The sequence below is a fragment of the Engystomops pustulosus genome, chromosome 2, assembly GCF_040894005.1.
Source record: "Engystomops pustulosus chromosome 2, aEngPut4.maternal, whole genome shotgun sequence".
Lineage (NCBI taxonomy): Eukaryota > Metazoa > Chordata > Amphibia > Anura > Leptodactylidae > Engystomops > Engystomops pustulosus.
Window position 1 is genome coordinate 182,768,613 of NC_092412.1, and position 144,179 is coordinate 182,912,791.

General features: G+C 41.2%; 6 protein-coding genes across 6 annotated transcripts; all 6 read left to right on the forward strand.

Moving 5' to 3' along the window:
- The first annotated feature begins 8,703 nt into the window (after positions 1 to 8,703).
- Positions 8,704 to 9,657, forward strand: LOC140117077 (olfactory receptor class A-like protein 1). The gene has a single exon (XM_072133508.1). It carries the CDS (start codon positions 8,704 to 8,706, stop codon positions 9,655 to 9,657), a length of 954 nt encoding a protein of 317 aa, XP_071989609.1.
- Positions 9,658 to 16,087: 6,430 nt separating this feature from the next.
- Positions 16,088 to 17,077, forward strand: LOC140117078 (olfactory receptor class A-like protein 1). The gene has a single exon (XM_072133509.1). The coding sequence runs from the start codon at positions 16,088 to 16,090 to the stop codon at positions 17,075 to 17,077; it is 990 nt and encodes a 329-aa protein (XP_071989610.1).
- A 16,767-nt stretch (positions 17,078 to 33,844) lies between these two features.
- On the forward strand, positions 33,845 to 55,870 carry LOC140117079 (olfactory receptor class A-like protein 1). Its single transcript, XM_072133510.1, has 3 exons — positions 33,845 to 33,881; positions 46,342 to 46,409; positions 54,872 to 55,870. The coding sequence occupies exon 3, from the start codon at positions 54,911 to 54,913 to the stop codon at positions 55,868 to 55,870; it is 960 nt and encodes a 319-aa protein (XP_071989611.1). The 5' UTR covers positions 33,845 to 33,881; positions 46,342 to 46,409; positions 54,872 to 54,910.
- Positions 55,871 to 77,781: 21,911 nt separating this feature from the next.
- LOC140116665 (olfactory receptor class A-like protein 1) lies at positions 77,782 to 86,331 on the forward strand. The gene is made up of 2 exons (XM_072133124.1): positions 77,782 to 77,830; positions 84,693 to 86,331. Exon 2 carries the CDS (start codon positions 84,714 to 84,716, stop codon positions 85,674 to 85,676), a length of 963 nt encoding a protein of 320 aa, XP_071989225.1. The 5' UTR covers positions 77,782 to 77,830; positions 84,693 to 84,713; the 3' UTR covers positions 85,677 to 86,331.
- A 35,046-nt stretch (positions 86,332 to 121,377) lies between these two features.
- On the forward strand, positions 121,378 to 122,316 carry LOC140117080 (olfactory receptor class A-like protein 1). Its single transcript, XM_072133511.1, has one exon. The coding sequence runs from the start codon at positions 121,378 to 121,380 to the stop codon at positions 122,314 to 122,316; it is 939 nt and encodes a 312-aa protein (XP_071989612.1).
- Positions 122,317 to 139,579: 17,263 nt separating this feature from the next.
- Positions 139,580 to 141,169, forward strand: LOC140116667 (olfactory receptor class A-like protein 1). The gene has a single exon (XM_072133125.1). The coding sequence runs from the start codon at positions 139,615 to 139,617 to the stop codon at positions 140,569 to 140,571; it is 957 nt and encodes a 318-aa protein (XP_071989226.1). The 5' UTR covers positions 139,580 to 139,614; the 3' UTR covers positions 140,572 to 141,169.
- The last annotated feature ends 3,010 nt before the right edge of the window (positions 141,170 to 144,179 follow it).

The window sequence follows — 144,179 nt, forward strand, 5'->3', positions numbered from 1 at the left end:
AACTCTGGATAACATGGTTAATGTTGAATTCCACCTCGTGGGCACGTCGCACAACAGTCGGTGAGCGGGCAGTTGGAGGCGGCGCTGCGCTGAGAGTGGCAGCATCTGTGCTGGACTTCCTGAAATGCGCACAGATGCGGTGCACCTTCGTGAGCAAGTCAGACAGATTGGGGTATGTCTTGAGGAAACGCTGAACTATGAGATTTAACACATGGGCCAAGCATGGCACATGTGTCAGTCTTCCGAGTTGCAGAGCCGCCACCAGGTTACGGCCGTTGTCACACACAACCATGCCTGGCTTCAGGTTCAGCGCTGCCAGCCACAAATCGGTCTGCGCCGTGATGCCCTGTAATAGCTCTTGGGCGGTGTGCCTTTTATCGCCTAGTCTCAGCAGTTTGAGCACCGACTGCTGCTGTGCCTAGAGCTACCGACTGATGGCGTCATGCCCACGGATGGTAATTCGGAGGAGGAGGTGGGGTGGGAGGAGGAGGAGGAGGCATAGTAGGCCTTTGAGACCTGGACCGAGGTAGGCCCCGCAATCCTCGGCGTTGGCAGTATATGAGCAGCCCCAGGGTCAGACTCGGTCCAAGCCTCCACCAAGTTAACCCAATGTGCCGTCAGCGATATATAGTGGCCCTGCTCGGCAGCACTCGTCCACGTGTCCGTGGTCAGGTGGACCTTGTCAGAAACGGAGTTGGTCCGGGCACGGATGATGTTCTCTGACACATGCTTGTGCAGGGCTGGGACGGCACATCGGGAAAAGTAGTGGCGGCTGGGGACCGAATACCGAGGGGCGGCCGCTGCCATGAGGTTTGGAAAGGCCTCGGTCTCTACCAGCCTAAAGGGCAGCATCTCCAGGCTAAGCAACTTGGAGATGTGGACGTTGAGGGCTTGGGCGTGTGGGTGGGTTGCGCTATACTTCCTTTTGCGCTCCAGCCTCTGGGGTATGGAGAGCTGAACGCTGGTGGATGCTGTGGAGGATCGTGGAGGCGAAGATGGGGTTTTCGCACGGGGGGTGTTTGGGCCGGGGTCCTGGGCATGGGGCTGACTAGCAGATGACACAGGGGAAGGAGCAGTGGTGTGCCCGGCCGGAGGTGAACGGGCTTGGTGCCATTGAGTGGGGTGTTTAGCATTCATATGCCTGCGCATACTGGTGGTAGTTAAGCTTTTCCAAAAAAAAGGAAAATATAACGCTATTGTAGGCCTAAGTAAGCCGTTGGTGTTCTCCTATGGCTATTTTCTAGCCTACACTGAAAGCACACTGCTTTGCAAGATTACTTTGAGCTATAAAAAGAAATAAAGGTAAAAAAAAATAAATCAGCAGACTCTGCCTAATTCAAATCAAACCCCTAATAAATTGTCCCACTTCGGTGTTTGAGGTGGATATGTGTGTCACTAAGAGCTAAACACAACGGTAGCAAGTCTCCCTGCAAATTACTCACAATATGGTACTAGCTGCACTACTAATGGCAGCAAGCCCAGCCACAGGCAAACCAAAAAAAAGTAAAATAAAAAGTTATTGTAGCCCTAAGAAGGGCTGTTGGGTTCTTGTAGAATCACTCCTGCCTAACACTATTCTAATAGAACACCCTAACGCTTTCCCTGACCAGCAGCAGCTCTCTCCCTAGCGGCATCCAGACAGAGAATGATACGAGCAGCGCGGGCAGGAACTAGTCTATTCCAGGTAACCTGATCAGGCCAGCCAACCACTGCTATCGAAGTGTAAGGGTACCACGTCATGCTGGGTGGAGTGCAGAGTCTCCTGGCTTGTGATTGGCTCTGTTTCTGGCCACCAAAAATCACAACGGCGGGAGATGCCATTTTCTCGAGCGGGAGAAGTATTCGTCCGAGCAAAGAGCAGTTTCGAGTTCGCTAATGCTTCAAGCATCAAGCTCGGACGAGTATGTTCGCTCATCTCTAGTTTTTACAAATGTGGAACGCACCCATGCATAACATGCGGTTGCGCTAAAAACAGTAAAACATTTACAAGTACTGATGGGACTTCAACATTTTATTTAAAAAAACATCTTAATTGTAACAGCAGATACATAATATATATCATCAAATGTAATACTTGTAATTTAATGTATATTGGGTGCTCTATACGCAAATTTAAAGAAAGGTTCACTGAACATCTCAGAGACATTAATAACAACAAAAAAGAAAAATTTCATAATAAAAAAAAACATTTCTGGTGCAGTCAGACACTTTCTAGATATTCATCAGGGAAATACATCAAGCCTAGAAACATATGCTAGTGAACAAGTACAGGGACTCAAAAGAGGGGGTGACAGGCATAAAATACTAAGAGATAGAGAGGCTTTCTGGATCCTCCATTTAGACACAAGAATGCCGAGAGGCTTAAATTACAAACATGAGTTTTTATTTCATTACTGATAAAATGTTGTGCTTTTTGTATTCATTTATACTCACTCGCATCTGTCTCTCCATCAATTGCCGAATGGCCATCACCTGCCAAAAAATACTATACACCCATACATTTTTTATGATATTCTAATGATCCCTTTGTATGTGTTCACACTAACGGAACACACATCATAATACATTAACAATATATATTTTTATAAGAACACTACTAAACATGAAGGGTATATACTTTGTTTCAAAATAATAGAATATATGTACCTCCTGTATTATTTATCATGTTACTATTGCTGTGAAATTGTTGTTTCCCGGTGACTTGTATACCACGAGAAGAATTTATGTGCGCATGCGCGCCATAGAGTTTGGTTTTCATTTCCACTTGCCTGATTGTTTTGTCTTTAACCCTTGCTGTCCGCACACAAATTTGGATCGTAATCACGATCAATAACTTACGAAGTTGTGAATCCGTACATGTCTCATAGGTATGATCTCATGTTTAGGGGGTTCTTGATTAGAAATGTGTACATTTTTTACGTATTGTTGATTTTAAGGGTTAATTAAGTACGAACGTAGATACCGGAAACACTCTGATTGCGTCACTATGTACTTAGCATATTAACCCTGAGCTGTTGTACCTTTACTTGTGCCATGATTAAGGGTGCGTGTAGCACCTGAAACGTGTAGGCCTTGTCCCGCAAATGTAACAACTGGTGTTGCCATTGAGTTGTCATGTTTTATATTGGAAGAAAATAAAGATTGAAAAAATTTTTAACCACGCCACGTCGGTACCGGAGTGATTCTGCTTATATTTTACAATAGAACGTCGAGGTCCAGGCGTACTCCACGAGCACGACTTCAGGCAAAGGTGAGCCGCTATTCAACCTATTTCTTTTCTCTTTAACTGTATGATTGATGAAGTATGTTAACTTTCCATCCACTGAAGAAGTTATTAGCTTTTTTTTTTAAGGAGAAAGATTTTAATTTTTAAGTCCCATTTAATCATACTGTCTATATGTTTATATAATTCTTGATCATGTCGTCCACCATGGGACTTACCTTGGAGAAGACGGCATTTAATAGATTGTGCCATTACTAATATCCCTCCACTGTGATGTCCAGTTTATTTCCTTAAAGGGCCCATACTTTTTTATTACAAACTTTTAAATACAATTATTTAAGAATTTTTTTTTATTACATGCGTGTGATCTTGCATGTTATAATATAAGATATTGTCTATAGGAGATACAATATGAAGCTGCCATATGGAGAGGCTGAACCACACTTTCATACCGATCCAGTCCCAGACCAAGCGGATCAACAATTACAGGCGAAGTAAACAGTGAAGTTGAGCACCCAGCTTTGCCATCTTCTCCACCTGCGAATTTGTAAAGTACGATCTACACATGAAGTGCTCTTTTCTTCATTTTGGACTTTGAATTTATTATCATAATTTTTTTTCGGAATTATTTTTTTACTCTATAATCATGCAATGCTCATCCCTACCTTCTTGCTTAGTAGTTTAAAGGGACTTAAAGGGACAAAAATTGACCAAATAAACCACTACCAGTATGTTGTATAACAGCTTTGGAAGAATCAATCACATCTATACTGGTGTAATTGATGTGCATAGCGGCACAGACTATCTGCTCTGCACTCTTCTGTGCACTCTAGAGGTTTGAAGGATACAGGTGGCGTGACATTTTAATCTTTACCTTAGGCAGCAAAAAGGACAGGATTGACCCTGACTTAGCGATACTTAACATGTTTATGCTTTTATTTAATTTTATATATGTTCTAGTTACATTGAGATAACTTAAATTTTTTAATTTAGTTTTTATTTATTTTTTACTATTCATTCAGGCTGATCCCTCATAGTACTGTATTGCATTATAATGTGTACTGGCTGGTGATCTGGCTGAATGACAGGCCTAGGAGTCTTTATGATACTGCAGGCTGTCATGACAACCAGTCAGCGCCTCATTCAGATGCAGGATGGGGGCACCAGCATTACCATTCGGGTAGTTATAGTCAGGTGTCAACTGTATGGAGATAGCTCAACCAAATTCTGGGGTTATGGACCAAGCATTTATTTTCTTTCTTTTTTTTATCTCCCAAAAGACATAGCTTTTTTCTGTCAAAATTGGCAAATTAGCGATTGTTCTTTAAGAATGAGTTGTATTTTTGAAAAGTACCATTTTGGGGGTTAATTTATCATAATAAACAACATTTATTAATTATTTATTGAGCAGAGAATGAGACAAAAAGAAAGTTTGCTGCTTTTTTTTTTTTTTTTAGAAAAGTACATTTGTTTTTCTCAACTTCACTTATAAAGCTATATAAAGCCATCAATAAAACATGTACACTAATCTATATGATACTGTGTATGGCTGGTGACAACTTACTTTTAACAAGCAATACTATAATCGTTCATATAAAAACTGCAGTGTTTCTGTACTGCACTGTATATCTCTAAGTATTAGAATGATATTCAGCCTTTTAAATGAAGCCTCTAGCTGGGCCCAATAGGTTTCTATAGTTTGCATACCCATATGATATATATAAACAAAGCACCGTTCAATAGCATTTTGGGGGACCATAGGGAGCCAGCTGCTTTGCTCCCATGGTCATTTTTAACTTTGGGTACAAGTTCAGCCTGAAATTCGGGCCCTGTCCGAATTTTGTTGTTAAATTTGGATGAACTCATTAAATCTGAATTTCGACCAATCCACTAATCTCTAATCACATATATACACTCATATATAGCATATACACAGCACATTCATATATCTACACATTATACACTCTTACACTCATAGTCATATACTCACTGTTAGGCAGTCTTCTTATTGCAGGGAGTTGTTAAAAGCCACAAAATTCACTTTATGCAGCCCAGTAGCTGCTGACCACATCAGGGAAGTAGACAACAGGAAGTAGAGATGAGAAAGCCCGACATCTCACAGTGTACAGAATAATAAAACAGTGCAAATCCTCCAGTCTTAAGTGTGGCGCGATGGGTGGCCCCTGACACTGTGGGCCCCATAAAAGCTGCTATGGCTGCTACCCCTATAGTTACACCTTGTTTCCTCCATTGCCTTTTAAGTTGTCCTTTTTTGGAAAATGGTAAACTTTTGGACATAACTAAGGACATAACCTGATAATGTCAGGGTGTGATAAAATAATATTAATTCCTCTGGTGAGCTGCAGTTAGCCAGAGAAAATAAAGAATCAAAGATATATTATTAACACAATTATATAATGCCTCGTGAATCCAGGTGTCAGAAACCTGTCCAGAAAACAGTGCAACCACAACCAGACTTGCCTACAGCAGGTATACCACACTATTAGGGTGAGCCCACTATAAGAAACCTGCTAACAGACCTTGAGAGACTGTGCAAGTTGATAATCAAAACTTACTTCATCTGGCAGCTGCTGGAAGGTGGAGCAGACGGGTAAAAGGAAGCCAGAGACAGGCCAGCTTTCACACAAGGACATACTGTATAACAGATACAGACAAAGAAGAAGAGTTCTAAAGAGCCGGGTTAAAACCAAGATGGCAGCAAAGCACACAATTGAATTTTTAGGGAGATCTCAAAAAATGTAGCAGAGATCAGCTACTCACCATAGCAAGGCAAACAAACAACAAGTGTCAGGAGACTAGTAGAACTGGCAAAATGTAATGAAACTGGGCAGGTATAACAAGGAGTTCCTGGACGCCGCCCCAGAAGCGGACTGGATTACTCTATTAACCCTTTCTGGAAATGGCTGAGCCACAGAGGAATCAACACAGCAGCAACCATAGGCACAGTTAACATACACTAAACACATAGGAAAATTAATGCCACTTAAGCTAATCTTTAGAGAGCGGCATGGACAGAGGGTCAGCATCTTTAGTTTTCAATGCAACTTAGCAAGAACTTTTCAATAATGAACCCTTAACAGGCCTTGAAACATAACGAAAATTCAAATCCAAATTACCATATCTAATTGAGTATTTCAACACAAATTTTGTGCTGAAAGAGCCCCACTCAGCTTATACATGAGCATGTGAAAAAAATAAACTCATATGCTCACCCTCCAGTGCTCTTCCTGCTGGTCCTTTTCTCCCTGGCAGCTCCTCTGCTCCCGGCAGCTTCCTGCTCATGCACAAGAAAAGGTGAAGCCCGTGCTATCTTGGCCTCATCCCATGGACTTCACAAAGGGCAGTGGATGACAGTCCTTGCATTATATAGAAATACAAATATAATGCATGGATGTCCTGTCTGTCGAACAGCCGCGGCAAAACTATATTAATTACTACAGTTCAGGCGCTGCTGTGTGGCAGATGGGACATCTGTGCATTATATATTTCTATAAAATGCAGATGGGACATCCCATTCACTGCACTGTGTGGGGCCAAGTTACCGCCTGATTTCATTCTGTGCAGCGCAGATAGAGTCAGTTTTATTATCTCGAACCCCTGCACACATGGATGACATTATAGGGTGTGCATGGACACTTCTCTGCCACGCTGTCACACATAAGGATGAGAGAGAAGAGGAGTGCTGGGGAGAAAGTATATGTTTTTTTAACCAAGGGATTGTTGCATGGGGCATTTCATTACTGGGGGTGACTGCATGGGGCATTTAATTAATGGGGAGGGCTGCCTGGGGTTTTTCGTGAGTGAGTGAAGGCTGCATGGGGTATTTCACTAGTTGGTGGAGGCTGATGGCAGGGCTGATGCCAGCACTGGGCATACCTTGGAAAGTGCTGCTGGGTGGTCCACATAAGGCTGTACATAAGGAACCCATGGGGTGAGAGGGGCTGTATCTAATGAATCCATAGGGATAGGGGGGCTTTATGTACAATAACCATGAGGGAACTGTTTGATATTATAAACTAGGGAGTATTTTAGGGAACATGACTGTTTTAGTTTTTGAATTTTTAATGCCACCACGTGAGTTCACTGCAAAGGGGCCACTGAGGCTCTGCCGCCCAGGGGCCTACTGAAACCTGGAGCCGACCCTGGCTGCTGGGTATTTCATCAGTGAGGGGTGATTTCACTAGTTTGTGGAGGTTGCTGGGCACTTCATTAGTGGGGGAAGCTGCATGGGGCATTTTATTAGTTGGGAAGGCTGCTGGGCATTTCATTAGTTCGGGCCTATACTCGGGTTGGTTTATACTCAAGTATATATGATAATTCAGAAAGCAACCTAAAATAAAAAGATCCATAGCAAATATTTTTCTAAATATTCAAAATATTTGCTATGGATTATGGACTATGTTTCAGTAACGTTTGACCACCACCGGGCTCCTACATCAAACAGTCTGTACTGTCTTTTAAATTCCATCAAGTTACTCACCTTCTAAAAAGAGGGTGTGGAATGGTGCAGGGATAGTGCCACTCTATCTACCATTCTATTGATTGTTTTGTAAAACAAAAAGACACATTTATCTGGCTATGAACCACATCACTGGGCAGATCATAAAATTAATTTTAATTAACAAATAATTGTGATCTTTTGTATAAGAAACTACATGAAATTCAGTAGAAATGATAACCAATGCAAAATGTATCAGGTCATCACTCAAGAGATTATGCGGAATTATATGTCATGCCCTCACATGATACTTGTCCAAACAGTTCTATGTAACACTCATATTTCTGAGATTTAATTAATCTCCTGTGGATTGACATTTTTCACAATGGGTTATATATACATGCCATTATTATCATTCCAACATTCTTACAGCAGTAGTGCATTATCTGCTTTGTGAGGTAAGTTTACTTTATTGTTATACAGAAAATATACTTTATTTAACTGACATTGCCATTTATATTGATTATTATATTGATATACATACCAAGATTGGCTACTTTTTACAGATTAAAGGAAACCTACCATCTCAGATCTACCTATTAAGGTAGATCCAGTGGCAGGTTCAACTAATGAATGAAATGGGAGCCCTATATAACTTTATAAATCTTTTATCACCTAATATGCAAAAAGAGGCTACTTGGGCGTGGAGTAGCCGGAGCTGAAGCCACATGGCGTGACTACTTCATGCCCCTAGTAGCCTCTTTGGAACCTTCCTGTAAATTTTTATTTGGCACCTTTGGATAATTTATCTAAATTTGAAATTTTACGAAGGAAATCTCACACCTCACTATTTTTGCAAGTTGTTCCTTGCTTCACCACAGAATTTGGATGTCGAAATCTTTGCCTAGTATTACCAACTGAAAGAAGCAGAATATGTGTTTTCTTATATTATTTTGAAAGTGTCATACATTTTCAATATTATTGTTTTTCCAGGTTGCAGAAGTACAAGTCTTCAAGTCAAATGCACCCTCTTCTTCTCCTCAAAGCCATAGGGTTTTTCCTACTTGTTGTAATTGGAATACCAGGGAATATGTTCATTCTTATACAATTTACCTTTATCAAAATCATTGAGAAGAAGCTTCTCCCAACCAACACAATACTGACCGTATTGGCAACGGCCAATCTGCTAGTTATTTTTTCCCGTATCATCCCACAATCTCTGTATGCAATAGGCATAGAAGATTTACTAGACAATACTGAATGTAAGCTTGTCATATATACATACAGAGTAAGTAGGGCCATGTCTATTTGCACCACCAGTTTACTTAGCTGTCACCAGTGCATTCTGATAGCTCCATCAACTAAAGTGTGGACTTACCTCAAACAGAAGGTCTCACAAAATGTCATGACCATCATCATCATCTTATGTTTTATCAACCTCTCAATGTATCCTTACAGTTTCCTGGCACTTGCCAGAAAAAATATCACAACGTCCCCATACGCTCTACACTTGGTATACTGTGATGTTGACTTTTTAAACTATACAGCTTATATTATCAATGGATCTATTTACACCCTTCGAGATTTTATTTTTGTGGGACTGATGGCACTTGCTAGCATTTATATAGTATTCACCTTACTTCGACATGAAAAAACTGTGAAAGGAATAAGGAGTTCAAACAGAGGTCAAAAAAGATCAACTGAGTACAAAGCTTCTAGAGCGGTCATTTTATTAGTTGCGCTCTATGTGGTGCTGTTTGGGCTTGATAATTCTATGTGGATTTATACATTAACTTTATCTAATGTGAGTTCTGACATGAATGATATCCGGATATTCTTAGCATCCTCTTATGCAACACTAAGCCCAATAGTCATTATTATAACTAACCCTAAACTTAAACACAGTTGGAAGAACTCATTTCGTAAGCAGTCTTTTCATGGAGATGCCGGACTTGTCTTCTCAATTAGTAAATAACTCTGAAATTATATGTACATAATATAATAACTAAATCTATTCTCATAAGAAATTAATTAAGATATAATAAATTGTTTTACATTTTCATTTGATCAAGTCTCAAAAGAGCATCATTTCTTTTTTGAGATTTTTCTACTTATATTGATGCATATTGATTTTGTTTACATGATCTAAAATACATTAACCTATTTGTTTAATACAAGAGTCTGTCCCCAGAGTAATTTTTCTAACCCTCTTACCGAAATGATTGTCATGACTTTGCAGTCATGTCATTGCAAAGTCTAGCCCCTAATTCTCTTTCAATAGTGCTGGTCAGATGTTTATTGAGGGAAAGATAAACATTTATAGGTGCACTGGAGATGCACTTGAAGCTACAGGATGCATGGTCAAAGGTGTTCTTTTAAGAGGAGATCCCTGGGGATTATGGATAGTTTTAAGTTGTGTAGGGTATGCATGAGATACAAAGGAAGCAATGTGATGCTTGTCAGTGGTTTGGAGGCACCCTAGAGAGTACCCTCGCCGCCCGGCGGTAATGCCAGCAGCCTCATGACAGATGTGGCCCTGACTGAGAACATGTGTCAGACATAAAAGAGTCTGGAGACGCTCTGTAGAATGATCTGCTGCCTGCAACATCCTTCTGTATCATCAGCAGTATTTCTCTGGGACATCATGTCTCGCTCCAACGTCAAATTCTACCATAGACTTTCCAGGAGTTAGCAGATGCTTTAGTCCGGGTCTGGGAGAAGATTCCATTAGGAGTACATCCACAACCTCATCAGGAGCATGCCGAGGAGTTGTAGAGATGTCACATGGAGGTCTGAGCCTCATTTTGACTTGTTTTAGGGTCATTAGATCAAAGTTGGATCAGTCTGTAGTGTGTTTTTCCCCTTTAGGTGACTCCAAATCCAGGCCTCTTTTGGTTAATAAATTTGATTACCATTTCCATGATTTTTTGTGATTTTGTTGTCAGCATATTCAACTTTGTACAGAACAAAGTATTCAATGAGATTATTTTTTGAGTAGTGTATATTTAAATATAGCAAATGCAATGTACTGATTGTGCCCATTTGAGACATAACAACAGGAACTCATACATTAATGACAATTAAGCATGTACAGGAATGAGATAGTAGATACCCAAACTTTACAATAATTAAGTAACAATAAATATGATATCTACATTTGTCTAGTAAAAATGGTACTTCCACATCCACTTATTTCAAATGCACTATATACTGTATAAGCGGTCTTCTTTTTACAGAAAGAGGAGGAAAGTTTTAATAAATAGTTAAAATAAAGCCCTTTTTTTCGCAGATCCTCTGGAGCTAAAATCTATATCTGGATGAATTATTTCTAAAACATATACTTATTTGATTTCTTGACAAATGAGTTGTCAAGTTCAGCTAAAATATGAATGATGGTACTACAAGAGATATATAAATCATCTCAATGGTTCTTCAATTGTACAAGAACAGAATGTTTTATGAAGATGAAGAAGTATCAGGCTGCCTTTCAAGATAGTGGAAAATTACAAAGATATTTTTCCTTGTTGGAATGAGGAAAATATTTTAACAGTCAGTAAACAGTATTAGAGTTTATATCAAGACATTTATCACATTAGAAATGGTTTTCATGACATGACATATGTTATGCAGCAATGCAGAAAGTGAAAATAATTATTGTAGAACATTACAGACCAATTAGGCAGATGTAATTTACAAGTGCTGTATTTGTTGTGTTATTGTCATATTTAGTGCCTTACATGTATGTATAGATTTCTAATTTTAATATGAAATTCTAACCTATGTCAATATATACAGCGTTCTGTAATTAATCAGGATGTGTATATATAATATTTATGCAAAAAGTGACATAAAGTGCAGATGCCAAATGTTAGTGTTTGGCACATTCGCCTAATAACAGTGGAAATAATAGGCCCACATTCATTTAAGTGTTTGCGACACTCTTTCACACTTTTCAGTCTGACTTTGCACTAGAAAGAACACGCAAACTGCTTGCACATGTATTTATAAAGTGTCTGTACCAGTTTTGTTTCGTGGCTGCACTGTGTCCGACAAGACAGAAAAAATGTGCATCAAAGGGGTGTGCTAGTGCTTAGTTGGACAATGCACCACAATCCTGTCCAACGAGCGCCACAATTGTGTCTGCGGCACAATTCTGCAGCATGAACAAAGTGCACCGAATAAAAATGGTGCACACTTCCTGAGCAGTGCAGGAGGTGTCAGATTCATTAAGAGCGTGCACCACAATATGTGAATCTGGTGTAGTCTGCACACTCCACAGGCAAACTGCACATAGTGAACAGTTTTTGAGAAATGTGGGCCAAAGTGTCCGCATTTTTAAAAAGAATATTGTAAAGAGGATTTTTCATGGCTCCAACGACCTTTGCAGATATATGTTTAATAACGTTGGTGTTTTTTTCTTTTTATTCTTGTGTCTCCCTATCACCAATAATACATGGCGAATCATGATTCCAGTAAACTGTCAATTGGGGGATCTACATGGACAGTGCCATTGGTGGTGAAGTGATTGGCAATGGGTGGTGAGCAATGTCCATATAAGAGTTCACATTTGTGGGATGGTTGATCTCCGACAAGACACAGTGGCAGCCAAAAAGCTGTATGAACAGGGCAATTGCTGAATCCATTTCCCTCTAGTCCTAATATAGCATTGTGCTGTGCATTACTTCTGAGCTTTAGACTGTGGTAGCTTTTATCCTAGTCTAACAACTTTTATTTAAGGTAAAGTTGTAAAAAGTGTAGGCAGCACTACAAAAATCTAAAATTCCAAAGGAGTTTATTGAAACAGTGGCAACATTTCATCAAGCCTTGATTAAGGTGGTTCACATTGCAACATTGCCACTGTTTAAATAAACTTCACCCTTTGGAATTTTGGATTTTTGTAGTGCTGCCTACACTTTTTACAACTTTACTACTGAAGGATATTGCCAGGATCCATGGAGGCTCTGCACTCCCTTAAGAGTTTTCTCCACTTTGCGGACTTGGTTTTCTTCTTTGTTTTATTTAAGGAAGATACCCCTAGAAGCAAATGGATGCAGAGGAATATACTTTGGAGGCCTTATATGTTTTTATAATTTTATATCTTCTTATGGTTGTTTTAAAGATGTGTCCAGATTTTAAAAAGCAAATACATAAAAACATATGCAAATGTTGCAAAAGGAAAAATATTAGAACTCACCTCTTTTTTCATCTCACAATATAGTTTTGCCAATGGTCCAGGTATTCAGCTTTGGCATTCACATACAAATGTACAACATGTGCAGGGGCGCTTACATTTTTAATATGTTACATATAGCCTCTTCAAATCAGTTTTTTTAAAAATAAATAACAAGCATTGTTTAACTAAAAAGTTAGCACAGGAGCCAAATTCCCCCATGGGAACAGTGAAGTTAAAGATTTAAAACTATGTTTCCCTTGCTATTACAGTGTTTGGAATCTCAGGAAACATCTTCAATGTGCAGAAATATTTGTAATTTAGGTTTTTAGATAAAGGAATTTTAGACCTCCTGATGCAATCTCCCTTCAATCAATGTGTTTGTTCTTCTCTGAACTGAGTAATAAGTTAAAGGCCACAACTAAATATACAGCTATTCTACTATAGCATATTACCCTCATACAGTGGGGTGAAGCTGATTCTTCACATGTACAGTCATCGCAATTGTTCATGTCATTTCAAAGGAGCAAGGAGGAACTAAGTGGCTCTGGTATTGCTCATCTCCAGGATAAAGGCATTAATCATTAGATAAAGCATCAAACCCTTCAGTGAAATGGTCTACAGGGAGTACGTACATTGCTTGTCCCTGAAAACCCCCATAGATATGTCATTAATAATTAGCGGTTAGCTGTGGAAGAATTGAGTGTCATAAGTAGTGAGCTTTATTCATTATTAACTAATATAAGTGTTGGAATAGGATGCCTGGGTCCCAGCCGGAGTCCAGGATTCAGAAATATCTAGCCACTGGTGAGGGAGGCAGTGAAATAAAAGGTAATGTAATCTCTTTTTGCCTTCCCTCTTTGGCTGCAGGGATGACGTGTCAGAGCAGTAATGATGCTTTAAGTATTATTCATGGCATCCAGCACCATGTACAGAAGGCAGCCTTTGGTCACTGACACACCATAGGCTGAGAAATATTTCACAATCTAGATAGGTAGTCAGTGCTACAGTATAGATCAGACACAGGCACAAATGAGATCTCACAGATGACATGTATTATTCCTTGGGTTCAGAAGCACATGATGACTTCTTCCTGTTGTCTCACACTGTGCTCCTAAACTACATTTACCCCTCAAAACACAACTGACTGCACATTATGCCCCCCAAAAATACTATATACACACCTTACAATACGCCTGACTACACTGAATACAATTTACTTTGCCTTTCTCCCCACATATATCAAACATAATAAACCATGCTGTGTCCCATGTATGTCATAAATTACGAGCCCTCAACATATACTAACCCCTGAATAAATAATACTGTGCCCATAATAAATTATTTGTTGTGTCAACCCAGTTACTTAAATAATAAATGGTTCCATTTATTCCAATTATTGTATCAACATAATATCCCCCCTTTACTTATTAATATACAGTGTCCATACTAGTCTAGTGTTTTATATAATGCTCTCCCTATAGAAAATATATATTTTCCTGATTAATCATATATAATCCCTTCAAATTATAAATTTACATATTGTGGCCATAAAATTATTTATTATTAAATAGTGAGTACATCAATATTTATTATCATACAGTGGGTCCCCCATAATTTATTATTATATAATCTGTCCCCCATTATTTAATATTTTATAGGGGATCCTCCATTATTTATAATTATATAGTGGCCTCCATTATTTGGTATACCTCTCCACCAAATAAATCATCTCCTCATGTGCTAATGGACTGATGGGAACAAGATGCGCTGCAGAGTGAGGAATCCATCAGATGGCCACATATCCTGGGTCAGATTGCTACCTTTGCCAGGGAAGGCTGTAGGCTGTGTCTCACCAACAGTTCTTAAGGAAATGGATGCACTTGTCATAGCTCAAGGTATTACTGGTAGTGAAGAGCGGACCCATTAAAATTTGGGTTCGGCTACGTTTGTCCAGACACAAATTTTAAAAATCTGTTCAGGCCCGGGTATCGAAATCCCAAACTACCGGACTCTAACACTTAAGATGCCACTGGCAAAGTCACTAGTGACATTTAAATCTTTGCGGCTCCCATTTGGTGAGGGCATTTCAGTGCTGGTACTCACAGTCACAGCAAATTATATGCCACTAATTGGCTTTGCCAGCAGCATTTAAAGAGTTAAAGCCCTTGATCTGTGGCAGCACAAATTTAGGGCATTAAAGGTATGGACGTGTGGTTAAGCTAAACCCAGATTTGAACTTCTAATGTCCAGGCACCCAAACAAGCAAAGTTTTATTTGAACCCAAACTATGCGGTCCGGGTCCTTTTAACATTGCTGACCAATGTCCTTTTAACCAATCCACCAATTGAGCAGTCAGAGCCTGACTAGTATCTTTTGGGGCACTCAATTTCATATACTGTTGGACAAAAATGTGGTGCATGGTCTAAATCGGAACCAGAACGTCCCTTTAGGTGCAGAGTTTTGTGTCATGGCGGACATAGTGCAGTTGCAAACACGGCAAACACGTCATAAATACATGTGCAAGCAATTTTCACATGTATTTGAGCAAAGCATGGCAGAAAACTGGCACGGCAAGTTAAATAAATGTGGTCCATTAAGTTCATTTATTAAGTTATGGAAAAATATTTTAAAAAATTATTTAATTTTAATACGTCTTTTATTGTTTTGAATGAAAGAGCGACAAGGATAAAAAAATGTGAACTAATGAATGGTAACTTGTAGTAATTAATAAGAGAATTGCTTTTGTAAATAATTAGTCCCATATGGTATGACCTTGGAGACAACAAAGTGTTATAAATACAGGTTAATCTCATATGGTTGAGAATAAATCAAGTGAAAAGATAAAAAGGAAAGGTAAGAAACTGTCCACATTTCATTCTGCTTGGGTGTCTACTGCTCAGTATAAATTCAGGGTCGTAATAATACACAATTGGCAGTCTGTGTGGTTTTTATTACAAAAACTTTATGATATTTATGTTTTTGCACATTATTAGTTAAGTGTGTCAATATGTATATGAAACATCATTAAAAGCATTAGATACAAGAGTCTAACACTTTCTAATTCATAGAACCAAGGTGAGAATTATGTGATAAGAGGCAGTCAACCATGAGCAACACCGCTATCCACACTTAATACTGAGCCAGAGCTGTAGTGTACACAATTAAACAAATAATTTTTCCCAAATTAATATTGCTACAATTTCTTTTTTTCAGGTTTTTAATATCTTCTGACATGGAGATTCGGCTTCTGGTTAAAGCTCTGGCCTTTATTCTCCTAATGTTTGTTGGAATTCCTGGAAATGTTTTCATTCTCCTAAAATTTGCTTATATCAAAATAATTGAGAAAAAGCTTTTACCAGCTAATATAATCCTGCTGGCCCTCGCCCTATCAAATCTTCTCGTTATTTTCTCCCGTGTCATTCCTCAAGCTTTAAGTGCTATTGGAGTGAAAGATTTACTGGATGATACAGAGTGTAAACTGGTTCTCTTTACCTTTAGGGTCAGTCGAGCCATGTCAATTTGCGTGACAAGCTTTCTCAGTTGTCACCAGTGTGTTCTTATCACTCCAATCAACAGATATTGGATATATTTGAAAGAAAAGTTATCTAAGAATGTTTCTCTTATTATGATACTGCTCTTGGCCATGAACATTTCCCTCTATCCTTCTACTGTTTTGTATGGACAAGCAAAATCAAATGATACTTCACCCTATTCGCTGCATCTGGTCTATTGTGATGCAGACTTTGTAACTTATGTCTCCTTTCTCTTAAATGGGTTGGTGTCAGTCATTCGGGAGATCATATTTGTTGGGCTAATGACTTTGTCTAGCGGCTACATGATTGTTATATTATATCAACATGGGAAAAATATTAAGGGCATACGAAGTTCTAATCGAATTCAGACAAAATCTGCAGAACATCTGGCCTCCAGGGCAGTTATTTTATTGGTTGTGCTATATGTTTTGTTGTATGGCATGGATAATTCTATGTGGATCTATACTCTTTCACTTACTGCCGTAAGCCCTGAAATGAACGACACACGAATATTTCTTGCAACCTCATATTCTGCCCTAAGCCCTATCGTTATTATTGCCACAAATCCAAAACTTCACAAAAGAACTCAAAATGTATGGAGAAAGAAAATTACTGATATCCAGAAAGATGCTTTATTGGATTTTGTTAGCACTGTGAGCAAATCTTCTGTAGCTTTGGCTACTACTTAGGAAATCATACGTAGAAACCTGACAGCTTTTAATGTGGCTTATAAAGATGTTGCCCATAAAAAATCAAATAAGAACAAAGGTCCTTAAAATGTGCATAAAGATGAATCTTGCAAAGTCTGGGACTGAGATATTTTGTGACCTCAGAACTGCAGCAGCAAATAGAATGGCCATTAAACAGTATGGTCAAATATTGTGCTCTATTTCTGTATATTTCTGTAGTTCAACTACATATTTCAAGTAACACCCTTTGTAAACCAAAAAGGTATTTTCATGTAAGGTATTTATGATGCATTAACAGGGCCCTCACCAATGAGACTTGCACCTAGCTCGAGAACGAGGGTCCATTGACCTCTGTCCCACACTTTGGGCAAAAAGGGAGGGGGTTCAAGTGTATGTGACTTGGATTTACTATTTTGAGCTTTCCCATAGAGCTTAATGGAAAACAGAGCACATGCACAACCATATTTCCATTAGGCCTGACCACTGGACGGAGTTCAAAGGATCTCCCATTTTGATCTTGGTGTGGGTTTCTGATGTGAGATCTACAGTTGTCAGCTATTAATGAAATATTTATGGATATGTCCTAATTATCTATGATTAAAATACCCTTTAAGTCAACCATATGTTACAGATGTTATAAACATTCGGTCAACAGCTATCTTGTCTGACTCCACATCACACTTGCTAGCTAGTGTTCATGTTTTTATTTACAGAGTAAGAAACCTGATGCCTTATTCTCCTGTCTCATATACCCAAGAACAAAACGAGCAAGCATTTTAAATCTGACTGTAAGGGTGCATTCATATGGCCGTCTGAGGGGATGTATACACGGCCACAAATTTGCGGTCACATATACGTTCCCATAGACGGCAATGGCGGCCTGGTGGCAGTACAGTACCACACATGTGTGGCATCGTTCCACACCGTACACCGGAAAAGAGAGAGCATGCTCTATCTTTCCCCATGTGTGCGGCCATCCGCCGCAGTTTTATATGGAGGGGTCACCTTCTCCTCCTCTTCAGCGCACAGCGGTATGCCCACCCAGCGGGCATGTGAATGTACCTTAGACTGTATTATATACAGACATCCCATGTACAGTATATGTCTTTTTTTGTACACAATGTACTCCATAATGGTAATTATTTTCTTCTCCAGGAGCAGGAATTAAACAATGAGTCATACTCATTTATCATCATACTCACATTTAAAAACAGCGCCAAAAGCGTAAAATATAGCTTTCATTAATACTTTATACAAAGTAATGGGGATTAAGCTATCTAAACAAAGCTCATCAAAAATTCTTATAAGGATATACTGGAGAGGGTTTTCCTTCTACCTATAAAATTTAAGAATTTGTTTCCAATATAACTTGTGATATTTTAGCTCTCCAGAAAGGCATCCAGGCCTCTCTTGAACATGTACATAGAGTCCGCCATAAGAACCTCCTGCGGCAGAGAGATCCATAATCTCACTGCTCTTACAGTAAAGAACCTTTGTCTATAGCGATGGTATAATCACCTCTCCTCTAGGCATATAAAAAAAATGTTTGGCTAGATCCTTGTACTGCCAATTCAGGTATTTGTACATTGTAATGAGCTCTCCTCTTGGTTGTCCTTTTTCTAAGTTGAATGACCCCAATTTTATCAGTCTATCATTGTATTCTAGTCCCCCATTCCCCTAATAATCTTGGTTGCTCTCCTCTGCGCCTGTTCCAGTCATACTGTGTGCTTTTTAAACAATGGTGCCCAAAACTGTACACAATATTCCATGAGACTAGATTGAAACTATATCATTAGCCTGAGAATCAATTCCTCTCTTACATCCCATTTTTTTTTTTGTTTTTTATGCTAAAGTTTTATCAAGTAATAGCATAGAAAGTCTACAAAGAGTAATTTCCCCAATGTCAGGGAAAACATAGCCATTGATTACAATATGGTTTCCTTTACACTTTACATATGGAGATAATCATTGGCTGTAGTAGTCTTTATGGAATCACCATGTGATCTGCAGTAGCATCAGATCTTTGTTGGCAAAATCAGCCTTCCAGCATGACTTAAAGGGATTTTCCCACGAACTAAAGTAAGGCCCTATCGATTTAGTCTCACAGTCCGATGGACCCCTCATTTTCGCCTGTGGATTGGGCATAACTTTAGTCCTTTTAAGCCTGTTTAAGCACTAAAATAAGACAAGCAGAAAAGATGAGCAAATACGTAAATACATTTTTTATGCCCTGTAAGCATTTTTTTAATAATCTTAATTAATTTAATAAGTAAGTGTACTATCTTATAATATTAATATGTATACTATCACACTGCTGTTATGTGATGGACAAAGCATGCCATGTTATATATGCTTTGTTTTCAGTGATTTGTTGGGGGAATTGATACAGGTTTGAAGCAGTATTGATTAAAAAATTCTAAGATTTAATAAAAATAATATAACTGGTTTCAGGTAGGCATCTTGTTCACTGCTTATTCATGACAAATACACAAACTTTTTCAAAATAATAAAATGTAAAATATATGTATGCTGTGTCAAAATATTAACATTATAAAATTTGTGTAAATGTGAATAGTGTAATAAAAAAAACATATAAATGCACATGACATATAATAATAGAAGGGTCAAATAGCTAGAGGTAAAGGAAAACTACCACTTGGGTATTCATGATTTAAACTATTTATACTTACAGGTCGGGCTTAGCTCTATGTAAATCTATTCATTAAGATTTAAATAGCGGCATCCCGGAGCAACACTACTTTTAAAATTATGCTAATTAGCACTGTAACACAAGCGGTCCATAACTTCTTCATCTAGTAATCATGCACACTTTCATTCTTTTCACCCTCCAATCCATCTGCCCGTGAACCGATGATGTCATCCAACTCTCTGGAAGTCTTGTGAAAGCAAGCTGGCAGATGCGGCTGCTTGATAGTGATGTACACCAGGCGTGGCACTTCCTGAGGGCTGAATGATGTCCCTTATCACCGCGCATGCATGCATAATTACTAGATGAAGAAGTGACCGGGCTGCCTGTGTTACGTGCACATGAGGCCTAATTAGCATATTTGTAAAAGTAGCTTTTCTCCGGAATGCCGCTATTTCAACCTTAATGAAAAGATGTTCAGTTACATGGGACTAAAGCCTGTCCTGTAAGTATAAATGTATTTAAATCATGCCGACCCAAGTGGTGGTTTTCCTTTAAGGGCTTCCCATAAACAATTATGTCCTTTCTTTACTTTTCCTGTAACCAAATTAGGAGCTTTTTAGAAGTAATTAGAAATTCTCAACTAAATGGGAGGTTGGGGCAGGGGAGAAACAAAGCAATGGAATATACTGTATATTTTCTTTGCTAAATGGATTCACAGCATCGAGAACAGAGGCTTTCAATAGCCCTTTAAAAATGAGACAAGAGATAGGAAAAGACAACTGAGAAAGATTTCTGCACTTCCTAAGCCTTAGGGCTCATGCACATAGCAATGCCCAAATTCCTTTAAAGACTCTAAAAGACTCCAACCAACTGAAGATCTTTTTAAAAAAGAGCTTTTATACATGACCCTGACTTCAGGTTCTCCATTAATGGCAATTACATCTTCGGGGTAATCTCCACATGAACAGTATATCCAGGATAGTTTCTACAAAATGTACTCAAGCTGGTGAATCCAAAATGGTTCCCTCAGAGGTAATTAAACTATGTAAAATGCCCTGAACAATTATATACTGCATGTAGTAAATGTAGTGCTTTTGGATAAATTATAGTATATGCTACTAGTTCCCACAAGTGTCTATGCATTCTCATGTTAATTTTAACATATACAGGAACTTCTCCTCCTTATGTAAAAATGAACAGGACCCCAAATCATAGCATGCTGCCTGCTAGGGATTATTAGCATTGGTCAGCCGATAAATAAAACACAAGTTCAATACATAAACACAGTATCAGAACTGATCTCGACAGAGTAATACAGCACCAAAACCAAGCTCTGTAAAGAAGTTCAGTAACAGAACTGTGTTCAATATAAATACAGCATCAGAACTGGGCTCCATACAGAAATAAAGCACCAGAATCAGGTTCTATATAGAAATACAGCATCAGAATTGCATTCAGTATAGTAATAAGCACCATATCTGTGTCCATTAAGTAAAAAAAGCCAGAGTACCAGGCCCCACACAAAAAAACTGCATCAAAACAATGCTATTATCATAAATATTGCACAAGAAACAAGCCTCATCCAGGAATACAACACTAGAATCAGGATCTAGACAGAAATACATCACCAGAAAGAAGCTTAGTACATACATATACACAGTGTTCCAGAATTTGCATATATACAGCTCTCCAAATTAATTTGCTTATAAACATACTGTAAATGTGCGGGAGCAATATGTAAATATATATGCAAATACATTGGGGAAGCTGCATCATACAATTTGATGACTTTGCCCATTTTTACACATGTATATGCTTTGATTTAAACCATTCTATGTAGCTATGGCTCTATATTTAGTATTATTGGATTAGAAGGGGAAACTATGCTGCAGACTCCAGAAATGCCGTATATTTAGCTTTATCTAAATATTTATCTTAATGCTTAAGAAATGCATAAGGACCATGCAGCCACCACCATGATTCACGGTGGGGATGGAGTGTTTAGGGTGATCTGCAGTGCTGCATTTCTGTCACACACATTTTAATTTGGGCCAAAAAGTAATTTTTTCTCATCTGATCAGAGCACCTTTTTTAATATGCTTGCTGTATCCCCTACACAGAGTTTGGAGATTTTTATGGCTTGATTTTAATTTTTTTTTCTTTTTCTCTTGCATTTTCTACGTACATTATTAATAGGAGTTCTGAGGACAGAATCTACCACCTGACCTGTCAGTTTATTCAGATTGCCATGTCTTGGTAGGTTTCTCTCTCACACATTCTAATTTGGGCCAAAAAGTAATTTTTTTTATCATCTGATCAGAGCACCTTTTTTCCATACCGAGGATTGCAGGTGTAATCGTGACAGTACCCCCCCCCCCCCCTCCTTAGGGCCCCTCTTCTCTTCTTCTTCAGCCCGCTGTTCTTCTTTCTTCGCCTCCTCCAATTCTTCTTGGTGATGAGACACCTTAGGAGGAGAGCAGGCCCAGGAAAGAGTTGGGAAGCTGTAGGCTTGGTCGGCTCTAGGCACACCGGAGTCGTCTCAGGGGGCCTCAGAAGCTGCAGAGTCACCGGAGCAGCAGTGGCAAGCTGCAGAGGCCGAGACGTCTTCTGGAAAGCAGGCTGCTGAGGCTGCGGAGTCTCTGGAGCAGCTCTGGGAAGCTGTGGAGTCTCTGGAGCAGCTCTGGGAAGCTGCGGAGTCTCTGGAGAAGCATTGGCAAGCTTCTTTGGTTGACCCTACCCTTCCTTGGTTGAAATTGATGGACAAGTGTCTTTTTTCAACCGGGAACTTGGTATGGGTAACCATGTCTGGGTCACCACTATCCCATAGAGGAGTAGCCCAGTCCAGCGCCTCTCCAGTGAGCAAAGAAAAAACACATGCCAGCTTAGTACGTTCGGGGGTGGACTGGGAGGACATCAGTTTGATGTACAACGAGCATTGGACAACAAAACTCCTGCAAAAATTGGGGTTGCCATCAAATTTGTTTGGCATCAAAAAATCTGATCCAGAGTTTGCTGCCGAAAAACATGGCTGGGAGACAGAAGCAACAGGAGGAGTCGCAGGAGCCTGCTGCTGGGAGGCAATAATCCGCAGGGTGGCAGCGAGTTTGTCCAAGAGTTCTTTTTGCGCAGCAATTTATTGGGACTGCTGGGCAATAGTGCTGGGAAGGTTACCCAGAAGCTGGTACGGATCCTTGACACTGTCCATGGCTTTTGCAGAGATCATGACCTTGGCAGAGTCCATGGCTGGATCTTACTGTCACAATTTCAGGGGAATAGTCAAAGGACTCCCTGGACCACCGCGGGGGATAACAATACTAGCCGCAACCCAGGAGTGGAGTCTAAGTGAACTCCTGGTTTTTGCCAGTGCCTGCGGCAAAGCGGGATGGTCTTGCTGCGGCGGGGAGTCACCAGGTCACTCCGCAGGTGCGACTAGGCCCGCGGTGGCAGCCAAGGTAGGGACACGGGGCAGGCAGGACCACGGGAAGGCAGGACCACAGGACCTCGGATGGCAGGACCACAGGACCTCAGATGGCAGGACCTTGAATGGCAGTATCTCAGGACCTCAGATGGCAGGACCTCGGATGGCAGGACCACAGGACCTCGGATGGCAGGACCACAGGACCTTAGATGGCAGGCAGGACCTCAGATAGCAGGCAGGCCCTCGGATGGCAGGCAGGGCCTCGGAAGGCTACTGGATTACCGGATGGCCACAGGACGCCAGGACCGCCACAGAACACCAGGACCGCTACAGGATAACAGGATCACCAACGGACACCAGGACCACCACAGGATAACAGGACCGCCACAGGACACCAGGACCACCACAGGGCACCAGGAACACCACGGAAAACGGGAACACAACGGAACACGGGAATCACTGAACACACGGAGGCGTATAGAAATGCTCAGGAACACGGAGGGCTTTCTCTTAAGTAACAAGACATGAAGATCCAGCAGGGGATGCTGGGAGTCGCCAGGTTATATAGCCGAGCCGGGAATGCCTGAACCAATAAGGAGGACACTGGCCCTATAAAGCTGGGAGAAGTCTGCGTCCCCTAGTGGCGGGAGCGCGCAACTGCAGGGAAGAAGCATGCGGCCTACACGCTGGGAGCCAGAGAGTACAGGCCGGAGCCAGGAGAGGTAGGTGAGGGCAGGGGGAGCGGGGACCACGGCAGCAGGCATGGGTGCACCCGCGATCCGTACCGAGGATCGCTGGTGTAATCGTGACAGGTAGTATATATACATACAAGTATATATCGTACCCTGGCTAGTAACTGCAAGATCAAAATCACATTACAATGATCAGAACAGTGCTGCATTCCTCCACGTAGTAATAGTTTCTGCTACATAAGAACCGTAACTGTAAAGTTATGTAATGTGATGGTCCTTTAGTGCCCTTTCACATATAAAAAGTTATGTGGTCAGCCTGTGAAGCAGCACTAATCACTGCCCTTAGGAACAATGTAAAACTGACCGTAGGCTTCAAATTTCTGGCCTGCACAGTCAGTGACAGTTGACCAGACAGTGGCCTTGTGATGCTGCTGGTAGGGCTGTATCCTTTCCTGGCCAGTGGTCTTAAGTATGAATAACATACCTATATTAAGCCAATGTTGGGCCAGCACTACAGTAACCAGGATGCTTGAAAGCAGTACCAGCAGATAGGTCTGTCCTATGGTGGTAAATACATACTAAGCTTGAAGGGTCATTTTGATGGGAACCATCAGAGATGCTTTGTTCTCTGGAGACTTGATCTATGGTTAATTGCAGAACACCATGGCATCAAGCTTATTATACTGTGTTAGTGTAATATCCTACTTAAATTGGCTACTGTCTGGAAACCTTAGTGAGTCTATAATAAAAAATAGGCAAGGAGAAGGTTTGTGATCCATCCTGCTGTCTAAGGTATATATATAGGGGCCTTAAAGCAAACGCCCCAAATAAGAGAAATGTCTACGGTCACCTAATCCACATCCAACTCTTTAGCCTGAAGTCAGCTTATCCCATATTGCCATGTAGTAAAACCTAATCATAGCTTGGTTGTCGCATTGTTACAATCAGTATGAAATGATTCATATTACCTTTCTAATTAGTTGTTTGAGACAGGCAATATTCATTTTTGTAAAAGGGAAGAGTAAAACAATTTCCGCAACATTAAACTTAGCAGAACAATGTAAAAGCGTGTTTATTGCTTATAACTATAATGAGGGTTTTATAGTGATAAATGCACTTACTTCTACTTTAAATGGAAGTTTGTAAAAAACACAAATGTTAAACATCCAGTTTAATTGATAATCCATTACAGTACAGAATATTTTGACTTCAATTAGAACTGATAAAATGATCAGTACTAATTTGTATGTAACCAATGAGCTAATGACAAGCATGGGTATGCATTGCTGTATTTTGACATGTGTATAAATGTAATAACATTCATTTTTATAACAAACTGTACCTGTCAGATTGTGACAGTCCTAAGATAGGAGCTGTCACTGAAAACATGGAACAGATTAATCCCAGTTATGATTGAGATGATCTAATCATTCAGTATTTTTGCCTGTGACTGCATGTGTAAGTTCTTCTGTTTTCTTCTGAAAGGTAAAAAATAATTAAGAAATTGTTACTTTTTTATTTTGGGTTTTTATGGAGGGAGGAGAGGAGCACTCACCCCTCTTCTGCCTTGCACCCGGCTGCGTGCAATCAGCCTTAAAGGGAACCTGTCACCTGGAGACCAGGTCCCCGCCCCCCTGGGAAACTGCTCCTCCATGTGTCCTTTTCAAATATATGAATAACTCCCATCACTCGGAAGTGGCTATAGAGGAGCAGGGGGCATGGCTAAGCTGAGTGATGGACGTTTGGTGGGGGGAGGGGATACTGCTCCACCATAGCCACTCACAGGGGATAAGTGCCTAGTCATAGAGCACATGCTATTGAAAGGTAATATATGACATTTTTCTGTAAAACCTTTTTATCATACAAAAAATATTTGGCAGTGTACTATGTGGGAACTGGGGGATAACATGAACTCCCCTTTAAGCACAATGTCCTGTGTCTGATTTGTCTGGTTTATCTGCCACCAGGTTAAAGCAAGCTCTCTTTTTCTCTTGTATGGTCAATCAGGGTTTCTGGCAAGTCAGAGCTCTAGTCCACGGGGGTAGGGATATCATAAGGAACGATTGCCGTGACTTGCCTAGTCGGACAGTGAGCGCTAAATCTGGCTCTATATGCACTTTTTGGTGGACAGCTTCTGACAGTTTCATTAGATTTTTCAAGAATTTTTATATGAAAAAATGATGTTCTAATTTATCTTTTATGTCTATCACATATCTTGGTTCGCTGTTAAATTTATAGCTGGCTCAATGAGCTGGAAGAAGTCTGCCTGCCCCACGAGTATTAGCGTACTCGAAACGGCTCGTTGCTCGGACAAGTATCTCGCCGTCTCGAGATCGAGCATTTACTTAACGAAACACAGGGAAGAACAGTGAAGAATACAATGAGAACAGTGAACACGGGATCATTTAAGTGAAGAAAACAGTGAAGAACACATTGCAGATGTTCCGTACATCTGCTAACTTATCCGAAGAAACGAGTTCTGAACGGTGTTCTTCACAATACATCTGCAATGTGTTCTTTACAATACATCTGCAATGTGTTCTTCACACATATTGTTCTTCACATACAATTGTGAAGAATACCGTTCGGCATGCGTGTCTTCGGATAAGTTAGCAGATGTATGGAACATATGCAATGTGTTCTTCACTGTGTTCTTTCAATGTGTTCTTTCAGTGAAAACATCTGCAAACATCTGCAATGTGTTCTTCTTTAGTGTTCTTTCAATGTGTTCTTTCAGTGAAAAATGCTCGAGTCTCCCATTGACTTCAATGGGGTTCTTTATGTGGCAAAAAAAGGGTTGCGTGCACCACAGTAGCAGCGCAGGCACTTCTTAAATGCCTGTGCATGCCGTTTTGGCTATGAAGAACGTGCACAGTTCGACAAAAGTGCAGCGCAACCCTTAGTAAATGAGTCCCATAGTACTCTTTACTAAAACCATTTAATATTCTGTGCCATGTCCTAGGGAACTGGAAAAAATTCCAAAAAGGGGGTTACTTTTCTGTCCATATATGCTACATTTACATAGTTTTGTCTTACCACCTATGACATTTACATTTTTATGGGTGGGAAAATGGTGAAAAAGAGACAACCTGGAGATGTATACTTTATTTTTGTTACAGCATTCATATCGCAGGATAATTTATTTTATATTTTGATAGATCAGGTTTTTAGAGACACAGCGATACCTGACATGTTCATGATTTTAAACTTATTTTTTCTTCTGTTTTAGACCACCTAGGGTGCTTGTATTTATTTTAGCTTGAATGACAGTTCTTAGTTACTTTAGTGTTAAAATAAAAATCCTCTCTCTGCCCTCAGGTCCATTTCCACTAGAGAGCACATGAAACACAGAGATGTCACTGCATTATGTCTCCTGCTCTAGCAGCTCAGTATAGTGGCCAAGAGCAGGAGACATGGTATAATGATGTCACCGTGCCTCCTTTAGTGAAGAGTATGTGTTTTTTTCTTGTTACAATTACACAATTACTGTAAGGGCATTACTGGCATGGGGGCTTAATTTGTGTGTTACTTGCTTGGGGTCATTACTAGTGTGGGGCAATACTGGTACTAGGGCATAATTATTGTGAGGAGGCTAAAGGAGGAGGATGTAGGACAGGAGGCCACAGGTAGGGGAGGCTGGAGGACAAGGGGAAACAGGAGCAGGCTGTAGAACAGGAGGACACAGGTAGGGGAGGCTGGAGGACAAGGGCAACAGGAGCAGGCTGGAGGACAGGAGGACACAGTTAAAGGAGGCTGGAGGACAGCAGACCACAATATAAGGGAGTATGGAGGAAAGGAGGTCACAATATGAGGGAGGATAAGATAAGATAATCCTTTATTAGTCCCACAGTGGGGAAATTCACAGCGTTACAGCAGCAGAGAGGTTACAGAGAGTGAAGTACTAACTATGACAACAATAATATTAGGGATAAATGAACAAAAAGAAAAGGGGGATAAAAAGACAAAAAAGAGACAAGCAATGATTGGCAGTTTGATGTTTAGTCTGTGGATGGGACTTGCAGGGACTGGTTAGGTGGGGGGCGCAGGTTACTTCTGTTTGGGCCTTGTTTGTTGAACAGCCTGATGGCAGCGGGGAGGAATGACTTACGATAACGCTACCTTTCACATTTGGGGTGAAGCAGTCGGTCACTGAATGTGCTCCCCAATGCCACCACAGTCTCATGCAAGGGATGGGAGCTATTCTCCAGAATAGATTCCAACTTACACAGTGTCCTCCTCTCAGCTACCACCTGCACTGGGTCAAGAGGACCCCCCAGGACAGAACTGGCTTTCCTAATCAGTTTGTCCAGTCTGCTCCTCTCCCTAGCTGAGATGCTGCTTCCCCAACAGACTACACCAAAGAAGATGGATGGTGCCACTACAGAGTTGAAGAAGGTCTTAAGAAGAGCCCCCCGCACTCCGAATGCCCTCAGCCTCCTCAGCAGGTATAGCCTGCTCTGACCCCTCCTGTGAAGTGCGTTTATGTTCTCTGCCCACTCCAGTTTATTGTTGAGGAGGACACCCAAGTACTTATAGGACTTCACTGCCTCAATGTCTGTCCCATCCCACGACAGGGAGTACAAAGAACTGATACGGAAATTTGTGGACTGGTGCCAGCTAAACCACCTTAGGATTAATGCTGGGAAGACCAAGGAGATGGTGGTGGACTTTCGTAAGCACAGTCCTCCTTCTCAACCAGTGGTTATCCATGGGACAGACATTGAGGCAGTGAAGTCCTATAAGTACTTGGGTGTCCTCCTCAACAATAAACTGGAGTGGGATGGAGAACAGATGGAGGATGGAGGATGAGAACACAGTACCTTCCGGATGGAGATCAGGAGGCCACAATATGAAGAGGATGGAGGAAAGGGGGCCACAATATGAGGAGGATGGAGGACAGGAGGCCACAATATGAGAGGGATGGAGAACAGGGGGTCACTCAATGAGGAAGATGGAGGACAAGCGGCTACAGTAAGAGGAGGATAGAGGACTGGAGGCCACAACATGGGGGGATGGCGTACAGGAGGAGGGATGGGGTGGGAATCATATGGGCAGAGGCAGGCAGTTGCAGTGTGCAGGTAACAGTACTCCTTTATGGTCTTGTATATTGCACATATAGAAAGGGGTAGACAGTCTTTCCCTCTAAAGCAGAGTACAATTGATTATTTTTTGCCACTTTAAAGATATGGGATGATACAGCAATAGAGGATATGCACTAAGCTCTTTATAATCTGTGATTACTTTGGTTCCCATGTTGCCTATATAAGTGATTGTTACTTATTTTCTATCAAAGGAAACATTAACATCCACTATTTGCGGCATAGAACACTGTATGTGATAATACTATGTGATGTACTCCAGTACAATGTATTTTTCCAAACTTTTTTCTGTGTTGTATTTTATAACAAATTTTGATGTTTTTTTGATGACAAAAACTGTGGTTGAAGTCTGGCTTTTTTATGTAGTATGTATATTGTAGGATGTGTAGATTAGTGTGATACTATGGATAAATACCTAATGCAATAGCGATAATTGTATGTAGATGATCACAATTTGTCCGCCATGTTGACGTTGTTCCAATTGTTTTGATAAGGGGTATTATGTATAAGTTTGGGGAGATAAATAAAAGTGAAAAACCAATTGTAAAGGGAGGATAAAATTAAAGAGTGGTTTTAGATGTTGCATTAGGGGGTATTGCATGGGTTCTAGGGGGAACCACCACAGTATGGGGGCCATTAGGGTGTGGTCACATGGTGCGTTCTTGGTCAGTTCTTAACTGGTTCAGAACCAGGCCCTTTTTTATTTTTACATATAAAGAGCTGTGTGGTGGCTTGTTTTCTGCATAACAAATTGAACTTCATATCCAAATGCAGTGAAAATGGTGAAAAAATGCATTTGCGCCCTTTTCTTGTGGGCTTGGATTTTATGGCTTTCACCGTGCACCCAAAATGACATGTCTACTTTATTCTTTGGGTAAATTACAATTATGGGGATACCAAATTTGAATAGGTTTTATAATGTTTTCATACATTTACAAAAATTAGAACCTCTTGTACAATTTTTTTTTTATTTTGCCATTTTCTGGTGCTAATAACTTTTTCAAACTTCGTTGTACGGAGCTGTGGGTGGAGTAATTTTTTGCGACTTTTGATGATGTTTTCAAAGATATCAATTTTAGAACTGTACAACCTTTTGATCACTTTATGTAGATTTTTTTATATTTTTCAAAATTGCAAAAAAGTGCTGTTTTCGACTTTGCGTGCTATTTTCCGTTACAGGGTTAAATGCAGTGAAAAACTGTTATCATATTTTGATATATCAGGCATTTTCGGACGCGTCGATGCCTAATATGTTTATGATTTTTACTGTTTATTTATATTTATATCAGTTCTAGGGAAAGGAATTTCTATTTTTTTCATTATAATTTTTTTAAACTTTTTTTCTTTTTATTTTTTACTATTTTTCAGACTACCTAGGGTACTTTAACCCTAAGTTGTCTTATCGATCCTATCATATACTGCCATATACAGCATAGCAGTATATGGGGATTTTCTTCCTCATTCATTACAATGAAAGGGCTAAAACGAGTCAGCAATCGGAAGACCAAAGGCTGTCATGGTGAAAAAGCTATCACCCGAGATTGGTGCAATATGAAGCAAAGACTTACCAGCTATGGAGAGGGCTTGGCCCATGAGCCCTCTCCATGCAGCGGGACCCGACCCCCGCCGTGAATACATGACAGGCGATCATGAACCAGTTAAAACTCATGCATTTTTGCATCTTTACCATTCATTTGGCTGATTTGAATCCATTTTTCTCAATTTCTGGAATTGTAAGCAGCTGTGAAAATGTTAATACAGCAGCTTACACTTCTAAAAAAATAAATAAAAATACATGTATATGTTTTCAATATATTTATAAATGCACCTAATATAGTTGCTTGCACTTTCAGTAATGAAGAAAACGTATTCAAACCAGCCAAACGAATGGTAACATGCAAAAACACATAAACGCACCAAGAATGCACCTTGTGGTCATTCCCAAAAGGTCAATGTTATAGAGGGTGTTTTCCGGATGCCTAGAGAAGAAGGCGCATGTTAGATAGGCTCCGTTCCTGAAGGCCCCGTTTGCAGCATTATAGCAAGCCTACCTCTGCTCCATGGGCAACAAAAGAAGGGCCAAGCCCTCTGCTACCTCCCCGGACCGATCCGGGATTCCACAGGTCCCCACACTTGTGGATTTCTTCACCCGAGAGACGCAGGCATCCATATCAAAGATGGCGCCACTGCGTGCAGCAGGGCGCCGCACAGAGAACTCCCCCTAACTCCAGACCGCCGGCGGACGTGAAACCGCACAGTGGGCTCCTCCGCTCTACCCGCTACTGCAGCCCTCACCAGCCGACCACCACACTGGAGGCACAGGTACCGCTGGCAATACAGCCATACCGAGCAAGGACAGGTCATATCATGGGGCCGAAGCACAGCAATTAGATTCACCTCCCCTCCCCCGGCAGCCCAATGTGCAACATGAGGAAAGCCCTTGGGGCCAGATCCCAAATCTTGCTCCCTGGAGCCAGGCAAGCAGAGTGCCAGGACCTCAGGCGTCCTACCAGCCATTTCTTATTGACCTGGCTCCCCCCTTAGGCCCTGTAGGCCTGCTGCCACAGGCACATACAGAGGTTACATCGGCTGCATCACTCCTGCCACAGAGAGACTCTGCTCCCCGCAGGTACACACCTGCAGGCACTGACACCGAAGCGGCGGACTATACCGCCACTCCACAAGCCCTGCGGCCATCATTGCCCCATCGCAGCTGGTCCCCCGCTTCCGATGGGTCGTTTGCCACAGAACCCACGCCGCAGCCACCCGCTGACTGGTGGACGCACGTGCAGCAATTGCCTACTAAATTGGACTTTCAAGCTCTGATAATGGAGGGCAAGAAGACATGTAAATTGGCTATAGCCGAGGTTCGTAAAGATATACAAATAGTTGCTCAATGGGTGGACACGTTGGAAGATGACCACGCATCATCACGCAAAGCTGTTAATGTGCTCCATAACCACATTATGTCTAAAATCCAATAGCTGCAGTCTCATATAGAAGACCTGGATAACAGGAGGAGAAGACATAATATACGGGTCCGGGGTATACCAGAAACTACGGGCCAAGAGGACGTGTTCTCTATCCTGCAGGAACTCTTCAATTCTATACTGGGTAACCCCCTCGATGCCCCCCTAAAGCTGGACCGGGCTCATAGGGCCTTGCGCCCTAAATCAGCATCCAACCGTCCCAGAAACATTATCTGTTGTGTTACAGACTTCATAGTCAAAGAAGAAATCATGACTATAGCTAGGCGCCTGATAAGTGTGGATTATCGCGGGTCACAAGTCCATCTTTTCCAGGACCTCTCTTGGGTCACCCTGCAATGACGCAGGGCCCTACACCCACTACTGATGCTTCTACAAGAACGTAAAATACCATATCGCTGGGGCTTCCCCTTTAGTCTCAGCGCCCATAAAGATGGTATCATCTTTAAAGACATGGTTAGCACCTCTAAAGACATGCCAGACTTCTGCAAGTCACTAGATATTCCGATCCCGACGATCATCCCAGTGGAATCTACGTTACCCACTCCTCCTTTGCCACCAACATGGCAGCGAGTGTCAGCCCGCGGTCGGGGATGCGCCCCCCCAGCTTCGGGGAATTCTTCACAATCCAGTCCACGGTGAACGTTTGGTTATCAGGTTTTCTACGTTCTTCAAGCTAATGTTTTTCTTTTCCTTTCCCCTTCTTCCCTGTGACATAACGTAAATATAATGTGTATGTGACATGTTTAATGTCAGAGGTAGGCATCATCATTTTGCATTTTTTAAGGGGCTTCAGGGAATCGGCGGCAGTGGGACCCATATTCTTGGGATCTGCCATGACCCTCTTTGATGGCTGTACTGAATGCATTGGTGTCATCCCAAATCTGAGGGATGTCCCCACTGCTTCACAAATGAGACCACCTAAGTACGCCGGTCAGCTGGTCCTTGGTGAGGGATCACACCAGTTGGATCCCCCTAGAGAGCTAGGCTACATTGCTGTTTTATTTTTATTTTTACACAGTTGTACTGTTTTCTTAAGTTGTCTTAATTCTGTTCTGTTTCTTAAGTTTGGTTCCCGTCCTGCCGAGGCACAACCACTTAACAGTGAAGGAGCAGTCTGGCACAGCAACGCAGGTGTTTTACCGGGATGAACCCCAGGGTTCCAGCCACATCACACTGATAAGCAACTCTCAAGAAACCCACAGATATGGTGAGATTATTGTCACTGAATGTTAAAGGCCTTAACTCAAACAGTAAGCGCCAACTACTAACGCAGGAACTAAAGAGGCTATCCCCAGATATCGCATTTCTACAGGAGAATCACTGAGTCAGGCACCTGCAGATTTGCTAGGCGTCAATATCCACAGGAATTTCTAGCGTGCTCTCAATCCAAAAAAGCAGGGGTAGCTATTTTAGTCTCTCGTACATGTCCCTTTACAGTCTCCAACTCCTTAGCAGACCCAGAAGGCAGGTATATTATCCTACAAGGTTCACTGAGTGGCATCCCTATAGTTCTTTGCAATATTTACACGCCAAATTCAGGACAGCTCTCATTCATTTCCCAGATCTTGACGCGACTGGTGCATTTCAGGGGAACCCCCGTTCTATTAGGAGATGACTTTAATGCCCCTTTTTCAGAATGCAGAGATAGACTCTCTATTCCAGGTCATCCCCCATCACGATAGACTCAGGACTTAGCCACTGGTTTCCGGAGGCTGATCCGCCAATATGACCTATATGAACTGTGGAGAATGGACAACCCGACAGCCAAGACATATTCTTTCTATTCCCCTCCTCATAACACACATACACGCATTGACTACTTCTTTGGTGATATCTCCATTCTCAGGGCTTTAGACACATCCTCCATTGCACCGATTACCTGAAGAAGGCTCATTGAGCCGAAACGTACGTCAGGGACGTGGCCTCTCCTGGACAGTGGATCTACAGATGACTAGGTAAGACCTTGCATTTATGTACTATAACCATTCGGCTATGCAGCTTATAGGAAAGCGCTATCACCATTTACAAATGACATACTCTTTCCCACGCTATCGCTGACATCTGTTCTGCTTAAAATACATGACTTCACAGCAGAATTCAGTTCCATGCCAGCCCAGTCTATCGCCAAAATCAAAAAGGTTTTTATCTACTTGTCAGTCCATCTGTTCTTGGGTCGGCCGCTCCTTTTTGTTCTGTACCACACCACTCATGTTTTAACATAATTTTAATGCATTCAACTGTCAATTCAATGGCGGTGCCATCTGGTGGTGGCATTGCCTATGTTACTATACATGTATGTTATTAATAAAAACCCATTTTTCGTATGCATCTTTCTAGTTTGTCCTCTTTCTTCTCTCCAGTTGGAGGGTAAATGTTTTCACCGATTACCTGGTAAGATCATGCTCCTGTATTACTTGACCTTAACCTTACCTCCCCCCAACCCACCCATTACACTGGAGACTTAATGAAACTTTGCTATCTGATCCCACACTGCGAGCGGAACTGCACCAATACCTGTTACATTACTTTACTGAAAACACACCCACCGCACCCTCACATACAATCCTGTGGGAGGCGCATAAAGTTGTGATCCGTGGTAATTGTATATCAGTTGTATCTGGGAAAAAAAGGTTAATTCAAGCAGTCCGAATACAATGTGAGAAGGAACTTTGCTCCCTAGAATCCCGTCTTATGACCAATCCATCCATTAGCCTACTGAGACAGGTAGTGGATGCAAGGGCTAGACTGCGGGAGCATCTACTCATGAGTAGCGAGACACTTCTTTGATACTCCCAGAGACGTTTTTATGAATATGGTAACAAGACACACACCCTTTTGGCCAACCAGCTAAGAACTCAGGCTGCAAATGGTAACCCCTATGGCAGTAAAGACTCCTCTGGGGTTATTCAGTATGATTCAACAAAAGTAGCCCATATTTTTGAGGATTTTTTCGTTCGACTACGCCCCCGATTTCCGTCGTGTGCTTGCCAGCACCGATGCACCACAATCCGATCGCATGCGCCAAAATCCCGGGGCAATTCAGGGGAAATCGGCGCAAATCAGAAATATTCGGGTAACACGTCAGGAAAATGTGAATCGGGCCCTTAGTAAATGTCCCATTGTATTTGTTTGAAACACTGCAAGGTAGAGTGCCTGGTTGACTAGACTATAATCCAACTGTCTGGACTATGTCTGGAATGGGCGTAGACATCGTATCCCGAAATTAGTTATGACTGCAAGTGCCACTGATGGTGGCCTATCTTTCCCTGATTTAAAACTATACTACTTTGCGACCCACCTCAGACATATAGCCTCCTGGACCATGCTTCCGGCATACAATAGATGGACTGAGATAGAAAAACTATGGCTAGCCCCTTTCCATCCGGCTACTCTAATATGGGGCCCTGTCTCGGAAGTGACTCCTTCCTCCATTTTAGGACCTATGCAATTCACACGGGAAATTTGGCTTAAATGCAGGGTTTGCTTTAGCCTAGCTACCTTACGTTCACCACTTACCCCTTTCCGATTCACCCTACACCTCCCTGACAGCGTCTCCTCTGCAGGGTTTAAACCCTGGTTTCAGGCCCGGAAATTCCAGATAAGGGACTTTATAGATGCCCAAACAAGGCAAATCCTTCCTCTCTCCACATTGGTAGACAGACATCTGGAGTTAGCAGGAGGGCTTTTCTGCTATCAACAAATCAAATGGTATATATCGTTATGGGCCCTGATATGGTTACAAGGCCCACTTCTTTCGAGTTATTATGTGCCAGTGGCCCATCTCATAAAGGCCTAATTTCTAATATTTATGGTATTCTTAATTCCCCATTGGCTCCTGATTTCACGACACATAAGTATATGAAAATGTGGGAATCCTGGCTAGGTAAGAATCTCACACAGGACCAGTGGCAGATAGTCTGGGCTAGAGCCAAACAATCTTCTGTTAATACCCTTTACAAGGAAAATCAAATTAAAAACCTTATGCACTGGTATCATACTCCAGAATTGCTCCAAATTTAACCTTGACATACCCAACGTATGCTGGCATTGTAATACAGCAGAGAGCTCTTTAACACACATACTCCGGGATTGCCCAATCATACAACCCTACTGGAATGCCGTCAGTTAGATAACCTTAGATCTACTAGGCCTTGAAGTCCCCCTAGACCCCAAGGTATACTTACTCAATCTATTTCCGAAAACCATAAAGGGTCCAAGTGCCAGACTGCTCCGTCATGTCCTTACAGATGCCAAATGTTTACTCAAAATATAAGCTAATGTGTAACTGGTTGTTATTTAAAATTTTGCTCCCCTTAGCAGAAAATGCTGATGACATAGAGTGTAATGAAGAATTAAAATGCTACTGGCCCTTTAATCAGTCCGTTAATTTCCTCCGCGCGGTCCGTTGCAGGACAGAAGATGGCTGCTGGTCACATGTCCACATCACATGTCCTGTACCTGCCTGTGCAGGTCATGTGCTCACCACTACGTTTGGCTGTAGTCGGTTGGTTGCAGTGCATCCAGTATGGCTGGTGTTTTGGTGATGGCAGTTACACATCATTACTATGGTAACAGAGCAAGAAAACCTGTTAGATCATCACTGGGAGCAGAGCATAAGAGGTAGGAGGAGTTACTGAGAACTAAAGGATCATGGAACTTGTAGTTTCCAGAGGCGGCCATCTTAGTGATAACTCCACCTACTTTAGAGAGGCCATACATTTTGTAAATCATAAAATCAAATTATTTAAGCTCCGCTTTGTGACAAATGACATTGAGTATTGTTGTAGTCATTTATTTATATCATCATGGGTTTTTGTGTCAGATGTTCATATTCCCGGAATACTCCTTTAAGGATGTAAGACCAATGGAACACTTAACTGCCCAAATAAACAACAAAATGGACAAGTTTGAGGCAGTATGGTCCATCTGGGACAACTTCTGCACATCACATGTTCCTTAATAGTGGTGTCAACTGCTCTATATATTCTCTCCTCTCATTAAATGCAACGGACAGGTCGGTAACACGAGTTTCTAGTTTGTTCTAGTTTATTGAAGTTACATGTTCTATATTTTGACATATGAACATAAGCCGTCACATATTCTGTCTCTGTGCAGTGGTCCTCCTGCTGAGTAAGGGCCCTGTTTTGTGCCTTCATTATACCCTTGTAAGGGTTGATATATGTGTGTATTCTGAAAAAATACAAAATAAAGAGTTGATCAAAAAAAAAGGTCAATATTATATGCTTGTGGGTGGGGCAAGGTTTAGAAAAAGGTGGAGGGACATTTTTTCAACTTATCAGCTTATACATTACTTTAGGATCTACAGTGTTATTATATTTTACCTTTTTTATTGTTCTGTATGTTCTGTCTTTTCTTAAGCACAATCCATATGAAGTGCCAGCCTAGCGAGTCTGGGAGCTGGACACATAGCTAATTCCCTGGATCGTCTGAAACATCGATCATGACTCTTGTAACATTACCGCAATGGCTGTCAGTCTCATATCACCTGATCCGGGACTCCAAGACACACCCACCTTGCTCCGCCTCCACCTCTCGCACTGCATACAGGCCTTTAATTTTATATACAGAATCTACCCTGTGATTCCCTATTAATGCCAAAATTTTATTGATATATAAAAACTGCTAATATATTTGTATGTTGTGTTTATCTACACATGTATTTTGTATACTTATTATGTCACAATACATACCTTATGGTGTCATTTCCGTTTCACCTGGTGTATCCGCACTACCTTCAGGTATAAAAGGAGTTGGCCACACCATTTGAAAATAGGTCATGATTAAGGGCGGTTCTTCCACCTGAAACTCGTAGACCCAAAAGTATATGTATATGCTGAACAATGCAAGGCACAGTTTCCGCCGATGCTGGATCATGGTTCGTTTCTTTTGTGGATTCTAATACCTCATGCAGAGATGAAATCTGGGGACAGGTTTACATACTAACGGGTGAGCTGACATTTCTGTACCATATGGAGGTACTTTTTGTCCCTCTTTCCCCAGCCCAAAAGGTAGCCATTTCTCTCATTTGTGGAGTTTTCATTAAACTAAGCAATGCTGTTAGCTAGGGGTGGGATTCAAATTTTTAACAACAGGCTCCTACTTTGACCCCGGTCAGGTTTTTTCTGTGCATCGGCGGTGGTTTCACTTGCGCGCAGGTGAGCTGAATTCACACCAGTATTTTTATGGTCCATGAAAAACATTATACCTACTTTGATCAACGATTACAACATTTATTTATTTTTTTATATAATACTTGAATGAACCTGTTTTGTTCCTAAAATCCATTTAATCTGAGCTATGGTTGAATTTCTGCGACCATGCACACTACCATAAATGGCGGGCATAACAGAAAAGGCTAACATAAAAGAAAAGAAAACAATTAAGTATTAAACAATTAAATCTCATATTACCTTTCTAATTAGTTGTTTTCGACAGGCAATATTCATTTTTGTAAAAGGGAAGAGTAAAACAATTTCCACAACGTTAAACTTAGCAGAACAATTTAAAAGCGTGTTTATTGCTTATAACTAAAATGAGAGTTTTATAGTGATAAATGCACATATTTCCTCTTTAAATGGAAGTTTGTAAAAACCACAAATGTTAAATATCCAGTTTAATTGATTATCCATTACTTTACAGAATAGTTAAATTTCACTTCCATCAGAACTGATAAAATGATCAGTACTAGTTCCTATGTAACCAATGAGCTAACATCAAGAATGGGTATGCACTGCTGTATTTTGACATGTGTACATCTTCCTAGTAGGGGGCGGAGCCAAGCCTAGGCAAGGAGATGGACGCATGAGAGAGCAGCTCCCGACATTGCAATCCTGCACCTAAGGAGCAAAGAGTTACCCATCACTGAAGCTCCCAACAGCAAGACCTAGACAAATTCCTGAAAAGAAAGTTGTCCACGCCGCCGGCCAAGCCTTACAAAATGGCGCCGATGCAACAAGAGCCCTACGACACGGCAGGAGACTCGGACCAGGAGAGCGGGAATGAGTGCTCTGAAGCGGGAGGGGAATGACGCGATTGCTTGGCGTCCTGGAATTTTATAAAAAAGACCCTTTACCAGGCCCTTAACCCAATAACCAATGAACTGGCAGATGTTAAGGTGGATATTCGCCATATTGGCATAAGGGTGGAGAAGCTGGAGAGCAGACAAAGTACCTTTAATACAGGGCTGCTGTGGGTAGAGGACCAGGAGAACTGCAGCTGTAGAAAAAACGTGCAGCTGCGGGGACTCCCCGAAGATATCCCGCATGATAGCTTACCGAAGGTGGCGATGGAAATATTTAAAGACATCTTGGGCCCTGAGCCGGTGCTTCAGATCCACGTTGAGCGTATACACAGGGCGCTATGTGCAAAACCACGAACAATAGATCCCCCGCTGGATGTTATATGCGGCCTACTTAGATATACTGATGTTTCTAAAGGGAGTAAGAGGCACAGCAGAGTTAAAATATGCAGAAAGAGACATTTCTATCTTCCAAGATTTGGCGCCCTCCACACTTGCGAAGAGAAGACTGCTGAAGCCACTTATAGAAGAGCTATGCAACCGGCACCTGCAATTCCGATGGCTGTACCCCTTCGGTATTTCTGTTACCAAGAACGGCAGACAAGTGGTAATCCAAACCCCAGAAGATCTATAGGCAGCCTGGAACCAGCTGGGAATGGAACTAATACAAGTGCCCTCATGGATGCCAATCCAAGAAGATGCCACAGAGTGACAGAGTGAGCTGGATATATATGAGACAAACCCTGCTGAAATTCGGTTTTCCAGAGCAATTTGTCGGATTAATCATATCACTTTACTCTGCACCCAATGCTAGGGTGAAGGTGAATGGCACCCTATCTGCTGCCTTTCAGATAGCCAATGGCACCCGGCAGGGTTGTCCATTATCGCCCAGCCTGTTCATTTTAGTTATGGAGACCTTAATTAGGAAGATCAGACAAGATGACAGGATCAAGGGGTTAGATATTGGGAACTACACACAAAACGGCAGCTTTTGCTAATGATTTGCTTACAAAGACCACTAATCCAGAACAATCACTACAATACTTGACACACATCTTTATGGAAAACGGAAAATTGTCCAATTTTAAAATACATTTTCAAAAGTTAGAAATCCTGAATATCACCCTTCCACAGACAGTTGCTAAAAAATTACAACAGACATCTCAGTTCCAATGGCCAGAATCAACTATCAATTACTTAGGGATTAAATTACCAAAGGATCCAAACCTGATCTACAAGCTAAACTATATTCCTCTTTTGAAAAACATAGAGGCACAAATAAAATCAACGCAATTCCCGTTTGTGTCGTGGTTTGGCAGTAAGAACCTACTAAAAACTTAAATTCTACCAAAACTTACATACCTTTTGCACACAGCACCTATAACATTGCCACACTAATTTCTAATGGGTGTGCAAAAATTGTTTCAAACCTTTACTTTGGCAAACAAAAAGTCTAGACTGCACTACCAGATGCAGACCGCTACCAAACATAATGGTTGAATGGACTTACCAGATTTCACTATCTATTACAAAGTGGCCCAAACACAATGCTTGCTGAAATTACTACATAATAAGACAGCTAGCCTCTGTATCCAGCTAGAGAAATACCTTACGACCAGATAGGAAAAATTCCAGATTTGGGGCATCCAACATAAAGATAAAAGTGCTGTACCACATAGCTGTTTGATGAAGGGAATTCTGTCTATCCACATGTCCTTAAATAAGAAGGAACACTCAATGGGGAAATACTCAAGATTGATGCCTATGAACTTGGCCCCATATGTAGATAACCCGTCAAAACATAGTGAACCTTCCTTTTGGGATGACTATTCAGATATTACAGTAGGAGAGTGGTTGCAGTCAGCTGAACAGTTACAGGACAAAGTGGATTGGTTAATAGATAAAGGTAGAACATGGGTTATGTCACGAAACAATTGACTACAAAAAGCTGTCAAAGAAGTTAAAATATTTCAAAAATCTATTTGTAATGGTTACCTGGAATTAAAGATACCTCTCTATTTGTTATTATGATGCTTGTTCTGCCTCTATTCTGTTCCACATAGAAGCAGATGTGGGAGGGGCCTAGCCAGGCACATGCACAGCACTGACAGCGGCAACTAACATGATGCTGTGAGAATACATTGTTTTGCTCTACTTGTATACATTGATTGTACAAAATTAGGTGCAATAACATGGACCTTTTCAGTTGTTTTTATGACTTTTACTAATAAACTTTTGCATGTTACTTTGGGGCCGTTAATTGCATCTCTTTCTGTGTATTTTGTAAGGAATTGCAACTAAATCACTAGATAGATAGATAGATAGATAGATAGATAGATAGATATGAGATAGCTAGATATATAGATAGATATGAGATAGATGGATAGATAGGAGATAGATGGATAGATAGGAGATAGATAGATAGATATGAGATGGATGGATATGAGATGGATGGATATGAGATAGATAGATAGATAGGTGATAGATAATAGGACTTGGATAGATAAATAGGTGACAGCTTCTCACATGTTACTGATCTTTAGCTACTTCCCTGCTAGTCAGACACAGGGGCCCCTTTGCAGGAGAGCAGTGTAGCATGGAGGGACAGTGAATGGTGGAGAGTACAGGAGGAGGACTGCAGGACAGCAGTGTAGCATGGAGGGACAGTGAATGGTGGAGAGTACAGGAGGAGGACTGCAGGACAGCAGTGTAGCATGGAGGGACAGTGAATGGTGGAGAGTACAGGAGGAGGACTGCAGGACAGCAGTGTAGCATGGAGGGACAGTGAATGGTGGAAAGTACAGGAGGAGGACTGTATCAGGAGAGATCAGAGCTCAGCCTGTTACATGTGTTATCTCTGCAGCCTCCTGTGTGACCTGACTAATGTTGGAGGGAGGAAGGGCTGCTATATTGCTATGATCCATGTTGGGGGAGGACTCCTCTGTGCATCAGATAGTCATGTCTGGCTGCAGTTACCTTGTATCTGCTGCTGGTAGCTCCTGTGGAGCTGGTAAGCAGTGGCCATCACAGCACAATCTCTGCCCCTCCTCCTCTCTCACTTCCTATTGGCTGCAGTGTGTCAGCTGATCTCTCAGTGTGGAGAGGAGTTGTGAGCCCGTGGAGTGATCTGTAGTGCAGAGCAGCTGACTGACTCCTTGTGCGCAGACTCGGCCAGATCAGCTGTAGCTCAGGACGGGACACAGCTACCAGCAGGGGGCGCCAGCAACCAGGACAAAAGGAGTTATCTCAGTAAGGCTGCAGATTTTGCAATAAGTGTAAATGGTGAAAGTACTTGTCACAATGCATTGGACCCAATTACAGCCATTTGCTATGGTGACACAACCCCTTTAAGTTCCTTCAGAGCCATACCCTATCCACCACATGTTAAAAGATCTATGGAAAATTTAAGACACCCAGAGACTACACATGGCTAGAGAAACAGCTGCAGAACCACCCTTGAAAAGGAATACTAAACAGATTTATGAATATTTTCTTTCCCTTCAGATAAATGGCTCCCACTCCTACATAACAAAATGGGATCTAGAGACACAGTTCACTGTCAGTGAAATAAAAGGAATGTTAAAAGGAGCATGCGGTTTCTCCAAATGTATACGTATACAAGAAAACTATTCCAGAGACATTCTGGAGGTGTCAGGGTACAGAAGGAGATATTTGCCATCCATGGTGGACTGGCCCAGAGATTAAGAAATACTGGCAATGCGTAGTGTCAGAAATGAATAAAATTTGTATCCCGGCTTTAAAACTAGACCCAAAACTGATTTTACTATCGATCCCAAACCTAACACTCCATACCACAAACAGATAACCTGCCGACGTTCCTATTAACAGCAGCTAAACTATTAATCCATCAGCTCTGGTTATCCCCCAGCCCACCTTCTAAACACACGTGGATACAAAAAGTGGAAGAAGTATAACATTTGGAAGAATTGATCCACTGGGATCTGGGTAAAAGAGAACAATTCCTAAAAATTTGGTCCCCATGGAGAGATTACATGTTGAAGAACAAACAAGGATAATTTATATCACCACCTGGTAGAGGGAAAGTTAGGTATGCCATCCTCCCCCCCCCCCCCCCAACTGTAAAATGAAACGAATCAAGTAATACAGCTCACCCAGCAATACATTCAATTGCACCCAAAATACCTTCTCCCCCTCCCCCCCCTTTTTTTTTCCTTCACCCTGTATGTCTGTCTTTGTATGGTTTTGTTTAATTACGTATTTAGGTGCCCAGGTTGTGAAACATGCGTACATCTGCTAAAGAGCAAACTACTATTTTTGCTTCTAGAATATGCACACATGATGGAATTCTAATATGAATATAGCCGAAGTTACTTCATGTTGTCATAATTGTACTCTGATGTAACGCAAAACGCTGATGACTGTTATTATGTATGAGTTTAAAAAAAATAAAGAGTTTGAAAACAAAAAACATCTTCCATGTATACACATTTCTTCAGTTTCATATTATTCAAAACAATGTACCCATGTGAAATAACAGGTACATTTTTCTTAATATCTTGCAGAAATTTCTTTTTATGACCAATAAATTAAACTTACTTTAGAGAATAGAGAAAAGCTAGCTCACCTCTCAAAGCCATGTTGAGTGAGGCATGGACCACCCTTCTGGTGGGGCGTAACACATTTTGAACAAACAAATCCACAGTCCAGCCAAGCTCGAAACACGGTGGTTGTTGTCTTTATTGTTGCATATAATTGCAGTACATAACGTTATCCACTTTGATAAACATTGACAGCTTACACGTTTCGGACAGTGAACCTGTCTTTCATCATAGCTGATACATACTAACACAAAATTACATTTATAGTAAAAATGGGAGGTCACTTACGATCACGGCCTTCACATTTTTTGTTTTTAGCGTATTAACATGTAAAAAATATTACAAAAACCACTTAGTAGATTATAGGGAAAACACAGATCTTAATATACCGTAGGTGATATCACAATCATTTGTGCATTTTCACATTTTTTTATTTCTATATTTCCATTATATTATATGGAGGAGTCATCTCGGCAATGTTGCGTAGACCCCCCATCTTAATATGAAGATACAACTTTTACTATACTTCAGGTACGTTTTTACTAAAAGGTTACCTCACCGGGGATCTTCACTGCAACGCCGAATGGACTCCTCCATTGCGAAACCCCTGATCTCCAGGGCGGATCCGTTTCCTAGAACACGCTCCAGCTAATTCCTTGGACTCCAGATTACAAATGTGAAAATGCACAAAGGATTGTAATATCACCCATGTTAAAATTCTGTGTGGTCTCCGCGATGCCCGCACTCCATAAAATTTAAAGGGCCAGCGTGCCCATTATTGGCACTGGCCAGCCACCTGCTCTGATAAATTCCAGCCTCTTCCTGTGTCCACTGTCAAATCTCTGTGCCTCATAGCCTTAGAGAAAGCTTTCCTGATGCCCTGTGCGATTATCCTGATATTCCCTTCTGACCTCGATTCCGTTCCTGACCTCGCTCCTGTGCTGCCCGTCCTGACCTTCTGCTATGTCCCTGACTCTGATCCTGTACTGCCTGTCTCCACTGTACTGCGGGCTCTGGTGAAAACTGGGTGCCACTTAGACTCCAGTCCCAGGTGTCAACTTATGTCATACGTCCAATGACTGAAAGATGGCACAAAGCCACAAAGATGGCACAAAGCTTTGCAAGTTACTAGGGGCAGTGGAACAGTCTCTCTGTAAGGGCAAAGAGCTGCCAAGGTTACAGTATCTAACTGTGAAGGCACATAGCTTTATGGTCTCTCTATGAAAGTAAACACCATAAAAGTAGTTTCAAGGGTGGATTCTAAATGGAAACAAAATGTGATGAAATTTCTTGGACATGTACATGTACTTTCTCTGGTTACAAGTAGAAGTTAATTCCAGGGCTGTACAGTTTTTCTCCAGGGAATTCTTTATTCACAGACATTTCTGATTAGGAACTATTTACTAGCAGGCCTATGTAAATCCTCAATCCAGTTCACAGGTAGAAACAATAGAATAGTGGTCAACAGCATCACAAGATCTAAAGATTTAGCAAAGCTTCAAATAGCTTATCTTCTCCAGTAAAGCTTCATTTACACTAACATTTGCAAGCCCGGCTATGGTCGGGCGGGTATACGTTCTGCGCCATGGAGTGGAGTAGGGGTGACCCCTCTCCATAGCGATCCACGGCTCCATAACACGTTTAAAGATAGGACATGTTCTATCTTTTCCCTGTGTACAGAGCGGTGCCACATGTGTGCAGCACCGTATTGCTCCATTTTCCCATAGCCGGCCTATGGGGCCTCACGATGTGACCAAATACTCATGCAGCCCACATTTCCACTGTTACAAGTTGACATATAAATTCACATTCTTGGCATTCACAGCTTCTGTAAATAATAAGGGAAAATTTAAACACATACAATGGTAAGTATGGTATATGTCTTATACAATGGAAAGATTTATTGTTGGAGGCAATTTACCTTACCGCCTCTTATAACTAAGCCTACATCTGACCGTACCGTTTAATCTGGTTGTTACAGAGGTTTGCCTGTGAGTTTGCACATGATCCACACAGTCAACCACAAAGTACTATATTTTCCATGCTCCTCCCATGTGATTGGAGATAATAGTGTGCTTCAGATTTTGTGCACTATTGCCATTTCACTAAAAAAAATACCTTTGTGAAGGAAATAATGTCTGTAAACACATAGCTAGGTAAGATTATTGTGAAGTGAGGAGAGGAAGTTAGCCCTCACAGTCTACAGGATGATCTGGGATAGGGCCCCACCATACTACTGTCTTACATACTACCATCTAGGTCCGATGTGACCTTTTACTGATGACTAGGCTGTGTCCCTTTAACTTTCAATGTTTTTGTTTGTATGTTTATATAAATTTTTTAATAGAAAGAAAGCTAAAAAAAAACATGAGTGACCTATACAGAGCCTTGACTACAACCAATCAAAGTTAATGTGTGAATCTGAAAGCAAGTCAGACCTTTCCATTAACCATCAGTGCCTGATATCATATATGGCTAACTATACAATTGCACTTGCAAATTTGTATTATTATTGGTGGATATAGATGAATAACCTTCTTTAGCTTTTACATAATTGTTTTTTAAAGCACTTTTTCCTTAATAGCCTTTTGAATATCTGCAAATGAGTAATCTCATTTTTGCAAAGTCTATTATGGCTTTAATAAAAATAATGCAGCATGGGTAATGTCAAATAATCAAAACACTGAAGAATTAGCATTTAACAAAACACATAGTTCATTTTATTGTGTATGTCAAGCACAACATGCTTCAATGGAGATATTAATTGCCTCTTTCTTTATTCCCCTGTGCTATGAGGTCAGGCACCATGAATATAAATGCTGTATAACTAAAAGGACGCTTAACAGAAAAAGGTCAGGTAGCAGGTAAGAAAAACATAGGTCTACTAATAGCTCTTTGTTGTAAGAATTAATAATACAAATAATACAAGAATTTATACAAAATTAAACCTAATTGCGCTGCTTATGTCAATACTGTAAGCTTAATAAAATGTGAAGTTATTTTCAGGTGTATACAAAAAAGTATCTTTTTTCAAAAGCTCAGTTAGGGAGGTGTTGAGGTTGTATGCTAGTTAAATGTAATAGGTGTAATTTTATCCATTACAGAACAACCCCTTTTTTATATTAATAACCTTAATTATAGTTAATTGCTTTCAGGGTCTATCCTAAATATACATACTAAGACCATTTTGACCTAATCAGTATCAGTTTTGTAAGCCAAAATCGAACACCTACCAACAAAGAGAAAGTAAAATGAAAATATTTGTACAGTTTATGAATTTTGGACTCAATATTAATATACAAAATAGAGATACTTTAACCCATTTCTTAAAGGCTTATTTTTGATGAGCTTGTTCGGTCAAAAAAAAGAGAGACCATTTATCGTCCAATTTAATTACTGTGGGATGCAGCAGTATGCTATAATCATTTTTTCAGCACAGTGCTGTGTTCCCACTGGGATTTAGGGACTCCTGCATTATCATATAAGTATAATGCTTAGAGTCTTATTCCTGAAGCAGTGTCCAGCCCCTTCACATAAGCCGTGTGTCATGTCCTGTACACATTTGTCTCAAAAAGCTCCTTTGCCTGAATATAAGGTTTAGAACTATTGAAAGTAAGTTGCACTATCTATGGTTGACATGACTTACTCATTTAGTATACAGTCATATCAATCTCAGTGGCCAATATACAAGTGTGTACTTCATGAGTAGACAAAATGTAGCCTGTGCTGCCTTAAGTTGTAGCCCACACTCTCCTACTCAGTCCTTCCATCAATAAGTATACAATGAGCCATAGTTATCAAGTATTCACTGCCTCCCCAGGGATCTCCTGCTGCCGGCATTGCTCTGTTCTAGGTCCTGATGGTGGTTTTATGTGAAAGAGGCAGACCTCAGAGTACTGAGCAGGAAAGGTCAATTTTTTGGTCTGGTCTGTGGGGTCTCCATTTATACTTATTATATCTGATCTAGGAGTCTGTATTGGTTTCTGATTGCTCTGGCATCTGCATTCATATGAATAGTCTTCTGTGGTATCTTTGCAGATAATAATTATTATTGTCCAGTCTGGGGTCTGCATTATTATTATTGTACTGAAAACATTTTTTACATCATGTCTGCAGTAATACCCATAGTCTATTTTTAGGACTTTATTCATATTATTGTTTGCTCTTGGTTCTTTTTTCCTATATAATGGGGCTTATTTACTAAGGGTTACACTGCTCACTTTTGTCGGACTGTGCACTGTTTTTGGTATTTGCACAGCTTTCCCAGGCATTTAACAGGGGTTTGCGCTGGGATTGTGTCGCACGTGATCGGTTTTTGGCACAGCTGCGCTGGTTTTCATTCGACAGTAATCGGGGGGAGTGCTGTCGGACTGAGCGAGGGAATTAACTTTCAAATCATGTTGCAAGACAATGCACTTACATGCACGTGAACTGGGAAGCAACATATGCAGGATATTGGTGAATCTTAGTGAATCGCGGACAATGAACTTTTGGTGAACTCCACAGACCAGGTGAGTAAATGTGCACCAATGTCTTTTGTGGGGTCTGTAATTTTATTACTTCTCTTATGTAGTAATTTGCATTTTTATCAGATTTTTGGTCAGAAATAATATTCTCTTCTGGTCTGGGGTCTGTGTTAACTACTTGTAGTCTTTGGCACTTCTGGAGTGATATTGAATTCTGGACTAAATTATTACTCAGTTTGAATTTTTTATCATAGTGATGTATTTTACACGTAATGTTCTGGTTAATGTGTGGTCCCTTGAGGGGGAACAGTATAGCTCCGCAAGTCCGACAGAGTTCACCTTCTTCTTCTGGTGCATGTAAGTGCTTGATCTTGCGACACAATTTGAAAGTTAAATTCCAAGCTCAGTCCGAAACAGTCTGAGCCACGCAACATTCCAATCGTGTGCGACAGAATCCCCTGTTAAATACCTGTCATAGCCGTGCAAAACCTGAAAACATTTGAAAAAACAACGAAAGTGCGGCAGCAGACTCTTAGTAAATAAGCCCCACTATGTAGTATTAATTGTAAATCAATTTGGTGAGAGAGTTCCTGTTTCTTTCTCTTAGTAAGATTCATTCCAGGGAAATGTTTCTTCATCAAAACTCATATAAGATAAAACTGGCCATTTTTGAGCTACATTTATAATTAAAATTGGCAATGGAGTATTATGCATGAAATGAATATACCCAGTCAGTTGTCCCAAATTAGATGATGAGACTTACCTCATTTTGTTGAAACATGTCTATTTCAGTTTGTCTCTATGTGTGAGTGAGTCCATTGCTTTAAAACAACAATAAGCACTGGTACAGCTATTTGAGCTCCTGATTAAGCTTAAAGGGAACCTTTCACCAGGGACCTCATTTTCACTAAAGACCGATTGCAGGAGTCCATTAGCATTATAATATAATTGTGTGTATTAACTTATATTACACCCTGACAGAATCCTGTGTTAAGTTTCAGGGGTTGGATTTGGTTTGCTTGCATTTCAAAGAACAACATGTGACCTGTATGTGCTGCAAACTCCGCAGCTCTCAGCTCCTACCTCTGTGCTCCTGTACAGCTCCTCCCTTCCCACTGATGTCAGCTCACAATGCAGAGAGCTCTGTGAAGGAGCAGGAGGGAGGAGTTGTATAGGAGTACAAAGGTGGGCACTGAGAGTGCAGGAGTTTGCCGCACAGAAAAGTCACATGTTTTTTGTGCTGCCTCCAAACCAAAGTTAACCCCTGGGACTTAACAGAAAATTCTGTGAGGGTGCAAGATACCGTATATACTCATGTACATGCCGAGTTTGTCAGCACAAAAACCTTACAGCACAAGCACCTTACGGCGCTTCAATGCTCGGCACGGCTCCTCTTATGTCATCTCCATGATGCTCACGTCACCACGAACACAGAAAAGGAACCACGCCAAGCATTAGGAAGCCGCATCGAGCATCAGTGGCGCTGGAAGGTGAGTATGTAAGTTTATTTTTTTTATGTGCTGGGTAAACAGGGGGTTGGATGGGTACTAAAGGGTGCTGGCTACCAAAGGGGTCTGGCTGGCTACTAAAGAGGGCTGGCTGGCTACTAAAGGGGGCTGGTTGGCTACTTAATGGGGCTGGCAGGCTGGGTACTAAAGGGCCAATAAGATGAAGACCAGCTCACCTTCCAGCAACAAAGAGTGTCCTAGTATGGCGCGGATCGCACCTCTGTTTGGACAATATAAACAATGAAAGAAACTCCAATATCCAGGAACAACTTTATTTCTTTATTTAGGCAAGTTATAAAATTCCATAGCAGGTGATTTTTGCCAATGCGTTTCGAACGGACCAGCCGTTTTTAGTCATGGCTACTTAAGGGGGCTGGCTGGCTACTAAAGGGGGCTGGCTACTAAGGAGGGGATGGCTGACTACTAAAGGGGGCTGGCTCCTAAAGGGGGCTGGATGGCTACTAAAGGGGGATGGTTGGCTGTATACTACAGGGGGCTGATGTAAACTAAAGGGGGCTGGCGGCTGTATACTACAGGGACTTGCTGGCTACTAAAGGGGGCTGGTTGGCTATATACTACTGGGGGCTAGCTAGCTATATACTACAGGGGGCTGGCAGGCTCTATACTACAGGGGGCTGGCTAGCTATATACTGGGAGGCTGTGACCAATGCATTTCCCACCTTCGGCTTATACTCGAGTCAGTAGGTTTTCCTGAAGTTTTGGTGGTAAAATTAGAGGTGGCTTATACTCGGGCTGGCTTATACTTGAGTATATACGGAGTTAAAACGTACAATTATATTGCAATGCTTACAAAACACAGAGAGACATGTTTGCATTGCAGCTCTAATGGGCACCTGCAACCTGTCTTAAGTGAAAAGGAAAAGGAAAATCTCCTGTGGTAGTAGTAGGCAGTGTTTATCAATTTTCAATCTGTTTTTAATCGTATATACCAGTGATGGCAAACCGTTTAGATGCTGAGTGCCCAAACTATATCCAAAACCCACATATTTTTTGCAAAGTGCCGATGCGATAATTTAAACAGTAGCTTATTACTCCCTGCTCTTTCACATGTTTAAATTGTTTAGGTACCTGAGGACACCAATACAGTAGAAATAAGGAGAAAAAGCTTTGGTTATTATTGTAGCTTCCTTCTAGGGTCCTGGGCTGCCTGGGTTTCCAAGAAGTCTTGAGTTCTGTCTGGCGGAGTCTGCGGTGTGGGTGCCCATAAAAAGGGCTCTGAGTGCCACCTCTGGCACCCGTGCCATAGGTTCGCCACCACTGGTATATACCATCTGACAAAAACCTTTTAGTTGACTTCAACAAGGGCCGTATTAATAGAAACTTCAAATGTACATTTGACCATATCCTGCCAGTCCAGCACACTGAAAGACCAGACCTTGTTCCCATGTTTCCATATAAGAGAGTTTACACACAGTAGTAACCAAGATAGCATAGATCTGGGACAGAATGCGATGGCCAGAGGACGAGAAGAGGCACAGTGTTTCAAAGAACGTTCTGGTAGTCAAGTCAGAGGTTACCCTTTTAAGAGAAAGCATAAAATGTGTAATCTGAGAGAATATGAACAATTCTGTATCCAGAAGTTTATGTATGGATCGGAAGTACGACATTGATCGCACCCCCTATCAACAAAGTGTGCAATTCTATAAAGGCTCTTATCCAACCACCAATGAAAAGCCAAAGTAGGGGTTGGACAACAGCCTTGCTGTAGGAGTATAGGGAGAGGATAGCCTAAACCTAGTCTTCAACCTGTCCCAAATCGCCAAGTTAGAGGAGAGAAATGGGCACATTATCATCGGTCCGTTTCTAGGCTTGACCAAAGTCAACAAATCAATAGGGCATTTAGCTGAGGCTGTCTGCTCAATTAAAGCCCATAGGGGAAGTTTCGATTACCTATGGAAAGAAACCAGGTAAGTTAGTCTTGCGGCATAATAACATATTTAATAAAATGTGGCACTCTCATACCTCCATAAAGCCAAAGCGCCAACTTCATATTTTGTGAAATCCTTCAATGGGTATGATTCCGAATAAAGTGGTTAACTGCCACTTGCAGTTGGCGTAGGAAGGATATCAGGATGACAAATGGGAGGGCTTGAATAAAATATAGAAGCAGGGTCATTTTTAATGTCACCGCTCGACCTAGCCTGGGAGGACCTAAAACTGAGATTGTCTAGTAATTTCTAATTTCAGCAAGAGGAGATAGTTAGGGTCAAATAGCTTTGCATAGTGAGATGGTATAGCTTCCACTAAGTAAATAATTTTATCTTCCCTCCAACTAAACTCAAAGTTAATTTTAAGCAATTTAATCATAATCAGAGGAATTGTTAAATTCAAGGCTACAGATTTGTCATGGTTAATGGATAGGCCTGAGATGGCAGAAAAGCGATCTAGGAATTAGGTAAGGGAAACAATAGGGAGGGGAACATAAATAGAATGTCTTGTCTTATGTATCCTGTCTTCGACATCCATTCCGCTGATATTTGGGTTCACCCTGACCAGGTGGCCCAGAGGCTTGATAGCAAGCAAAAACAGGAGAGAGGGGACATACCTGTCTTGTACACCACCTGATGGCTATAGGAGAAGACATAAAGTCTTGTATATTGAACTGAGCAGAATACAGCCCCCTAAGCACCATAAAGAAATGTGGGCCTCGCCACATCTTCAAAAATATAGAATAAATAATCCAAATGAAGGGAATAAAATTATTTATGTAAATCTACCAAGATACTTGTCCTTTATACGATTCCTTTATACAAGGCTTTATGTAGGTGCATCTACCAGGTCCCAGTTGGAGTCACTCAACACCGGGAGAAAGATCTCTCACAGCAGCTCCTCTGCAGCACAAGTGTTACATTTTGCTGAGAACCCGTAGAGATCACCTTACAATTTAGAGAACACCACAAGGACTTCTTGGGTGTTGAGTAAGTTTACCACCAGGACACACATCATTGGGATAGAAAGTAGGTGAGGTTGAGGGGTCAATCTACGAGCCAAGAGAGCTCCCACTTGGTCACTCTGCACATAAATCAATATTTAAACCATTGCTAGCTGCATTCAGCGACCAATGTGAGACAAAGGTTCAGTTCTGCTCTAGCATCCTCCACTTGGGAAAACAAGGTCCTGTATGGGCATATTTTATGACACGTCAGGAGGGAATACTATTTTACTTCCTTCTCCTGAATCATTTTTTTTTCTCTCTCCAAAATCATGAGGCAGAGTGCACAACCAGGCTTTGAATACCTTATGTCCCTCCCAGGTAGTTGAAGGAGGGGAGTCTGTTGCATTAATAGTATCTTCTCATCCACTTCATTAACAATGGTTGGGTTAGTTAGCAAAGACTCATTAAGCCTCCATGGAAATAAGCTTGGGCATAACCAAAATGCTAAGAGAATGCTAATGTAAGAGAAACTACATCATGATCAGACCATGCGCCTACTAATAGCAGAGATAAGGTTATAAAAGAGTTGAGTAGGGATAAAGATATGGTCAATCCTAAGAGTAAGAAGAATGAGCTGTTGAATAATATGTATAAACTCTAGTCCCTGGGTTCCTGGTCCTTCGTGTATCTTCCAAATCGTGGGCATGGAGAAGTTTAGCAAAGCCAATACTTTGCTTAAGTTGGGCTCTAAGTAGAATAGTTAGAAAAATGGATTTCCTGTAGAAAAAAAAAACACCACAATGTAACGAATGATAGTGCTTGAACACAGTTCTCCTCTTGGTTGGAGAATTTAAAACTTGGACATCATGCAAGATCAATCTGAGCATCTGTTTTTACTTGTTCATGTGCCATCATTACTCAGTAAAACATACAGAGAGACCCTCCCTCCCAACCCAGGCTAAGGGAATGGAAAGGAACAAGAGAAGGGAAAGGGTAAGAGACACAAGGACGGGGACACACAAAAGAAAAACGCACATACAATGAACTCATTATAAGAACAAAAAATGGAACAAAAGTTGCCTGTCTTCTGCTGAAGATAAAAACCAACAGGGGGTCCAAGAAAAGGAAACTGGACCAGACCTGGGATCAGACCAGCCAACCACCAGGTGAGTCCACATATTCAGGAGAGGCCAAATGACTGCCTCTCAGACCATAGGCAGTGAGGCCAAATGACTCACCAGCCAAGATTAACAAGCATATCTCTCAACCTACTAATAAAAAGAAAAACAGAGCAGTCCAAACTTGTACAACTTAGAGCATATCAAAGGGAAGGCCCAGCAATACTTAATATCATGAGACTCTCTCTCTCTCTCTCTCTCTCTCTCTCTGTATATATATATATATATATATATATATATATATATATATATATATATATATATAATTGGTCTTTCTTGCAGCTTTCATAAGCTTATCTTTAACTGCGAAGTAATGGGGTTTAACAACAACGTATCTGGGTATGCCGTCTTACCTCAGAACAGTCAAGGCCCTTTGCTATCCAGGTCATGATATCTCTCTGGCCAGTCCGGGAGCAGGGCCTTACAGAGCTTGTGTATTAGCTTTTTCAGATCCATCTCAGACTCCAGTAACCCTCTAATCCAGAAATTGACCAAACGGGATTGATATTCCACGTCCTCAATCTTAGATAATGCTTCCTCAAGCTGGGAATGAATGTCTGAAATATTGAGTGTTGATTAAAACATGTAACAGCCAATTTAAGCTCAGTAGCCTCTATAGAGGTGCTTAGGGCTCCAAAATCATCTTTGATATAAGATTTAATTGTCACGCAGGCCTTTCCCAACTCCTGCTTTAGTAGTTGTGAGAACCTGGCTATTAGAATCCTGTCCCCAGAATAGTGTTGTCTCTCATGGTTTAAAATATTAAAATTAAAATAATAATATTAAAATAATATCTCCGTTCCTCACAGGACCTTCTGCTATGACAATCCACTCTTCTTGCAACTGTCTTCAGCACCTCTCCTGTGCATTCCCCATACACTGTAAATCTCTACCAAAACATGTCATACTGTTGCCTACCTTACAAACCTTCAAACCTAATTTGAAAATCCATCTGTTTAGGATCCCATACAAACTGAAATAACTGCACTGCTATGTACCCTCTCCTAGTCCCTTTACCCTTCCAAACAGATGCTGAGCCCTTAGAGGCAGGGCCCGTCCACTTAACATCTGTAGTTTTATACTTTGTATGTGCACTTGTCTTAACGTAATGTACGTGAACCCTGTATTGATTGTATAGCACCATGAAATGAATGGTGCTCTGTAAATAATAAGAATAAATGTAACAATACTTGCATGGAATAAAGTATCTGTGTTTCCTTTGTTTACATGTGTTTTTTTATATAAAGCAATTAATGTACTATTTCTTTGTTTTTACAGGTAACAAGTCATCTTTATATTCCTTCTGGTCCAGGAAGAATGGACATTCGCCATCTGAAAGCTTTCATTTTCATTGTGATTACAGTGATTGGTATTCCGGGCAACCTATATATTGTCTTAAAGTTTGTGCTCATCAGGCTTGCAGAGAAGAAACTGCTTCCTACGAATGTAATTTTGACAGTCTTGGCTTTAGCAAATCTTTTAATTGTATTTTCTCGTGTCATTCCTCAATTTCTACATGCCATAGGATTAGAGGATTTAATGGATGATACAAACTGCAAATTCTTTGGATACACCTACAGAGTAAGCAGAGCAATGTCAATTTGTACAACTAGCTTGCTAAGCTGCCATCAGTGCATTCTTGTTGCTCCATCTACCAAGATCTGGATATTTTTGAAGCAAAAAGTGACACAGAATATATTTGTGATAATTCTTTCAATTCTGTTTATGAATCTTATTTTATACCGCACTAGTTTTATGTATGCCAATGCAAGAAAGAATTTTACTTCCCCATATACTCTTCACTTAGTGTACTGTGACACAGACTTTCAAACGTATGTCTCCTACATTGCCAATGGAATTGTTTTTGCCTCTAGAGATTTCCTTTTTGTTGCAATGATGGCTTTAGCTAGTTTCTACATTTTGTTTGTGTTACTAAGACATGCAAGAATAGTGAAAGGAATAAGGAGCTCTGACAAAGTCCACACTAAATCCATGGAACACAAAGCTTCTAGAGCAGTTATTCTGTTGGTTCTCTGCTATGTCATATTCCTTGGCTTGGATAATGGTATGTGGATCTATACCCTAACTCTCTACAATGTAAAAACTGATATGAATGATGCCAGGATTGTGCTAGCTTGTGCTTATTCTGCACTAAGCCCCATCGTCATAATTGTAACTAATCCAAAATTACAGCAACAAATTAGATTTTGGAAGAAAATTCACATTCAACAAACAACCTCAACTACTCTTGCTCATATGAACAACATTAGTAAATAGTTTTTTGGATAAAATATACATTTTTCAATTATTTCTTTATACTTTGGACTATTTATTTAAAAAATAAATGAATAAAATTGCTATTTTGTTGAACAAGTTGAAATGTGAGGCAATTAGTGTCATATAAGTTATTTAAGCCAAGTTTATTAATTCTTTGTTTACTGACTGCAACAGTCATGGCAAACATTTTAGTGTCCAAGTGTCCAAATTATGGATTTGGATTATCATAGTAGTTTCTCTCCAGAGCCCATTGAACTGGAAGAATCATGGGTAGAGATGAGCAGGTCAGTCTAAATTCAGGTTCAATGGATTTGTCCAAATTTCTTGACAAAATGCGGTTTGGGACCGGGCCAAAGTTTGAGCCTAAACACGAAACCCATTGAAGTCAAAGTGGAACCAGAGTTTAACACCCAAAAATGGCTGTAAAATTGGGCTAGTATGAGAGCTGAAAAATCGTGGAAATAATATGGCAGTTAACCTTCACACCATGGGCTAAGGAAAGCACTTAAAATAATAACATAAAAAAATGAACTAGGAAATAATAAAAAAAGCAGCCCAGCCCTTAATTGTTTTTTCATTTCCATTTTTCACTCCCCACCTTGTTTTATTTTTACACATAAAGAGCTCTGTGAGGGATTTTTTTCTGCGTAGCAAATCGCACTTCATAGTGACGGTATTTATTATTCCATGCCATGAACTGGGAAGCACACAAAATTCCAAATGCAGTGAAAATGGTGAAAAAACACATTTGCGCCGTTTTCTTGTGGGCTTGGATTTTACAACTTTCACTGTGCGCCCCAAATGACATGTTTACTTTATTCTTTGGGTTGGTGTGATTATGGGGATACCATATGTGTATAGGGTTTATGTTTTCATACATCTACAAAAATTAAAACCACATTTTTGGGGGATTTTGCCATTTTTTGGCGCTAATAACTTTTTTATACATTGGTGTACAGAGCTGTGGGTGATATAATTTTTGCAGCTTTTAATTCTGTTTTTAATGCTACCATTTTTAAGACTGTACAACCTTCTGATCACTTTTATTTGAATTTTTTTATATTTTTCAAAATGGCCAAAAAGTGGCATTTTCAACTTGGAGCACTATTTTCCGTTGCATGGTTAAACACTGTGAAAAACGATTTCGGACACGGCGATGCCTAATGTGTTTATGATTTTTACTGCTTATGTATATTTATATCAGTTCTAGGGAACTTTTTTAGGGAGTTTTTAGGGTTTTTTTATCATAATTTTTTTTAACTTTTTTTTTATTTTTACTTTTACCATTTTTTAGACCTCCCTTGGGTACTTTAACCCTAGGTTGTCTGATTATCTTACCATATACTGCCATACTGCATACTCCTCAGACCCGAGGCTGTCTTTGGACCCGAGTCGCTCCCCGATGACGTCACGATCGCTCATGTGCCGCCATCTTTTTGAAGCTGGTGGTAGCTTTGCAGCGTTCTGCGGGATAACACCCTCAATTGGTGTTAACACCAATCGAGGGTGTTACCGGTAAGTCTTTGCTGCAATATGCAGCAAAGACTTAGCCACTATGGAGAGGGCTCAGTCCATGAGCCCTCTCCATGTACCGACACCCAACGCACACCATACTTTAAATGTGTTTTGGGTGTTCAGACCCAGTTGGGCATTCTCATAGCAGTAAAAAAGCAATGGGAAACCACAAAACTTTCCTCTTGCTGCAGTTAAAGGCCAGTTATTAATTCTCATAGTGGTAAAACAAGCAATGCAAAAACCACAAACCCTTCCTTTCACTGTGGCTAATGGCTTTCTGGGTATTCAGACCGAGTTATTTGAATGTAGAATAACTTTTTAAATTTGAAGCTCCATTAATGCGGAATTTAAACATTTTTAAATTTGAATTTCCATTAATACAGAATTGCACATCTTTTAACCCTCCACCATGTGAGTAACATTCTGCTTGAGGTACTATATACCCCAATTCGATGGTGGTGAAGATTGAGAAATAGTGAACATGGTATTCCACATTGTGGCCACTTTGCTAGTGTACCTGCTGCATTGGCATAGTGCTGCTGGTTACCACTTTGACTCAAAAGGGCATTCTGGAGCTGGAATTCTACCATTGCCTGCTACTGCTGGCACACCATTTTCTGCATTTGTAAAGTGGAATTCCACATCATATATGAGCCAGTGGCTGTGCAGGCAAAAGTTCTTTTGCAATGCAGATAGGAGAGCAGCAGCAAGGTGTGAAAGCCAAATGAGAAAGCCAAATGAAAAAACATGGCAGGCACTGTAAGCAGTAGCCCTGGCAGGTCTGTGTAGTTGGCCAGGAAACCTTGCACCACCAAGTTGGGCACATGCGCAATGCATGCAAAATGCATCAACTTGGGGCGTGGCCTGGCTGCCGTCTGAGATGGCTGTGTGAAGCTTCAGCTCCGTCCTATTACCACCTCATAAGCGACATTAAACAGCGAATTAGGGGAGCTACCTTAAACCCCAACATCCCGGAACATTCCTCAACATGACTAAAAAGAGAAAGAACACGGGAAGACCCCGGAAACTTACTGAATTTTACTTTTCTCCGTCCTCGGCGAAGAAACAAGATGGCGCCGGCCACGATTCACTGCAGGAAGATAGGCCGCAAGACGCAGAAGGTAATACACCTCGGCGCTCATCCCCCGGAGTTGTGAATGCGGACCTCCCCGACAATTCCCCGTTGGGAAAAGGTGCAAACGAACTCACCTATGCGGCCGCTTGCTATTCATCAGGCGGATCCCCTCAGGCACGGAGTCCCGCCAAACAGAGACCGCGTCTGCAGAGCGATTCTGCTCAAAGCGGACAGGAGGGAGAGGATACTGAGACCCTCGGGGAAGATCCGTTTGCCACAATTCCTACATCGGAGTCAATGGTAACGCAGGCGTCAATGAAAGAGATGCTTTCCATGCTTCGTAAGTCTTTCCAAAAGGACTTTAACTACATGCTCAAACCCCTAAATAGCGCCATCCAAGACCTGGGCGACAGAACTGAGCATATTGAGACCCAGCTAGGGGTTTTTGCGGGCTCGCACAACGAACTCATAGATGCTCATTATGAGCTTGAATCCGAGGTCCACAGATTACAAGCAAAGCTTGCAGACCTGGAAGACAGGTCGAGAAGGAATAACCTCAAATTCAGAGGAATTTCGGAAACAATTCAACCTGCAGACCTCGCACAGTATCTTCAGAAAATGATTAAGATCATATTACCTGAAACCTCAGAAATGGACTTAGCTATTGACAGAGCTCATCGAGTTCCCAGACCTAAGCATTTGGATGAAACTATGCCTAGAGATGTTCTAGCAAGAATCCATTTCTTCAAAACTAAAGAGGAAATCATAAGAGTGACACGCAAAATGGAGCCACTTCCTGAACCCTATAATAAAATAACCATCTTTGCTGACTTGTCCGCAGCCACTCTCCAACTACGCAAACAGCTGCAACCATTTACCAGAGCACTGCGAGACAACAAAATCCTATACAAATGGGGTTTTCCAGTACGGGTAATCATTACCAGAAATGGAGTCACACAGGTGGTAAAAACACTCGAGGAAGGATATGCGCTACTTAAAAGATGGAACCTAGAGGTGCCGATGCCCCCATCTGAGCCGAGACGACCCCCGATACCTTTGGAAGAAGAATGGGTCAATGTCCAGAACAACAGAGGACATCGCTGACCGGACACTTGGTAGTTCCCTAAGACTTTCCACGCAAGGTGGTATGGACGTCTGACCCTCTACACGTCCAGATCGGGTAACTGATTGACTGTTGTTCCCTTCACTTGTCCGACGAAACCACGTATAGTGGCTTTCTGTGAGTCTTCGGACACCTTCGAGCTACATAGCTCATGTTTGTTTTTGTTGCTAGTTTATAAGTTGGCACAGAGTACAACTACATATAACAAAACGGATATCATATGTATTAGAGATGTATTTGAGTACTGTCGCAGCGCAATTAGTGCGTCCTTATGGCTATTACGCTAACCAGTATTAATGCAAAGGGATTAAACACCCCTTATAAAAGGAATCAATTGTGGAGAGAAGCAAAATGCTCCAAATGTGATATCTTGTGTGCGCAGGAAACCCATCTCCTGCAGGAGGATAACTTTCGCGTCCAACATCCTGCGTTCCCACACATATTTCACTCCAATTATCACAAAAAGTGTAGGGGAGTTCTTATTGCCTGCAAGTCGTCCGTGGCACTTCAGGTCACAGAATCTATATGTGACCCGAATGGTAGATATGTAATTATAGTAGGTAGCATTAATAATATGCCTATCACTATTGCTGCAATTTATGCACCAAATCGTAGGCAGATATCTTTTTTTCACAAAGTGATGAGAATAATTACTACCCATAAGAAAGGGAAACTGATTATATGTGGTGATTTTAACATCACCCCAGACCCCAAAATGGACTGCACCTCCACTGGTAGAACAGTCCCACATGCACTCCACACTGAACTTTGGAAATATGACTTATATGATACCTGGCGAATTATTAATACAACTGAAAAAGACTACACTTTTCATTCCACTGTTCATAATACGTATAGCCGAATTGACCTTATTCTGTCAGATAGGGACACACTATGCCAAATTAAGGATGCAAAAATAGGGATAATCAAGTGGTCAGACCACGCTCCAGTCACGCTAACCCTTGACACAGGCTTTCAGGACAGACCGTCTTACATGTGGAGATGTAACCCCTATTACCTAGCACATGACTCGCACAGACCCCAAATTGAAAAGGAACTCAGGGAATACTTTACTATTACATCCCCCCTCATAGCAGATCCCACCTTATTGTGGAACGCCCACAAGGTATATATAAGGGGGACCTTTATGCGGATGGAGCGCACTGATAATAAAATCCGGACGAAACAATTAAGAACTCTCACTCAGCAATTATAACAAGCTGAACAGGTAAATAAAAATAATCCTTCTCATGCCAACCTAGAGAAAGTTACATCGATCCGTATGCAGCTTAGAAGTTTGCTCCTCTCACAATATGATAAATGCCTGAGGAAACTCAAGGCCACTTATTATTCTCAAAGCAATAAAGCGGGTAGGCTTATGGCGCGGAGACTTAAACAAAAACATATGAATTCCAGAATTCCTTTTCTGTTACATCCATCCAATGGAACCAAATTGTACACCCCCAAACTGATCGCTGACCGCTTTAGAAGCTATTATGAGTCACTTTATAATATAGCGGAAGATAAATTTACCTACCAACCCGAGAAAGGAGAAATTAATAAGTTTCTTACCTCTGCGGGTCTCCCAAAATTAACCCCAGAACAAAGTCACATTTTATGCGCTCCATTTAATACAAGTGAGGTGATCAAGGCTATACATTCTATGCCCTCTCGGAAAGCCCCTGGCCCAGACGGGTTTATAGCAGAATACTATAAGACCTTCTCCACTATCCTCCCTACACACTTTACGAATTTTATAAATGCGGCTGCGGAAAGAGGCACACTCCCGACCGAGAACCAGCAAGCCCTGATAGTGACAATTCCCAAACCAGGAAAACCGTCCGAGGTCCCTCAAAATTTCAGACCTATATCATTATTGAACGCGGATACTAAACTGTATGCAGCAGTATTAGCAGCCAGACTTATGCCATGTATATCCCAATTAATATCCGACGACCAGACAGGCTTTATTAAAGGCCGTCAAGCCTCTGACAATACTCGTAGAGTTATAGACATTATGAACTGGCTGCATGTAAAGAAATGGCCCGCGGTCCTACTCGCCTTGGATGCCGAAAAGGCGTTCGATCGCATTAATTGGTCGTACGCCTTTTCGGCGTTAGAACGGATGGGCATTGAGGGGTTTATACTTCGTTCCATACAGGCTTTATATTCTTCCCCTTCTGCCAGGGTGTTTGCTAATGGAACTTTATCGGAGTCTTTTAATATTACTAATGGGACCAGACAGGGGTGTCCTCTTTCCCCTTTAATTTTTGTTTTATCTATTGAACCATTAGCTAGATTACTCAGAGGACATCCAAATATTCGAGGAGTACAGATAGGGGACAGATCTCATCTCATATCGTTATATGCGGATGACATCCTCTTAACAATGCTAGATCCAGAGAACTCCCTGGAGGCGGTCATGGACACAATCATAGAATTCGGTAAGAACTCTTACTACAAACTGAACATCACCAAATCCCAAGCCCTCCCTTTACACATCCCCCTGACTTCCTTACACCTCCTGAAAAACAAATATACCCTGGACTGGCAAATAAATTCAGTTAAATACCTAGGGATCACCCTCACTAACTCTCCTGCGAATCTTTTTCGTAACAACTTTCCTCCCCTGCTTGACAATATCTCTAAGGAGTGTGCAACATTGCAAAAAGGAGAGTTGTCTTGGCTGGGCCGTATAGCCGCATTCAAGATGCTTCTGCTACCCAAGTTAATGTATATGTTCAGAACTCTCCCAATACACATACCCAGCTCCTTCTTGGAAAAGGCACAATCCGTGCTCTCTAGATTCATCTGCATAGGTAAAAAACCAAGACTAGCTAAACACATTCTGGTTAAACATAAGAGCAGGGGAGGCCTGGGGGTACCTGACCTAAAGGCCTATTATATAGCAAACCTACTAGCCCAAGGCTCTCTCTGGCATAACACCAAAGAGAAGACCCCCTGGATGCAAATTGAATCAGATATATGTGGCGGGCTAGAGATACGTAGTATTCTAATTGCATCTATGTGGAACATCCCTCTACCTAACATATCCTCATCCCCTTTGAAGGCACTCCTATCTGTCTGGAGATCCCTTCATGCAACAGCTGGAGATCACCAGACATGGACAGATCTCCCACTCTCTACCCTTACAATAGCTATTCCCTCATTATTGCTATCTAACTGGGAGAGGGGGGGGGGATAAATCACTGTGGGCAACTGTTTGAAGGGGAAAAAGTTATACCATTCAATGTTCTTAAAGAAAGGTACGGATTGTCAGATAACGAATTTCTACGATATGACCAAGTAACACGTTATATTAAATCGAAATTGACAAACAAACCTTCTTTTAATAAAGATATTTTCACCCTAATGTTTCGCAAAGGCAAGGGCATTAAACCATTTTACACCACTGTTACCCAGTGTATGACATTCCAATATCTCTATCCCTTGAAAATGTGGGAGCGTGAACTTAATACACCTATCTCCTCCCAAAGTTGGTGCTCGTCTATGAGAATAACTTCAAGCGCACTTAGAAACACAGCTCAGTTAGAATTAACTTCCAAAATAATGCTACACTGGTATTACACACCAGTCCGTCTCAGTCAGATGTATCCTAACTCATCCCATCTTTGCTGGAGAGGATGTGGGGGTAGGGGCACAATATCACATATATTTTGGGATTGCCCCTGTTTACAACCATATTGGTCAAATGTATTCTCCCTTTTGAGGCAAGTGTTCCTCTATAGCTTTCCCAGATCCCCGCTGTTAGCCCTATTACTAATAGGGATTCCCAGAATTTCCATGCCACATAAGAAACTATTAGTTAAAATTCTGACAGTGGCCAAACTCCTTATCGCTCGGAAATGGAAATCCCAGGTGATTCCTACCAGGGAGGAATTGATAATTGAAATTAATACAGCTTACATGTATGAAGAAAAAATGTCCTATGGATTCCTGAGATCACATAACCCCAAATTGATCTGGGATAGCTGGTCTTCCTCTCAATTCTGTACTTCTCTAGGAGGATCTCCTACTTCTCTCCAAATCCCCTAAGATAAGTACTAAACATGCAATACATCCTAAGTACAGACCATCACAACGTACTCTATGCCCTAGTTGATGTTGTTGTTGTTTTATAAGTTTTAATAGCTTTGACTGATCTTGTCCACATAATTCTCATCTCTTCATTCACATAAAAGAACACAGATGCGCAGATTTGCATATGCATAGGATGAAGTATTTTATTCTAATTCTAGTTTTTGATCGAATAGTCATTTGTAACAAATTTCTTCTTTATAGACCCGGGGTATGCCCCGGAGTAGCTGTATTGTAATATTTGATCATTCACTATGATGTGTGTTATTGTATATCTTCGAGATGTGAAATATTTAAAAATCTTTAATAAAAACTATTTGAACCAAAAAAATGCATCAACTTGGCTCGGCCCAAAGTTGCTACAAGGATGTGGCTATAGTCCCACACCACCTTGCTGGGCTTGAGGTTCAGCGGCAACTACCACTCATCTGTCTTCTCCTGGATCCCAGTTCCCAGCTTTGTGTGGTCTTTTGCCCAGATAAATGAGTTTTACCTTGGCCTGTTGTTGATTGTGGAGTTCTGTGGGTGCTTTGCTTACTGGATGAGGAAGCAGGAGAGGAGGAAGCAGGTTAGGATCAGGAGGAGGCAAGGAGGTGAGGCAGGGCGCCTCCTGCCTGGGGACCAGCCACCACTACATTAACCCAATGAGCAATTAAGAAGATGTATTGTCCCTGCCTATGCTGACTGGTACATGGGTCAGTTGTGAGGTGCCCTTTAGAACTAAAAGTTTTGCACAGTGCACATTTGATCTTGTTCACAACCTGTTGGTGCAGGGCATGGATTGTATGACAGACGGGAACTTTAAACTGAGCAACAGCCACCACCATCAGATCTTTAAAGCTGAGAGGGAGCATTTTAAAATCCAGCAATTAGAAAATGCTACTATTCAGGGCCATGAGATGGGCCAATCTTTCACTTTTACTCGGTGATTTGGGGGATGGAGAGCTGAATGGATGGTATGGACAGGTTTAGTGATGGTGGTGCTGCTGGTTATGGTAGTGGTTTTGTGGTGGCATTACATCCTCCCTTAGCAAGGAGACAAGCGGCCTTGTGGCTGGGCCAACTAGAGTAGCAGGGGGAGCCTTAGATGTTTCCAGGCTTTTTAGTGTCTCAGCCACTGCAGATCATATTAACTCTTAAGGTGCCTGGTCATACATGAGGTGCTCAGAAGGTTTTAGCCACACTTTATGGACTGGTAGCCTGAAAATTACATGCGTTCTATCATCTGCATTTTGTGAGAAAAAAATGACACACTGCAGACACATTGTGGAATGGCTTTAATTTCCTGAGTCCCTCTAAGTGGGCACTAGCAATAGACAATCTGACTGCTGTGCCTTGGCCGTCTTTTGCTTTCACTGCCAGCTGACCATGGCTTCCTGGCCACCAACTCTTTGTTTCAAGTCTTCTTCCCATGTTGGGTTTAGGACCTCATTGTCACAGGTGCCCCTGCGACCAATGTCTCTGGTCACAGGCGCACCCGTGTACATCCGTGTGGCCCGCTGTGCCCGTTGCGCCACTCACCTTGCCAGGTTCCAGTGCCATCTCCCGTGGCTTGTTGCGTGTCCCCGCCTCCTTGGGAATGCATGCTCCAGCTCTGTTAAATTTAAAGGCCAGCACTCCATAATTGGCGCTAGCCAGCCACCTCTCCTTAAAAAAATTCTCAACCCCTTCCTGTGTTCCCTGTCGGATCTTTGTGCCTGTCGAAGCTTGTTCCCATTGTGACCTTGATTCCGTTCCTGACTATGCTCCTCTGTTGCCTGCCTTGACCTGCCCCGATTCTGATCCCTTGCTGCCCATCCTGACCTCCTGCTCGTCCCCGGCTATGATTCTGCCTGACGTCTGTGTACTTCACCTTGGCTGCCACTGCGGATAAAGTCGCACCTGTGGAACGACCTGGTGGTACCACTCCGCAACAAGTCAAGGGGTACCACTTAGACTCTGGTTTCAGGTGTCAGCTTACATCATTGTCCACGTCCAGTGGGTCCACTACCCTTGGAGCCTGACACTCATCTTCACCTCTTACTTCTTACAACCCCGAGCCTTTACCACTGCCCCCCTTCTCCATCTGCAAATAGCAAAAAGCCACAGCCTTTGGAAGTTGTGTTTCATCATCATCATAAGTATCTTCTACACTCTCATCCTCTAAAATCCTTGAAAATCTTGCAACTCTATGTCTGGAGCAGGGGCAGATGGATGGGCCACTGATTCCCAGGTATAAGAGACATCATACAGCATAACTGACTGCTTCATGACTTGTGGATGATACTGCTTTGCTATTTTAACGGGGTGAGGCTTTACTGAAATACGAATTAAATCGCAAATGACAACACTTTTCTGAACTACATATAAAAGAGCAATGTTTTCAAACAACACTTTTCTGAACCACATATTAAAGAACAATATTCTGACAATACTTTTCTGAACTACGTATTAAAGCACAATATTTTCTGACAACAATTCGGTACTATGTATTAAAGTGAAATATTCCCTGATAACACTTTTCTGAAGTATACACTCACCGGCCACTTTATTAGGTACACCTGTCCAACTGCTCGTTAACACTTAATTTCTAATCAGCCAACCACATGGCAGCAACTCAGTGCATTTAGGCATGTAGACATGGTCAAGACAATCTCCTGCAGTTCAAACCGAGCATCAGTATGGGGAAGAAAAGTGATTTGAGTGCCTTTGAACGTGGCATGGTTGTTGGTGCCAGAAGGGCTGGTCTGAGTATTTCAGAAACTGCTGATCTACTGGGATTTTCACACACAACCATCTCTAGGGTTTACAGAGAATGGGGCGAAAAAGAAAAAACATTCAGTGAGCGGCAGTTCTGTGGGCGGAAATGCCTTGTTGATGCCAGAGGTCAGAGGAGAATGGGCAGATTGGTTCGAGCTGATAGAAAGGCAACAGTGACTCAAATCGCCACCTGTTACAACCAAGGTAGGCAGAAGAGCATCTCTGAATGCACAGTACGGCGAACTTTGAGGCAGAGGGCTACAGCAGCAGAAGACCATACCGGGTGCCACTCCTTTCAGCTAAGAACAGGAAACTGAGGCTACAATTTGCACAAGCTCATCGAAATTGGACAGTAGAAGATTGGAAAAACGTTGCCTGGTCTGATGAGTCTCGATTTCTGCTGCGACATTCGGATGGTAAGGTCAGAATTTGGCGTCAACAACATGAAAGCATGGATCCATCCTGCCTTGTATCAACGGTTCAGGCTGGTGGTGTCATGGTGTGGGGAATATTTTCTTGGCACTCTTTGGGCCCCTTGGTACCAATTGAGCATCGTTGCAACGCCACAGCCTACCTGAGTATTGTTGCTGACCATGTCCATCCCTTTATGACCACAATGTACCCAACATCTGATGGCTACTTTCAGCAGGATATTGCGCCATGTCATAAAGCTGGAATCATCTCAGACTGGTTTCTTGAACATGACAATAAGGTCACTGTACTCAAATGGCCTCCACAGTCACCAGATCTCAATCCAATAGAGCATCTTTGGGATGTGGTGGAACGGGAGATTTCCATCATGGATGTGCAGCCGACAAATCTGCGGCAACTGTGTGATGCCATCATGTCAATATGGACCAAAATCTCTGAGGAATGCTTCCAGCACCTTGTTGAATCTATGCCACGAAGAATTGAGGCAGTTCTGAAGGCAAAAGGGGGTCCAACCCGTTACTAGCATGGTGTACCTAATAAAGTGGCCGGTGAGTGTATATTAAAGTGCAGTATTCTCTGACATTACACTTCTGAGCTACTTATTAAAGCCTAATATTCTCTGACGACACCTTTCAGAAACACGTATTCTCTGACAGGAGCAACTTTGCAATCAAAGTATCATTATTGCTGATGATTTCTTTTTCTGTGGCTGTATACTATACAAAGACAGTACTTTCAAGATCTTGCTGGATGATGTAATAAATGCTAATAATCTTTTCTGTCTTTGCATGTATTTGTGTATATTCCTGTATAATCAGTAAGAATATCCCTCCCTAGCTGTATCTGCTATGTGTAATGGTGTCTGGACATGTGCTCTTATACTGCAGAATCACATGTCCAGCCTAGCCAATTACAGGAATTCCCATAGCGCCTAACCCTCTTAGAATGTCCCGGGATGTACCACAATGTCCCACCTCCTGGTTCAAGCCCTGACACACTAGAGTTGCAGAGCAGAGACCAGGTGGTGCAGTGTTTCACATGCAGTGTTTCTGCTTTAGCAGAAATGTGGAGTCAGCTCCCACCTCAGCTGGCCCTGACCCCTGCTCTGAGTCATCGCAGAACCTGGCAGAAGAGAAACAGGACTAGGATCCTGCCAGTAGCCAGTAGGGGAAAGGGAACACAATATAAGGGATGATATAGGACAGAATGCCAAATATTAAAAGGATAGGGATGGGAGACCACAATATGAGGAGGATGAAGGAGAGAGGCCTCATTATGAGGTGTATGGAGGAGGGAGGCCCTAATATGAGCGAGGATAGAGAAGGCGGATGGAGAAGGGAGGTCAGAATAGGAGGGGGGTGCAGGAGGGAGGCCTCAATATGAGGGTGGTCGAGAAGAGAGGCCACTATATGAAGAGGATGGAGGAGGGAGGCAACAATTTGAGGTGGGTGGAGGAAGGGAGGCCACAATATGAGGGAGGATGCAGGAGGGAGGCCACAATATGAAGGGGGTGGAGAAAGTAGGCCACAATATGAAGAGGATGGAGGAGGGAGGCCACAATATGAGGTGGATGGAGGATGGGAGGCCACAATATGAGGGAGGATGCAGGAGGGAGGCCACAATATGAGGGAGGATGCAGGAGGGAGGCCACAATATGAAGAGGATGGAGGAGGGAGGCCACAATATGAAGAGGATGGAGGAGGGAGGCCACAATATGAAGAGGATGGAGGAGGGAGGTCACAATTTGAGGGAAGATGGAGGACTGAAAGCCCCAATATGAAGAGAATGAGGGGGAAGTGGGCCACAATGGAAAAGGAAGGAAGAGCTCCAATATGGGGAGGGCTACAATATGAGGAGTGAAGAGGGGGTTAGGAGTGCATTTTAGGTTGCTATCTTTCATTAGGGGGTATTGTATGGGTCCAAAGGGCGGTTAGCTACAGGAAAAAGGCATTAAACTATCTGAAGGCCATTAAGGTTGATAAAGTTTGGGGGTGTGACTAGGAGTGGGACAATAGGTGCTCAGTACTAATCTTGGGTCTTGTATCAGAAACTCCAATGCCTCTAAAGATATGCACTCTTCCTGTAGTACACAGGCAGTTCAGGATGTGTGGCTGATATTGGCCTGTGTGCCCATATAAAAGGGCTCTGTTTATCCCCTCTGGCACGAATGCCATAAGTTTGCCACCTGTGACATAATAATTTAGGATTCACAAGAAAATGAAAATCTATTCCATAAATTTGAATGGCACTGTATTTGTATTATTTTCATAGGTTTTCACAATCCTGAAGATTGGGACACCTATAGAAAGTAGTGATGAGTGGACCCAATTACATTTTTAAAAATGTGTTCTGGTCCAGGTTGGATTTCCTGCTTGTAACATCCGCAATCAGTGCTGGCAATGATTGCAGACGTTAACTCTTTAAATGCCAGTGCACAAGCTCACCAGCCTAAACCCCTAGCTAAAGTATGATGTATCTGTATGTCACATATTGGCTGAGCCCTCTCCATACAAGTGGGCATTTGCTGCACATTGCAGCAAACACCCACTGGTATCACCCGTGGTTGGTGCTGGCACCAATTGCGGGTGTTAATCCTGTAAATGCCTCCGACATGGGCGCCACCATATTGGATTTGATCGCCACCCCCTGTCATTCAAAGACTCAAGGCTGTCTGATTTTAACTCATTCATAAATAATGCGTAAAATCCCCATATACTGGCATACTGTACAATTTTTTGACCTTTAAAAAATTATAAAAAATTCAATAAAAAGGCTGAACAGTCCTTAAAATAATAGCATTTATAACGTAATCAAAAGTTGCCAAAAATGACATCACCCACTGTTTCATACATCTAAGTATGAAAAAGTAACTAGCGCTAAAATATGGCAAAACAAAGATTTTTTGTTTGTATTGGAGGCTTTAATTTTTGTAAATGTATGAAAACATTATAAAGCCTATATATTAGGTATCCCATGATTGTAACTATCCAAAGAATAAAGTAGACATGTCATTTGAGGCACACAGTGAAAGCCATAAAATCCAAGTCCAAATCCAATTTCACTGCATTTGGAATTTTTTCCTGCTTCCCAGTACACGACATGGAATATTTAATACCATCAATATGAAGTGCAATTTGTTAAGCAGAAAACAAGCGCTCACAAAGCTCTTTTGAAGGTGGGGAGTGAAAAAAGCAAAAACAAAAAAGGGCCTGTCATTAAGGGCTTAATATGCAAGTGGCAGTGCATGCAGCCATTAAGGGATCGATCATTGCTCCAATGACATCATCAGGGTGCGACGATTTTTCCCCCAAATTAGTGGTGCCCTGTTGAACCTTACCCCCCAAAGTTTGGTACAAACTTTCCTCCATAATAAGCTATGTATGTTACATATAATTCCTTGAAAAGCCACATATAATTCCTTGAAAAGCCACATGACTATTTATACCCTGGGTATGGGAGGCAAAGACACAAGCTGCATTGTTATCAATGAGAAAAAGTTCTCTAACTAACTGCCTTAAAAGAGTGTTAACATTTTTTGGGGGAAAAAAGAGTGGATAGAGTATGTTAAAAGAAAAGAAAGAAAGATTGTCATGGGTGCCCCACGATCCATGTCTCAGATCGCCGGCACAGCCATGCCCCTCTCCGTGGTGCTAGCCTCAGCCCCAGCATCAAACTCACCTCTCATCACTCCTGCTCCCATCCGGCCTGACCCGCGCACCCGTCCCCGCATCCTAGGGTGTGCGTGCTGGCACTCTAGGGTTTAAAGGGTTAGCGCATGTCTGATTGGCGCTGGTACTTCTGGGTTTCCTTAAAGGCCGGCTGTAACCATGATTCCCTAACAGATATTTGCGCTCATTGCCTTTGAGAAAGCTTCCCAGTGTGTTCCTGTGTTCCCCGCGGTTTTCCTTTTCCCTGCTCTGCTGTATTCCTGTTGTGACCTCGGACCTGACCTCTGCATCTCTGCCGCCTGCCCCTTTCTGATATTGAGCCTGGACTCCGATTCTGTACCTCTACCTCAGCTGCCACTGTGGGCTAGTTGCGCCTGTGGAACGACCTGTTGGCACCCTGCTGCAGCAAGACCATCGTGCTTTGCGGCGGGCTCTGGTGAAAACCATGTGCCGCTTAGATTCCGGTCCCAGGTGTCGGCTAGTACCATCTCCCGTGGTGGTCCAGGGGGTCCACTGACCCCGAACCCTGACAATGATGATACGTCTACATAGCTGGATCCAAGTCCTCAATGCATCCAGTCCAATGGGACTAGAGTTCTGGAGTTGCAGATGTCATGTTCATTTTTCAGATGACTTTTAGCCAGTCTCTGGAGATACCTGCCTCTAGTGATAAGTGTAATAAAGCAGCATGATGATGTTAAAATGTGGATCCTTGCTGGAAGCAAAGGAAGGCAGGGTGCTGACTGAAAAAACTGTATAGTCCAGTAAGTACTGAGTGTGGATACTGCTGCAGCACATCAAAATATTAGCATATTAAAGATACTACCCATGGCTTAAGCAGCTGTGCTGTATGATGCAGCACAGTTCTGGCACATCACTGTTGTCCAATATAGTCCTTACCACATGATTATGGAAAAGCTGAATTTTACAAATTCTTTTATAAGCAAACTTAATATTCATCTCTGGGGACCTCTCATTTATTGATCTTTCAGATGTTTCCATAACTGTATTGAAGTGGTACAGTCAGTTAACACAAAATGATTTGGAAAGACAAACCTCTCTCTATATATAAAGTTGTTGTAAAAAAGCTAGTAGATGCGGGATATATATCACCAAAAGATGATATATGGAATAGATATATCCTCAATCCTTAAAAAAGGACGATTTGATGATGTAGATCCACTCAGGTTTCTTTTCAAGTTTTTATTGGTTAATAAAAACAAAACACCTTTCGCATCTAGACACTGGGTGCTTAATTAGGTCCAGGGGAATATCAAATATGTCCCATATCTTTGTAAAGTTACAATAGTCGGGACTTATACATTTTACAAAATGGCATACATAAAAAAGGGAATTTCATATAATATACAGAGATCTGATTTTCATAAAATATATAGGATATAAAAGTTAATAATTAATTCAGGAACTGATGCGGGAGAGGTTTATCATACTAGCCGCGGGAGAAGGGGCCGGTCTCCAGGTGTTAGAAACACCCAAAGACTGTGAGGAAAGAGACGCAGATGGTGGATGACCTGGAGAAGAGACATAGAAGGCAGCAATGTGTATATGCAGAGGGAAGTAGGGCAGAACAGGGAAAGGCTGCAGCTTTAAAATTAGACATGGGTACATAAACATGCATATGCATGTATGATAGTTGAGATGTATTGAAAGGTGATCAACCCCTTTAACCCCTTACAAACGTACACTGAGCCACCTCCATATGGAGGATTGTGCCTGTTAGCATGTTATATGTGGCACTTCAAACTGATTACAGCAGTGTCACATTTTAGCTTCCTCCCACCATCATCCACAAAGCTCTGCATGGTACTGCAACGGCCTACTTCTCCTCCTTCATCTCAGTCTATGGTCCAGCCCATGCTCTTCAATCTGCCAGCGACCTAAAATCATTCTCTTCTATAATTCAAACATCCCAGTCACCTCTTCAATATTCTCCAGAGCTGCACCGAATTAGGCTACATTTACAGCGCCGCTCACCCCCGCCCCTCCCCATAGTGATATATGTCGCACAGCATCATATGCCGAGAAAAGATAGGACATGTCTTATCGCTTCCGTGCAGAGCCGCACTCTCATTGCCGGCCTATGAGGGACGTATATGTGACGTATATACGTCACCGTATATACGTCACCCACACGGCCGTGTGAATGAGGCTTTAACTAGTATCAGATTAATACCCAACCACCAAATCATCAAACATACTCTTAAAACCAATCTCTTCAGGCAGGTATATCACATTCTCTAACTGTAAGCAATTTCAACTCACACTTAACCCTGTGGAAAATTTCTGGTTGATATATTTTGCATTTATTTATAAAATTTGGCATGAATTTGTAAATGATTTGCCATTTTCAAAATTCAACATTCCCTGATTTTCAAATGAATACATCTGCAGTAGTATTATTACCAAAATTAGTTGCTAACTAACATTTACCATATCTCTGCTTTGTGTTGGAATAATTTGAAGTGCCCTTTTGTTTTATTTAGATTACAGAATGAGCAACAGTATTTAAAAAAAATTTGAATTATTTTATGAACCTTTTTATTTCTATAGGGCTTTTGGAAGTCCTGTTAATAGTAACCCTCACACAACACCCCAAGAAATGATAGGAAAATATTTTTCTTGTGGAGATTTTTCCATAAAAGTCGAGACTTAAAGGGGTTGTGCCACTATAGAATATAGACATACTCTAGCTCAGTGCACTGTAAGTTATAATTTCCCCATTTACAGTTATTAGAAAATATGCAGCCTTACTGCGTTATCTTGCTGTGAGGTGACTGCTGGCTCCCCCTGCTGGTAGCTGTGCAGAAGGACTTCTTCTCAGTTTCTTCTCAGTTTACACCTCTGACTGCATATTCCTCCACTGCCTCGCACTGAAGGAGGTCAGCTGACAGGGAGCAGTCAATAGGAGAGAGGGGCCGAATGAGCTGTGTAGCTGAGTGCAGGCTGTGAGTTGCACTACATGTCCAGGGTCGGACTGGAGTACCTGGGGCCAACCAGAGGAAATAATTTTTGGGGTCCACCCTATCTTTTTGCTAGAAAGACTACCAGACTACTAATGGAAGTATATAAAACATCAGATAAAGGTATACAGTTTTAGGCTACATTCACACGACGATATGATCTCCGTACTGTAGCATGGCTACAGGGGGAGAGCGCTGCACAACCCCGCCCCTCTCCATAGCACCCATTGCTGTCTATGGGGGACGTTTATACGGCATATAAACATCAGCCATATATACGTCCCCCATACGGCTGTGTGAATGTAGCCTGAAACAAAATGGGGTAGATTTATCTGAGAGCAGAACTGTTCTAGTTGCTCAAGGCAACCAATCAGAGTTCAGCATTCATTTTCCCAATCTGAGCTCTGATTGGTTGCCATGAGTCACATTAAAAGACAAAGCACATGTTACTACTTGCAGAGCACGGATGCGTTTCATGCATTTTGCCCAAATATTTTCAATGGCAAACGTATCATCAGAAAGTGGCCTCTGACTGCGTTCACACTCTGCAGTTGAATTACATTTAGGAAGGCAATTCCAGTGCAGTGCGGTGTTCCTAAATGCAGTGTGTGAACACAACCACCAGGAACCTAAATGTGGCCACTTGCCCTAAGCATACTATACCCAGCCCAACTAACCATAAGCTACTGACCCACTAACATATACACTCACCGGCCACTTTATTAAGTACACCTGTCCAACTGCTCGTTAACACTTAATTTCTAATCAGCCAATCACATGGCGGCAACTCAGTGCATTTAGGCATGTAGACATGGTCAAGACAATCTCCTGCAGTTCAAACCGAGCATCAGTATGGGGAAGAAAAGTGATTTGAGTGCCTTTGAACGTGGCATGGTTGTTGGTGCCAGAAGGGCTGGTCTGAGTATTTCAGAAACTGCTGATCTACTGGGATTTTCACGCACAACCATCTCTAGGGTTTACATAGAATGGTCCGAAAAAGAAAAAAACATCCAGTGAGCGGCAGTTCTGTGAACAGAAATGCCTTGTTGATGCCAGAGGTCAGAGGAGAATGGGCAGACTGGTTCGAGCTGATAGAAAGGCAACAGTGACTCAAATCGCCACCCGTTACAACCAATTTAGGCAGAAGAGCATCTCTGAATGCACAGTACGTCGAACTTTGAGGCATATGGGCTACAGCAGCAGAAGACCACACCGGGTGCCACTCCTTTCAGCTAAGAACAGGAAACTGAGGCTACAATTTGCACAAGCTCATCGAATTGGACAGTAGAAGATTGGAAAAACGTTGCCTGGTCTGATGAGTCTCGATTTCTGCTGCGACATTCGGATGGTAGGGTCAGAATTTGGCGTCAACAACATGAAAACATGGATCCATCCTGCCTGTATCAACGGTTCAGGCTGGTGGTGGTGGTGTCATGGTGTGGGGAATATTTTCTTGGCACTCTTTGGGCCCCTTGGTACCAATTGAGCATCGTTGCAACGCCACAGCCTACCTGAGTATTGTTGCTGACCATGTCCATCCCTTTATGACCACAATGTACCCAACATCTGATGGCTACTTTTAGCAGGAAAATGCGCCATGTCATAAAGCTGGAATCATCTCAGACTGGTTTCTTGAACATGACAATGAGGTCACTGTACTCAAATGGCCTCCACAGTCACCAGATCTCAATCCAATAGAGCATCTTTGGGATGTGGTGGAACGGGAGATTCGCATCATGGATGTGCAGCCGACAAATCTGCGGCAACTGTGTGATGCCATTATGTCAATATGGACCAAAATCTCTGAGGAATGCTTCCAGCACCTTGTTGAATCTATGCCACGAAGAATTGAGGCAGTTCTGAAGGCAAAAGGGGGTCCAACCCGTTACTAGCATGGTGTACCTAATAAAGTGGCCGGTGAGTGTACAGTGCCCTCCATAATTCAAGGGGTTTGAATGTGTAAGAACAAAAAAGAAGTTGTACTTGTCCCCCTCTGCCGCTGTGTCCAACATTACCAGCGGGCTGTATGTATACAGAGGCACAGCAGTGACATCACAACCAGCAGCCGTGGCAGGTCCTGGCTGTGGTCAGTGTAACACTTACAGGCTGCAGGCTGAGGCTGCACAGGGGGCGCTATGGTGGTGATGTCACTGCTGTATCTTGGTATACATACAGACCGGTGGGTTTGGGGGGGTACAATCAGATGGGGGAGACACTGTGTAACACCAGCAATTACTGTAAATCCAACAACTCACACACATGACGTCTATAGTCGGAGGAATTCTCTTTAATTTCTCTATCCTTCTATCTGGAGGATACATCAGCTTCTAGCAGCCAGATCTCTGCTCTAAAGGTTAAGAAACACAAAAAGTTAAGTTCCTCATTTTATCATAATCTCCCCCACCTTCTTATGACAAATGTAATAGTGTTCTGTTGTTCCCCTAGAGATCACAATTATTCTCCTATAGTGGATATAGTCTTGACCCCACATAGCCACAATTCTTGCCCCCCCCCAAGTAGTGAAGGTGCATGTCACCCTGCACCCCCACATTACACCCATGTCACACTGCACCCCCACATTACACCCATATCACCCTGCACCACCACATTACAGCCATGTCACCCTGCACCCCCACATTACACCCATGTCACACTGCACCCCCACATTACACCCATGTCACCCTGCACCCCCACATTACATCCATGCCACCCTGCACCCCACATTACATCCATGCCACCCTGCACCCCACATTACCTCCATGCCAACCCCCCCCACATTACACCCATGTCACCCTGCACCCCCACATTACATCCATGTCACCCTGCACCCCCACATTACATCCATGTCACCTTGCACCCCCACATTACATCCATGTCACCTTGCACCCCCACATTACATCCATGTCACCCTGCACCGCACATTACATCCATATCACCCTGCACCGCACATTACATCCATGCCACCCTGCACCCCACATTACATCGATGCCACCCTGCACCCCACATTACATCCATGCCACCCTGCACCCCACATTACATCCATGTCACCCTGCACCCCCACATTACATCCATGTCACCCTGCACCCCACATTACATCCATGCCACCCTGCACCCCCACATTACATCCATGTCACCCTGCACCCCCACATTACATCCATGTCACCTTGCACCCCCACATTACATCCATGTCACCTTGTACCCCCACATTACATCCATGTCACCCTGCACCGCACATTACATCCATGTCACCCTGCACCCCGCATTACATCCATGTCACCCTGCACCCCGCATTACATCCATATCACCCTGCACCCCACATTACATCCATGCCACCCTGCACCCCACATTACATCCATGCCACCCTGCACCCCCACATTACATCCATGTCACCCTGCACCCCACATTACATCCATGTCACCCTGCACCCCCACATTACACCCATGTCACCCTGCACCCCCACATTACACCCATGTCACCCTGCACCCCCACATTACATCCATGTCACCCTGCACCCCCACATTACATCCATGTCACCCTGCACCCCACATTACATCCATGCCACCCTGCACCCCACATTACATCCATGCCACCCTGCACCCCCACATTACATCCATGTCACCCTGCACCCCACATTACACCCATGTCACCTTGTACCCCCACATTACACCGATGTCACCTTGCACCCCCACATTACATCCGTGACACCCTGCACCCCCACATTACATCCATGACTCCCGGCACCCCACATTACATCCATGTCACCCTGCACCCCCACATTACATCCATGTCACCCTGCACCCCCACATTACATACATGTCACCCTGCACCCCACATTACATCCATGTCACCCTGCACCCCCACATTACATCCATCCACATTTCCCCCTTGAACCCCTCCATTACATGCATATTACACTGCAACCCCACATTCCCCTTGCACCTCTACATTACATACAGATTACACTGCACCCCTACATTCCCCCTTGCACCCCTACATTACATACAGGTTCAGCATAACTTCACATACCCCAGGGCAGCTCTATCCAAGAACATGCTGAGTAGCTCCTCCCCATCACATGGTAATGACCTCATCAAAGGTCCTTTACCATTGTACAGTGAAGTGCAGGAGCCAGCGGGATAATGAAAAAGCGCCCTGCGCCTGGTCCCCGCGGCCCACCCCTTTCACCCGACTGCTGCCCGGAACCCCACCAGTATCGGGCCCACCGGAGGATTTTCCAGCATTGGTGGAGCCTAGTGTTATCACTGAGACATGTAACATGTCTCAGTGATAACACTAGGCTCCACCAATGCTAATGGGGGCACATTCAAGGTAATACATCCAGCAATGAAGAAGGTCCATGCAGAGCACAGTCTGCCCCTAACATGGCTGTAGCTCTAACATATTACAGTGTAGCAGCTCTTCCCTTCCCCTCATGTATTCACCATTAGTCAAAACAAGTAAAGGATCTGAGCCCTGACCTCACTTCATCTCACACATATCCTGCAGCCCTGTAAGTCCTGACTACTGAGTATCCATCTCTACTACCCTGCTGTCCTGCAAATCTATCCCGGTCCCGGTGCCTGGATCTATGAGTAATGTCTATGGTTTATCAGGATAGATTAAGATGGTAGAATACCTATAAGGGCGCTGTCACACAGGACCTTTTGCTGCGTTTGCAAACACAGACCAAACCGCACTCATTGGGGTGGGCTGCGGCCTGATTGCATCGGCGTTTCTATGAAAGCGCCTGCGATCGGGAACGAGCTGCCGGTGTTTTGCAAACGCAGCAAAAAGGTTCCGTGTGACAGCGCCCTAAAAAATTATTGCTATAGTTCTAGATGACAATGGCGGCTTGTCTGCACATGCACATTATCATCCACATAGGGCCAGCGTCCCAGTTGTGAGTACTGAGATTCCCTTAGACACCCCTGTTGGGATCTCCTATTATTACCTATCCTGACTTCCTATTCACTCACATTTGGTATCATTATACAGACTCTGGCACTCTCCACCTTCAAAAATCCATAACTTTTTAATTTTTCCGTGTACAGATCTGTGTGAGGGCTTATTTTCTGTGTTACAAATTTTACTTCTCAGTGCCATTATTTATTATTATGTAACACCCCTGCCGATACAAGGCAGAGGGGTTGTTGCGAATACGTCCCAATATGTAGCTTGCAACCTGTGTGGAGTCTGATCAACCCCACAGCAGGTCACTACACAACACGGGGAACACTGCTGCGGTAGATCCTGTCTGGCAAGGCAAGAGTTAATTGTTTAATGTGATGTCATTCCATCAGCCAATCACAGCTGTTATAATATTGTATTGTAAGCTGGGATGCAATTGGAGGAGTAACCACCACCTGACCAGTGGGAGTAATAAACCTCTGGTCAGGAAAGTTCTAGAGAGCAGTTAATCAGAAGACTGACAAGAGTCAGTCAGACAGATCAGTTAGTCTCTAAGAGAGACCAGTACAGTGCAGCGAGTAAACCAGATCAGACCAGTCTAGTCAGACAGAGGAGAGTCAGCTCATTGCCTGAGCAGCTCTGAGGAGTTAGTGAGAGAAAAAGGGATATTATCCTACCTTCAAGGGTGATATCTGAAGTAACCCAGGACAAGCTGAAGCATCCTAATAGGACACAGCTATCTCCCAGCTTGCCCTTGCATCCAGGCTGGTGATCAATCCCTGTAGTTCCCTCTTCAAGTGCATCCCCAGCATTTTCCTATTTGTCAAGATTAGTTTGGCCCGTTATCTAACAGACAGCCCTCCGGTCCCCATACCAAGCACTGTGACACTAGCGTGCCTAGGCCGCAACCGCCAGCCACTCCGGTATCCCGGGCCCCGGCTGTCTCCAGGAGCATTGTCAAGCTCCGCCCCCTGCGCGAGTGGCGCGAATTAGAGGAGCCGGAGCGCGTGCAGCCGGCAACGAAAAGGGTTAATCGGCCTTCTTGGATTGCGGTGCAGGCCGGGCATGAAGCCTGCCAGCAGCATGCGCTTCATCCAGAGTCCCGGTGCACGTGTCCTGATCATCGTGGCAGCGCATCCCATCCGGAGGCCATTTGCTGCGCACCGGCTGCATCGAGGTACGACTCGGGCCTCCTTTGTGGACACTTACCTCCGGCCTGGGATAGAGCGTGGCTCTCTACCTGCATTGAATCCCTCCGCTGCCGGATTTCTCTGCATCAGGTCCAAAATGGTGGACCATTTACAGCAGAGATCTTCTCCGGCTGGGAATCCGATTCCACCCCTACGGAGGACCCTCTCCACTATCGGTGTACTGGTGCCGTACGCTTTGGAGGGTTTCCGTTATTGTTTGGGGAATCTGTCGTAGCCAGCCCAAGCGTCAGGGAAACTGCTGGTATTCCCCTGGGCTTCCTCTGCCCTGGAAGCTATCTTAAAAGAGCCCAACACTCCTGTAGCTATTGCTGACCGTCCTGCGGAGTATCCAGGACCACCTGCTAAGAGGCCCAGGCTGTTAATTATTTAATGTGATGTCATTCCATCAGCCAATCACAGCTGTGATTGTATTGTAAGCTCGGATGCAATTGGAGAGGAGATAGTGAGAGTAAAGGGGTATCATCCTACCTTCAAGGGTGATATCTGAAGTAACCCAGGACAAGCTGAAGCATCCTAATAGGACACAGCTATCTCCCAGATTGCCCTTGCATCCAGGCTGGTGATCAATCCCTGTAGTTCCCTCTCCAAGTGCATGCCCAGCATTTTCCTATTTGTCAAGATTCGTTTGGCACGTTATCCACTGGTCCTGTTGGTTCCAATAAAGAACTGTAAGTTAATGTTGTACAACGTCTGCCTCCGTCTGATCCCTGCTACTACGGCTGTCACCATCACGGGCACCCTATCCACTACACAGGGACTCATACTCCAGACCCCAAAGGGTTGCCCCAGGGAGAACCACTATAACAGACTCTCCATCATCATTTCTTGCCAACACCACCTGCTGGAGACCTGCCAGGCTAAAGGACAGCCCTCCGGTCCCCATACCAAGAACCATGACACTAGCGTGCCTAGGCCGCAACCGCCAGCCACTCCGGTATCCCGGGCCCCGGCTACCAGAATTCCAAATGTGGTGAAATTAGCAAAAAAAATGCACCACTTTTGCATTTGCGTCACTTTCTTGAGGGGTCAGTTATTACGACTTTCACTGTGCGCTCCAAATAACACCTCTGCTTTATTCCCACCCCCTATAGTGTGTATATATATATATACACTTATATATACGGCCACTTTATTAGGTACACCATGCTAGTAACGGGTTGGACCTCCTTTTGCCTTCAGAACTGCCTCAATTCTTCGTGGCATAGATTCAACAAGGTGCTGGAAGCATTCCTCAGAGATTTTGGTCCATATTGACATGATGGCATCACACAGCTGCCGCAGATTTGTCGGCTGCACATCCATGATGCGAATCTCCCGTTCCACCACATCCCAAAGATGCTCTATTGGATTGAGATCTGGTGACTGTGGAGGCCATTTGAGTACAGTGAACTCATTGTCATGTTCAAGAAACCAGTCTGAGATGATTCCAGCTTTATGACATGGCGCATTATCCTGCTGAAAGTAGCCATCAGATGTTGGGTACATTGTGGTCATAAAGGGATGGACATGGTCAGCAACAATACTCAGGTAGGCTGTGGTGCTGCAACGATGCTCAATTGGTACCAAGGGGCCCAAAGAGTGCCAAGAAAATATTCCCCACACCATGACACCACCACCACCAGCCTGAACCATTGATACAAGGCAGGATGGATCCATGCTTTCATGTTGTTGACGCCAAATTCTGACCCTACCATCCGAATGTCGCAGCAGAAATCGAGACTCATCAGACCAGGCAATGTTTTTCCAATCTTCTACTGTCCAATTTCGATGAGCTTGTGCAAATTGTAGCCTCAGTTTCCTGTTCTTAGCTGAAAGGAGTGGCACCCGGTGTGGTCTTCTGCTGCTGTAGCCCACCTGCCTCAAAGTTCGACGTTCTGTGCGTTCAGAGATGCTCTTCTGCCTACCTTGGTTGTAACAGGTGGCGATTTGAGTTACTGTTGCCTTTCTATCAGCTCGAACCAGTCTGCCCATTCTCCTCTGGCATCAACAAGGCATTTCCGCCCACAGAACTGCCGCTCACTGGATGTTTTTTCTTTTTTGGACCATTCTTTGTAAACCCTAGAGATGGTTGTGCGTGAAAATCCCAGTAGATCAGCAGTTTCTGAAATACTCAGTCCAGCCCTTCTGGCACCAACAACTATACCACGTTCAAAGGCACTCAAATCACCTTTCTTCCCCATACTGATGCTCGGTTTGAACGGCAGGAGATTGTCTTGACCATGTCTACATGCCTAAATGCACTGAGTTGCTGCCATGTCATTGGCTGATTAGAAATTAAGTGTTAACGAGCAGTAGGACAGGTGTACCTAATAAAGTGGCCAGTGAGTGTGTATATATATATATATATCTTTATATATCTCACAAGTTAGTCCTCAGTATAGTATATATGTTATATTTTATGAGAAAAAATATTTATATATTGCCCCAAGCAGCCAATCCTAGCTCATAGTTAATTTTTTTATATGTGTTTGAAAAAAGTATAGCTTTGTTGTTATTAACTTTTATATGTATCTCACATATACGGTGACAAAACTTGAGCTAAAGTGACCAACCCTTTCAAATTCCATTCTTGCTCCATTGGGGATTTGGGGAAATAAATATGTAAGTATGTTTTCCAGGGTGAAAAAGGGAAATCTTTCTACCCTGACCTGCGTCAATGGCCTCTTATCTAGCTAAACCAGTTCCCTTCATTGTGGTGATGAGATCAGATCTACACACTGCACAGTTGGGGTCTTTTCCTTTTGGAATAGGTCGACTGGTTTATCCCTATCATGTCACTAGGCTTCTTAGAAAAGTCACTGTTTATGTTACGGGGGCTGCCTTTAGAAGGAAACCTACCACCACAAATCTACCTATAAAGGTAGATTGGGTGGTAGGTGGATCAATGGGACGTGAGAATAGCGCTTTTAAGGGCTAATCCTCACGTCCCCACACTTTTTTGTTAACTTTTATTAGACATATATTCAAATTTACTTATGCGGCTACTGGGGCGTGGAGTAGCCGCATCTGAGGTTACACGAGGCGGCTACTCCACGCCCCGGTAGCCTCTTTTCCCCTCCTACTCACCCATCTTCGGCGCGCAGCTCCGCGTAGCTGCGCGCCCTCCTCCGGCAATCCTGCCGTCTACGCATGCGCAGAAGAGCAGGCCCGCGCCTGCGCGGTCACTGCTCCGAAACAGGCGCGGGCCTGCTCTTCTGCGCATGCGCAGACGGCAGGATCTGAGCCATGTTTGTAGGCCGCCTTGCTCGCACCTGCCAACTTTGTTCATAAATTTTCAATATGATTGAGATCAGGGCTTTGTGACGCCACTTTGCAACCAGTTGTTGTATTTTTGTTGACAAACAACACATTGCTATATTTAACTACAATACATTCAACAAATTAGCACACTTTCTGAGTGATTGAAATGCAAAATGAATATCTCACATACCTTGTGAATCCCAATAGTATAATGTACTATGTCAGAAAAATATAAATGTTTCATTACTCATTGAGTACATGTAATATAGAAGAAGCTTTATACACCTTCTTGACTTCTCTTTTACGACTCTGCACACAATAGAACAATATGCATGAGCCCTCACTTATTGTTACCGACATAATGGTGACAAGGAGTGCTAATTTATGACTAAGGTGATAAAGTCAACATCATTTGTGAAATAAGTCATATTAAGTATAAGTGTAACACAATGAAGTAAATATGAAATATAATGTGGACCAAGTTAAGAGTTGTCAGATACTTTTATTGCAGATACCAGGAGAATAAGTAACAAACAAGGTCAACTTTGTTTTTCATCAATGATGTTCTTGCTAATTGCTCTAGCTTAATGAATTACCAGGGGCATTATGTCAGACACAAATGATTATAAATATGGCCATCAGCACTGTAGTGTACCGAAGCCCTGTACCAATCTATCAAGGTGCTTTATACAGGTGAGTTCATTTTCCCCATCCATGCTCCATAACTACATTACATTTAATACATAAGGACAAACACACTTAACAGCACTATCTACTCTATACACTGGATGGTATTCCTACACTAATACATGAAAAAATCTTATGCCAGGACTGACAGGGAATTTACTTTATTTAACCTAAGACATTTTAATTATGGGATCAAATGGACTAGGAAATATTATGTTTCTTTGTAAAAAATATTCTTCTTCTTATCCATGCATCTTCTTTTTTTCAGAGAAATATACTTTCACATTTTACATCACATTATGTGTAGATACATCATGAATAAAATAAAAGGCTACACCTTTATTATTGCAATTCGTCTATCAATGTGACAAGAATTTGGCCTAAATGAGTGTTTCTACCACTTCTCTTATCTACACAGATAAGAGATACACACTTAGACATCAGGCTGCAAAGATAACATACCTGATGTTTGAAAAGACAAATCAACAACAAATAGAAAAAAAGCTAAATTGATTAACAAAAGATAATTGTGCCTCCCTACAAATGTGTTCAAGTCCTCTCTGTAGAAGTCTAAGCAACCTGACCTATTATTGAGTGGGGATGGGAGATTGGTGTGGTAGAAGGGGAGGTTGTTATATATTCAATAAGAGAAAAAATCATCTGTGCAATGATCTAACTTTTTTTACAAGTTCCATTTGTTTATGTTTCTAAAAATTACAACAGAACATGCCATATCATTACTTTGATTGCCCATTTAACATGCTCAGGTTAAAAAGCAGTACCCTTTGGCCAAATTTTTAGCAGCCATGAGCTTAAATGTTAATTAATTTTAAATGTTTTTAATTAAAATGTATCTATTTGTTGTTTTGATAGTATAATAATATTTACAATTAACGGTCTGTATTACTGTGGCAAACTTACACACTGTGTCACATCCCCATGGTAGAATATGTTCACTTTTACTATGACTGTGGTGTATTCACTATATACAAGGGCACATTAAAAGCTGATTGCAAAAATATTACAATCGGAAAATACAAAGTGTTTACATTTATTATCTTGTGTTTTTGTGTTAGTATGAGGATGGAGCAGTGTATACTTCAATAGAAATTATTACAAAAAAAACCCCTTGATTTATTTTTCAGCTTCTGGAACAACAATACCTCATGGAAATTAGGCTCATCAAAGGCATTAGCTTCATTCCACTAATGGTGTTGGGGATTCCTGGCAATGTCTACATTATGATAAAATTTATTTTGGTCAGAGTCATTGAGAAAAAGTTACTTCCAACCAACATAATACTTCTGGTATTGGCACTGATGAATCTTCTGGTTCTCCTGGCACGTGGGACACCTCAATATATGTATACCACAGGATTGGAGCTCTTATTAGATGACGCCACTTGTAAACTCATTGTTTATACCTTCAGAGTGAGCAGAGCTATGTCTATATCACTTACTAGTTTGCTTAGTTGTCATCAGTGCATCCTTATTGCTCCTTCAACAAGAGTATGGATCTATCTAAAACCAAGAGTCTCTCAAAATATGGTTGTCATTGTTACAATTATATTAATCATCAACATACTACTTTACCCTTCTAGTGCAATTTATGCCCAAGCAAGACACAATTCTACATATTCACCATATACATTACATCTAATTAGCTGCACAACAGACTTTCTGACCCAAGTCTCATTTATCATCAATGGGACACTGCTGGTCATTAAGGACTTCATTTTAGTGGCATTGATGACTTTGGCAAGCAGCTACATTGTTAGTGTTCTTCTTAACCATAAGAAAAACATCAAGGATATGCGTAGCTCACACAATATCAACAAATCTGTTGAGGACAGGGTGTCACGAGCTGTCATTTTGCTGGTTATTCTATATGTGACTTTGTTTGGACTGGACAATTTTTTGTGGATTTACTCAATGTTTCACAGTGGCCCAGATATGAATGATGCTAGAGTCATCCTTGCTTGTTCCTATTCTGCCCTGAGCCCTATTTTAATCATTGCTACAAACCCTAAACTGCATGTTGAATTTCAATGTTTGAAACAACTAGATGTACAGGACTGTAAGCAGAAAGACTTGGAAACTAAAACTCAGTTAAGCTTTGTCAGCTACTAAGCCATGTTTGAATTTTTTTTCTTAGCATGAATTTGTCAAAGGATCCTAATTCCTCATTCAGTACAGAAGTGATACATAATGGCACAATCCTTGACAGCAGTGGCGTAACTAGAAGCTGATGGCCCCCAGTGCAAAGTCTGTGCCAGGCCCCTGACTACAATGTATGGTTTATAGTACTAGTCTTCTCAAATGGTAAAGTGACAAATGATGGCCCCCTAAGCCTCTTGGGCCCAGGTGCGACCGCACCCTCTGCACTCCCTCAAGCTACGCCCCTGCTTGACAGCCTGCCCGCCCCTCCAAAATTTGTGTATTATTGTTTTTTTAGAAAGAAATAAATAGTTATCGTCCAAATATTTTTGGATAAGTGAAGCTAATAGGAAAGGCATGAAAGTAAATTATGGAAAGTGGGAAGTAATAATTATTTTAAACATGAGTTGTACTTTTGAATTCCCACACAGGATAACCTCACTCCCCACCTCCTTTCAAGTGTTTTCCTTGTGTATTTTCAGCAATGTGTCTGTGTACCTTTAATTTTATAATAGATTGTGTAGCATTTCGCTGTGAATTATGATAATGTTATTCAGTTCTGACAAATGTACAAAAATCTTGCCGTAAAGGGAACAACTGTGTGATGTAAAGTGGGTACGAAAAGTATACAGACCCCTTTACATTTTTCACTCTTTGTTTCATTGCAGCCAATAGGTAAGATCAAAAAAGTTATTGTTTATACTCATTAATGTATACCCTGCACCACATCTTGACAGAAAAAAAACAGAAATGTAGATATTTGGGTTAATTTATTAAACAAGAAAAACTGAAATGTCATATACATGGTCATGTGGCTGAGCTCCAGAGATGCAGCAGGGAGATGGGAGAAAGTTCCACAAAGTCAACTATAATTGCAGCCCTCCACCAGTCCGGGCTTTATGGCAGAGTGTGCCGACGGAAGCCTCTCCTGAGTGCAAGACATATGAAAGCCTGCAAATATTTTACCAAAAAACACATGAAGGAAATAAGGTTTGAGGAGACAAAGATTAAACTTTTGTGGTTAATTCTAAGCGGTATGTGTGGAGAAAACCCAACACTGCTCATCACCTGCCAAATACAATCCCAACAGTGTTTTTCAGCTGCAGGGACAGGACGACTGGTTGCAATAGAAGGAAAGACAAATGCAGCCAAGTACAGAGATATCCTGGATTAAAAAACCTCTTCCACAGTTCTCTGGATATCAGACTGAGCCGAAGGTTCACCTTCCAACAAGACAATGACCATAAGCTCCAGCTAACATAACACAGCAGTGGTTTCAGAACAACTCTGTAACCATTATTGTCTGACACAGCCAGAGCCCTGACCTAAGCCCAATTAAGCATCTGTGGAGAGATTTGCAAATGGCTTCCACCAACGTTCACCATCCAACTTAATGGAGAATGGGAGAGCATCTCTAAATCCCGGTGTGAAAAACTTGTTGCATAATTCCCAAGACGACTCATGGCTGTACTAGCTCGAAAAGTGCTTAAACTCAATACTGAGCAATGTAACCATCTTATGACCACGTGATATTTATAAGAAAAAATGAAATATCACGTGGTCATAAGATGGTTTTTTTATGACCACGTGATATTTCATTTTTTCTTATTTAATATCTACATTTATGGTGTTTTGTCATGATGGGGTTCAGGTGTACATTAATAAGCAAAACCAATCAATTGATCTTACCATTTGGCTGCAATGAAATTTGACGAAAGACTGAAATATTTAAAGGGGTCTGAATACTTTACGTAACCATTGTATATTGTGCTAATGGAATATATACATTTTGTGATCCTCAGTACAGGCAGTCCCCGGGTTAAGTACAAGATAGGGTCCGGAGGTTTGTTCTTAAGTTGAATTTGTATGTAAGTTGTATGTAAGATCCAAACAAAAAAAATTTTGGCCCCAGTGACAATTGGAGTTTAAACATTTTTTTCTGTATTGGGACCAATGATTATCAATAAAGCTTCATTACAGACACTTTACAGCTGATTATTTCAATCTGGGACTACAGTAAAGCATTCAGAAAGAGGTCAGAGGGGTCTGTCTGTAACTATGGGTTGTCTGTAAGTCGGGTGTCCTTAGGTAGGGGACCGCCTGTATATTGACCTTCAACTCTATAATTAAAAATTAAGTTATTAAAAAATACATACAAGTTATGTTTTAAACTCTGGGTCAGGAAAATATCAGTGTTTGCTGATCATTCTGTATGAGTTGTTTTATCATTTTTAGATCTACTGTACATAGAAATAAAATTATGAATATATAAAAGAAAATATTTCAGAGACTGAATTTTTTATTGTGCGCTTTTATCTTATATATTGTGGTGTTAAATTCTGTAAAGATTTTTGAACATTAACTATTTTCTATATTTTACTAAATAACACTTACGCCGTATGATTTTTATTTGCCTCTGTAATGGTGGGTTTTGGATATTTACAGTAACTAGGTTTCACAGGCACTATAAGTGATACTATACTCACCTCAGTAACTCTCTGCTATTCCCACAAACTGTCCATTTTAATTGCTATCAATATAATTTCATGTATATGACCACCATGAAATGCCACATAATCACACATGTCATTATAGGTTTTCACTTGATACACTTGTATTGTAAAAAAATTGTCTTTTATTTACAACAATTGCAGTTACAATTCTAATAAATTTATTTCAGTGCATTTGTACTCTTATGCTTGGGGGATGGTCATATGCCTATTTGAACTGTTACATGTACTGCTGCTTGAGACTTCAGGTTGGAGGTGGAAGTCTTTTAGAGTTTTGATCCAAAAAATAACAAAACACCTACTAAGCACAACCACAAACATAATCAGAAACTATTACTCAAGATTAGAAATGGAGATATAGGTAAAAAAAAGGTAAAGACCGACACTCCAGGCTGTTAAAAAACGTTCTTCTTTATTCCATATCAATTAAAAAGAACTAGTCATAGTGCATAATCCAAGATACCTACGCATTTTGAACATAGGTATTGGTTCTTACTCATGTTCAGTTTTTCCTATCCTGGCAGGCGCAAATTTTGGCTTCTTTTTGAGACTTTTTGTTGAAAATGTCTCAAATCCACATGGACACAAGACATGTCAGGGGGTTATATACAGGAGTGGACACTACTGTTAATTTTGGATTAAACATTTTGCATTTCTAATGCATTTTGAAACCTATTACAGCAGCTGAGGAGAGGCGATTTTCCTAATTACATTATTGTTAACATAAACGCATAGTAAATGCAATGTTAACACATGCGTAAATGTGGCGTTTATATAGCGCTTTGTAAACACAATAATAAAATAAGGCAAATCACATATCCTCAGCTGTTGGAATTGGTTTCAAAATGCATTAAAAATGCTATTAAACTTCTATGTGTGACCTCACCCTTCAAAATAACCAAAACATTTTTAAAAAATGTAAATGCAAACATTTCAGAATTTTGACAAAAGTGGTTACTGTGCAAATTTTTAAACAGTTAAAGCATGTAAAATAATTCCAATTTACATGTTAAAATAGGGTCCTTAAAAAAAAAAATTCCTTTGCACCTGCTCTGGACCAAGTGCAGAATAGTGGCAAAAATGGCTCAAAAAAAGTGGAACCTAAGTGAAATGTCGCACGGAACATCTGGGAAACAATGATACATAAGGCCAACTGCACAAAGGTGGAGCCAAGGCATACAGGAAAAAAGACAGTTAAAAGTTGCAAAAATGGCGCAAAAAGTTGCTAAAATGAGATAATTTACCTAGCTGAAATGATGATACATGTCCACCGTAGGGATGGTTAAAAATAAAAAAGTTAAGGGAACATTTTTTCATTTTTAGTTTTTTGGGTAGTTAAAGTTACAAAAACTGGAGAATTTTTTTTTTTGTAATACATAGTATAATTTTTTGTAATTTTCAAATTAACTCAGAATGATCATTATAAATTCATTCCCTAGTATGTGATGGTGTGACAGTTGATATATATTAAGTAAAGTGTAGTGGGGATTTTTTTTATTTTATTGGGGAAAATTAATGTGTATTTTTCACTAGTTATTAATATGTGACATGTGATGTGTATGTTTTAACATCATATGTCCCCTATGAGGTTATAAAAGACCCATGTGGCACATTTCTACATCTTTTTTTTTTCTTTTTGCTTATTTCTAGCTTTCACCTGTACCTGAACATCTGTAAGTTACAGGGAGAAACGACCCCCTGTGGGGCAAGATGTTTGGTTAGAGCTGGACTGTGCCTGATCAGATTCATCAGCTCTGATTAACCCCTACAAAGACCCACAGGTCTGTAGAGCCGGCTTTTCTCCTCTCTGCATCGTCCAACGTCAGCTCAATGCTGTGAGGATTGGAGAAGGAAGATGAGGTAATACACTACACCTCCCTTTTCTCTAGAGTCTCTGGCTGTCTCTGACAAATGGAGACCCGATCCTGCTCATGTGATGAGCAGAAGAAAAAGAAAACTGCAGCAATGTCAAAAGACGTCACTGCAGACTCCAGAACCGGGCCCGCTGACATCTTAATATTACTAACATTAATCTTGAAGGGGTTATCAAGAGGGTTTTCTCAGTTAAAACTTTTTTTAAGCTTTTTTTAAGGAAATATTATTTGTCTACACATTTTTGGCTGTCTTTCTATAAGGCAAGATATGTTTACCTTCTCATTGACAGCTACTTTCAGTTATTCACTGAAGGAATTTGAAAACCCCACTAAGTAATGGATGAGGGGGCCTACCTTTTAGGTTATGTGCAGAACATGATCACCAGCTTAAAAAACTGCTATATTGGATCAAGGGTAAGTTTTGCTATTGGTTCAAGGGTAAGATTTGCAAAACCTTATGTGGTTCAAAAAATATAAAAACAGGAAATCTCTCATGCAGGTTCCAAACAATTGGATTCAGCACCTGGGGATCTGTGTTCATTAATACATCAAATAACTGGGCACCACAATGACCATTATCAGTTTGACTTTTGAACCATAGATAATGCAAATCTAGTTGGGGTAATCAATTTTTGAGACTATTCTGGTCTGGTTTTCTTTGATATGTTACATGACATCCAAACCAGTGGAAATATTCGACCTTGATTCAATACAGCGGGACACATTTACTTACCTGTCCTGTCGCGATCACTAAAAGTGCATTGTCCGACCAGAATGCATTGTGCCACGATACGCGAAGATCGTGCTCCCAATATTCTGCATCTGTCGCTTCCCCGCTCAGGTCCGCCGGAGTTCACCTTCTTTTTCCTGGTGTATGTAAGTGCATTGTCTTACGACAAAAATTGAATCTTAAATCCCGCGTTCAGTCCAACTCAGTCGGATCGTGCGATGACACGCCCCATATTTCTGTCTTATGAAAGCCAGTGCCACAATCTGATTGTGTGGGACACAATCCCCAGTTAAATACCTGTCACAGTGGCACAACTCCTAAAAAAATTTGAAAATGCGACAAAAATGTGATCTGCGGACCCTCAGTAAATAAGCCCCAGTGTCTTTCAAAATGGTGGTCATGCTCCAGACGTTCCCTTACAGATAGGCCCCTTTACCTACTTGCTGGGGTATCAAGATTTCCATTTCCATTTCTTAAATTAACCCTTTAGTGACCAAGATCATTTGTACGTACCCACTTGGTTTTGAGGTTATTTTTTGTGACATTTTGTACTTCAAGTTTTGAAGTTAAAATTTTGATTGATTTATGAAAAAAAGGGAATTTGGCAAACATTTTTTTTAAAATATCTATTTTTAAAAATCAAAATGTTCTGTTTTTCAAACTGATAGTCTTACTATGCAAATTAGTTACTTTTTAACATTTTCCTTATCTTGGCTTTGTCTTGGCATCATTTTATAAGTGTCCTGGTTTTTTTACAATGCTAGAAAGATCACAAATTGAACATCATTTTTTAAAATTTTGAAGAAAATTTTAGAATTAATTATTTTAGAGACCTTTTTATTTCTTTAGCGTTTTTAAAATTCAAGTTTATAGAGACCCTCAAAAAATTACCCATTCTAATAATATTACCTCTCAATCTATTCTAAACAGCATATAGGAAGCTTGTTAAGTATTTTACAGCAATTAAAACATAATTAAGGTACAGTATTTTTCGGACTATAAGGTGCACGGGATTATAAGTCGCGCCATCAATAAATGCCTGCTAAAACGTCTAGGTTCATATTTAAGGCGTACCGGATTATAAGGCGCACCTGATTATAAGGATGAATGACCAGCAGGTGGCAGACCTGTGCACAGTTCAAGGCAGCTGTTGTCTTTAGGTAAGGTTCATATATAAGGTGCACTGGACTATAAGGCGCATCTTTAATTTCTGAGAAAATCAAAGGATTTTTTGTGTGCCTTATAGGCCGAAAAATATGATACTATTTGGAATTTTACAATTTCATCATTAATATGTTCATTTATCCCTAAAATTTACCCACTTAAGCTGAATAAAAAGAGAAAATGCATCTTCAAATATATTATGCAGTTTCTTCTGAATGTGAAAGTAACCTGCTACCTGGGAACATTAGCTTTCAGGTGCCATTACATGTTTGTACAGCCCTTGAGGTACCAGAAACCCATTCCCCCCAGAGAATGACTCTATTTTGTAAACTTATTATCCAGTTAAAGTTTAAACTTATTGCAACCTTGAGTCCCCTCTCTTTTACCAGGTATGTAGATCTCGGAGTCACAGTAGTGATATGTCAGCTAAGTCACTGCTCTTCCCTGCACGGGAGACCTGTGCAGAACTTAGGTTGGGCCAACGGAGAACCTAGCCTAAGTCCCCTTAGTGACCGATGCATAAACCTATATGGGTGGTCCTGTCTGTAGGACTTTAAATCAGTTGTTGGCTGTAATTAATTGTGTATACTTAATTTTAAAAATCTAAGAATTTGAAAAAGATTGTTTTTTTATGTGGGTAGTGAACCCACATAAAGATATAGATATAGTTCTGCCTTTTCATTTAATTGGAATAAACTGCTACCAAAGAATATTAGTTTACGGTAATCAAAAAGTACATTTCTAGAAATAGAAATGAGAATGTGCCTTTAGGTTTGGTTCACAATAGCAGGCTTAAATCATCGAAAATGCAATTAAAAGTCCTAAGACTTACACCAGCTCTCAGCAGTATGTTACAGCTCATTTCACTTAATTTGTGTGGCAGCTAAATTTACCAGCTCAAGCCAGCTACATCTGGGTAAGTTGAGTGTTTCTGAATGGTAAACAAGCAGTGTTTAATGGCCTGAACTCAGAAATGTGAACTCAGCCTAAATACGGGAGTTTACACAGATAATATTAATGTACTCACTCACTTGATGAGGAACCGTATTATATTTGCATATGATTAGAGCTTTTTCCACAGATACTGTACATTGAGGCTTCAATTTTTGCTGTAGCAGAAACAACAACATCATTGCACAATATACTCAAAAGGAGCCAGACAGAGCCTTGTTGACTTTTAAGTATCAGTCAATTTTGAGCATCATTTTACAAATGATACGCTCATCATTAAACTTGTCATGTTAAACTTTTGTCCCTTCCATTATTTTTCTGAAATTTGGAGGGAAAAGTCAAACAAAGATATGATTTTTAGCTCCAGATAGCATGAACATAATTCGTAACTATGAGTACCCACCAAAATAAGTAGAATCAGGGGGAATAGCTTTACCACCCATGTCAAAATCTCATAGTTGCTCCAAACCTGGGTATACCACCATCATGTTTAGTTTGCAATGGTAGTGATATGCCCAGATGATTGGAAGCAATATTATATTTATGGGGGCTTTATATATGGTCTTGTGAGGCCTAGAGGGATTCAGAAAATTATAGCTGGCTGGGAGGTAACCTGCATTACCAAATGGATAATGACTAGAGATGAGCGAGCACTAAAATGCTCGAGTGCTCATTACTTTTCCCGATGTTCGAGTGCTCATTTCGAATAACGAACCTCATTGAAGTCAATGGGAGACTCGAGCATTTTTCAAGAGGACCAAGGCCCTGCAATAAAATATGTCATTTTATTGAGAAATAAGGAAGTCAGTCCTGTTTCTTCATTTTTTTTATTCAATGGAATATTCATGGAACTTCGAAAAGGAGAACGACCCGTGTTAAACATCTGCAATGTGTTCTTCACACATATTGTTCTTCACATACGATTATGAAGAACACCTTTATGTACTAATGCCTTCTGATAAGTTAGCAGATGTACGGAAACATTTGCAATGTGTTCTTCACTGAAGAACACATTGCAGATGTTTCCGTACATCGGCTAACTTATCCGAACACACAAGTGCTGAACGGTGTTCTTCACAATAGTATGTGAAGAACAATATGTGTGAAGAATCTTCACACATATTGCTCTTCACATACTATTGTGAAGAACACCGTTCGGCACTAATGTCTTCTGATAAGTTAGCAAATGTGCGGAAACATCAGTATTGTGTTCTTCACTGTGTTCTTCACTTAAATGATCCTGTGTTCACTGTTTTCACTGTTACTTTCACTGTTCTTCAATGTGTTTCCTTAAGTGAAAGCTCGTTATCGAGCAGGTAAAATACTCGTCCGAGCAACGAGCCGTTTCGAGTACGCTAATACTCGAATGAGCATCAAGCTCAGACGAGTATACTCGCTCATCTCTAGATATATCACTATTCTGTCTGGGTTTCTGACTATCTTTTTGGAAGCTTTAAGGGCAAGGCAGCGTTGTGCACCTTTTGCGACACACTCCATTGTTGTGCAACTTTTATTGGTTAATTGTGGTGCAGGGTCTGACGTATCCCTTCTCTTAAGTCATGTCATGGGGTGCAACTTCTCTAGGCAGCCTCTCAATAGACCACATAAATCCCCACACATCTATCCTAGATAACATATGCATGCTATATCTACGTCCCTAGTATTCCATCATCTGTAAAATGCTTACAATTCGCTGCCACCACCTATACTTCAACTAGGCAATAGGGGTCTATTCTATACAAGATTCCCTGAATTATCATTGATAACACCATCCCTTTTAAAGGTTCTTTAAGACTACAAAGAAGAAACTTATTAAGATTTTAAATTTCATACACAAAAGTGCAGTGCAAAGAAAAGACAAATGTCAAACAAAAGATGAAAAAGGTTACAAAGCTTTAAACAATACATACACAATCCAATGAAACAAACTGTTCCAAAATAAAAAGGATAAGGTCATTATTAGAGATGAGCGAGCACTAAAATGCTCCATTGCTGGTTATTCGAGTCAAACTTTTTCCGATGCTCGAGTGCACTTTCTATACTGGCAGAACCAGTAACACATTGGGGGTCATTTATCTTAGTAATTTCTATTTTATTTCCCTTAATGTGCAACTTTTCCACAAGCCTAGCAAATAATTTTTCAGTGTTCCACCTGTTATTATGTTTAAAATCCAGATGTGGAGGTATGAAAAAATTGCAAATTGCCACAAATCATGGTTTAAAAGTCAGAAATAAATTCCAGTCCTGATTAGGTGTATTAAAAGCTTAAGAATGGGTTGCAGAAGAGTTTGAGATCTTTGTATGACTTTTGCACAACGCTTAATAAAATGTTGCAAAAAACCCACAAACGCCTTATTTATCAACCTCTGAGATAAATGCAACAAGTCCAAATACTGGAATAACCAAAAAAAGACATGCACAAATGTCCTGACTAAAAATAAATGACCCCCTTGATACATCCTATCTCCCCATAGTGTTTTATGAGTAAAAAAGGAAGTCACAAACTTTAAGGGGAATTTATTCATTCATGCAGCTAGGTCTGGTTTTTTATGGTGCTCAACTTTTGCTTTGCACTGTGATTTTACATTCTGGCACACAGCTTAATGTATTTGGTGCACCGTAAGAATAAAAAGGGGCATCAGAAATGACACTCCACATACAGGAAGGGGTTTAGAAGTTGGTAGACTTGCTTTTAGTTGGTCTAAATGTGCACCAAAAAGTGCACCAAAAAAGTTGTTGCGGAAATAGAAGTGCAGGAAAAGTGTCAAAAGCAAAAGCTGTGTCCAAATTGAGAGCCAATAAAAAATACTGAGTGTTGGTGCCGATACTCTGCAAATCTGTTGGTGCAGGCACAAAATAAAAAACCCTGAGATAGCCCTACAAAAAACATGCTCAAGAGAATTGATCAATTCTCATGAATCAATACATATCTCGACTCACAAATGCAGTTGTCAGTAGATTGCCTTCCCTAAAATGTAGATCATGTACCATGTATGTACCATGCTTATCTAATGTATGGATCTAATGTATGGATCAGTATAGATCTGTCTTAACTTCTATGGCTTCCTGTGCATTTTTGGATGTGACTTTAGTTTCTTCAGAAACATTCTAGTCTTGAGCTACTATACTCATTAACTGGTATGCAAAAAGCCAAATTCAATAAATAACAGCTTTGGCTGAAATAATTTTATATGGGGGATATAAAATGAGCAGTCTCTATTTAACAATAAATTACTATTCTGCAAGACAAATGCCCAAAGCAGTGCAATTTTATATATAATTGTGTGCAAATCATAGAGTAATAACTAAACTATTAGCATAAAACTATTTTGTTTAGAAAATATTTATCAAATATTCCCATGTAATTTGGAGCATAATGTCAGATAGTCCATCATATAAAGATGAGATAAATCATAATAAGTAGATGGAGCTTTCAGAAGTCTAGGACATTGTAATTAAAATATGTATTAATTTAAATAAATGTGTGAAATTATCAGTAATAAGCTCCCCTGTGTGAAGTAAAAGGACAGGATAAGCGCACCAGATGCAAATTGCTATGTCAAACCATTATTCTCTAGGTCTGCACTTAAACTTGAGGACAAAGAAAGTTTTATGTCTAATGACAAGCAGCTAATTAATATTGTAGTCCCATAACAAGTAGGGGCATGTTAAAGGAATCTGTGTTTGCGTGATGAAAATATCTGTTGCAACACAAATCTCCATGGCTTTCCTATAAAATGTATAATTAAGCTCTGGAGTAAAGTGCATAGTAAGAAGGGTTAATTAGCTCACAATTATCCTGAGATGAAATGCCAATTTTCGAACATTTTAATTTTCATCCTCCACTTAACTCAACAAAAAAAGAAATTGGAAAAAAAAATCTTAATCAAATTAGTAATTGAGAATAAGAATAAAAGCCCCTTTTACAGAAAATAATTATATATGCAGGCGGTCCCACAGTTACGTACAAGATCTGCAGGTTTTTTCTTAGGTCTCTGTGACAATTGGATTTGAAAAATGTTGGATTGTCATAAGAACTAGGATTAACAATAAATCTTAATTACAGACACCTTTGATAACTGTTACAGCTGTTTATTAGCCTAAGGCTAAAGTACAGTAAATTACCAACATCCAGAGGTCCGTTTGTAACTAGGGGTCATCTGTAAGTCAGGTGTTCTTAAGTAGGGGACCACCTGTATTTACTACCTTCAGCCTATAGGTAGATCTAAATAGATCCAGAAGTGAACTACCTGGCAGAGATCTACTTAAGTGATCTCTGCCAGGCCAGAGCAGTTTAGACCATGTCTGACATGGTAGACATTTTATCTACAGTCTACTGGTTTTCCTGTTTCTCAATGTGCAGCATAATAAGTAAATAATGTTGCACATCCTCCATTCTTTAGTGTGGCAGGTCACGTGTCTAGGCCCCTGTTGTATTACCGGCAGCTGCTATGGCTCTTATAGTAGTTTCTCCCCTGCGCTTCTGTATACCAAGTACTGAATGCCCTCTCAGGATCTCCTAGAATCCAGGATTTTGGAGACCTCATAATCCAGCGGATAGAAATTACTTCTTTATGAACTCTTATGAAACACTTCATGTTGAAACTTTCAGGTGAGGCAAGTGCAAAGAGAATACAGGGTCAATGATCTCAACATTCTTATATTTGATTTATTTTAGAGGATCTGGATTATACATTTGACATGTTTCTTATGCAAAACCTCCAGAGTAACTAAACTGTCTAAAGAAACAACAGGGAAAAAACTAATATAATCTCATTGTAGATCAGTCGTAAAATTTTGGAAAACTGCAGGGACATTACTGAGGCCAAATTGGCTGACACAGTACCCATTATATTTCTTAGGAGTATTTATAAACACCACAAATCTTGTTAAACAATTTACTTTTTAATTTTAGCTTTTTTAGACCGTTTTAATCAATACCTGTTCTTGACAGACAAAAAAAAATGCCTCCAAGGAAGACATAGAAGTCATGATGGGTCTCTTCTCAAGGTTGTATTTTATTTTTTTATATCAGGGATTGCTGCTCTGCCCCAAGGTTATTATAAATGATGCAATTGGGGAATTTAGATCCAGATACCAACTCTAAAACACAGTAAGTAAGTGAAATTTATGTTTTAGAGCAGATGCTGATAAAAGTTTCTCAAAAAGATGTGTAGTCTGTAATCTGTACCTGACCAACGAATGCCACTACATCACATAAATCACATAGTGATTGTTTTAGTAGGGCCAGAGTGGCCATTAGACACAGCGAGAGCAAATGGGATTAGTCAACTGAACTCTTGGTTTAGCTTCATCCTGTGAGGAGTTGATGATGGTCCGGAAAGGTTATTTTCTCAGGGATGATTTTCCCAGATACTAACATCTTATCTGGTTTTAGGTATCATCTGCCCAGTGATCTAGTTACTATGCAACAAGCTAAGCTCAAAGAATAACTGTAAAGTATAAAAACTTTTTCCTAACTCTGCATTGAGCTAAAATAAATAGTTCCCTAATTTACTTTCTGCATCTGTTTGCCTGATAGAAAGGGTTTTACTTTGCCACTCTGGCTGTTCACCTTGCACCCTGCGTTTGTTTGGATTGGATTGGTTGCCATGGGAATCCATAGGTGTACACTGGAGATGGTGGGTGCATCGTATTGGGAAAGGCACTAGCAGAATATCAATCTTCACTTTTCCTGGTGGCATATAAAAAACTCCAGGACCTTGAATGATGTCACAAACATGTGAATGATCACATACTTCAGTTCATCCAATTACAAACATGCTGCAGTCTGGATGGAAGTCTCTGCATACTTCCCAATGGTATGTAGCTGTTTGTGTTTGAAAGTTTGAATGCAGCAGAATTGTGTATGTGTGAAAGTTTGAATGCGCAAAGAAAGACATGGCTCAGGCTCACCATCAATTCTAAAAGTTTGGACACAACTTCTCATTCAAAGAGTTTTCTGTATTTTCATGACTATAAAAATTGTAGATTCACACTGAAGACAATAAAACTATGAATTAACACATGCAGAATTATATACTTAACAAAAAAGTGTGAAACAACTGAAAATATGTGTTATATTCTAGGTTCTTCAAAGTAGGCACCTTTTGCTTTTATTACTGCTTTGCACACTCCTGGCAGTCTCTTCATGAGCTTCAAGAGGTAGTCACCAGAAAAGGTTTTCACATCACAGGTGTGTCCTGTCAGGTTTAGTGGGATTTATTGCCCTATAAATGGGGTTGGGACCATCAGTTGTGTTGTGCAGAAGTCAGGTGGATACTGATAGTCCTGCTGAATAGAATTCGTATTATGGCTAGAAAAAAACAACTAATAAAAGAAAAACAAGTGGTCATCATTAGTTTAAGAAATGAAGCTCAGTCAGTCCGAAAAATAGGGAAAACATTGAAAGTGTCCTAAAGTGTAGCTGCAAAGAAATTGGCTCACATGACTAGCCCCAGGAAAGGAAGACCAAAAGTCACCACTGCTGCAGAGGATAAGTTCATCCGAGTCAACAGCCTCAGAAACCGCAGGTTAACAGAAGCTCAGATTAGGGACCAGGTTAATGGTACACAGAGTTCTAGCAGCAGACACAACTCTACAACAACTGTTAAGAGGAGACTGTTTGCCGCAGCTTTCATGGTAAAATAGCTGCTAGGAAACCACTGCTAAGGAAAAGCAACATGCAGAAGAGACTTGTTTAGTCTAAAGAACACAAGGAATGGACATTAGACCAGGGGAAATCAGTGCTTTGGACTGATAAGTCCAAATTGAGATCTTTGGTTCCAACCACCATGTCTTTGTGTGACACAGAAAAGGTGAACAAATGGACTCTACATGTCTGGGTCCCTCAGTGAAGCATTGAGGAGGTGTGATGATGTGGGGGTGCTTTGCTGGTGACACTGTTGGGGATTTATTCAAAATTGAAGGTATATTGAACCAGCATGGTTACCACAGCATTTTGACCTGGCCTCCACAGTCACCAGACCTGAACCCAATCAAGATGGTTTGGGGTGAGCTAAACCGCAGAGTGAAGGAAAAAGGGCCAACAAGTGCCAAGCATCTCTGGGAACTCCTTCAAGACTGTTGGAAGACCATTTTAGGTGAATACCTCTTGAAGCTCATCAAGAGAATGCCAAAAGTGTAAAAAGCAGTAATCAAAGCAAAACATGGCTACTTATGGCTAGAATATGACATATTTTCAGTTGTTTCACACTTTTTTGTTAAGTATATAATTCCACTTGTGTTAATTCATAGGTTTGTTGCTTTCAGTGTGAATCTACAATCTTTATAGACATGAAAATAAAGAAAAATCTTTAAATGAGAAGGTGTGTCCAAACTTTTGGTTTGTACTGTGGTTTGTACTGTATATATAAATAGTATATACACAGTATACATACTGTGATCTTGCCATGTATTTATCTTTGTATTACTATGCAGATGTATGAAAGTGTAGTTGGACATTTTTTTTATTAAATCTTTTTCTTGGTGGTGTAGCAAATTGCTGTTTGATCATTCCTTACAATGATGTTGAGCTCTGGTGATCTGCTGTCTACCCCTACCTTTCTCTGCACTAGATCTCTGTACAGGCAGTAACACTGAACTGTGTCCTGATTGGTTGGGCTGTTTGTGCATGTTCTTATGAAGCCCTTAGTGCCCTAATCTGAAGTGCCCGCCCACTTCAGGAGAAGATCAGAAGATTTCACAGATAGGGCTAAAAGATACAGTATATGAGACTAGATCTTAGGCTAGGTAGAAGCCTGAAGTATGATATAGGTAGCGTTGCAATTGTTGGCAATGTTTCTCTCCAGCTGTAATAAAAGTAACTTTACAGTTACGCTTTAAGATTGAAACAGAGCCAACCCAGCGGGAAAATTTGATTTGTATTTATTCTCATGTCCACTATACCCAGCTGGTAGTTTTTTAAATCTTTACTGTGGAGCCCAGCTCTCGCACCCTTATTATGTACTTTTCTTGTGTTTACTTGTATTTATTAAATTGTTAGTATTGTTTCCTTAAAAAAAGCACAGCAGAAAATTTTGTCATATAAAATTGTGATTTGTGTTGATTTTATTAGTATTAAGGTTTTTTTTGTGTATTGCATTCAGTTCTCTCCTCCTATGTGAAGTCAAAAGGGGATTAAGGGAGAATGAGACAGTTTTCAAAAATCCTCCATTGATTGTTCCTGCCTACTCAACAACCACCCTAAATGAAAGCCTCTAATTGGTCAATTCCTGGCTAGTGTAAGGGCTCTTTCACATTGCACGAAAGGAAGAAAACAGAGGGACACAGCGCTAACAAAACATCCTGCAGCAGATTTTTTGGAGCATTAACTTGAAATCAATCAGTCCAGGCAATGAGGATCCAGAAACAAACAAACTTCGCTACTAGAGAGAGGAATAAAGCAGGACCCCTCAAGAAGCAACGGCCCGTTTCGCACTACAAGCACTTAATCCTGCCTAATGTTTCCCTGGGAAACCACACTTGAAGGTAAACCAAATAACCGCCAGTAAGATCCAGTTCCAATGAAGCTTTATAGCTGGTTAATTAGTTTATTGAGACAAAGCTGATCAAACCAGTTGTGGTTTTAACCCTTAGCTCAGAACAGGGGGTATGACACATATTTTCTTTGTCATTTTCCAGCCATTTAACACTTCAGACAGTGTTCAGATATTGGGTCCTTGATTGGACATGTTGGTTATAGATTTAGCAATTTATTTTTCAAAGCAACATGTAGATAAATGACCGATGAAAAATAAATAACATTTTTTTGTTTTCCCTATCTTCATTATAAATTCATATTTATAAATTAAAATAGTTTAGCTATCCCTTGAATGCAGCAGCAAAATAGGTTTATTGCCAAAACTATTACAAGCGGCCCCCGGGTTATATTCAAGATAAGTTCTGTAGGTTTGTTCTTAAGTTGAATTTGTGTGTAAGTCGGAACTGTATAGTGTAACTTCAGGCAAAGTATATTTTCATCCCTGTGACAATAGGATTTTCATAATTTGGGATTAAGAATAAAGTTTTAATGCATCCAGAGAGCTTCTCTATTGGTCACAGTGGACAGAGAGGTCAATTTGTAAAAAGGAGTATGTCACGGTCACTGGTGCCCCTGCGACCCATATCCCAGGTTGCTGGCACAGCCGGGTGCCTTACTCTGCCCCCAGTGCCTGCCTCCTAACTTACCTCTCCTGGCTCCAGCAGAAGCCTCCTCGCTCCCCGCGGTCCGACGTGCGCTTTCCCATCTCCTTAGATTTAAAGGGCCAACAAGCCGATATTTGGCGCTGGCTGGTTGCCTGCCAAGATAAATTCCAACCCCTTCCTGTGTTCCCTGCCAGATGTTTGTGCCTCATAGCCTTAGAGAAAGCATTCCTGATGTCCTGTGTGATTATCCTGATTTCCTGTTGTGACCTCGATTCCGTTCCTGACCTTGCTTCAGCGCCGCCTGTCCTGTGCTTTTGCAACGTCCTCGACTCCGATTCTGTGCTGTCTGTCCTGACCTTCTGCTACATCTCCGATTCCGATCCTGTGCTGCCTGTCTTGACCTCCTGCATGTTCCCATGAGTTTGCCTGATGAATCTGTACTATGCTTTGGCTGCCACTATGAACAAAGTCACGCCTGTGGAATGAACTGGTGGTACCACGATGGGGCAAGTCCAACCACTTTGCAGCGGGCTCTGTTGAAAACTGGGTACCACTTAGATTCCGTTCCCAGGTGTTGACTTACATCATCGTCTGCGGTCATTCAGAGGATCAACTACTTTTGATCCTGACAGAGTCCTATGTAAATCGAGTGATCTTAAGCTGGGTACTGCCTGTGTTATAAGGCTTCTGAGAATTCTATCTTACCAATTTTTGATTGATAGCTTCTCAGACTTTATGGAAAGCAACATGTTGTAAACCACAATGGATATGAGTTTGCCCCACATCACTACATTTATGATGGTTCAACTACTAAAAATATTGTGAGACATAATTAAAATTGCAGGATAAGCAACATGCAGTAATATTTTACTTTCATCATAAAACTACGATTTGCTTTTGTGATGGTGATAAAAAAAGGAGCAAAAATCATCATCTTGATGTTGGTAATGCTGCTACATAAATTAGAGTTTAACAGCAGAATTGATCCTTAAAATATGGAATGATGGGTTGAAATGCACATTAATTAGTCTTAATGGACCTATATTAAATGCATACATAATTGTCACATTAATTGCCTATTGGCACTCCTCCCTAACGGTGCAAAACATGTATTAATTAAATCCTTCAAATTTTAATAGCGGCAGTGCATATTTATTTTAATCTCTTAACTCTTTAATATCATAGAGTTGTATATAACATAGTGTTTGCTATAATGCTATAATGGTACAGCACATTTGTCATTAGCCATCACTATATTTCATTTTTAAGTTGATAGTAAAAATATTTTGATGTTGCTGTTGCTCCACTGTTATTATTTCAAGAAACTTTGTTTACTCAGTATGTACCATTTCTTCTGCAGTTATTTTTATATTTTTATGTCATTACAAAATGATGCTGTATAAATAGTTAGGAATATTCTTTTTTTGTAAAAAATGGAAATAGAAGAAAAAAGGAGGGAAGAGCAATGTACATGTACAGCATATATTCACAATAAAAAGATGGGTGGATGGTATACACAGAGAGGGTTGAAGGGGGAGTAGGAAGGTTTACATCTGAATTAACAAAGAAATATCACACTCTTCTAATGTGAGGTTACATGAAAGAAGAGGCAAAGGGGAAAAACATTGGTCCCTTTTAGGCGGTTTGTTAAAGTGTATTTAAGAAGAAAAATATGTTGGTTCACGCAGGTCCTCATGTATCAGAGCTGTGCAAAGTAGGACTTTTTCATTGGTCTCGTGCATCTGTGGTCTCATCAATAAAAGTCTTCCATGGTGACCAAGATTTTTCATATTGATTCAATCTAATTTGTGCAGTATGAGTATGAGTTTCTCAAAGCTACCTACAGCTTTTACTCATTTAACAAGTCTATAGTTTGGGGGGGTTGTGGTTATAGCCATGCTCTAGCAATCACAATTTGGCAGCTCCCAACATGTATTTCTTTTTTATTAAAGAATTTTATATAATAACCATGATTTAATAGAATTTCAGATACATTGTAATATAGAGTTATTATTCAGAGTGCCCTTTATTGTATTCCAAAAGATTGTAATAATAATCTATTTTAATCCAATCATAATCTATTATCTATTTTATGTAGCAATTGTGGGGTTTTATACCATCTAAGACATACAAGTCCAAAGGAAAAAAAGTAAGTCCAAATGCACAGTGAAATGCATCTCCAAAGATACATAAATGAATATACACATTTATATACATAAATGAACTTACACATAAATAAAATACATAAATGAACTTACACATAAATAAAATACATAAATGAACATACACATTACACAGTAATACACATTTCTAAATGAACATTTGGTGATACTTATCACTGCATTATATCAACTGCTATGTGAAAGAATATGTTATGACTATACCCACTACAGAGTGAATATGGTACTTTAATGGTCATTCCGAAGATAATGCAGAGGTTATATCCATTGCCAATTAAAAAAAAAAACTGTCATCAGGTCTCTGTAGCTAATTCTGTCATCACTACCTGTTGGAGCAGCTCACAAGGATTTCATCTCAAAGTTTATCTGGCTAAATTATACATTAATAATTCAAAAAAACATAATTTTTGTTATTATGCAAATGAGGCTTGGCACATGGAGAGATAAAGTGATGTCACCCGTTCCCCTCTCCTCCCCCTGCTCATGTCTAAGTGTAATGTATAGTAAAGTACTGCAAGTTTTTGTTCTTTATCTGAAATATGTGAAACACAGACATTAGCTACACAAGTACCTAACATGCTATGTTCTCCTATACACATGTGAGATACACACACATCAGCTACACAAGTACTTGACATGCTGTTACTCCCATACACATGGCTGCATTCTGTAACAGATGTATGTATCTCATACACACAGGCTGCAGGGGGTGTGACTGCCAGCACCAGTAAATACATATAGCAGCAGCACCAGAAGTGTCACATTATTATACAGACTGTCAGACATGTGTATAGGAGTATCTCATACACACACAGGCTGCAGGGGGTGTAGCAGCCACAAGCAGGAAGCACACAGAGGCAGCCAGAACCAGGCTGTCAAGCACTGGTGGGTGTGGCTGTGCCTCCCACTCATAAAAAACCTGGATTGCTGAATATGATAATAATTTGCATACAGCTTTAGGACCTGATTGTTTGAAGGAAATCAAAAGAACAAAAAAGGCTATAAATACCTCCACTCCTCTTCACCTTGATCCTGGCGCTGTCCGTCACTAGTCTTGACACACCAGGATCCCCTTGAAAAGCAGCACGAAGTGTGGGGACAAGCGTTCTGGGCTGCTGATTATGCACTCCCTTCCACCTTCCTCTCCCATGCTTCTAGATGATCCCAGTGTGTCAAGACTAGTGGCGGACAGCACCAGGATCAAGATGAAGAGGAGCGGAGGTGAGTATTTCTAGCATTTTTGGTTTTTTTAAGTCGTTGATTTCCTTTAAGTTTACAGGCATGTAGATGGACAATGTAGGGACAGAGGCAATGCTTTCTAATGGCAGTTTATGAAAATACAGGCGGTCCCCTACTTGAACACCTGACTTACATACAACCCCTAGTTACAAACGGACCTCTGGATGTTGGTAATTTCCTGTACTTTATCCTTAGGCTACAATAAACAGCTTTAACAGTTATCACAGGTGTCTACAATGAAGCTTTATTGTTAATCCTGGTTCTAATGACAATCCAACATTTTTAAAATCTAATTGTCAAAAATTTGGCTGGGGGTTACAATGATAAGTTCCGACTTACATAGAAATTCAACTTAAGAACAAACCTACAGACCCTATCTTGCCTCTTGACCCTAACTGCCTATATATTTAGTTTTGGGGGTTGATATGCCTGACAGGTTCTCTTTATTACAATAATTCGACCCTCTACGGAATGAATACAGTATGGTGATATCCACTAGTGAATGAATATCATCTATCACTCTCTGATATTTTTTCATTACTCATTTATTCATATTTCAGTCTCTTTTCTTAGTAAAAAGAAGTGTCTATTACACAAAGGACTATAGTAAATGACCCCACATGGCTAATGTTTTCATAATCACATTAATTATCACATAATTAGTGATACAAGGACAGTGTCTGATTAGCGCAGCGTTAATACCCAAGAGTTTTGCCTCTCTAGCACACCTGTAATGAGAAGTGTTAATTTAGGAAAATGAAATAATTTCTACATCATTTTCCTAATGTTTTAGTCTATTACATGCATGCCAACTGAATCAGTAAAATGGATTACAATCCTGCTGACATTTGCAATCACACCGTACCCATCTAAATGATGAGTTGTAAAAGGTCAAGTTGGTTGCCAAGAATTCAATCAATATTCTTAAAAGCTGGAGTATAAAGGTGTAGAAAATGCAAAGAGAAAAATAGATGGTTTGCTGGTTGTCTCTCACATTTAAAATATTAAATACAATTTGAGATAACGTTAGTACCAGGGACATTGCTTATTTAGTTTTTTGCACTATATTTTTTAAAAGGAAAAAGCATATACTGGACTGCATGGAAATGCATGAATAAAAACCAGGAGTAGAGAGTAGATAAGGTGCAATGGAAGGTTGTGCTTAGCTAGTGGCCTCGACCACATTGCCTTTCATGTCCCAATAAGGTGGCCTACGTCCGTGTAAATGTAGCCTTACTAGAGGCACCATGATATTCTTATATTTGTTATATCCATAGCCCCCTTCCTTCTAAAATAATAATTGTGTAATCTCATGCAGCAGTGAGTTTCAGCACACAGTGGGAAGAAGAAGTGATCCTGCACAGCATAACAGCCTGTGAAGCTATAGCACGGAGGGGTTCTGGTAAGACCCGCAGAGCCCTTCTGTCTCCTTAGCATGATTAGCATAATTTTAAAGTTGATTTCCGAAGGAAGGATGCCATGGATAACAATATAGAATATTACCAGAGTCATGGTACATGGATCTATGAGTAAGTGTTCCTGGCTTATCATGCATGATTTTGATGGTAGGTTTGGTTTAATTGGCTCCTTTAGCCCCTATAGAAATAAAGGAAATGTCTCACCTCTGTAATTCGTTTCTGTACCAAATATTACGTTCGGTTTTTCTATGGGACCAAATACGTATTTCATTCAATAAAATGTTAAGACTAAGGCTAAGACTATAACTGGCCCTGGGCTGCTAATAGATTGCGGCCTCAATCCACAGTTTTTAAATGACATTTAGATTATAAGATTACTATATAAATACTTTACCAAAACCAAGTTTACTACATAGGTATGTTAGTAGAACCAAGGCAAACACATCCATTCATTAGCAGAATCAAGATAATTACATAGAAACATCACCAGAACAAAGATAACTACATAGGTATTTTACCAAAAGATACAAAGATAACTATAAGTATAAGCCGACCCGAGTATAAGCCGAGACCCCCAATTTTACCACCAAAAACTGTGAAAACCTATTGACTCGAGTATAAGCCGAGGGTAGGAAATGCATTGGTCACAGACCCCCCCCCCAGTATATAGCCAGCAAGCCCCCAGTAGTATACAGCCAGCCCCCTATAGTATACAGCCAGCATAGCCTGCCCCCTGTAGTATACAGTCAGCCCCCTGTAGTATACAGCCAGCCCAACCTGCCCCCTGTAATATACAGCCAGCCCAGCCTTCCCCCAGTAGTATACAGCCAGCCCAGCCTGCACCCTGTAGTATACAGCCTGCCCAGCCAGCCCCCTGTAGTATAGAGCCAGCCAAGCTTGCCCCCTGTAGTATACAGCCAGCCCAGACTGCACCCTGTAGTATACAGCCAGCCCAGCCTGCCCCCAGTAGTATACAGCCAACCCAGCCAGCCCCCAGTAGTATACAGACAGCCCAGCCTGCCCCCTGTAGTATACAGACAGTCCAGCCTGCCCCCAGTAGTATACAGCCAGCCCAGCCTGCCCCGTGTAGTATACAGCCAGCCCAGCCTGCCCCGTGTAGTATACAGCCAGCCCAGCCTGCCCCGTGTAGTATACAGCCAGCCCAGCCTGCCCCCAGTAGTATACAGCCAGCCCAGCCTGCCCCCAGTAGTATACAGCAGCCCAGCACTGAAAAGAACTTATATACTCACCCTCCGATGGCCCCGATGCACAGCATGGCTCCCCCGATGTCAGCGCGGCTCCCGTGATGTCAGCGCGGCTCTTCTTCTGTCTTCCGTGCCTGTCTACTTTTATCTGTATCAGGCTGCAGGGCGCGGCCATGTTTCTTCCCGGACGGCAGGCACATACTATGACGCGGCCGTTGCTGAAATCATACTATGTGCCGGCCGAGAAGAAACATGGCCGCGCCCTGCAGCCTGATACAGAAGAAAGAAGACAGGCGCGGAAGACAGAATAGGAGCCGAGCTGACATCGAGGGAGCAGCGCTGCGCATCGGGGACACCGGAGGGTTAGTATATAAGTTTTGGGTTTTTTTAGTACTGGACTTGTGTGTTGACTCGTGTTTAAGCCGAGTTGAGGATTTTCAGCACATTTTTTGGGCTTTTACACGAGTATATACAGTACATAGGTATTTTACCAAAACCAAGATCACTACTTTGATACCTAAACTCAAACCACATGAAAAAAGTACAAAAGCCAAGATTACTACATGTATAGAGTAGACTGACATGAAGTACTGGAGGCCTCTGTGTAGCGTTTGGTCTGAAATACAAGCCTGACTGCTTTAAGAATAGATAGGAGAGAGTTTAGTGAGTGGAAAATCAATTAGTAGTTACAGTAGTCTAGACGAGAGTGAATCAGAGCAACAATTGTGAGAAATAGGGCAGATTCTAGAAATGTTTCTGAGATCCATTCGGCAAGAGCGAGCAAGGGATTGAATATGCAGTGGAAAAAAGAGGTCAGAGTCCAGCATAACCCCAAGACAGCTGGCCTACTGCTTTGGGGTTATGGTGATCCCACAGAGTGATATGCAGAGGTTAGGATAGACTCTGTTAGTGGATGGTGGAAAGAAGTTCAGTCTTAGTAGGTTAAATTTCAAGAAGAGAGACTACATGATGGAAGTGACAGCAGAGAGACAATCACTAGTGTTCTGAAGTAGGCCCGGGGTGATGTTACGTGTGTTACCAGAACAGAACCAGAACAAAGTTTACAACATAGATATTTTACTCAAACCCAGATTACTATAGAGAAATAAGATTGCTACATAGATGCAGGGCCAGAAATCTGCTTTACTATAAGATTGTTTCCATGTAGTATACCCTCTTAGGAGAAGAGAACAGAGAATCCCAACATTTAAGAGATGTTGCAGATTTGTAAGGGCATTGGGGGAATTTTTTTTTATTTTCTTTTTCTACCTGGATGTCACGTTAGCTTCTTCCAGCCATAACCCGTGACTGCAGACTTACAGTATGTTCCTCACTTCATCACAATATTCTCCACATTCTTATTACAAAAGTAAAAAGGACCTGTCAGGTAATTGAGGGCACTAAAACAACTACAGGTCCCTTGGTTAAGAATCCCTAATTGCCCTGTTACATTTCCATTGCTGCTATCAAAAAATAAATGTTTATATTTTCTTAGAGATGAGTCCAATAAGGTCATTAGACTAATTTCTAGTGCTCTCAGTACCTGCACAGTAAGTTAATGAAACCAGCATAGTACGCCCCAACTTCATTGTGCATGCTTTAGTTTTAGTATCACCAAGCCTAAATGCTCAGTGTCACTAAACAGGGGAAAATTGACCTAATGAATGTACACTAACTTTATTTATTTTTTTGCATTCCTCTCTGTCCCGAGGTTGTATTTGCCATTTGTCTTGAAGGGAGGAGAAGTAGAGGTAAACAAAAACAATCTACAATAAGATATTTTTGCATGCATTCAAAAGCTTAACTCAGGGGGCGTGGCCTAGAGGGAAATGGGGCATGGCCTAGCTGCACCAGAGCTCCGCTACCAGAATCCTGCATTAATCCTGTAGCTCTCACGTGGCTGCGACCGTAAGGTGAAGTACCCCTCCGTTCAGCAAATGCCTGGCAACAAGCACAACAAGCCGCGGGAGAAGCAAGGAGAGCACTGTTCCCAAGAAGGCGCCCATCACACTGCAGGAAGTCTCAGCCTGGGACATCTAGTAAGTCTCTGGGCTCCAGATATACAGCTCTGCACGACTCAATGTCGGAGGAGAAGGAAATAGTAACAGAAGTCACAGAGGCAACGGAAGAGAGAGAGATATCTGATCCTGAGGCTGAACCTACACTTGCAGATATCCTTACTCCAAAAAGAAGCAAGGAGGCACTCACCGGTGTGTGGAACTTTTCTTTATTCAGGCAAGGGGCAGAACAAGGGAAGAGCGGAGCCAGACGACGGGCCGTTTCGCGCTAGATCACGCTTTTTCAAGCCATTGACATCATCTGTCGGCGCTGCGCACATTATATGCGCCACAATCGGCAGCCTGCGTCAAGGCAACAGTAAACAACAAAGTGACGTGCAGGTAATATGTGAATACATAGACGCTACCAATTTAAAAACAAAACAGTAACAGTAAGTGTATACACGATCTTTCTTCAGGGAAATCACTCCAAATAAATATATAAATAGCAGAATGTTTCTCCAGCAAACCCGAGCCGAGAGCAGTACCATATATTGGCATACCTATGGAGTTTTTTGTGACATTAACCGGCAGACAATTTCCAGAAATACATTAAGGTTGTTCCTATCGTTCATACCTAAAGGACCTATAGCTTTAAACCTTGTAATATATTTACTCTCCCGCTGCAGTAAAGTTTGATTTCTCTTTCCACCCAGGGGATCCACTTTGACCTTTTCCATAGCAGCAAATTTTAAAACATTAGGATTTCCCTCATGACAAGTTCAAACGTGTTCGATCAATCGTGGACATCCATTGCCAGAGCTAATTGATCTCTGATGCTCTCTAAAACGCACTCCTAGTCTACGTATGGTTTTGCCAATATAGATAAATTTGCAGGGGCAAAAAATTATATATACCACATGTGTAGATTTGCAGGAGATAAAGGAGTAGACCTTTAAACTCTCTCCTCCAAAATGTATATATTTCAGACATTACATGAACCGCATTTATAATTTTCTACCGGAGCCCCTTTCTCTAACCAACGAGGGATGTGGAATCTGCTTCTAACCAGCATACTTCTAATAGTCGGGGAGCGTCTAAACACAATGATGGGTTTAGTGGTAGTGATCTCCTTCAACTGTGGGTCCTGTTCTAGAATACCCCAATTGTTATGGATGGCATTCCGAATTATCTTTTCACAGGGGCTAAACTCAAATGAGAATCTCCTTTTGTTGTGTCTATTGTTGTGATTGTATTTGACTTTATCCCTTTGGGATTTCTTCAATAATTCATCTTGGGATAGTGCACTAACTTTACTGTATGCTTCCTGAAACAGCTATATCGGGTATCTCCTTGCCGATAGTCGATCTCTCAACTCTCCAGTCCGAAAGTTATATTGCGTTTCATCATTATATATTCTTCTAAGTCGTAATAGTTGACTATAAAGTAAGCCTTTTTTAGTATGCACTGGGTGAAAACTGTGGTAGTGCAACAATGAATTAGTGGCCGAACTCTTTCTGAATGTCGTGGTACCCAACTTCCTTTACCCTGACGTCCAAAAAGTCGAGTTGTCTGTCACCATATATGGCAGCAAAACGCATATTCATCAGGTTACAGGAGTTCAAATGCTCCACAAAATAAAAAAACTGGGTACGGGTGCCCTCCCATATGATAAAATTGTCCGCATATCTATGGAACGCCTTCACGTTTGAGACGAAGGGGTTGTCCAGAGAGAAGATGTAATGGCTCTCGAAACACGCGAGAAAAAGATTGGCCAAAGTGCATGCCACCGGAGTGCCCATGGAAGTGCCGGTTCTCTGGACAAACCATCCGTCATCAAACATGAAGGCGTTATGGGATAGCACAAATTTTAACCCTTCACATACAAAATTGACGTATTGTGAGCTCTTTTGAGCATTAGTCAAAATGTTGTGGACGCATTGTACCCCTAAGTCCTGATGTATGCGAGTATAGAGACTTTTGACGTCAATGGACGCCAGAGAATAACCTTCTTTACAATGAATATCTTTGATAACCTTCAAAAAGGAGTTTGTATCTTTCAAATACGAGGGAATATCTAAGAGGAGGGGGCAAAGGAGCCAATCAAGATATTGCGATAACGGGTCAGTTAAGGACCCAATGCCAGCCACAATTGGGCGGCCTGGAGGTGCATATAGAGATTTGTGGACTTTCGGTAAAAAATACCACATTGGATACTTAGGGCTTTCTGGAAATAGTTTTAGAGCAGTATTCTCAGACAATATACCCATCTCTACACTTCTTCTAAAGAAAGTGTGTAACAGGATCTTATATTTGTGAGTGGGGTTAGTAGTAACATTAGTAGTGCATTTTTTTTGTCTTTTAGCCTGAAAAAACAAAAATGTGTGCAAATTTAATTTTCGGATACCTTTAAATAAATCAATCTCAAACTGTATGGGGTCAAACACATTAGTCATTGCAAAATGCAGTATTAGTAAGGTTAATCACGTTACTGTTATCAGTGCCATAGGTTTCCTCAATTCCATTCAGAGAAGCATAAGTGTGCAGAGCTGAAGTGGAAAGGAAGGAAGACTGTGGGTTGTTAACAAGGTATGTATTATCAAAAGAATCATATGCGTTATCAACTAATAAGGTAAGCGGAGAAGCGTCAGTCTGGATAGTAAAGCCAATGTCAGTAGACGAAGGGTCACCTGTTGGTCTCAGCGCCAAGAAACTTGTTTTCTCTTGCGATTTCTGTGCCAGCTTTTTCTTTTCGCCGTCCTCCCCTCTGGATGTCTGCACTTGCAGATATCCTTAGAACAGTGCAGCATCTACATTGCTCAAATTGACATGCTGTGGAGAATAGAATACATGAGGTGGAAGAGGTTACACCCCCTCTGTGGCAGGAAGTTCAGGAGCAGCCACAAGCTATATTAGCCCTCCAGGCGAAAGCTGATGACCTGGAAATAATGCGCCACAATAATGTGATAATTGCTGGAATGCCAGAGAAGGTGGAAGGTCAGAACCCACACGATTACTTACTTTGAAAAGTGGCTTGGGGAGACCTTAGGTTATCTCTTCCAAACTCCACTATTTGCTATATGATCTTAGGCACGGAAAGAGCAATATCAGCTGTGGTGGATATTACTTATTTGCCGCTGGTGATATTTGATAATTCCCCTCTCTTATTTACAGTAAATTGTGGGAGGGGGCATATTAAAAGTGGGTGGCGTGTGAATTCTTTTTGGCTGAAGCTGATAGATGGGATGACAATGAAGGAACGCTTAAAGGATTATCTAGAATATAATGAGGGATCCGTGTCTAGAGTGGTAATATGGGATGCCATGAAAATATTCCTACAAGGGGCTCTCGCCAGGGAAATTAAAAAAGTGAAAACTAGATCTAAACAAATTGCATGGGACTTGCAGGGTAGGGTGAGGGAAGCAGAAGAGCAGCATATTCATTGCGGTACGCGGGAGACAGAGTTGGGGTGGGCAGCAGCACAGAAACAATTAACAGAGCATATGCTAGAACAGTCAGAGTACAAGCTTATGTTCCTAAAGCAACAATATTATGCCGAGGGGGAACAAACGGGAAAACTGGTAGCGTGGAAGTTGAATGCCCGGAGAACAAATTCATACATATATGGGTTGAGGGATGTTGAAGGGAGGGAGGTCACGGGCACGAGGGGTATATTGGAGGTATTGAGTACCTTATATAGGCAATTTTATTCCTCTAGAGCCAATTATTCCAGGTCACAACAGAACTCTTTTTTTAGAAGGAGTGAATATGCCTAGACTGAGTGCAAGGGAAATGTTGGAGGCCCCTATTTCTTTGGAAGAACTGTAATAGGCGATGGGAGGTATGGCCAATGATAAAGCGCCAGGGATGGACGGTGTGCCAATAGGGATGTTTAAAGAGTTCGCGGAAATATTATTACCACAAAAGTTGGAAACATTGAAAGAAAGCTTGGAACAAGGTAGCTTACCGGCTTCCTGTGAAGCGCTTGATAGTAGTGCTCCTTAAAGAGGGGAAAGATGCCCAGTTGCCAAGTCGTATATAGACCAGTGTCTCTGGCGATTATTTCTAAATCTACAGGCTACCGAGGTGCATTGGGACAAAGCTATGGTGGTATCACTAGATGCCGCCAAGGCTTTTGATAGCATAGAATGGCTATGTTTATGGGCAGTACTAGATAAGCTAGGGTTTGGACCTAATTTCATACAGTGGGTCCGTATATTGTATAAGTCTCCGGTGGTGAATGTGAGGGCAAATGGAGGGGTTTCGGAACAATTTAATCTGCAGAGAGGTACGAGTCAGGCATGTCCTCTTTTCGCCTCTTCAATTAGCCCTAGCCATTGAGCCCCAGGCTTGCATTATACATCAACATCCAGCCATAAAAGGATTTAAATATAGAGGGGGGGGGTTGCATTATATGCAGATGAAGTCCTCCTATTCTTGTCCGAGGCCAAGACTACATTACCAGTGGTAATGGAGGTGTTGGAACACTTTGGGGGATTTTCTGGCATTAGGATTACTTGGCTGAAATCGGCATTGTTACCTTTGTCTAGAAATTATCCGGCAGAGATACAGGAGGAAGTAATCCCGGTAGTAGAGGAATTTAGATACTTGGGTATCCAAGTCACCAGGACAATTTCTGATTATGTCGCATTGAACCTAGTACCCATATTAAAAGAGGCGCTTTCCAGGGTTCAGGTGTGGAGTAAGTCACCAATATCGGCCTTAGGCCGGGCGAATTTAATTAAGATGACAATGCCACAATTTTTATATATCTTATACAATGCTTCAGTACGGATACTGAAGTTCTGGTTTAGGAAGATTCATGGTTTATTTAGGTACTTAAAATGGAAAAACTGCAACTGCAAATATAAAGGGGGGCTGGTGGTTTTGGATGTGTGGACATATTATATTGCCGCAGAGTGTCAGCATTTTGGGGGTTGGGAGAGACCGGGAGAGGAGTCTTGGTGTCCAGTGGTGATTCAGCATTTTGGAGACATGTTGGAACCAGTAGCTGCCCTTGAGGTGGGGAAGTTGGGAAATAAGGGAAGTCGATACCCAACATTAGCATTGATGCAGAGAATATGGAAGGTTTACAATCAGATAATGGGGATAGGATCTTGGACGAAGTATACCCCATTATGGAATAATCCACATCTGGGTGAGGTATATATGTTGGAGAATGTCCAAAGCTGGAAACAGAGGGGGCTAGGATATTTACAACAAGTGTATGACGGGTCCAATCTTAAGTCATTCAGTCAACTGGTGAAGGAATTCCAGATACCCAGGACTATGTTTTTTCAGTACCTGCAGATACGACACAGCTTACAGGCACAATTTGAATCTGAGGAGGTTGGGTTTTCATCGTTGGGAGTTATGACGGGGGTTGTGCAAGCACAGAACATGAGGAGTCTTATTTTGATATTGTATGGCACAATATCGGATAAACTGCTGGGTGACCCAATGGACACAACACGGAGGAAATGGGACCTTGAGGTTGGGGAATTGCCGGATAATGAATGGGAGGAGATTCTGGAGTCTCTGAATACATTATTCTTGAATGTAGAACAGAGGCATTCCCAACTATTCCTATTACACAGGGCATTTAGGACCCCGGTGGTGCTGCATAAGAATGGGTTGAGGGCGGATACGTGTTGCCCATGGTGCCTAGCTGAAGGGGAGCAATATATTTCATATGTTCTGGACGTGCCCAAAGTAAAGGGGTTTATGGAACAAAACTCAGCGTTTTATATGGGAAGTGTTCCGAGTCCAGATTCAGCAAGATCCTAAAGTTTGTGTGTTGGGGTATGTGGGTGGGATTGATGTCACTAGGGCAGAACAGATGGCAGTGGCAAAATTGTTGTACCAGGTACATAAGACCATTGCAAGGCACTGGTTGGATGCTGACCCTCCAGGAATGTCGGAAATTAAAAGATCACTAAATAATACAATTAAGATGGAGTTGGGGGTGTACCTGAAGAGAAACGCGGTCAAGAAATTTGGGAAGCAAAGGAATAAGTGGCTGGAGTGTCCCGGTATAGGGGTAGAAGATCTGATACGGAGATGGCTGAGGGTTCGCCCTGATGGACGGCCAGAATTGTGTTGTATATGTTTAAAACTGATTGTATACTTGCACTGTTGTGATTATGATCTCTGCATATTAATACTGTGAAGTTTATATGCTTTAATAAAAGTTATCTGATTAAAAAAAAAGTGTAGCCATAGAACAACTGGCAGGACAAGTTGGAGCAACAAGGAGAATAGAAGAATAAGTTTGTAGTTTAGAGAAGATTTCCTCCTTACTAAAAAGTAAAACTGATAGGATAAGTGTGAAGAACAGAGAGCTAAGGGATAAACTTGCTGATCTGGAGCATTGGCCCAAGATGAACTATCGGAGAATTATTTATGCACATAGAAATAATTTTTATACATTCCCTTTAAAGATATAGCCATTGTGAGAGTTTCCAAAACAGAGTGCTTCAAAACAATTCAGTTAAACCAAGTTCTCAACCACATGTGGAAAAGACAACCATTAGAGTAACCGCACACATGACCCAAATTTACTATTCCTGTTTACATACAGTACAAACCTAGATCACAAATTATAAAATGCTTTTGATTTATCACAGTCCAGACAACTAATATGTAAAGCTGAGTGTATGTATGTATATATGTATGCATTTATGTATATATATGTTTGCTGAAGGAACTCACAATGCTGCACCTACAATCACAAAATTGTGCACAGATGTGTCCTGTGACCCAGTTTATGTAATTGACTATGCTTTGAATGTAAATTTTCAACCTGCACTTTCCAAAATATGCTTAGAACCCTAATGACTATAGGAGCCTTTGTATGCTGGCTGCCCTGACAGTTAGCCTATACAGCAACCAATCACAGCTCAGCTTCTATTTTGCAACAGGTCATTTATCACAGTCCTGAGCTCTGATTGGTTTCTATAGGCAATGAAGGACATTCTTAGTACAAGACAGCGTATGTATGAGTTAATAAAATTTTGATTGAGATGCTTATCCAACACTGTTGTAGAGGCACTGAGATAATTTCTGATACTCCAGTCACATCTAGAATTGTAGTCTCTATTACATTGCATGTAAAATATAATATAGACCACTATGCTATTTTTGTACTATCCATCATTGGAGTGCTGCTTTCTTCTTTGGTTTATTTTTGAAGGACCTGTGGCTTGGGTGTGCACCCAATTGCATCTATCTTTATATCTCATCTATCTCTATCTATGATGGGTTTGTACAGATGTACAGTACATCTGGATTGTAAAGCGTTCATACAGGATGGGTTGCTAACATGATGTGAATAGACCTTAGATTCACATTAACTTTTTATTAATTACAAGATCAATTGACAAGTTCAGTAAAGTAATAATATAATGTAAAAAATATACATTATATGAAAAACCACTGATATTTTGATGAGTTATATCTGACTATGCAGCTTCACACAGACAAATTCAGCACATACAATACAGGGCAGATTGTGGCCATATTCCCTAGATTGAATACTGCCTCAGGACTCCTGGCATAATAGTTATCAGCGCTACTAGGACCCCCTGCTTCCCTGCTAAGATCCTGTACGGAACTCATACTAACTACCACTGTACAAATAAAGTAAAGAAGGTCCTGCAGGGGGTGGTGACCTCAATGACTATTGTGCTAGAAGTCCCAGAAGTTACTCAATGTGGAAGCAATTACTACTTGAGCATTTGTACATATTGGTGTTGATGTTAGAATGTAAAAATGTAATTCTCCACCACCCTCATGAGACCATATTAGGGCTGAGAACCCCTTTCATTTTCCAAATACATGGGGCAATGATTAAATTATTTTATTATGATAATATTTACATACTTTTCTTAAAATATTTAGGCTTACCACAAACTGTTGGATATATATTTCACAGATATATAGTCACAAATCTTCATGATACAACTTGTCTATTAACCCCTTCACGCTCCGGAGCTGTGAAGGTTGTATGAAGAAGGCTCACGGGCTGAGCCTTCTTCATACAGAGATGGGCTTTGCTGCTTATCGCAGCAAAGACCCATCGCTATCACCCGCGGTCCGTGCTTACCTCCGATCGCCGCTCCCCCGAACGTCATCGGGGGGCGGCGATCGGTTGCCATGGTAGCCTCGGGTCTTCGTTTGACCCGAGGATACATGGCTTCTGCATATCCATTACAATGAGCCTGTGGCTCATTGTAATGTATAGTGAGCAGAAATGCCATATACTGCGATACAGTAGTATTGCAGTATATGGCAGGAGCGATCAGACCATCTAGGGTTAATGTACCCTAGAGGGTCTAAGAAATAGTGGGAAAAAAAAGAAAAAAAAAAGTTTTTTAAACTTTTTATTTTCTTTTTTTTTCCCACTTTTTTTTCCACTAGTAAAAATCACAGACACAATAGGTATCGCCGCGTCCCAAAATGCCCGATCTATCAAAATATAAAAACGGTTATTGACGGCGGTGACCTCCGGAACGGCAAATGGCGCCCAAATGTCCAAAACGCGACTTTTACACCTTTTTAGATGACATAAAAAATGTAATAAAAAATTATCAAAATGTTGCACAGTCCTCAAAATGTTAGCAATGAGAACGTCGGCTCATTTCGCAAAAAATGACACCTCACACAGCTCCATGCGCCAAAGTATGAAAAAGTTATTCGCGTCAGAAGATGGCAAAAAAAAAAATTTTCTTTTTTGTATACATTCGTTTAATTTTTGAAAATGTATTAAAACGCAATAAAACCTGTATAAATTTGGTATCACCACGATCGTACTGAACCAAAGAATAAATTAGAGGTGTTATTTGGAGCGCAGAGTGAAAGTCGTAAAAACTGAGCCCACAAGAACATGACGCACATGCAGTTTTTTTCAATTTTTCCACATTTGGAATTTTTTTGCGGCTTCCCACTACATGGCATGGAATAATAAATAACATCATGGGAAAGTAAAATTTGTTACGCACAAAATAAGCCCTCACACAGGTCTGTACACGGAAAAATGAAAAAGTTATGGATTTTTGAAGATGGAGAGCAAGAAATTAGCGAAAATACCCTGCGTCCTTAAGGGGTTAAATAACCCAGAAGCTGCTTGAACACATTGTTAAATGACAAAAAACTAACTTGTAAATATACAGTATATTTATTCTAATAAATAAAATGTGCAAACTATTCCAAAACATCACATTCACATTACAAAGACATCTCTGGAATATCCACAACTGTGGAAATTTAAAGCAGAACTCATGACGTTCTGTGAAAAACATTGAGAAATAAAAACTTAAGCAATTTACTTCAAAATTGACATTGATTTAAAATAAATGCTACTATACATGGCATCTTAAATAAGGTTGAACATATATGGCCTTTACATTAGGAAACAATTTGTGTGAAACAACTAAGAGATCTTAAAGGGGTTAATACACAGAAAATCCCAAAACGGTAGTCAGCTGACAGGGGGTGGGACTGAATGCTTATAAAAGCAATGAATACATAAAAGCCTCACATTTCTTTGACTGTAAGTCAACACTACGTGGCCTACTATATTGTTAAAGACTGGTAAGTGGAGAATGAAGATTAAATGAAAGCTTTTTATACATTTTCTGAATAATCTTAATAATTTGTGTTGTGATTTTATTTATTATTATATCTACATAGAGTATAGTTGCGTACCATTTTAAATATGGCCTTTCTTTGGTCCTGGTTCATAAACCTTTTCAGTGGGCCTGGTTATAAGAGGATTTATGTGGATCAGTACAGTGGAGCATTTTCATTTTTGATGAAAACTCATTGCTCTCCAGTTTCCATGTACAATGTGGAAAAAATTGGATAAACATGTTCATAACATGTACCTCTGACATAGAAGTTTCTGCATTAAACATGAATATTTTCCTGTGTATTGTGTACAGTCTTCTTGACAGTATGCTTAAAATGTATATATTAGATTTATGGAAGATATTCAGATATTTTCCTACCGGTAGTAGAAAACTTTTATGTTGGATCTACATCTCCATTCTTACTACAAGGCAGGTGTGCTAGTGTTAGAAAAGGTTAACTAAAACACATTGCACATTGTTGTAACATATGAGTGTCCTCTAGATGTGTGTACCACACATAACTTAACAAAACAAGTTATGATGAAAACTGGTTATTTAGGAAATTATGACCTATGTTATTGAGGAAAAAGATGCAAGGGATTTTAAATAAATATAAACTAAAGGAGTAATTTTGTTTACATGTTTGTTTTTGTCCACGCAGTCCCTAAGGGGTGGGGGTGGCTTTGGGCAAGGGAGGGTTGAAAAAAAAAAGGGGGGGGGGTAATTCTGTTTAATGAAAATGAGCTACTCATTAATTGCTAATGCCCTTTCTCATTCATTCAAATGATCATCAGAGGTCAGACTCCACTAATAATAAGGCGATGGTATATTCTAGTGGCATGCCATCACATCACAAGATAAAATATACCCGCGGTAAGACATAACAAATATAAAAGGGGATAACAAGAGGATCGGTGAGAGTCCAACTGCTGAAATGAGAATGAGACCTCCACCAGCCATGTTCTTACTAATTGATGGTATTTGTCCTTCCACTTCATTTAATAGTATGGAAGTGTTGCATATTGCCATGGACAGTACTCGGCTATCCTGAACACTCCCATTCACTGTCTATGTAAGTGCTGCAGACAGTACTCCTATACTATTGAATGGATCAGCAGAAGGCATGCCCATTCCGCCTCTCTACCCATTAGTGAGAACATGACCATTATTTACCAGCTTCCCCTGTTGAGTTGGACACCTTAATTGGAGTGCTGCTATTTTCTTTTTTACTGTTTTGGATGGACTTTTGTCACAGTTTTGGGCATGTACCTGACAGAATGTTGTATTACATGCTGCTTCTTTACAATTTATACATTTTTTTCATGTGTATGCATAATAAAAATACGCAAGGCAGATCACATAGATTCTTTCTAGATATCTGCAACAAAACTCAGGGCTGCATAAAATTAACATAGCTTGAAGAATGGAGTTGAATGGGGGATTGGTAATGGAATAACATATTTTGATGTCCTTTTTAATCTATTCTATAGAAGTCATTTCAAAGTGAAGTTTTTGCTGGCAAGAAATCTTACATTTGACAATGAATTTGCTGCTGAGGTCAACTGAATGAAAACTTTCTTCACAATTTATTTGCTCATCCATGCTGTAAAAGCATTCCGACATACAGTAAATGGATCTCTGCATTATCATTAAAGGAGTGTCATTTCTTCTTCAGACAAGCATCGGTATCATAAGTAATTGCATTATTTTATTGTCCTATGCATCCGTACTCTGCAGCAAATGCAAACTCCTGCCGGTTGACATAATCCTTTCCCATTTAGCCTTTGTTAACATGATGGTTCTGCTAACACGAGGAGTACCACAGACCATGACAGTTTTTGGAATAAACCATGTTCTGAATGACTTTTACTGTAAAGCTGTTGTGTATATTTACAGGATTGTGCGTGCATTGTCTGTATGTGTGACATGTCTGCTCAGTGTATTACAAGCAGTTACTATCATCCCCAATTCAAGATGGTTCTTTGTCAAGCTGAAAGATATAAGATACTTAAGTTTATCTCTAGTATCTATCTGGGTGCTTAATATGGCTGTGTGCATAGCAGCACCGTTTTTTTCTGCTCTACCAAAAAACGACAGCGTTCCAAGATTCACCTTAAACCTAGGATTTTGTTGCGTTTATTTTCCCAATCAGGTGAGCTACATTATCAACGGCTTTGCTGTGTCTGCAAGGGACTTTGCCTTTGTTGCAATTATGGTTTATAGCAGTTTTTTAATCCTACAGACTCTTTACAGACACCGCAAGAAAGTTCAGGGCATCAGAAGCCAAAAGGCAAACCAAAATCTGGCTGCTGAATCGAAAGCTGCTCAAGATGTGTTGAGGCTGGTGATGCTCTATGTTATTTTCTTTGGGATAGATAATATAATATGGATATACATGCTGACTGTTGCACAAGTGCCCTCAACAATTACAGACATGAGAGTTTTTTTCTCATCCTGCTATGCTTCATTGAGTCCAATCTTGATAATTATTTCCAATCGAAAAATACAGGACAACATAAAATGTGCAATGAGGCAGAAAACAGTGGAGATTTATGTTTGCCAGATATAAACAATTATATTTGTATGATGTTTATATATGATAGAAATATGCGTTAGTAGGCCAGAATTCTGTCCAGTAAAGCTTAACTTGATATTATGTATATTAGTGCTATTTCATTTAGGTTTATGGACACATACAGATTTATTTTCTCTTCTCTTCCTGGCTTCAGTGGTTTCTCACAGTGATTTCTCACTGATGACTTACTGAACCATTCTTCTCAGTGTGAGATTTCACACTACAGTTACGGCTCCATTCACACGTCTGTATTGGGGGCCACACAAATTGCAGCCAGATCTCAGCCGCCACAGACTTCTATAGCACCAAGTCACTGTGCGGGAACACAAAGTGTATTACCACACCCTGACCATGGCGGGGGACTGCACCGCAAAAGATAGGATATGTCCTGATTTGTTTTCCAGCTTTCTATAGAGAAGGGATGGGTGAGGTGCGCTCACTAATGCTCCTTTCTCCATGCAGTCATGTGCTTCATCCCAGGATACCACCTTGTTAACCACATGGATGTATTAATATAGCCTTAGACTTTTTTTTTTCCTGAAAAGGGTCTATTAAAGTAGTATAGCTTTACTCAAAGAACATGTCATCAAAATGCTGGGCTAAAAGGGGCAAGTCTCACCACATGAGAGGTAGCATAAGAAGAACATAAGTGTCTGGCAAAGTGTAATGAACCGATAGTTCTAAGCTAGTGGTGGTGAACCTATGGCACGGGTGCCAGAGGTGGCACTTGGAGCCCTCTCTTTGGGCACCCAGGCCATGACCAGAAAGGACACAAGGCATCTTCATGGATTCCCATACAGCTAAGGACTTGTCGCGCTCAGTGCTATCTTAAAAGCGTTGGCAGGAGGTTGAAAAACTTGTCTGCTTTCTTCCATAGACAGTGCCACACCTGAGTATGTTTTCTGTCGGTATTGCAACTCGGCTGGATAGAGATGATTAGAGCGGAGTCCCAATACTGGTACAAACCATGGTCAGGTGTAATGCTGTTTTTGGAAGAAATCAATCAAGCTATTCAATCTCTGGTTAACTCCTTTAAAGCAACAACTCTGCCTGAGACTACTGGAGGGATTGGATGGGGTTGACAGATCTGCATTATCATTGTAGCCCCGGCTCCACGTCTGACAATTCCTTCTGTTCAGGGGAAGCTGAATTTGTGCTCCTTCTTTTTACTGGTGTTCTCAGGATACTGATATGATAAGTTTATTGCTTAAATTGCAATGTTGCCACTTTGTGATAAATAAGTGGGTTTTGGTTGTAGTTTGGGCACAATAAAAGGTTCACCATCACTGTTCTAAGCTGTCTCAATTGAAAACAGTAATAATAAATATTCTCAAATATATCTGATGTTTATTCGAGAATGTAGACCGATACAATAATAGGGGGCATGGACACAGTGTACCCCCAACTAGATTTAATAGATTGTACCCAAAATTAAAAACCACTACAGAAAAAACAATCAAAATGTAAAAAGCATAAAATAAAACTTTATTAGATCAATTAAAATAAATCCATTTAAAATGGTCAAATGACTAAATATACATGATAAATAGATCACCATATACCTGTATAGATGTATAGCAGGTATAGTCCAGATCTAGTCAAGGCATTTGCTTACAAACAAGTATTGCACATTACCTAGAAGAATAACAGAGGACAAGGCATACATATACAATACATACACAGGTATATATAGACCAAGGGTGGACATCACCTGACATTTGTTTTGTCTTGCTTCATCAGGGGTTATGAGAATGTCTAAATGTTCTTCATATATGAGTTGTTTCTGGCAAATAAAAATAGGATATTTCATTATACTTTTTTAGATACTTTATATTCCAGTTCTCTGTGTTCTGTGCTGCATTCTTTGTATTAACTTTACAATGCATACAAAGCCTGACCTCTCTTAGGTCTCATGAACATAGCTGCATCCATGGACAGTTTTAGACAAAGTGGGGCCCTTGGCAAAACTAAAAGTGAGGCTCCCAAAATAAAAAATACTAAAGCAGCCCCCCCCCCTCCGACCCCAGCACCATAACCCTGATCCCCTGCTATATTCGTCCAAATGCATTTGTAGACAAATCTTTAAAAAGTTCCCACACTCTGATCACAAAAAGCTGACATTACTAATGACTGACACTACACAGGCTGGCGCTGTCTCACATACTAGTAGTTAGTCAGTGACACAGACATTTGTGGCCAGCAGTACTTTACAGGAGATGATCTGCTTCGTCAGGAAGATGACTTCACTACCACTTCTCGCAGCTTTGGTTTATCACTGCTGAATTCACTGCCTGATGTGCAGGACATCTCCACACTGTTCCCTTAAAAATACCAAAGTCACTGACAGTATAATACCACCTAGATAACAATGCTTACATAGAGGAAATCCTAATTATAATATTCATAGCGATAATAATTATTACTAGTATCATTATTATTAATATACACTCACCGGCCACTTTATTAGGTACATCTGTCCAACTGCTCGTTAACACTTAATTTCTAATCAGCCAATCACATGGCGGCAACTCAGTGCATTTAGGCATGTAGACATGGTCAAGACAATCTCCTGCAGTTCAAACCGAGCATCAGTATGGGGAAGAAAGGTGATTTGAGTGCCTTTGAACGTGGCATGGTTGTTGGTGCCAGAAGGGCTGGTCTGAGTATTTCAGAAACTGCTGATCTACTGGGATTTTCACGCACAACCATCTCTAGGGTTTACAGAGAATGGTCCGAAAATGAAAAAACATCCAGTGAGCGGCAGTTCTGTGGGCGGAAATGCCTCGTTGATGTCAGAGGTCAGAGGAGAATGGGCAGATTGGTTCGAGCTGATAGAAATGCAACAGTGACTCAAATCGCCACCCGTTACAACCGAGGTAGGCAGAAGAGCATCTCTGAACGCACAGTACGTCGAACTTTGAGGCAGATGGGCTACAGCAGCAGAAGACCACACTGGGTGCCACTCCTTTCAGCTAAGAACAGGAAACTGAGGCTACAATTTGCACAAGCTCATCGAAATTGGACAATAGAAGGTTGGAAAAACGTTGCCTGGTCTGATGAGTCTTGATTTCTGCTGCGACATTCGGATGGTAGGGTCAGAATTTGGCGTCAACAACATGAAAGCATGGATCCATCCTGCCTTGTATCAACGGTTCAGGCTGGTGGTGGTGGTGTCATGGTGTGGGGAATATTTTCTTGGCACTCTTTGGGCCCCTTGGTACCAATTGAGCATCATTGCAATGCCACAGCCTACCTGAGTATTGTTGCTGACCATGTCCATCCCTTTATGACCACAATGTACCCAACATCTGATGGCTACTTTCAGCAGGATAATACGCCATGTCATAAAGCTGGAATCATCTCAGACTGGTTTCTTGAACATGACAATGAGTTCACTGTACTCAAATGGCCTCCACAGTCACCAGATCTCAATCCAATAGAGCATCTTTGGGATGTGGTGGAACGGGAGATTCGCATCATGGATGTGCAGCCGACAAATCTGCGGCAACTGTGTGATGCCATCATGTCAATATGGACCAAAATCTCTGAGTAATGCTTCCAGCACCTTCTTGAATCTATGCCACGAAGAATTGAGGCAGTTCTGAAGGCAAAAGGGGGTCCAACCCGTTACTAGCATGGTGTACCTAATAAAGTGGCCGGTGAGTGTATATTCAATGTGTTTCTAAACCTAGTGTGAACACACAAGTCAAAACGTAACACCAAAAGCATGTGTATAAGTTATTGATATAAGTAACATAATAATAATAAGGATTAACAATGTAAAACACATGTTCCTACTAATATAACACATACTGTATGCACTTGATAATGTGTTTCTTCCGAAGCGTTTTAAAACACAATAGAGACGTTTCATGTGAACACAGCCTTAAAGAAAATCTACCATTTTAAAAAACTAAGAAACATCTAGATATAATCACCTATAATCAAGCTTGACACACCTTGATCACCTAGAAAATAGAACAAATATTTGCCACTAGTCACTGTATGAGTAACAAAGAACAATGTCATACCACAGTTACTGCATGTCTAAAGTTAAATAATCTCAAACTGCTTTCACTGCATGTATATTCTGGAGCAGCCTCATATGTATTTACTTACTAATGTGAATTTTATTTGTTTTTATTTATTTTTTAATTAGTTTATTAGTTGATTTACTTCTTTATTTTATTTTTTATTTTTCTGTAATTTTTTTGAGTACTTTCTCTAGGGCATTCTGTGCAATTGCCCTTTTATTATCCCCATTCTGCAGCCCCCTTCCCTTTACTACCCGTTTTACAGCCATTTTGCGTGTTAAAGTTTTGTGATTTCAATAGGGTCCATGTTCACGATCAGGTACCTATACAAAACCAAACTATTTCTTGTAGTTCAGCCAAACACCCCAAACACAAACTTTCACAGATCACATTATAAAAAAATTATGCAAAAATGTTGTTTGACTGCTCTAAAAACTGATTTCCCCAATATTCCATAAAGGAATTGGTTTTCATCATAATTCTACTAATTAAATATTTTACTAGAAAAAATTGCAAAAATCAAGTCCTCATAAAACTATGCTAAAAATGAAAGTGTCAAATATAAAATGAATGATATAAATATTGTTATACACGCAGAAATTACATGGATATAGAAGGGATATAAAAGATTGAACTACAATTCCATACCTCCCAATTTTTGGATGAGAGAAAAAGGGACAAAAAGCACCTCTCCATTTTTCTAAACCACTCCCATTGTCCCACCCGCAAGCATAGTATAATATCAACCTTGACAGTCCCAACATAGTACAATGCCCCGTACTTTGCCCCCCGTGGACCTGTATAATACCACCTAATGCAAATCTGCCACATATAAAACATATAAACCCCTCTTTCATTTTATCCTCCCTTTACATTTGGTTTTCCACTTTTATTTATCTCCCCAACCTTACACATAATCAGTACCCCTACCCCTACCCCTCCTCACATGATGTGGTCCTTGTTCTCTATTCTCCTCATAATGTGGCCTCCTGTCCTCCCAGTCTCCTCCTGTAGCCTACATCTTTCTCCTTTAGCCTCCTGTCCTCCAGCCTCCTCCTGTATCCTCCTGTCCTCCAGCCTCCTCATGCAGCCTCCTGTCCTCCAGCCTCCTCATGCAGCCTCCTGTCCTCCAGCCTCCTCCTGTAGACTCCTCCAGCATCCTCCTGTCCCCCAGACTCCTCCAGAATCCTCCTGTCCTCCGACCTCTTCCTCCAGCCTCCTCCTCCTGTCCCCCAGCCTCCTCCAACATCCTCCTGTCCTACAGCCTCCTCCTACTGTCCTTCATCCTCCTCCTCCTAGTATAATATCAACCTTCATGGTCCCCACATAGTACAATGCCCCTTACTTTGGCCAACCCCTCCCCATGGGCCCGTTTAATACCCCCTAATGCAACTCTGCAACATATAAAACCCCTCTTTACTTTTATCCTCTCTTTACATTTGGTTTTCCCCTTTTATTTATCTCCCCAAACTTACACATACTATCTTTACTCCTATCCCTATCCCTCCTCACATGATGTGGTCCCTGTTCTCTATCCTCCTCATACTGTGGCCTCCTGTACTACTCTATCCTCCTTCTGTAGATCCTGTCCTCCAGGCTGCTCCTGAAGCTCCAGTCCTCCAGGCTCCTCCTGTAGCTCCTTTCCTCCAGGCTCCTCCTGTGGTCTCCTGCCTCCTGTCCTCCTCCTCTATCCTCCTCCTGTAGCTTCCTCCAATATCCTCCTGTCCTCCAGCCTCCTCCTCCTGTCTCACAGTCTCCTCCAGAATCCTCCTGTCATCTGGCCTCCTCCTCCAGCATCCTCCTCTTTTCCCCAGCCTCCTCCTCCTGTCCTCCAGCATCCTTCTGTCTCCCAGGCTCTTCCTGTCCCCCAGCCTCCTCTTCCTGTCCTCCAGCATCCTCCTGTCCTCCAGCCTTCTCCTCCGGTCCCCCAGCCTTCTCCAGAATCCTCCTGTCCTCTGACCTCCTCCTCCAGCATCTTCCTCCTGTTCCCCAGCCTGCTCCAGCATCTTCCTGTCCTCCAGCTTTCTTCTGTCCACCAGCATCCTCCTGTACTCCAGCCTCCTCCTCCTGTTCCCCAGCATCCTCCTCCAGCCTCCGCCTCCTGTCCCCAGCCTCCACCTGTCCTTCAACCTCCTCCTCCTGTCCTCCAGCCTGCTCCAGCATCCTTCGGTCTTCCAGCTGCCTCCTTCTGTCCCCCAGCCTCCTACTCCTGTCCTCCAGCAGCCTCTCATCCCCCAGCAGCCTCCTGTCCTCCAGCATCCTCCTATCATCCAGCATGCTCCTATCCTCTAGCATCCTCCTGTCCCCAGCCTCCTCCTTTCACTCCAGCATCCTACTGCCCTCCAGTCTCCTCCTCCCCCTGTCCTCCAGCCTCCTGTCCCACAGCCTCCTCCTGTCCTCCAGCAGCCCCCAGCCTACTCGTGTCCTCCATCATCCTCGTGTCCTCCAGCCTCCTGTCCCCAGCCTCCACCTGTCCTTCAGCCTCCTCCTACTGTCCCTCAGCCTGCTCCATCATCCTCCTGTCCTCCAGCCTCCTCCTCCTGTCCCCAGCCTCCTCCTCCAGCCTCCACCTCCTGTCCCCAGCCTCCACCTGTCCTTCAGCCTCCTCCTCCTGTCCTCCAGCCTGCTCCAGCATCCTTCTGTCTTCCAGCCACCTCCTTCTCTCCCCCAGCCTCCTCCTCCTGTCCTCCAGCAGCCTCTCATCCCGCAGCAGCCTCTCATCCCCCAGCAGCCTCCTGTCCTCCAGCATCCTCCTATCCTCCAGCATCCTCCTACCCTCCTGCAGCCTTCTGTCCCAAGCCTCCTCCTTTCCTCCAGCATCCTAATGCCCTCCAGTCTCCTCCTCCTGTCCCCCAGCCTCCTCCTGTCCTCCAGCCTCCTCATGTCCTCCAGCCTCCTCCTCCTGTCCGCAGCCTCCACATGTCCTTCGGCCTCCTCCTCCTGTTCTCCAGCCTGCTCCAGCATCCTTCTGTCTTCCAGCCGCCTCCTTCTGTCCCCCAGCCTCCTCCTCCTGTCCTCCAGCAGCCTCTCATCCCCCAGCAGCCTCCTGTCCTCCAGCATCCTCCTGTCCTCTAGCATCCTCTAGCATCCTCCTGTCCCTAGCCTCCTCCTTTCCTCCAGCATCCTCCTGCGCTTCAGTATCCTCCTCCTCCTGTCCTCCAGCCTCCTGTCCCCCAGCCTCCTCCTGTCCTCCAGCAGCCTCCAGCCTCCTTGTGTCCTCCAGCATCCTCCTGTTCGCCAGCCTCCTCCTGTCCTCTATCCTCCTCCTGTCCCCCAGCCTCCTCGTGTCCTCTAGCAGCCACCTCATGTAGCCTCCAGCCCCCTGTCCTCCTCCTATACCCCAGCCTCCCCTGTCCTCCTCCTGGTCTCCTCTTCCTGTGGCCCCCTGTCCCCTGGTAGTAAACAAAAAATCTCAGTTTCCTACCTTACCTCGTTCCCCCGCAGTCATTCTGTTTTCTCCCGGGCTCAAGTCCAACTAACTAGCGGAGCGGGTGGGGCCAGCTGGGGGCAGAGTTACCTCCTCACATGACTTGTGCAGATATTATGTGAGGAGATAGCAGAGGCTATTCCCGCCTCCTCCTCGTCCCCATGCCTCAGCTGCTCTGCAGCTCTAATCTACCAGGTCTGGAGGAGGCGGGACAAACCGGGATAGGTGGGCATACTCCCAGCTGCCCGTGACAGCGGGACAGAGCCCAAAAAATGGGACTGTCCTGCTAAAACCGGGACAGTTGTGAGGTATGCAATTCCCAGGAAGCATGCAGCATCCGAGAGCCGCACCTCTGCCACTGTACCTTAAAGGTCGGGTGGTAGAAGGGATTACAACTTTCTTAGGGAATTCCAGAAATATACTACACCTTATCAGTAAAGATTAGGGTTTATACCACTGTCATCTAGTGGCCAAAGTTGAAAGTACCTATGTTTGATTATGTAACTGTTTGCATCTGTTTACATGTGATAACCAGTTATAATCAGTAAGATAAATTAGACAAAATTAAAGACAACCTGCCACGCTGATTTGGGACCCCTAAACCAACTATATGGCCGTAAGTGGGCCCCCCCAAAAACATTTATACTTACCTAGGTTTGAGTCCAATCAGGCTTGGACTCGCATCTGCAGCTGTGCATGCTGTGCGCCTTTTCTTGCGATGCTATGTGAAGCCTGCTGTGTAAAGCTGGGGTATATTACACTGATTTCACTTGCAGCAGAGTACCAGCACAGGGTGCTGGGAAGGAAAAGTGGGTATAGATTTTTTTTTATTGCAACCACTTAGGAACCTCATGCAGGGTGATTCAGGGGCAATAAAGCTTCAGTCCATCAGGACCTGTGGGTGGTTCAGTGCCCAGAGTCACCCTGACAGGTTCCCCTTAAGTCAAATTAATAGAATATTCTAGAAGATTCCACCCACAGTTACTATAAAAACCTGACACTAAATGGAGTAGAGAGGAGCAAAAGGAAAAGGTGTGTGATCAGGTGATCAGCAACCACTAGAGAGGAGCAAACCTGAACTTTAGGTTCGGCATCCTCTGTTTGCAAGCTCCACCCAACCCAGTCATGTTGCTTGATGGCCACAGAGCCAGCTAATTGGGCAGCTCTACGCCTTAACCAACTAGGCATTGTGATTGGCCAGGTGAAAACCTGGTGGGTCACATATCTCTACAGCCCCAAGGAGGGAAGATTGTATCCCTTTTTGAGAAACTGATTGACAAGCTGTAAAGATGTGCCTATAGAAGATCAATGAGAATCAAAACTCTCTACTGGTCTACTCAAGGCTTTCTGCAACTAAGATTTGCTATGGCATGAGTTTCTGGTTGCAGAAGTTAACTTCTGTGTTGGGCTGCCTCTCCTAAGCCACTAATGTAGGAATCCCCAAGAAATTGATCCTACATTAAAAACCAAAAAAAAACAAACAAAAGGAAAGATCTCCCAGTGGCCGTACATTAATTCAGAGAGGAGCACACTATGGGAGATTTGTGGATTACTGTTTTAAAGGGACATTTCAAAACACAGAGGGAAAGGAAAGAATGGGAGTATAAATTAATGCAGAGATTTAACACCTTGCAAAGTGGTCTTAACATTCATGCCAGCTTCATGGCTCCATATCTCTGGCCTGGAGGCCACAAGCAGGTAACAACTAGAGCTTGCTTGTCATGTCTAACAGGTTTTAGCCCATTTACTACCATCCTGTTGTAAATAAGATCTCTGTATGTATCATTCCATTGTTTTAAAGTTTTTAATGTCCTTTGATTATCACTATCTAGTGTGTATAAAATGCTGTGAATTTTTTGTTTCATTCATAACATCATGTCGGTTAAAGAGACCTCTATCAGAATTCTCGAAAGCTCACCATCAAATATACTCAGCCTCAAAAAGGTATTGTCTGATTTTTTTTTACTCTGTTCTCTATGGATAACATGGTACACTACACAAATCTACCTGTGCAGACTATTTAGTTATAGTTCTAAATGTTCTAATTTACAGACCAATACAGCCCTTTAACACCTTTTCATACATTTGTGGGGTTTTAATAAAATTTTCCAGATCCAGAAGTTGGAGCACAGACTTCACCCGAACCATGAGGGACAAACTATTCAGTATTATATATCATAATAAAGTGTATTCACTATACACAGTCCCCCAGCAATCACTATATACAGCTCTCCCAGCAATCACTATGTACTGCCCCCAGCATTCACTATATACAGCTTCCCAGCAATAACTATGTATAGCCCCCAAGCAATAGCTGTACAGCCCCCTAACATTACCTATATACAGTCCTACAGCATTAAACTATATACAGCCCCTATAACCACTATATACAGCCACCTATAATAACTATATGCAGTCACCCTATTATAACTATATACAGCCCCCTATAATAACTATATACAGCCTCTCTATAACTATATACAGTCCCCTATAACTATATACAGTTTCCCTATCGGATCCACCAGCAATAACTATATACACCCCCCAGCAATCACTATATACAGCCCCCCCAGCAATGACTATATACAGCCCCCCAGTAATCACTATATACAGCTCCCCCAGCAACCACTATATACAGCTCCCCCAGCAACCACTATATACAGCTCCCCCAGCAATCACTATATACAGCTCCCAAGCAATCACTATATACAGCTCCCCCAGCAAACACTATATACAGCCCCCCAGAAATCACTATATACAGCTCTTCCAGCAATCAAAATATACAGCCCCCTATAATAACTATATACAGCCCCCTATAATAACTATATACACTCCGCCTATAGTAACTATATACAGCCCCCCTATAACAACATACAGTCTCCCTATAATAACTATATGCACCTCCTATAACTATAAACAGCCTCCCTATAACAACTATATACAGCCTTCCTAAAAAAAACTAACTACATACAGTCCCCCTATAACAACTATATACACTCCCCATAATAAATATATGCAATCCCCTATAATAACTATATACAGTTCTAGGTAAAATAATAAAATTGTACCTTCCATCGTTCCCCCAACGGGCACCGACCTCCTTCCCTTCCATCGCGGTGTCAGGATACTAGTGTATCAGATGTAAACAAAGATGGCTGCGCCTTGCCTATCTTAATGTGGCCATAAGAGAGTTTGTTTGGGTGATAATACCTCATAGGTGAAAGAGAGAAAGAGGAATCAGGGATATTTGTTGCACTTCCTGGTCATTTAGATCTCATCAAACAATACAAATCATTTACTTGTACAATATATAGAAGATTGTTCAGAACAAATTGGAGCAGATTCACCATTAACCACTTAGCAATGAATTGCAATTATTTCAGGGCTTATAATTGGCATGCAAGCCACAGTTTAAAAAAAAACTTATTTAGGTACACTGCTTCTACAATGTGCAAGGTCATTAGCACCAGAGATGTGGCTCACCAGACTCCCATCTAAGTGAGTAAAAACAGTAGCACAGTACTACTGTATTTTAGGCACAATGAGGGAGATGTATAAAAAGTGTTGGTGAATAGACCAGTGCTGAGTTAGACTCCACAGTCTTATTCTGCGCCAGATATATCATGCTGGATGATGTTACCGAAGTAGTTTAGAACGGTGGAGTCATACTTTAGACCAGCTATTAGTTGGTCTAGTTTTTGTCTGCATTTTCTGATGCTCAAACTGAATATTATGGTGCCTGTGTCAGGCTATGCCTCTTTTTTAAGACCACACCGCAATTTAGGACAACTTGTAAACTATACAAAAATGATCTAAATCCTCAATTATGTGATGTTCAATATTTCAAACGAAATATCAGTACTCCAGAATTCTGGCTTAGGCTTGTTGATAGTGGGGGAGATGTTTTATTCACGGTCTTTAGACGAGTGCAGAGTAGAACTAGACAGATTAATCTGATGCAGAATAAGACTGGTGAGTTGTACTTTACATCTACTGAGTCAGAAAACTGCTTCAAGTGGTCTAAAAACCCTCAATAAATGTGGTGCACAGCATTTCAGGTGCAAATTATTCCAGTATTCTGGCGTAGACAGATTGATACATTTTCCCCAGTGAGTCTTGATATGAGTAGACTAGATATATCTAAACCCGATATAAGCAATGATCTCTCAGCAATTACATAAGCAGCAGCTACAATGACCTTTTTCATAGCTTGCAACAATGTATCACCCTGGAACTCTGAACTATTAGTTAAAATAACATTTATATGAGTAGATGAGTGAATACATTAAATGAACAGTACACATCTTATTCATGAACTGATTAGTTACATATCATTTTTTAATGCCTAATTTGACGTCTTATTACAGCAGTATAAGATAATATAATCATCACAGGGTTAAAAAGGAGGAGTAGCTTATTTACATATTCATCCGCCTATTACAATTTTATCTCCGCTCACCGGAATATTTTTCTGCTTATCAGTCAGAGGTTTTCTAAAAAGAGGCAATGTGGAGAAATCTAAAAGGAAAGACTCCAAACAATTATGGTTTTGTAACCTAATATTTTCCTAATCGCATATGGTGTCCGAAATGGTCTTTTTCAAGAACACCTGGATTTTTGGGCATTGTTCCGCTTGACGCTGAAATAAATGATTAACCCTAATTTCTTACATGGAAAAATAACGTTTATGGCAAACCACAAACCATCACACCTAACATTGTTTATTCACTGAGATTTTACAGAACAAGCCTTGGTTCATTTCATTTTAAGTGTATTATGTATTTTAGTTTTTATCAGTGGATAATGTATTTTTGTATTTTTCAGCGTATTATGAATTTTGGTAAATATATATGTATATATGTAATCCATTAAATGCTGTTTTTGAATAGATGCAGGATTTATTATTATTAATATTATTATTTCTATTTCAAATGCTAACATGATTGCTTGTCTATATTCTCTTTAAATTGATATGACACAATCTGTTATCATTCTTGTGTTTTTATTTTTAATAAAAGCTACATATGTAATTATATATTGATAAATTTTAAGTTTTTGCCTTGTTTCTTAAAAAGAAAATTCCAAAGAAATACAGAAACCTAATGTTATAATCTACAGTAGGCAGAAGAAAAAATAGATAAGCGACATCTGCAGCTGAATATTTTGGCTGCATTTATTTAGCTAATAATGAGTTTCAGATAGATGTAAGGCGATCTGTACTGCCAGCACTGGTTTCCAGTTACAACTATCCTAGCTGTACAAATGACCATTGACAAGCGCAGAAGCAGACTTAATTTAATAATCACTTAATAGTAAAATAAGAATACGATGTTATAAAGAAAATACTATAGACTTTGTAATTGTCAGTAGTGAAAAACTAACAACAAAATATATCTTTAATAAAAGAAAACTTTTTAATTGGATAGCAAAAGAGAAATAAAAGGACAAAAACACCAGTAGAGATTAGAGTATAAAATTACATTGTTTGACATGTATTAAGTCTCTGTAAAAAAAAAACATGGTATTTAAGGATTATCATTTATTGTTCTGCAATTTGCTGATCGTGCATCTGTTTGCATCAGCTCAACGGAATTCATTCTAGTCATTTGGAATTTAAAAAAAAATTATACAAACTATCATTTTTCAAAACTATTTTATTCATTCTTGATATTGATGCCAGGACCCTCTATGATCAGCAGAACAAGTCCTCTTTAACTTCTCTGTATTACAGACTTCAGATCCTCCTGTAAGCTGTGCTGGAAGACCTGTAGCAGTTAATGCCAGAAGTCTGTAATTCAGGGCAGCTAAGGGGGGCTTGTGGATAGGGGATAAATATTAATAATGAAAGAACAGCTTCAAATACTACTTGGGTTTCAAGTACAAGTCCAGACACACATATAATTATTGTGGGGTTTTTTTCGGTTTTAGTTATAGGTAGTCCATGTTCTGCTGTATGGTGCCATTAAAACAAGCTACTTTAAGTAAATATAAATGTGTCTTCCCTCCATTTTACCATACAACCAAATACTTTCCAATGTTCTATCTTCACTTGACAGGCTACAATTCACATCTCAACTACTTGGTGGTTTCACATACACATCTTGTGAGTCCCATAATTTCATGTTTTGGAATATAGTCCTCTGATGATATGTCTGGCTGCATGTAGCAAAGGAAAAGCAAGGAAGGACACATTTGGGGATATACATAGGCATATTAAAGTTATAGGTGCTATTTTTGGCACTTTCAGATTGTTAGTGTTATGAAGTCTTTAAGCATTGCTTCCCAACCTTTACCAGACTAACCTTTATGATATCTTGGCTTCACATGTACCCAAGTTCTATGACAAAATTAACAAACAAAATAATTAGATTAATATAGGGTCTGTGAAGCATCTGCTGCAATACTAAGGCTATTGTTGCACCTCTATATTGTTGACGGCATTACGATCCCCTACATCACATCCCTAGGGGTTGAAAACTGCACTTTAAAACCCAGAGAGTTAGGAATTCACTCCTCAAACAGCAACAACTCTTAAGGTAAGTGCCTCCAGTCACAGATGCTATTAACTATTGCAACAATTCTATTGGATTTCCTATTTATTATTAAATATTTTAAAAATTAGAGAAGCGTGTATGATCACTTGATTTTCTCAGAGATAATGTATTCTCCATTGATCAACATTAGATGGATTTTTTTGTAAGGGGTACACCATCAAACTAGAGCAGTGTTTTACAAAATAACTAACCTATATCCTTAGATTTATTTTTCAAAATACAGCATGATCATAATTAGAGAACAACAGTGAGTGTAGCACAGAGGTTATAACAAATTTTTTTGAAGGTTACAACAGTCACCAATCATAAGGAAATGTATAGGTCGTCGCTTTGAATAACTTCAGCACATTTGTGGCCACAGGACATCACTAGTCTCTCTGCTCTGGTGAGATTTTGGTCCACTCTTTTTCCAGTGTTTTCCACAGTTATGTGACTGTTGTGGGTTTCTTGGTTATAACCTTGTCACCAAGTATAGCTTCTTTATTGGGTTTAGATCAGGACTCTGTGGTTGCCATTTCATTGTTTCAATATTTTCTGTTCAAGGAAGTGCTTTATCCATTTTGCTGTGTGACAGGGGGCATTGTCCTGAATAACAACTGATGGATGATTGAGTGATAAACGCAATGAAGGAGCCATGTGTTGTTTAAGAAGGTTCTAATCACTTGCATTGACCATGTAGCTGTATGAGAGGTCCAACTCCTGCTGCAGAAAACATTCCCCAACCATGACACTTCCTTTACCACCTTTCACTGACTTCTTTACACACTTGGTTCAGCCTTTCCCCAATTTGTAGATGAGTTTCCCATAAGATTAAAATTAAGTAAACTTTTATCAAGGAACAAGGGACCACTTCTCCGCTGTCCACACAACATGCTCCTCAGCAAAAGGAAGTCCAGCATTTTGATTCTTTGTGCTAATAAGCGATTTGGTCATTGCACAGTTGGCTTTCAGTCTAAATGCTCTTAAATGTCATGACACTGTATGACTAGACAGATCCTTACCCTGCTCAGTGCTAACCTAGAGAGTAATTCCAGCTACAGTGCTGAAAAAATTACCTGTCCTCTTTTGCATATGTCTTTTGAGGGTGACCAGCCTTCTTGGGGGACTTGAATGAGTTTGTGATGTTGTAAAGATGCAATAGTCTAGAAATCACAGACTTGGAACAACCAGCTTCTGTTGCTGCCGCTGATAGGGTCAGCCCTTTGGCCTTCATCTGGACAGCCATCTGCTACAGGTTTTCAGTCACTTAGGATTTTTGCACAGTCAGTGCAAACTGGAAAGTTAGGCTGCCACTTAAAAAGGCTTTGTCAGAAAATGAAGGAAATACTTGCAGGTATTAGAAAGTGTTCTCTAATTTTGATCAGTATTATTTTTTCAATTATCTATAGAATTGAATATATAGAATATATACAATTTATGAAATAAGCTTGAAATATATTTACATAGGACTTCACAATGAACTAGACATTTAGGAATTAGAAAATTGTGTGGTGTTCTCTATTTATTGCATGTTTTGTCTGTTGCTTTTAAATTGAGACACATTTTCTATGCAGCAAACAGGAATACCTTTATCTCATGATTCTGTGAATGATACAATATAATGTCAGTATTTTGACGATAATTTTCTTCATATTTGTCAGCCAAAACTTGGAGTTGTTCCAAAGTACAGAATAGTTTGTCTAAGACTAGGTGTCCCTTTAGCTTATTGCTAATAGTGACAACTATTTAATAATAATAATAATATTTAGTACATACATTAACAAAATGCTAAATATGTGATGAAGGCCAAAGAGTATTTTTACAACTCTATTTTCTATGATTGTTATCCATTTCTCTAAATGTAGTTTGGCATTTACTGAAGTCCGTGCACATGCTACAGACAAATACAAAGGTTATCATGAAATAATGACTGCTATACATACTTGCACATAGATAAAAATCAAGAATCTTTATAAATAATTATAACAATACATGGATTAAAAGGGAAAAATCCTATAATTATTTAATCAATTTGAGTAAGTAATGGTGAATACAAATGGACTGGCAAGCATCCATAGCCAAAATGCCACCCAGGGAATGCAAAAATCATACCAAACACAGCAAACCTATTAGGTCCTTTCAGCAACTCCAAGCCTTCTTGGGGGGTTAGGTTTGTAAAGAATTAGCCCTCCAGATACCCATCCCTGCATTACCTCACTGCTACTGTAGTGTAAAGCCAGTGATGTGCTACTACTATTAACAGCATAATGATGCAGAGAGAAACTCTATAGCAGTGATGGCTAACCTATGGCACTGGTGCCAGAGGTGGCACTCAGAGCCCTTTCTGTGGGCACTCAGACCATCACCAGAGATGACTCCAGGTATCTTCCTGCAGTCCCAGACATCCCAGGACTTGCTGTGCACAGAGGTATTTTAAAGTGACAGCTCTACCTGGGACTATTTTCTGCTATATTGGAGTCCTCAGGTGCTGGTATCAATGAAAGCTGTGACAGAGCAGGGAATATAAATCACAAATTACATTTATGTGTTGGCACTATGCGATAAATAAGCGGGTCTTTGTTGTAGTTTGGGGAACTCGGTCTCTAAAAGGTTTGCCATCACTGCTCTATAGCATGATTCATGTTACCTTCCAACCTATGCCCTGGTACATACATTAAGTGCACATACATGTGTGTCTTAACTCACCTGGGAATTAGCCAACCCACTGGCAAATATTTAACTGGGCAATATATGATTGCAGGGGAGGGGATCCATCCAATTACACAGAGGAAACTCATTTAAAGGAACACTCTTTTGTTAAGAAAAAAGACTGGCAAAGAGAAGAGCAATATGAGAAACTAGGAGAGAGCTGGGAAGCAGAGTTGAGGATGGGTTGGAGAAGAGCTGGTAGACCACAGAGAAAATGCTTAACTAGTACTTTTTCAAATATGAGAGGTGTCATTTATATATGATACATGATATATATGTGTATATCACCAAATTATATCTCAAAAGCATATAGTGCTCTTTCACTTCTGGGTCATGGTATTTTTTCAGGAAAAATTAGAAATCATAGCATAATAACTGGAGACTGTATTTTTAATGGGGACCAACAAAATGGACACATAAAATATGCATTTTTAGAAACATGGTGACCAACCATCTATAAAACAGGCATGTAGAATTAGTATGTAATTTATGGTGAATTGCTCTTAGAGGAATGTTATATTTAATCAAATTGCTTTTTTTTGTTGCAGACTTTGTCTCTGACTTTAGACAGCTATCCCTGAAGCATAAAATGGGCACCTGGCTCATCCTTGACATTATAAGTTATTTTTCACTGGACTTTATAGGAATTCCTGGTAATGTCATTATTTTATTTGCCTTCCTTCATACCTTTCATACTCAAGGTAAAGTGAGCACTGGAGAAATTATCCTCACTAAACTGGCCCTGTCCAATTTGCTGGTTATACTGACGTGGGGTCTTCCAATCACCCTGCAATCAACGGGAACCTATATTGTATTTGGTGACTTATCTTGCCAAATAAGCCTTTACTTATATTGTGTAGGAAGAGCCATGTCAGTCAGCATTACCTCTTTGCTGGGATGTTTTCAGTGCATTTCCATTACCCCCTCTCACCGACGATGGTTGAAAGTAAAGAAGATGCTGCTGGATCACCTGCTCACATTAATGCTCTTTCTCTGGACTTTCAATTTAATTATAAGTAGTACCCGCCTGGCATACTCCACAGCTTCTATCAAGAATATTACTTCCAGATACATTATGAGCTACAATTTTTGCTTTGTGATATTCCCAAATTATCTCCTCTACATAGGTAATGGAATTATCTATGTAGTCCGTGACTTGTTCTTCTTATCTCTAATGATGTTATCCAGTGGTTATCTTCTCTATGTTTTCTACCAACATGGAAAACATGCAAAATCTTTTCCAACCTCAAACAATAAGCATGCTGAGATACGAGCGGCTAAAGCTGTGTTCACTTTAGTTATGATGTATATTGTTAGCTTTGGCTTAGATAATCTGTTTTGGACTCTGACTCTCTGCACTTCTACTCTTTCTCCCCGCTTAACTGATGCAAGAATATTTTTTGATTCCTGTTACTCAGCTATAAGCCCTATTGTAATCATCTCAACCAATAGAAAAATCCAAATGGGTCTTCAGTTCTCGAGGAAGAAAAGAGACCTCCAAGCTGTAAAAACTATATCTAATTATGTAGCTAGGAAGGGATACTAGAAATCAAGTTACACATACCGGTATTTATTCTTAATGGTTAGATCATCCTCGTATTAGCACAGGGTGTATGTCACATGATTATATATACAGTACACATATCATCATTTAATATTGAACTATTTTTAGAAGTTAAGCACTTAATGCTGTTTACTAGTACCAACACTGCCCAGATTATTCTATTTCATTCATGTTATTTGCATAAAAAATATTATTTTCATGGTACTGCAAATGATAAAATATATCAAAGCCTTAGCATGAAGGAACTACAACATTTACATTACTCTGCATTAATGGGAGTTTACAACCTCAAACAAGCATTATTATCTATAGGCGGCAATTTATAGAGAAATGCGGTTTTCAGCATACCTTTATTATTTGTGTCCAAAATTTTATTTTTTTTAGATATTCCCAGTTTGACTTAGATGCTAATGAGTGACTATTATTAAATTAGGAATATTGGGATGATCTCTGTTGCAGATATAGACTGATTTGCATATTAATTAAAAGCTAATAATCAAAACTTTTTCATCTGATTCGTAGTACTACTGCACTGAACTATTATTGGTTGGGAGGTATCTTGAACCCATAAGACATTCTTTAAAGAGGACCTGTCACCCTTAAAAATGGCACTCAGAGCTGCTTACTAGCGCTAAAACAAACGCAGCAGTGTTACACTGCTAGTGTTATCGGAAACCTCCGATAACGCTAACAAACACTGCTGCGCTGTACAATAGAAACGTTGAACCGCTCTCAAAGTGGTCTGGCATATTCATGAGGGAGTGGTCCGAGGCACTGCCTCTTCCCCGGACCGCCCCGCCCACTCCATAGGCCAGCGATGACTGCCGCACATCATGTGGCAGTCACCACCCCTAATTCTGCCCCCAATACCACCCCCTCATGAATACACTGAGGTAGGGTGGTCCGTGGAAGAGGCAGCGCCTCAGCGCAGCAGTGTTTGTTAGTGTTATTGGAGGTTTCCGATAACGCTAACAGTGTAACACTGCTGCGTTTGTTTTAGCATTAGGAGCAGCTTACTTAAATAAGCAGCTCCTAGTGCCATTTTTGAGGGTGACAGGTCCTCTTTAAAGAGGCTTTTTAACATATACTAAAACATCCACAGCATTGTGAACAAATGCCTGACCTGGTGTTAGATCCCTGGGGTTTAATAAACGCTTCACAATGACCACCGGTCACAGAGCATCTGTAGAATACTCTACCATGGATGACCATCTTCAGATGCTGCTTCTCATCCTCCTTGAAAAGCATATATGTAAACCTAAACGGTAATATAGGTTAGACATCGCCCACATCGAACCATCGACACTTACACTTCCAGCAATGGCAGACTATAATATGGGTAGTATGGGCGACCGCCTGGGGCCCGGTGATTCAGATGGTTGCATACCTCCCACCATCTTAATAATTTGCCTTACTAGAGCGTGCAATCGCACTGTTTTCAGGCTCCACTTACAGCACAGAGGGACACCATTACATAGACCACATAAACTATGTCATGCCTAAATGATATCATTTAGTCCATTATGCTGTCTAGTATAACCCTTATTGTGTTTTCCTTTATTTTTTGTTTTTTCCTTTACTTGCCCTTTTTTTTTTTGTGTCCACTTTTCACCCCCCTTTTTCAAAAATCCGTAACTTTTTACAGAGCTTACAGAGTTATTATTTATTCTGTGGGTTGGTATCATCACAGGGATACCAAATTTATATAAGTTTTATTGTGTTTTAATACATTTAAAACATTACAACCTTCTGTACAAAAATAATTCTTTGTTTCGCCATCTTCTGGCACTAATAACTTGTACAGTGCTATGTAAGTTTTCATTTTTTTGCAGGATGAGCTGACATTTTCTTTGCTACCATTTGGTTGACTGTAAAATATTTTGAACCCTTTTAATTAAATGGCAAAGAATTGTCATTTCACATATTTGGGCACTATTTCTGGGAATAACAGTTATTATATTTTGATAGATTGGAAACTTTAGAACACAGTGAGACCTAACATGTTTATGATTTTATTTGTTTATTAATTTTATACCAGTTCTAGGGAAAGGGTGGTCTTCAACCGCTGGGCCGCGACCCAAAAACGAGCCGTGGAACACCCAGTCCAGGGCTGCGGTCCGGTGGTTGAAGAACGCTGGTATATGATACTTGGAGAAAAAAATTAATGGATGCTCACCTCCTGTGCTCCTTATCTTAGATTCCTGACACCGCGGGCGGAGGCACATCTATGCTCTCAGCCCGCATGCACCCGCTATGATGATGTCATCAAGCGATGACACTGCTGCGTCATAGCAGGTGCAAGCGGCAGAGAGCATAGACATGCTTCTGCCTTCAGTGTTGGGAATCTGAGGAGAGATGAAGTCGGAGCCGTAGATGAAGAATAGCACCAGAGGTGAGAGTTTTCTTTCTTATTTTCATTAGGTCTCTGCTGTGGACATTTCATCAGTGGGGGGAGCCCTGCTGGGGGCATTTCATTGGGGGGAGCACAGCTGGGTGCATTTCATTGGGGGAAGCACTGCTGAGGGCATTTCATTTGGGGGAGCATTTCTGGGAATATTTCATTGGGGGGCTTTGCTGCGGATATTTCGTTAATGACGGGAGGCTGCTGAGGACAATTTATTATTAAAGGGAGAGCGCTGCTGGACATGTTATTAGTGAAGGGAGGCCTCTGCTGCACATGTTATTAGTGAGGGGAGGCCACTGCTGGACATGTTATTAGTGAGGGGAGGCCACTGCTGGGACATGTTATTAATGAGGGGTGTTGCTGCTAGACATTTTATTAGTGAGGGGAGGCTGCTGGACATTTTAATAAAGAGTAGCAGCTGTATTTCCCAACTTAGGCATATACTCGAGGCCAAGTTTTTCCATTTTTTTGGTGGTAAAATTAGGTACCTCCATTTACACTCGGGTCAGCTTTTTTCCTCACAGTGAAAAGCCCAAAGACAAGGGGACATTATAGGGGTGTGGGGGTTGCTATAGAAAAGGGGGTATTATAAAGTCCCTTTTTCAGTAGCCATTTTTTTATCAATACATTAAAAGGGGGCTACAGAAAAGAGGACAGCTGCAGGAAAGAGTGCATTTTAGACCAGCGGCTGCAGTAAATGGCACATTATATGGGTTGGGGCTAGATATGGACAATTTGCGGGGCACACACTTTTATTTTCCAGGGACCATGGTAAAAGGTAAAATTACTGTATGGCAGTATATATGGATTTTATACATCATCTATTACAATGTCTCACTGGAACAATGTACCAGATCTTCCGGAACCACAGTGCCGTGGGGCCTATGAAGACCCGAGGCCAACATGTTGACCGATGGTCATTCCCCGATTGACATCACAGGGAGTGACAATCGAATAAAATATTACTGTGCCCATGCTAGAACCGATTGCTTTGCAATATGCAGCAAACACCCTGTTTGTATAGGGAGGGCTCAGCCCGTGAGTCCTCTCCATATACCCGCAGCCGATGTGTGATGATATGTCACATGTCAGTAAGGGGTTAAGGTCCAGTTCACAGCTCTGTTGGATCAGCAGAGAGAGTCCTCAGTGTGAGCAAGTATTTGAGTACAGCCTGCCTATCTACATC

Coding starts and splice junctions, on each gene's coding strand:
- LOC140117077 (XM_072133508.1), top strand. CDS start 8,704: ATGCACCCTCTTCTTCTCCTCAAAGCCATAGGGTTTTTCCTACTTGTT.
- LOC140117078 (XM_072133509.1), top strand. CDS start 16,088: ATGGAGATTCGGCTTCTGGTTAAAGCTCTGGCCTTTATTCTCCTAATG.
- LOC140117079 (XM_072133510.1), top strand. CDS start 54,911: ATGGACATTCGCCATCTGAAAGCTTTCATTTTCATTGTGATTACAGTG.
- LOC140116665 (XM_072133124.1), top strand. CDS start 84,714: ATGGAAATTAGGCTCATCAAAGGCATTAGCTTCATTCCACTAATGGTG.
- LOC140117080 (XM_072133511.1), top strand. CDS start 121,378: ATGGATCTCTGCATTATCATTAAAGGAGTGTCATTTCTTCTTCAGACA.
- LOC140116667 (XM_072133125.1), top strand. CDS start 139,615: ATGGGCACCTGGCTCATCCTTGACATTATAAGTTATTTTTCACTGGAC.